The 144,179-nt window shown below is 41.4% G+C and overlaps 6 protein-coding genes, 1 long non-coding RNA gene and 1 pseudogene across 10 annotated transcripts; 3 read left to right on the top strand and 5 right to left on the bottom strand.

The window, feature by feature from the left end:
- Nucleotides 1–21,507: 21,507 nt before the first annotated feature.
- On the top strand, nucleotides 21,508–24,836 carry LOC127783262 (uncharacterized). The gene is made up of 8 exons (XM_052310499.1): nucleotides 21,508–21,982; nucleotides 22,088–22,841; nucleotides 23,206–23,322; nucleotides 23,397–23,575; nucleotides 23,695–23,788; nucleotides 23,892–23,969; nucleotides 24,076–24,177; nucleotides 24,442–24,836. The coding sequence occupies exons 2-8, from the start codon at nucleotides 22,284–22,286 to the stop codon at nucleotides 24,571–24,573; spliced, it is 1,260 nt and encodes a 419-aa protein (XP_052166459.1). The 5' UTR covers nucleotides 21,508–21,982; nucleotides 22,088–22,283; the 3' UTR covers nucleotides 24,574–24,836.
- Nucleotides 24,837–39,284: 14,448 nt separating this feature from the next.
- Nucleotides 39,285–54,838, bottom strand: LOC127781779 (protein ENHANCED DOWNY MILDEW 2-like). Of its 3 annotated transcripts, none has more exons than XM_052308817.1 (19): nucleotides 54,715–54,838; nucleotides 53,932–54,368; nucleotides 53,746–53,842; nucleotides 53,030–53,077; nucleotides 52,698–52,939; nucleotides 51,043–51,139; nucleotides 50,854–50,949; nucleotides 49,961–50,208; nucleotides 49,790–49,873; nucleotides 49,269–49,718; nucleotides 47,407–47,551; nucleotides 47,214–47,315; nucleotides 46,672–46,764; nucleotides 45,073–45,114; nucleotides 42,481–42,591; nucleotides 41,645–41,716; nucleotides 41,156–41,274; nucleotides 40,991–41,054; nucleotides 39,285–40,906 (listed from the first exon to the last, which is right to left on the bottom strand). In XM_052308817.1, the coding sequence occupies exons 2-19, from the start codon at nucleotides 54,339–54,341 to the stop codon at nucleotides 39,473–39,475; spliced, it is 3,954 nt and encodes a 1,317-aa protein (XP_052164777.1). In that variant the 5' UTR covers nucleotides 54,342–54,368; nucleotides 54,715–54,838; the 3' UTR covers nucleotides 39,285–39,472. The 3 variants fall into 3 exon arrangements, with proteins under 3 accessions (XP_052164777.1, XP_052164776.1, XP_052164775.1); XM_052308816.1 differs by having other exon boundaries at nucleotides 54,651–54,791; XM_052308815.1 differs by having other exon boundaries at nucleotides 54,623–54,765.
- A 2,458-nt stretch (nucleotides 54,839–57,296) lies between these two features.
- LOC127781780 (uncharacterized) lies at nucleotides 57,297–73,226 on the bottom strand. The gene is made up of 17 exons (XM_052308818.1): nucleotides 73,080–73,226; nucleotides 71,702–72,132; nucleotides 71,521–71,617; nucleotides 70,493–70,537; nucleotides 70,113–70,324; nucleotides 68,694–68,796; nucleotides 68,508–68,603; nucleotides 66,009–66,256; nucleotides 65,838–65,918; nucleotides 65,313–65,750; nucleotides 64,977–65,094; nucleotides 64,294–64,335; nucleotides 62,097–62,207; nucleotides 61,772–61,843; nucleotides 61,580–61,698; nucleotides 59,827–59,890; nucleotides 57,297–59,330 (listed from the first exon to the last, which is right to left on the bottom strand). The coding sequence occupies exons 2-17, from the start codon at nucleotides 72,112–72,114 to the stop codon at nucleotides 57,708–57,710; spliced, it is 3,882 nt and encodes a 1,293-aa protein (XP_052164778.1). The 5' UTR covers nucleotides 72,115–72,132; nucleotides 73,080–73,226; the 3' UTR covers nucleotides 57,297–57,707.
- A 9,842-nt stretch (nucleotides 73,227–83,068) lies between these two features.
- LOC127782893 (uncharacterized) lies at nucleotides 83,069–85,687 on the top strand. Its single transcript, XR_008019232.1, has 3 exons — nucleotides 83,069–83,511; nucleotides 84,445–84,913; nucleotides 85,537–85,687. It is a non-coding gene; the product is annotated as an uncharacterized LOC127782893 (long non-coding RNA).
- A 4,538-nt stretch (nucleotides 85,688–90,225) lies between these two features.
- LOC127781191 (uncharacterized) lies at nucleotides 90,226–100,898 on the bottom strand. Of its 2 annotated transcripts, none has more exons than XM_052308110.1 (7): nucleotides 100,635–100,898; nucleotides 100,455–100,561; nucleotides 100,180–100,334; nucleotides 91,114–91,306; nucleotides 90,584–90,764; nucleotides 90,404–90,464; nucleotides 90,226–90,323 (listed from the first exon to the last, which is right to left on the bottom strand). In XM_052308110.1, exons 1-7 carry the CDS (start codon nucleotides 100,791–100,793, stop codon nucleotides 90,301–90,303), a joined length of 879 nt encoding a protein of 292 aa, XP_052164070.1. In that variant the 5' UTR covers nucleotides 100,794–100,898; the 3' UTR covers nucleotides 90,226–90,300. The 2 variants fall into 2 exon arrangements, with proteins under 2 accessions (XP_052164070.1, XP_052164071.1); XM_052308111.1 differs by having other exon boundaries at nucleotides 90,584–90,671.
- Nucleotides 100,899–104,884: 3,986 nt separating this feature from the next.
- On the bottom strand, nucleotides 104,885–114,922 carry LOC127783049 (protein ENHANCED DOWNY MILDEW 2-like). The gene is made up of 11 exons (XM_052310326.1): nucleotides 114,834–114,922; nucleotides 111,114–111,272; nucleotides 109,679–110,125; nucleotides 109,490–109,589; nucleotides 108,384–108,425; nucleotides 108,035–108,231; nucleotides 106,457–106,553; nucleotides 106,266–106,361; nucleotides 105,332–105,570; nucleotides 105,154–105,236; nucleotides 104,885–105,067 (listed from the first exon to the last, which is right to left on the bottom strand). Exons 1-11 carry the CDS (start codon nucleotides 114,920–114,922, stop codon nucleotides 105,018–105,020), a joined length of 1,599 nt encoding a protein of 532 aa, XP_052166286.1. The 3' UTR covers nucleotides 104,885–105,017.
- Nucleotides 114,923–120,255: 5,333 nt separating this feature from the next.
- On the bottom strand, nucleotides 120,256–121,515 carry LOC127783048 (uncharacterized; annotated as a pseudogene).
- Nucleotides 121,516–128,794: 7,279 nt separating this feature from the next.
- On the top strand, nucleotides 128,795–130,101 carry LOC127781069 (uncharacterized). The gene has a single exon (XM_052307973.1). The coding sequence runs from the start codon at nucleotides 128,795–128,797 to the stop codon at nucleotides 130,031–130,033; it is 1,239 nt and encodes a 412-aa protein (XP_052163933.1). The 3' UTR covers nucleotides 130,034–130,101.
- Nucleotides 130,102–144,179: the final 14,078 nt, after the last annotated feature.

The raw sequence follows: 144,179 nt of genomic DNA, 5'->3' as shown, positions 1-144,179 counted from the left end.
GTTTAAAACACAAACTATAATACATACATGCCCACACGAATGCGCGGACTACCTTTCTAGTTGATAAAATGGAGAAACAATCGGAGAAGAGAAGATCAGGAGAGACGATTGAGCTCGGAGCGAATTTGGGTCTCTGGGAGCATCATCTTCGTCCTTGTTGCTCAGGCTAATTAAGCTCCTCGCCAGCGGCCACGCTGCTTGACCGAGAAGCGGTGCCGTGTTCACTGCTCATCTTCGGTATGCATATCCCTTCGTCCTAAGCATCAGATTAAACATAACAATACCAAAAATTGGGATACACCCTTTTTAATTTTATCATCCTATATCTCACACATAATCTAGTATATTTTAGGATAGATGGGAAAGGGCATATAACCTATTGGTTGCAGTGACTTAAGTAGCACCCTGAGGTCCTGAGTTCAAATCTTTGTAGAAGCGAATTTCAAATTGAGTTATTTGAAGGCTAAGTTCCTACTTTAAAAAAAGGATGCACGAATGGTTGGATATAGAGACCGAGTACAAAATACCCTTCTTAAAATAGATGGTTTTTGGAAAGATTAACTTTATAAAACTTTCGACTCTGCTCAAATAAATTTCTGTCAAATTTGTAAAAACTTTCTTCTTGAATTAGTTAAACTTTCTACTCAAATAAAACTTCTCAAATTTTTAAAAGTTTCCGCTTAAATAAATGCCTAATGAAAGCCTGAAAGCCAAATCATAAAATCTTCCAAATTGAATGGAAGTACATATAGAAACATAAAATAACTTTTATACTAGATGACCTAATACCACTATAAGCCGTTTAAAAAAGGTTAATTGGATACATTCACTACAAAATTTTCTAGTTTTTTTTTAAAAAAATACCATTATAGTTCTCCTAATTGAAACCGTGTCACTGGAACACTTTCAAAATTGGATCCACGCCATGCGCCCAAAACGCATTTTGAAAACCTTTTCATGTATTATATTTTTATATGGACTAAAATACCCTTGTTTCCTACAACTCAACCACAGTAAACAAATCAAATCGGATCAGATCCACGAGACTTCAAATAGAAAATTGAAATCGTCCCTGGGAAAAAGTTATAGGATGGAAACAAGGGGAAAAACTTGACAATTGAGGATTCCGTTGTATGTATTGCGGTTAAGGATGAAAATCGAAGTTGCTATCAAGTTAAGGGATCCAAAGTGATTATTCCACACCCGTGCTGCTGCTCGTTAATTCGCTTCCTGCTGCGCTGCTGCTGCTTAGCTTGGGCTGGCCAAGGCCCAAGGCCTGCTACTGCTGCTGCGCTGTTAGCTAGGTTGCTCTTCCTTCTCTTCTCTCTCTCTCTCTTTTTCTTTTTCTCCAGTTTTTTTGCGGGACCTTACGTCAACCCCCTTCGTTTGGTTCACTTTGTTGATAGCAAAAGGCTGATATGATATGCATGCCGTCCAATATAATTTAGGTAAAATTTGCTATATGATACTTAAAACTTTTTTATAATTTGCTGGTAGACATTGTAAAAATGTGTCGCGGCTGAAAGACTTAAAAAAATGGTAATTTGCTGAACGACACTTTCAGCTCAATTTTGAGAGAAAAGTTCTTCAAAAAGACGAGAATGCCCTTAGGGTCAAAAGCTTTTGAGCTAAGTCTGAAGTAAAGATGGAATGTGATATAAGCTATTGATGTACTTGGGGTAATGGCAAATTTAGAGTTGCATAATTTCTAAATTTTTACCCTAACGCCATATGTTCAGCATGTGGTACTAGGGTCATTCTCGTCTTTCTTAAGCCGAAAGTCTTCAATTGAGTCGACAATGTTCTCTAGCAAATTACCAGTTTTTTAGATGTATTTCAGCCGTGACACGTTTTTTCGATGTATATCAGCAAATTAGACAAATTTTGGGTGTTCTGTGGTAAAATTTGCCTTTAAAATGAGTGTTCACAAGTAACAATTAACAAGCAAGGAATAAAGAGTATGCAAGACATTTTTAGGAGAATCATATACTCTAGTTGAAACATACAACTTTATTTTAATCTTGATCGTCTGCAGGTATAGCCCGTCACTTAATAGGAACGATGGGATGGTCAGATCTACACGGCCTTATAGCACCAGATCGAGCAGAGTGCTGAGGGAGTGGTCATATCAGTTTGATACATTGATGATAGAACAATAGTCTTGGTGTAAATATCTTAGTAGGAGCAGCTTGTAGATCTAGATCCGGAACGATTGCAAGGGCATATTTGGTAGAACTCCAACTTCTAAAATTAGTTTTAGGAGTTGGGTTTAGAATGGAGTTATAGAGCAGTCTAAACCCAGCTTCGCCTTCCTAGTTCATTTTGGGCCTAAACTTAGCTCTACTCACATTTTAAATAAAGCTAAAACTGTTTGGTTGGGTTCCAGGCTTCCAGTTTTAGGAAAGATAGAGCTGGAGCTAGAGACGTGCTAAACAGACCGATTTAAGAGATATATGTGTGATAACTACTGAAGGACCACATACTATTTTAAGAACTCACGCATTTCTTCTTAAACCATTCATTTTTCTTCTTCGAAACATCATCTATTCTACGGAGTACAAATACTACTCTCTTATGCTCAAGTCACCGCAATTTTTCTCCTCTCTCTTCTCCATGCAACACACCAACGACACATGTTGCGAGGGGCTTCACGAAAAGAAAATTTTTGGGTGCCACATCGGATGTTTGACCGGATGTCGGAAGGGATTTTTAGACACGAATGAAAAAAATAATTCCATAACTCGCCTGGAAACTGCGAGACGAATCTTTTGAGCCTAATTAATCCGTCATTTGCACATGTGGGATTAGGCTCGAAATATTCGTCTCGCGATTTCCCCCTTACGTGAGTGTGCTAAACCATAAACCAAGCCTGAGTGTGGTAAATAGTCTTAGGGCTTGTTCAGATTGTAGCAAAAATAAACCTTGTCAAATTTTGGCAATGTTAAAATTTTGGCAAGATGGTAATATTGCTAAAATTTTGGTATGATTTCTTATGTGTTAACAAATTTGAGAATAAATTAAATATAGATTTTTTTTGACAACTTTATAATAAATAGTGTGGTTGAAAATGGTATTAAAGTAAACGTGCCCTTAATAATCAAATACGGAGTACTACTGTTGTCGGTGGTGCCACTTGAGGCTCATGCCACGTGGACCCGTTCCTCCTGTGTTGACCTTGTTTTGGGGGCAAAAGCCACTGAAAAGGCCGATTGGCGCTGAGCATAGGTGAGGTGAGGTGACACCACCAAATCGCCGACGAACACGTGCGCAGGCATCCACACGACAGGCAAACGTGACCAGCTGATCATTAAATTAGTTGGACCTGGAGGGTAGATAGTACTCCTATAAACCTATTAGAGCAAGTTTAATAGAACAATATTTACTTCAAATTATTTATAGTCAATTTAATAGCTAATTCATATAATATTTATCTATTGTCTAGTCCCACATATCATGCACACATGCATCTTAGAGTCCGTGCTATAGCTGATTACTAAGGCTATCAAAAAAGTTCGAGGATGGCGAGCTGCTCGAGCTCGGCTCGAGCTCCAAACGAGCCGAGCCCGAGCCTGTCCCAAAGCTCACGTGCTTTGTCAAGTCGAGCTCGAGCTTCTAACAAGCCTAGTAATATATGATTTTTTTGTTGCTATTTAATAAATTGGTAGATCAAATATGTTATTTGTATGCCTTGTATTAGCATCATATATTTATTTTATTCTTTTTCCTCTTCTACTAATATGATAAACCATAAATTAATTATTTTTAAAAAATTATCCTTTGAAATATACATTGTTATAATTAAAAATCGAGCTCGATAGTTGAGCTCGAGCTTGATCGAGGTCGAACCGAGCCTGTTTGAAAGCTCGAACATTTTATAGGCTCGGCTCGAGCTTGTATCGAGCTCGAGCCTAGGCAGCGAGCGAGCTCGGCTCATTGACAGCCCTACTGACTACGAATTTGTAACCCGCTGCTCTTCTCTCTCTTCTTTTATCTTCTTAAAATATGTGTATAGCTGACTTACCGTCTGCTTTTGTACCTGCTGCCTTTGATGCTTGTTAATATATACTATCTTTAAGTAGGGTTCACTGGAGGGTAGATAGTACTCCTAATAGTATACTCCCTCCGTCCTCCTAATATAATGGATTTTGACATTTTGCTTGTACTTTTTGGCCATTCGTCTTATTAAAAAATGGAATTATTATTTATTTTATTTATGACTTACTTTATTATTCAAAGTACTTTAAGCACAACTTTTTATTTTTTATATTTGTATAAATTTTTTGAATAAGACAGATGGTCAAACGTTACAAGAAAATAGTGAATATCCCTTATGTTAGGGGATGGAGGTAGTACATGTTTGTTACTCCGGTTGTCTTTTAAGTTTTTAAAATTTATCAAAATAACTATCTTTTAAGTAGGGATCACCGAACCTTTTGATACCACTCCCTCTGATTACTCTATTTCATATTATAAGTCGTTTGACTTTTTAAAAAAAATCTTTAAGTTTGATCAAGATAGTAAAAAATATACTAGTATTTTCAACACAAAACGGACATATTATCAAATGTGTTCACTAGATTTTATGAAACTAATTTGATAATTTAGATGTTGCTAATTTTTTTAAGCTTTAAGCTTAACAAAGTTTGATTAGAAAAAAAAATCAAATGACTTATAATATGAAACAGAAGGATTACCTCATTTTTCCTTCTCGTTCCAAACATCAAAGCCAATAGTACTTTATCCTTCTCATTTTTTTCTCCATATTAATAAAGGATATAATGATCTTTTGGTCTCTTGTATGATTTATCTCTGACTAGTTAAAATAACAGTTTCCTTTAAGGACGAAGAGACTAATTCGGACAGGGCTACTTCTTTTCAATTTTTTTCTCAAATTATTAAAATGGACTATTCTTTTACGCTTTAGAAACTAACATTACTAAACAACCTCTATTGGTGTCGGTTAGGAATTGGCTATAGGTGCCGGTTTCTCAGCCGACACCTTTTGGTCGGCACCTTTGCCCCAATCTTGTAGATGTTGGTTTTAAAACTGGCACCTATACTATTAAGAAACAAAAAAAGGCAATGCCACTTACACTGTGTCGGCCTCCACCTTGCCCATGCCCCACCACCGCTGCTGCCACCATGTCACATCCTGATTTTCGTCTTCACGCCGACCGGCCTCCACGCCGACCGGCCTTCACCGCTGCTGCCACCACCTCACCCGGCCTCCACGCCGGCCGCCACCTCGCCCGCTCATGCCTTCTCCACCGCCGCCATCACCGGATTTGGAGGAGGGAGGGATGTTGACGGTCGTTATAGACCAATTTCGACCGTCAATATATCTAGAATAAAGGAGAACTAGCAATTCTTGCATGCATATTTGTTTAAGAATAATCTATTTCCACTTGTTTGGAACTTTATTTGTATATATGAGATCTTCACATAAATGGAGAAGGAATAATGGAAATAACAGTCAGGGAAGCAGTTCCGGCCAATTAGACGTGAGTAAAAGGATCAGAGGGCCCACAAGTCAGATGAAACCGTCCTAAAATGAGCCAAATCCATCCTAACCGTCATAAGGGCCCACCAGGCAGTCTCCTAGCCAAAGTAGAGGCCAAGAGGTGGGGCCCAGGGTTCGGCCGAACCACCACTGGCGCCAACCATCTTAGCCTTCCACGTGGACGTCCCTGATCACTCCCTAATGACGGTTGCGGGGCATTTCCTACAATTCCAACCGCCACAACCGTCATTGGCAGCCTATAAATGGGCATCACCTTGTCCATTCCAAAGTGCACCATGAAGGATCAAATCTAAGAAGCTCTCTAGTTTATTTACATTGTTCTAGTACTAGTGGAGTAGTAATAGAATATTTTTCTTAGTTCTTCATGTCTTCAGGAGATTTTGGGTATGGCTCTAGTAGCTTTGTTATTCTTTTGTAAGACTTTGCTCATTAATAAAATATTCTTCTTTATATAGTTTCAGTCTTTTACTTCACTCATATAATTATTGGAGTGCCGACTTTAGTTCATATTTGTCTCATAATAATTATGTAGGTAGCTAAGTGGAGATATGCAATGGTGTTTGGTTTAATGTTCATTATATGATTGCTCTATGTCACATGCAGAGATGTAGAGTAATATTTAGTAATATAAGCATGGTGCTTAAATTATTAGATACCATTAAATGGTTTTATATGCCACGGGTCTCTAGAGGTAGGCCGCTGATGGTGACAGCTCAATACGGGTATAATACTAAGAGAATTTCCTGGTGTGATTACTCCTCCATATTCATTATCGGTTGGATGGCCATGACAGGCTGTCGTAATGAACTCGGCAAGTAAGGGCGGTTTCTCAATACACCAGGAGGGTATAGTTAGAGGATATTGGCTGCATGATTGTATACTAGCAAGTGCGGACTAAAATGACTATATACTATAAGTACATAAATTATTCTTTTCTTATTCTTTTTCCACTTAGCCTAAATTATATTTTATTGAGAGTAGTCTAGTGAGTTCCTTCTGTGTGTCAACTTACTCTACCCTTGAATTAATTAACCCCTGCATTAGACTTTGATCTATACAAGTGATATAAATTATTATCATAGTATTCTCTTATCATATCTTCCCTTATAATTAAATAAATACGATACATTGGAATACTCCCGGGTGAAATGCTACCACAGTATATCCGTACGCTTATGGATTGTATATGTAACCGTAAAGTACACCGAGAATATTTTGGCACCATTGCTAGGAATTATATTTCTAGTCATGTTGTTAAGAAATATCAACAAGGGACCCCAGGAGAGAGAGCCGTCGTCGTGGGATCCGGCAACCGCCACCTCGCCCGTGTCGGCCTTCCCCAGCACCGCCATCCCCAGGAGAGAGAGTTGTCGTTGAGGTATCCGACGACCACCACCTCGAAGGGAGCCGCCGCTGCTGCTGTCGGCCAAGGGAGCCGCCACTGCTACAAGGAGAGGAGGAGCAGGAGGAGGCGAGAGGGGGCAAGAGGGAAGGGGACCGATACGAGTGGAGGAGGATCAAGGAGTTGAGAAAGCGGGGTGAGATGCGATCGGATAAGGATGTCGACCCACTCGGGTTTATTTAATGGGTGCCGGTTTTTTTCAGAACCAATACCTATATTTATATAATAGGTGTTAGTTCTTTTAAAAAATCGACACCTATATTGGTACTGGTTTTTCTCTGGAACCGACACCTATAACATAAGTATAGGTGTCGGTTCTTTTAAAAAACCGTCACATATAGTATTTGTACCGGTTTTACATGTAGAACTAGCACTTAAAGTGTTTAAATGTGTCGGTTCTTTATTTTTTTTCAGCGTGTGAAGGTGGAAAAAGATCCATAGGTGCTGGTTTTAAATGAACCGGCACCTATAAGACTGGTCCCTTTAAAGGTTTTTTTAAGTAGTGCAAGTTTTCTTTTAAAATTTTTTTCTTCTACTGAATTAATTAGACCATTCATTTTAAAATACTAGTTAAATTTATTTATGAAATATTTAACATTATAGTTGTAGATAATTCGCTGTAATAATCAGTTCGATAATCTAAACAGAACACGGCCTAGTGTACTTACGTAATGGAGCAGTAAGCAAACTAAGCCGACGGTTGCAGAGGTGGACAACCACTTTGACACTAATTTTGTTAGTACTAACAACTACTAGTAGTACAGGTTCATCTCTGCAGAGTCAGGACCAATCTGAGTACCTGGTTGGTACCGGTACCGGACAAAAATCTGGTTGGAATCTCTAGCCAGCTAGAGTACGTACAATTTAGAACTTTCCGTTCCTACTTCCTACGCGATCTAGCGATGGTTGGAAAAGCCAAGTGTTAGCTGTCTTTGATCCCATGTGTCCGCTAGTTTTTGCGACAGAGAAGAACAGAGCCTAGGGGATTCAGAATTCAGACCAATTAATATGGCTCACAGTCACAGTCTCGCGGACCAAAATCTAGTGATTTGGATGTATCCCCACTCCCCAGCTGGCGTTGGACAAGGCAGAAAATGTTAAAATTATTTTATCTTATACGAGAAGAGAATTGCTACTATCAAATAAACAGATTTGGAGTGAAGCTATCCCCATATTCGCATCCTCTTCCAGCTTCCCCCTTGTCAAATTTTCTCCACTAGTCTTGAGTCGGATGCACCTGTATATTAGACTCAAGGTGATATACTTGTCCTTCCTCTCGACAATAGATGTGTTCGGTGGAGATTTTTGGCTTGTGGTCAGCTACGGAATGGGAGAGAATGGACAACAGAGAGTAGGGAGGTTGGCCTGCTCCGTTTAAGCCTTTAGCACAATATGACATAGCTGCTCAACTTGGGCTCGTTTCTAAGGGCGTGTGCAACATTTATTCTGGAAGTTAGCAATAGCATGAGCCAAGTGATCCTATGGTAGTAGCTGTGATAGAAATCTACAATATACGGAGTATAACACTGCTTAAGAAACGATTTTGGGCTGCGAAAACAGGGGGCTAGGGGTCCAAACGGCCGGCCGCATGCGAAGATCACTATCACAGATAGGATCTAAAGAGATCCGCTTGCGAAAATATCAAAGCACTAATAAAATTGGCTGTCACAATCGAGTCCTCCCTCTCCCACCAATTTCTTGCTCCAGGAGGGCACCACCAATGTTGGCTCTGGTTCATCTCTTCCTCTCCGTCTAGTCACCTCACCTCTCTACCCCTCACCTCGCAACCACCCTTTCTCCGCACCTCACCTCAAATCTAGCGGCGACAGTGAAGTGGGGCTGGAGGAGGGGGGCTGCAGATCCAGAGGTGGCGGCAGTGGCGGATCCACTGTTGGGGCTGGTTGGGGCGCTAGCCCCACCTCTAATACCTGCCCCTGATTAGTCATTAACAAGTCTAATTAGTCACAACCAGCCCCTGATTAGTCATTAACAAGTCTAATTAGAATTGATGAGGAGACTGTCCATACGGTAGGGATGCAGGCTGCATCACTGCTTCTACTCCTTGCTTTCATGGCCTAAACTGATGAATACAGCTAAGAGAAAATACAACTTACTCTAAGTATACCATAACAATATATTCACACATATTATTGTATATTTTCACATAGCCACAAATTGAAATGGAGAAAGTTCTTTTGATTATATTCGTATCTGGTTTTTCATCTTTAGTTGATATATCTCTAATTTGTTTCAATCATACTATATTTTTACACTAGCACACCCTCAGTTTACATCCTGGATTCGCCACTGGGTGGCGGGCCTTGGTGCGGTGGAAGCGGTGGCAGTTAAGAGGAGACTGCGGTAGTGAACAATTGATACGTGAGCGGCGCAGCTCAGGAGAGATGGATCTTTCATCGATGGCACTTGGGAACTCCGGAGCCATCATGCCCCGTCTGGTTGTGGCTTAGCAAGATGTCCAGAAGGGGGTGGCGAGGATGAGCAGTACCCCTACTACGGCAGTAGTGGCCTTAGATCCGCCGCTGGGGAGGTCAGATCTGGATGGCGTGGGCCTCCTGCTTGACACCAACACGAGGGGCAATTGTTAGTGGCATGGCCCAAATCCGCCAGCGGGAAGGCTGGATCTGCATGCTCCGCTATCAATGGGGCAAAATGAGATGGTGAACATGATGGTGTGGCACTACACTGCGTGAGACAACGACGACCATCTTGTTTACATGTTGATTTAAAACTGCATGTTGGTGCTTGATGTGGCCCCAAGTATTATGGTCTAAATTGCAAAAACCTACAGGAGTTTTGGCACATGACACATAACCCTGGGTATTATCACCATAAAGTTTCACAAAATCACATTATTGGTCATTTGACTTTGGTGTACGTATCACACTTTTATGTTTTGCAATCACATCTTAAATTTATGAGTTGTTTATCCATCATATGTGTAAATAAAGCTTTTTTATTTTTTTTATATTGGAATATATTAAATTAGTTAATGATATGGTTTTGTGAAACTTTAAGACCATAATAAGGTTGTGTTTGAGGAGGAGATAGAGAAGATTGGAAAGATACGCAAAACGAGGTGAGCCATTAGCGCATGATTAATTAAGTATTAACTATTTTAAACTTCAAAAATGGATTAATATGATTTTTTAAAGCAACTTTCGTATATAATTTTTTTGCAAAAAACACACCGTTTAGTAGTTTGTGAAGCGTGCGCGCGGAAAACGAAACAAACAAACTCACTATCACCCTGGAACGAACTCAGCTTAACTAGGGTTATGTGCTTTGCCAAAACTCCTATGATTTTATGCAACTTGTATCATAATGAGTGCCATTTTATGAAACTTACTTTTAAAAAATGGTGAATCATTAAGACAAATATATTGACCAGGAATTTATATATAAACTATAGGAACATATGTAATCTAAGTAATTGATGAATGAGAGAAAGCATAATGAAAGGAACTTTACTCTTCTCCGTTCGATCCTTGGGAATTTTCATGAGAAAAAAATGGTATAACTTTACACACTCCACATTGATGTCTTATTCCTACTAAAGTCATTTGTCGGACATATTGCAAACCTTATACATATGTCGATCATATTGAGTTAGATTATTTTCATGCTTTCATGATTAAGATCTCTCTCTCTCTCTCTCTCTCTCTCTCACACACACACACACCCATATTTTCTCACCCTCTACAACTAGAGTTTAGCAAAAATGTACCACCCATCTACCACAATATACTATACTTATACACTGAAAGTAAGCATATGTCATCCATCCACCAAATAAAGTCTCCACATACCTATGATCCTCCCTCCAACCATCCATGCAAAATGAGACATGAGCTAAAAAAGATGTTGAAAAAAATAGAAATGCTCACGTGGAGAAAGAGATAAAATATTCTCGAGCATGAAAAAAAAAAAGAAAAAAAGAGAGAGAGAAAAGGCCATGTTTTACAAATAAGTGCAAGGAGGAGGATTGTACAAAAAGGAGTCAATATTCAACCTTTCATTCTTTCACGCACACATATTCCTTTTCCACACACATGCACATCTTGATCATAATTGTATCATTAGTCCTCCTGTTTAGAAGAATGAATTTCCAAGAAGCCAATAAGCATCCTTGGATCCATTTTTGACTTTACAATATATGCGATGCAAGTATGTCATTCTTATTCCCTATCTTGAGCTCTACATAAGTCTTATTAGAAGTAGGATAAGAAAAGGCAAAATCAATGCCTTGGTGAGGAATCATACACATTGAGCGATCCGAGAGAATCAATTAAGGAGTAAAGTAAAGTTATACTTTTACGAGAAAAAGAAAAACCTCAAGGAATTCATTAAAAGGAATGGAGGTAACTTGAGTCAAGGCTGTTTCATTCTTCAATCATTCAAGATGACATGTAGACACTTTAAGATTCACAAGTACATGTATGGCTTGGAATAATTTGTATGCAAGTATCATTACAAAAGGATTAATGGCTTTGTTGTAATCCATGATCATTACTCAGGGACCAGTAATGGCTAAGTGTGGAGATTTTGTTAACTGTCTTTAAGGTACCAAATCCGATCGTCAAACCTTGCATAAAATCAATTGAAATAAAAAAAATCAAACTTAGTGGTAATGGTTATTACTAATTATTTTCACAAGTATTGGTGAAATATTTGTATGAAAACCACCCGCCAGGTGAAGAAACACACCTCCAGCCAATCAAACGCAAGTACACGGATTGGAGGGCCCACAAGCTGACCAAATCACCTCAAAATAGGTCAAAACTATGCACCGTCATAAGGGCCCACTGGACAATGACCAGGCCAAAAGAGAGGGGGAATGGCGGTGCTAGGGGGTCGGCCGAACAAGGTTTGGCCGAATTACCCTTGCGGCCACTCATCCCCGCCCAGTGGCGGATGTATCGTTGGGGCTAGAGCCCCACCTCCACCTGACAGAACCCTCCCCCTCACCACCACGCGCACGTTGGGCTTAGCCCATTGGGTCGGCGAACGGGAATTTGAACCATCACAGCGCTAGACCGTGATCATTAAGGCGCGATACAGAAAGAGTCGAGGCGAGAGCGGCGGCGGCAGCAACGACGTCGGAGCCGCGGAGGTCCTGCAGGACGGGACGACGAGTTGCTTGCAGCCTTCAGCGATCTCATCTGCTGCCCGGCCGGCCAGCACAACGTCCACTCGTCAGCACAATGCCACATCCAACCAGTACAGGTAAATCAATCTCTTTGCTCTCTAATAGTATGTTCAGTTTTAGTTTTATTTGATTATCACTGCAGCAATTTTCAGTAAATCAATTCTTTATTTTAGGCACACATAGGAAACTTAATTTGCAAGGATGGAGAATCAAACATTGCATAATTTTTACCCACGAAGGAATACAACAAATGAGAACAACATGTTGAGGCATGTTTTAGATCCTAGTGAAATTGTTGCTGATCCAGCGTGTCGCAAACAAAATGAAGATTATCCTAAGGAAATTAGAGATCAAGTGAGGCCATTTAATTTAATTTGATATGCAGGCCATTGATGGATTTTTATGTGTTTATGGCATCGTATTTGATTAACAAGGTACCGATACTTGATTCCTTAGTTTATTTTTCTTTTTTTATGAACAAAATATAAATTATATTTGCATGAGACCAAGAAATATATATTTTTAGTATGTTTTCATTGCATTATGGGTTGGACATAGGATATTAGGAGCACCCCCTCTATTTTCATCCTAGATTCACCACTATCCCCACCTTCCATGTGGAGGATAGAGATTGGTTCCCTATAGCGGCTGTGGGTGAACTGACCTCACAACCGCCATAGTAACCATCATTGCTACCTATAAAAGGATCTTTTCATTCTTCTCTCAAAGCATAACAAAACTTTAGTAGAGTACAACTCATTTTCATTTTAGGCTACTCTATGGTAGAGTTAGAATATAGGAAGAGAGTGAGGGAAAGCTCCAGAAGGAGTGCCTCAAATGTCGGAGTTCCCTTGCGGCGAGGGGGAGGGGGGGTGTTACTCCATGGGGAGTTCCAGAGGAGTGTCAAACATAGATGTTGGCACTCTTTTCGATCTTGTACCTCGATGGATACTTCTTCTACATCAATAAGTATTTGGGATTTCTTTTGGTATTTACTTTTCTTATTTAAGTGAGACAGATTCTCATCGTTACGGGTTCATCGCTTAGTATTTATGCTTATTGCTCTAGTACTAAGAGTCTGGATAAGGCGAAAGTTCTTGACTGAGGCTAGAGTAGTAATCGATAACATAAACATGGAGTCTAGGTTAGTGGTTACCTTTATTTTGTGTGCCCCACGCAAAGCAAAGGTAGGCGACAGGTGGTGATAGCCATGTCCATCCTTCATATTCCTCCATATTTTGGTACATCATAGAGCTACAAGCTTGACTCAGCTTGGTAGACTAGGAGAGAGCCGGTGCCCAAAGCAATTGATAGAGTTTTACCTTACCTTAATTAAGATTATTGACCCATAGGAATCATCTCTATCCTAAGCCTACCATTTAGTTGCTGTACTTGGATGAATCATTTTCTTAGGTTATATACACACTTTCCCTGTGAATCAATACCCTTGAAATACTCTGAGGTGAAGTGCTACGTACGTCGGTATCCATGAGTATGCGGATTTATCTGTGACCGTAACAAATACCAACACGACTATATTTTCGTTTTCCTGGTGGTAGTGTATGTTTTAGTCTTGGTCTTTGATCAACTCTCTAGCCATCTTTTTGCCTAAGATTGAGCCCAGTCAAAATAAAAATATATTTTAGACTTATGTAGTTGGTGTAAACTTCACATCTATCTACGGCTGTGTTCAGGAGGTGAGGTTGGTAACTCACCTCCTGCGCACGTAAAACGGAGCGACACATTTTCTTATGATTGATTAAGGCCTTGTTTAGATCCTCCAAAATAGCAAAATTATTGCCATTTTGGATCTAAACACTAGTAGCAAAAGTTGACAATTTGTCATTTATCATTTGCTAGTCCATAGTAGCAAATTGTGCCAAAAAGTGCTTTGGGACCCTTCTCTCTCTCCACCAAAAAGTGCTAGAATGGCAAAAGTTTGGGATGCATCTAAACACCAACTAGTACTTTTGCAATGCCAAAACTTTTGCCACCAAAACTTTTGCCATTTGTCATTTGCCATTCCAAATGGATCTAAACATGCCCTAAGTATTTACTTGTTTTGAAAGGATTAATATGATTTTTTAAAGCAACTTTTGTATAGAAATTTTTTTTTTCAAAAAACACACCATTTAGCAGTTTGAAAAGCGTACGCGCGAAAAACGAGGGAGGTGAGTTGGGAAAGTTGGGAGAAAGAACTCAGCCTAAATAAAGTACCGTCGCCATATATATCTTGAGGGCATGCACTACTGCAGCTAACTTCAAGTAATGTGTACAGGGTAGCTCATCTCATGAGGCATAAGCAACAAGTTGCTCTTCTTGTATAAGCACACATCCTAACCTTTTCAGCATGTGTCGCAATATTTCTCAAAATCATTTCTTATATATCTAGGACGATTAAACTAGGGAGGCCGGTGATCAACCTTTTCTTCAGTTCTGAGAAACTCTTCTCACATTCTTCTATTCCTTCAAACTTTTTCTTTAGAAGTCTTGTCATTAGCTTAGAGATCTTTGAGAATCCTTTAATGAACCATCTATAACACCCGGTCAAACCAAGGAAACTTCTTATTTCAATGAATGTACTTGGAGATTTCCAGCCAAGCACTTCTTTCATCCTGGATCCAATTCTACTCCACGGGCTGGCACTAGAACAACAGATACCATCATCTTAATCGGGCGGCAACCCCCATCTCAATCGGGCATGGCATCCGTCACAGACTAGAAGTCACTGATGTGAAAAGTTATCTCAATCGGACAAATGGCCGTCACAGATAAACCTATCTCAATCGGGCCATAATTAAAGCCCGTCACCGATAGCTTTAACCCAGACGATCAGTCAAACTATAGCCCATCACGGATGACCTATCTCAATCGGGCCTAAACTATAGCCCATCACAGATGACCCTTATCTGTGACGGACATTAACTATAGCCCGTCACAATGGGAAGAACTTCCTGATCGGTCACCCAGCCCGAAATTGCTACAGGCCAAGCACACTTAACATCAAAGTTTTTTGGAGATCAGCTTCCGGAAAAGCAGTTGTAACTTGTCGGTATGAGTATTCTATTAATTCTATTAAGCCCTAGGCCAGGATGTCACACCCCAACATCCCTCATTCATATACATTCATTCACATACACAACCATCAAAAATCCTAAACAACAAAATTGTATAACTCACCGAGATCTACAACTATTATGTCGGTCCTTTGTACAAATAAGTTCATTTGAATAATTCAAATTTTGAATTTTCAAAATTTGACAACTTCGAACAAAAATTAGGGTTAATAAATGATTTCAAATGGAAAAGTCACCAAAACCAAAGTTGTAGAGCTCATTGAGGTGCAAAACTTTTATTTTGGTTATTTCTCCATCCGACTCTATTTAAACGATTTGAAATTTGAAATTCAAAGTTTGAGAAATTCAAACAGAATTTTTTGTTAGTGAACGACTTCAACTGAAAAAGTCATCAACAACAAAGTTGTATAACTTATCAAGATCTATCACTTTTATTTTGGTCATTTTTCTATATAATATTTTTTGAACCGTTTGAATTTAAATTTAAAAATATGACAACTTCAAACAACATTTTCAAATACTAAATGATTTCAACTGAAAAAGTTATCAACAACAAAGTTAAATAACTCATCAAGATCTAAATCTTTTATTTTGGTCATTTCTTCATCTGATAAAGTGATAGTAACATTGTTCACAAAATTGACATATCTCTTATCTGATTTTATAAACTATAACACATATATGTAAAATTTGTGAACAATGTTACTAACATTTTATCAGATGAAGAAATGACCAAAATAAAAGTTTTAGATCTTGATGATTTATTCAACTTTATTGTTGATAACTTTTTCAGTTGAAATCATTTAGTGTTTGAAAATGTTGTTTGAAGCTGTGATATTTTTAAATTCAAATTCAAACGGTTCAAAAAATGTTATATAGAAAAATGACTAAAATAAAAGTTATAGGTCTTGATGAGTTATTCAACTTTGTTGTTGATAACTTTTTTAGTTGAAATCATTTAGTATTTGAAAATGTTGTTTGAAGTTGTCATATTTTCAAATTTAAATTCAAACTGTTCAAAAATTGTTATATAGAAAAATGACCAAAATAAAAGTTATAAGTCTTGATGAGTTATACAACTTTGTTGTTGATGACTTTTCTATTTGATATCATTTACTACGTGTAAAATTATTTTGACTCATAAATTGAATTATTATACTGCAAGTTAATTATTTTGCTACAGTTCAACTTACAAATATAAACATTTCATATGAAAAATGGAAAAATATTCATCGGTGACGGGCTTTAGTTAATGCCCGATAGAGATTAAGTCATGTCAACCGGGGATTAGTATATAGCCCGTCAGTGATGAGTCATCTGTGACGGGCCTCAAGTTGGTGCACGTCACGAATAATGGTCATCTGTGACGGGCCCCAACTTAAGGCCTGTTTGAGATATGAAATGTTATCTCAATCGGGCCTAAAGTTGGTGCCTGTCACGGATGATGGTCATCTGTGACGGGCCCCAACTTCAGGCCCGTTTGAGATATGGAATGTTATCTCTATCGGGCCTAAACTACGGCCCGTCACTGATAGGTGTCATCTGTGACGGGTTTAAGTTTTATGCCCTTCTAATATGTCTGTGCGACCATATCTCAATCGGACACTTTTTCGGCCTGATTGAGATGACTTTCTTATGACAGCCTGCTATTTTCAGGCATGTTAGAGGCCGTCACAAATAGAGGGATCTGTACTAGTGTGGGCTGAAATGGCATTTCCTACAAAAGCAGATCGATCCAACCAAAACTCACACTTTGAGTATTTGGCGTACAACTTGTGTTCTCTTAGCCCTCCCAAACCAATATTAAGTGTTATGTATGTGCATATTCATCTTTAGAGCAATTTGTGTGTTGCAAAAAGTTTAAGAACTTATACACTATTATTGATGCCTTCATCATTTCATCATTGATGGGGCAGTGTCGGCTACTTCCTATGGGTTGCTACCCCACATGACTATTAGTTAAGCAAACTCTTGACCCTTTTTTTTCCGATCAACTCTCTTCGGCAAAGTAACCCATGCAACAAACGACCTCATACATCTATAGAGGTGTTGGCTCAGTCCCATTATTGTAAAATATCTATATACCAATATATGTAAAAGAAGCAGTAGGCTTCCATCAATTTGAAGTATTATCTAGAACTCTTGTATTGTTGTTATTATCAAGAGCCCATGGATTATCTTAGCTTGTTTTTGACTTTCCATATTATTAAAAGTATCATTTATTTTGTTGTAATTTGTTTTATCATTAAAGGTATTTTTGAGCACGACTTATAATTTTACATATTTACACTAAATCTTAAAATAGAGAGAGCGCTTAACCACTATATCCAAAAGACAATAGCATCGTGCACTTAAAATCGGATGGAGTATTTTTTTTTAGAAGGGGTCTTTATGAACTATTGGGTCCACCCAAAGACGTGTCAATGTATTGTTTAATAACTTGAAAGCTTCTTTAACATTTTGTTTACAGATAAGTGATGAGCTAATCTTTTGCTTTCCTTTGACCGACCAAAACGCCAATTGGCCACCAATAGTCACCAAGGACTTGATCTCCAATGGAAAAATAATGTAACCAGTGATGCAACGGGTGCACTGATCTGGACCAGGTCCCTGGGCTGGACAGATGAATGATTGTGATCCATACTGGAGGACCATGAACCGTCCTGCCTACGGGTTTTTGCAGAATTTCTATTAAATCTCAAAATCTGGGGAACATGCATGCTATCTTCGATATGGTTATACACCATTATATATTGTTCATAAATACTGTAAAAGAATATTCTACAATTGCAAACAGCACAAGTCTTCTTACATATTGATATGGTCCCTATGTACTATTTTTACGCAAATTGCAGTTTGAGATATTTAGGAACTAACAAGTGTGTAAGTAACGCCGAAACGTTTGACCTTCATGGATCTAATTCTAAAGCACTCTCATTTGCAATTGTATAAGAAAAAAAACATATAGAAATTGTGTAGAGTAGGGGAAATCTGCAGGTTTTGTTCACGTACAGGTGCACATTATTATTTTTGCAGATTTAACAGTGTATTTCTTCTATTAAGCATTCTCTAGGAGGCACACTGGGATATATGTATATGTGGTGTGTACATCCTCTTTTATTCAGGAAATTTAACTATTTGTCACTATTAGATTTGACAATTATTCAAATACCCATTTTAGATTTGGACTTAATTTTTTACCCCTCTTAAAAGATGCCTTCTTAAGACTTAAGAGCAGCTACGATAGCCAGGTTATAAGCCAACTATAAACATATTTTAAAGAGAGAAAAGAAGAGAGAGAGGAGCAGCAGGCTACAGATCTGTAGCCAGCTGCAGCACGGGCTCCAAGACGTAATGTGTGTATGACAGGTAGGACCAGGTATTAATAGCATAGTAAGCAACTATTGTATGAATTGCCTATTACATTGGTATAGATGATTTGGAGATAGTAGTTGGCTATACTTTTAAACTTGCTCTAACTATTTGCCACTTTTGTCCACTTGGCATGCCAACGTGGCAACTCAGGGTAGAAATCGGTGTGGGACCCACTAATCAGCCTCTCCTATATCCTTATTCTTTTCCTCCGGTCTGGCGAGGAGCGTGCTCTGCCGCAAGACGGTGCTGCTCCGGCCTCCATCCTTGTGCACCGCTGCTCTAATCTACCGTCGCGAGGAGCCGACCCGCCGCCGCTCTGCCTCCTCTGTCAGCGCCACCGCTTCACCTCCTTCAACAGCGCCGCCGCTTCGCCTCCTCCACCACCGCGAGGAGCCCGTCTGCCGCCGCTACACATCCTCCTCCGCCGGCGCCGCCGCTCCGCCGCCTCCAACACCACGAGGACGTCCGCCGTCGCTACATCTCCTCCACCGCCACTGCTCCTTTCCCCAACCGTGCCATCATCGCACGCTGGACCGGAGGGAAAGGAGGAGAGAGGAGAGGCTGACTTGTGGGTCCCACATTGATTTCTACCCTATGTTGTCACGTTGGTATGCCACGTGGGCAAAAGTGGCAAATAGTTAAGAAGGCATCTCTTAAGAGGGGCAAAAAAAATTAAGTGCAAATCTAACTGGGGCATTTGAATAATTGTCGAATCTAATAGTGGCAAATAGTTAAAATCCCCCTTTTATTCAATAGGAAATAAATATTGTGTCTCAATCATATGTAATAGATGCACAACAAATTAAGGTGCGGCGTTGGAATCATGAGTGCACTACATCCACTAAGATTTAAACCCTAGAGCCCATAACTATTATTGTTGGACTCTGTATTTTTTACTTCACTTAACTAGCGCAATCGTGCATACAATCCTATTGAACACATGTATAGTGTGTAGTTTTAAATACTCCATTTGTTAACTAAAATTTAAATTTTGTTCAAAATAAGTGCAATTGTAAAGTATTACGTTTTCATGTAATCATCATTGATTTAATTTTTTTTCTCATCCTACCTCCAATCACCTATTCACTCTCAATCACTCATTTAATAAGTGATATATAGGTCATTTTTTTCTACTAATTTGTCAATGAATTTTAGAATAGTACTACCTCCGTCTAAAAATGTAACAACTTTTGGCTATGAATCTGGATACACAATTACCTAGATTTATAGCTAAAATTGCTTATATTTTAGGATGGAGGGACTAGTTATTTTGGAAATGGGGTAATTAAAACCGGTTATATATGTGTTTGACTTGTATTGAGCCTAAGCACGTGGTAGAATATTTAGTACTAACTATAGGACATGAGTTTCCGAAAGGGATATGTACAACCATCATTCGAAAACGTAAAAAAAAAGAATCAAAATATATAGGACGGGGGCGTACTCCTGCAACTATACCAACCAACAAGTGGTTCTCGTGATATATATTAGCAGTATGCAAGATAAATATCAGATCGAAATCGACTTTGTTTCATCGAATTTTGTGCAGTTTTTTTTTAAAGTTCAGAAATTGAAACTTCGTACAAGTATGCACGATTAGATCGAAATTTGTGAAGCTTAATTCATACTCAAGATGGGGTGTTCTTCACATGTAGCAATCACACCGCACCAGCATGTTCCAAGAAACCTTCCTTGACAACTAAATCTCTCAAAAAAATAATATAGTAAGTTCTTTGCTCACCAAACGCAAAATGAAATGTGAACGTGCCCCCATATAGGAATTTAAAAATAAAATGAAATGCAAACTATCTACTCCTATGTCCCACGATGTCCATCGCCAGTCATCTTCTTCACTTGCATCATAAGCCTCCATCACAATCCAGCTTTCAACTTTTCTAACCTCCTACCTTTCATTATTTAGTCAAATCACTTTTGCATATTAGCAGTTGTGCTCGCCTCTACATGATATTTTACAAAATGGTCCTTCTTGTCTATTAATTTGCCACAACATTGTCGAAGAACGTATATATAAGTTATGAATTTTCAAAAGGAATAAAGATTGCAATTGAATAGTGATATTCTCTTATCTAGAATATATGAGATGAAAAATTGTGGAATTAATAAAATAAATCTTTGGTAATATCTATTGGATGAAAATGCGTCCATGTGTAGAAATATGGTCCACGTTGTCATTGGTTGCTTGTTAGCTTATCAGCAGTAGCACAATTTAATTTTAAAACTTAGTACTCCCTCCGTCCTTAAATATTTAACGTGGTTGACTTTTTTAAACATATTTGACCGTTCGTCTTATTCAAAAACTTTTGTGAAATATATAAAACTATATGTATACATAAAAATATATTTAACAATGAATCAACTGATAAAAAATAATTAATAATTACTTAAATTTTTTGAATATGACGAACGGTCAAACATGTTTAAAAAAGACAACGGCGTCAAATATTTAGGGACGGAGGTAGTATTAAATTAATCTAGATGCTTTTTCTTCATTTTTTATTATTCAAACTTAACTTTTAAACTGATGCAAATAAAAATATAAATTGTACTCTACAATAATTTTTGGCTCCTTCCTACTGCATATGTCCTAAACTATACCAAATTCTAACTTTTAAAATTTATCTCAGAATATAACAATTTCAACAACCACTATTTTATCTCACCAATCAATTTAATTTCTTTATTTATTTTCTCATCTTAAAAGCAACACAATAATCCCACATTCAATTTCACTCTTTTTTAAATTTCCGTAGAAAACTATAGAGTGAGTACATTGTATTGTGTGGTATCACGTAAAGATATCTAAATTCGGAGTTTTCGGAGGGGAAGCCTGTAAAAATGAAATTGACCACCTATTCATACTTAATACAATCACATCTTTACAGAAACTTTATTTTTTTTTCAAAAAAAAGGCGGATAATTAAGACAAGCAGACATGGTCACAAGAAGAAGCCATACTCCATAAAAGCCAAATCCCAAGCTCCCTCTTCTCGAAAGCCGTAGGAGAAGCTGCCATTGGCAAGAAGCTCATCAAGAAGAGAGCTAATCCCGAAAAAAAATCTGAGAGAGAGGCACAGGCGCTGAGCATTTCATCATCTTGGTGATAGGAACGGAAGAGCTGCTCCCAATCTTGGTTTGATTCGATCAGAGCCATTGGACCTCCCAAAATAGGGTCAAAAGAGGAGAGGAGAGAGGAGCAGAAGACGTGCAGGGCCTGCCATTTTTAGCCGCTGCTCGTGCTCCCAATCTGAGGCTGCCGGTGCTTGCTTTGCTTCCGCCTCCTCCTCGGGTTCTTGCAGCTTCCGGGATCAATCTTCCCACAGAGGCGGCAGCACCGGCCAAATACGGTCGTCTTCTTGATTCTTGGTGCAACGAATCAGCTCACCCGAGGGAAAGATCCGTGCGGGTTCTTGCAATCCAAGGTGAGTTGGTGTTTTTCCCTCTCCAATCCAATGAGTTCTTGCACCTAATTTGTTCCTTGTTTGATGCCAAGTGCAATAAATTTCTTCTTCTTGAAATGGTCCCAGGGGTCAAGGATTAGAGAGTAATAAATCAGTGGTTACAATATCCTTGGAGGAGTAATCCATCATAAGCTCTTTTTTTTTTCCAAGAAAGGTTAGGAAGATAGAAGGAAGAAAACCTTCGAAGCAGCAGAGATTTGGGGATTTTTAGATCGATTTTTGTGAATATTATTTGTTGGCAAGTAGATTTGTGGATAAGAACATGTTTGGTACCCAAGTGAGGGGTGTGGTGGAAGATGATTTCAACCATAGGAGGAGGAGGACATTGTGGAACACGCCAGCTGCATCCATGCCCACTACCACCCACACCATCAGGTACAGCACACCCAGGAAGGGCCATGCCAATGCTCACCAGCTGTTGGCCAAATTCGAGGACCTCTATGGATTCATGGTGGAGGGCAATGTTGACGACGTCAATGTGCTGAACGATGTGAGGGAGAGGATGAGGGAGCAAGGGAGGGTGTGGTGGGCGCTCGAGGCCAGCAAGGGCGCAAACTGGTATCTCCAACCAAGGATCTCCTCCAATGGTGGCAGTGAGGGGGTAATCAGCGTCACGTCACTCAAGCTGTCGGTGCTCACCAACACGATTACACTAAGGAGGCTGATCAGGAAGGGTGTGCCACCAGTGCTGAGGCCGAAGGTGTGGCTGTCAGTGTCGGGGGCTGCCAAGAAGCGGTCAACGGTGCCTGAGACGTACTATGATGAGTTGATCCGGGCTACTGAGGGGAAGACCACGCCAGCCACGCTACAAATCGACCATGTGAGTACTGTGAAGCTATTACGGATTTATCCTGTACAAGTCAGTATATTATCTATATTTATCTAAAGTGAAAGATTATATGGTCATCTCAGAATTTCAAGTTTAATTTAATGAATAAGCCTGTTAAAATTTTTTTATTTATAGTTGTTAAAAAAACTGTATGACATAGGCAACAAATAGAGTGTATAGTTGTCGCATTCTAGCTAAGTGTATAATTAGTAATGAGCATCATTTTACATTCTTCAGTTAACTTCATCAGTATAATTTTTATTTTAGTGAAAACAAATGTGTGATTCTACTACAATTATCATTTTAATAGGACTATGGAATTTAGAGAATAATATTAGTTATGGGAATTTTACAGGATCTCCCTCGCACATTTCCATGTCATTCTTGGCTGAACAGTGAGGAAGGTCAGGCATCTCTTCGGCGTGTGCTTGTTGGTTACTCATTTCGTGACTCAGAAGTTGGATATTGCCAGGTAGGCATAAAGCAATGCTTTTCAAATGTAACTGTTTTATAGAGAAGCTCCATTACTAACACCATGCTATGCAGGGTTTAAATTATGTAGCTGCATTGTTGTTGCTTGTTATGAAGACAGAGGAAGATGCATTCTGGATGCTTGCTGTACTACTGGAAAATGTACTTGTCAATGATTGCTATACTGATAATCTTTCTGGATGCCATGTCGAGCAGAGAGTTTTCAAAGACCTCCTAGCTAAAAAGTGCCCCAGGTATTTCCCCCCCGTTATGTTTATGGCTTTTATGCTATGATTTTTCATCAGTCGCTGGCAATAACAAGCATTACCATTATAAGATGATTGTGAATCATTGGATTACCCAAATGATGCAGGATTGCTGCTCATCTTGAAGCAATGGGGTTTGATGTTTCTCTTGTTGCCACAGAATGGTTCTTGTGCCTCTTCTCCAAGACCTTGCCTTCAGAGGTTAGAAGAAATACCAGATAGCATAAATATTTAAGAGGTCAATGTATGGTTTACTCAAACTTATCTTAAATAATTTTCATTATTATTATCACTGTTGTGGCAGACAACCCTCCGGGTATGGGATGTTCTATTCAATGAAGGAGCAAAAGTATTGTTCCATGTTGCTCTGGCAATTTTCAAGGTGTGTATCATGAAATTTATCGATGCATGCATTCTGAGAGTTGCCTCTATGAGCAAGAGGGTGCCTGCTGTTTCTTTCGCTTACTCTGTTTTTGGTATATTTGCAGATGAGAGAAGATGATCTACTACGTATTCAACATATTGGTGATGTAATTGATATTTTGCAGACAACTGCTCATCATCTATACGACCCTGATGAACTCCTCACGGTAAATCTTCTTCCTAGTTTTGGGTCCATCATATCGTATATTATTTTTGTTCATGTACTGGTAACTCAGTGAGGTAGTCAGTGGCTTTATATTACGTAGTCGCAATAGTTTTACAGATGAAAATTTGGGTCAATGGGATATTTCAGTACAATGAGAATAAAAACCGTAAAAGATGTCTGTATGGTTTACCCAGATGTGTTGATGTTTTGAAGCACTCTACCAAACATTGGTTGCTGATGGATCTTTTTATCCTTATTTTTCTAGTTCGCTTTTGATAAGATTGGTTCGATGACAACAAACACAATCACAAAGGAAAGGAAAAAGCAAGAGACGGTTGTAATGGCTGAGCTTGACCAAAGAATCAGACGGTTAAGTTCACTCAAGATGGATGGATAATGTATAAGAAAGGGAAAAATGCTCTGCAGTGTTGTAGCCTTTGTAGGTTTGGAAACAGTGAAATGGGTAGTCATTTGGTACTTGGCACCAGTTCAGACTGCGGTTCGATGAGCGAAATCGTGGAAGAACCAAGAATATGGGGAGTTGCCAAAACTGCAATGTGGGTTTCTCATGAACAAGTCATATTGTGTGTTTTTGTGTGTGCATCACATCTTCATATTTGAAAGAGAATTCCATGATGCCATATGAGCAGATTGTGCTAATGGTGGAAACTTGTACAGGTTTGGTGTTTGTTGAAATTCATTTGGCAACCCAGCAAGGATATATTTTTGGAGAGCGCTTTTGGCAGTTTTGCTTTACTTTTTTTAAGATAATGAAAATGTATTACATCGCCGCCGGCCTCTGCCATAAAAGGACACATAGCCAACAAGTTGTTTAACTACTCCATCCGTCCCAGAATATAAGAAGTTTTAAAGTTGGACGCGGTTATTAAAAAAATAGGTAGAAGTAAATGGTAGAGGGTTGTGATTGGATGAGTAGTGGAGGTAGGTAGAAAAAGTGAATGGTGGAGAGTTGTGATTGGTTGGGAAAAGAATGTTGATGAAGTTGTTATATTTTGGGACAAATCCTTCAGGCTAATAATTGTTGTATTTTGGGACGGAGGGAGTAAATAATAGCCAACGGTACTCTCTCTAAGAAAAGAATAGTGTTGGGACATGTCTGGTGGAGAGCTACGTAAATCAAACCAGTACTTTGACTCCGAATTGTTTTTGAACTGCTACAGCAGAAGTATCAAACCAATATTTTGTCGAATTGTTTAAATTGCTGTAGCAGAATAGACTCCGGCATCGCGAATCTGGCAATAGTTGTCTTGCCATTACCACGACAAGATGGAATTTACATCATACTAAACAATAATGGAGGAAGTACTTCGATATTTTAAATTTAAGTTTCGTGCGCACTCGACTGCTTGTGTGTTCTGAAGAGAACATGCAACGGTGCAGTTGAGTAGTATTTTTTTTTGTTAAATATCAAATCAGGGAAGGAGTAGTCAAATTACACCGCCAATGGAAGTTGACTTGAAGCGTCACCCGTCGATTTAAGTAGTGCTCTCACATTAACTCATCGTGCTATCCACCATCACCACTTAAATACAGAAGTTTTTTTTTTATCGGATGCGAAGTGACAATACAGAAGTTTTTTTTTGTCACACTGCAAATGCTCCATTGAAACGAGGAAACCTAAAAATAGAAGAAAACTGGAGAAAAAGTGTTATCGAGAAATCATCGCTTGTCGAATCTAAGGAAACAAAATCATGCACAAAATGGTGTTTGGATCATTGGATGCTTTACATGAAAAATACATGGCCCTCTCTTTAAGACCATGTTTGGAACAAGGATTTTTATTTTTTTGCAGGGAGGAATTTTGGATGTATTGCATTCCTTTGGAATTTTTTTTTTCTTATAGGGCCATTTGGGACAAAGGACATATGATGTTGAATTCAAAGGTTAAAATTAAATCTTCCATTTTTCATGGGAAAGAAAACATCCGGTGTCAGCCACGAAATTTTCTTTCTTTTGTTCATGCATCTATGTCTCTCTATATCGATGTTCACTCCTGGAAAGTGCGATAGCGTGGCGAAATTGCTATCTGAAGAGTGATAGCGAAGTTGAGCTGGCGCTCTCACGCAAATGAGACGTGAGACCGCAGCGGTATCGCTTTTCCCACGCGCGAGAGTGCCACGTGGAGAAATCCCCGTGACTACCTCGGGCGGAGCCATCGCTCTCGCACTTTTGTTGCGCGAGACCGAGGTCGGTATTGTAATATGAAATCGCGAGACCAGTTATGATGCGACGGGGTAGACGTGGGCACGCGGTATCGCGCTTTGCGCACACGAGACTGGTGACGCGGCATGCGCGAGAGAGAGAAAGCCTGGGGGAGGGCAGTGGGCCCGCGGCGTCGTGCTTTGGGAGTGCGAGACCGATCACTGTGTCGCTTTACGCGTGCGCGAGAGCGAGGAGCGCAGTGGGGCAGCGCTGTCGCGCTTTCCGGGCGCGAGACCACGTGTTGTCGCGCTTTGTACGCACGAGACCGCGGGTGGTCTCGCTCTACGCGTGCGCGAGAGCGAGGGTATCGGGGGAGCGGCAGTGGGCTTGGTCTCGCGGTACGCATGCGCGAGACCGCCCTCGGTATCGCGCTCCACATGCGCGAGAGCGGCGGCGCTTTTCGCATCCGACGCCACCGACACCTTTATTTCCCATCTCTATTTCTTTTTGCTTTTTGCATGGGTTCTAGCCATCTTCCTTAGCTTTTTAGGGAGAGGTGGAAGAGCTCTGTGCACTCTTACTAGTTTACTGTTGTAGTCACATCATGCCGACCATTTGTAACCGCTGTAGCGTTCAAATCCAATGCGCTTACAGGGTTAAATTGAGAGGAGAGGAGATGGTCCTCACAGAGGAAGACAGAAGGGAGTGAACTGAGGAGGAGAGGAAGAGCAAGAGAAGAGAGGAGGCAGTGCAGGCAGTGGAGAGAAGGAAAAAGGCCACGTAAGTTGATTAGCTTTCTATTAGCACAAATTCGTACGATGAGGATTTAGAAAATATTAGTTCACGTAGTTAATATTTGTTTTTAATTATGTTAGAGAAAAATTTAGGTATGTATTAGTTACTACTACATTATATTTTGTTAGGTAGTATGCAAAAATAGAAATGTAGAAAGTTAATAGAGTCGATTCGGGTTAAAAAAATAGGTAGACATAATTAGTTTATAAGGTACAAAAGTTTAATATAAGTTACAATTAATTTGTACGTAGTAGTAATTATCTGACAAAATTAATTAGTAGTTCATGTGATGTTTAATTTTATATATACGGCCAATATTATATGTAACAAATGAAAAAACTGAAATATTAATAGTTATATTTGTAGTTATTGATATTGATATTAATAGTATTGATAATTATTAAATGTGGTACAAAAATTAAATTAAAGTTGTAATTAATTTGTTGTAATTTTAAGTTACAATTACTTAGTAGTTCATGTAGTTATTTATTTTGTAAGAAATGGAAAAGGTATAAATATCTGTTAAGTAGCGGGAAATATATGTTGTGCTTAAAACATGCTTAACATTGTAGGTAGTTACGAACAAACAAAGAAATGCAGTAGTACGAAGAACTTTGAAATTGAGACTTTTATATGAGCAAATTGGTTGAAAAGAAAAAGGCAAGACAAGGTATGGTACTATAATGGAAGACAGTTTGTAATTAATAGATAGTTTGTAATTTATTTGGTATTATAATTAAAGTGCAGTTAAATAAATTTATGTCGCGGCAACTAGTTTTATACTATAATAAATTGGTAGGTATGATTAATTTGATTATGTAATTAATCAAGTGAAGTTGAACTTGGTTCTATTAATTTGTCATGTTATGATTAATTTATAGATAATTTTGTACTAACTGATAGTTACAAATATTTTGTATTTAAGTAAAGTTACGGTCTGTTAGATAATTTATAGTTAAAGTTGTAATATATTAAATGTACTCATCCAAATTTGCAATAGTAGTATTGTTTCAGACGTCATATCTAACTAGGTACAAACAGTCCGTAGCAAAGAACATGATGCGGCTCAATGAGTGTCGTTGTCCTAGATAAAGAATAGAAAGATCTAACCAAAATGATTTTTAACTTAGCTTCCGTCAATGTTTCTTCGGTGCAAGTAGTCATTTGTTGTATTAAAATTAATTGATATGTATTATTAATTTGTTAGTTAAACATATGGATTATGCAGTGAACTAAACTTTGAGGTAGCAATTGTTATACGAGCAAGCTGGTTATAAAGGAGTAGGCGGGATCCGATAAATGCAGGAAAATATTAAAGACTTCATATTTATGTACGATATGGTATGGTTGTGTTGTTTTAAGTATTACATACTCTTTTACTTAAATTAATTGCCATAGTTATGTTTAATTACGTGTTTTAATTAATTAATTTGTATTAATTTTATTGTCATGTGTTTATTTTTTATGTCAAAGTTGTAGTAAAATTATAAATAATGAATTGCATTGTCATGTATTCGTAAGTAAATAATTTATGTTTACATAATTATTTATTTATAAATTTTTTGTTACAAGTACATGATTTTTTTATAAATAATATGGACATATAAATAAGTAGTTATTGATAAAGAATTTTTTGTCAAAAAAACAGTATGCGTGTAAACTAATTTTGGTCGTGAATAGGACAAGTTTGTTCTGTAAGACTTCCTTACGGAGTATTCCGTGTTGTCTGCAATGGCAGGAATGTCGGCATTTAGAGTGTATTTCGGTGAAGGTGAAATTATGGAAAATGAAAGTGGTGTCGATCTGAGCAACTTTAGGCAATGCACATTATACCATCCAAATCCTGACACACTTACCATGCCCGAAGTTTGGTACTGGTTAACATGCACATTTTCTTTAGATCCGGGTATATATAGTATTAACGTGAGGGTTATGTGGAGCCGATCGGCCAACAACATAAGATGGGAGTTAAAAAATGTGACACAGAGTAAGGCAGGATTGGCTCGCTGGCTGTAGGAGACGGGGATATGAATATGTCATGCTGGTGCAAGCATGTCAAGGAAGAGTCCCCACGGAGAACGCAGCGGGGCAATCCAGCAACCGTGAGGAGATGGGGTCTAGTTCACACGAAGAAGATGAAGTTGTAGCTCCCCATCATGGTGGCGATGTTGGTCCTGACATTCAAAATCTATCCATACAAGGAGATGAAGTGGTCAACTGCCATCCTACTGGTGAAGCCGATGAAGGGGAGGACATACCTGCTATGGTTGAAGAAATTGAGAGGGTGGACCGACATGCAGTCAAAGATGAGGAAAACCTCACTGCTGAAGAGAATGATGACAAAGATGAACAAGAAGTTGAGGAAGTACCTATGTCTGCTTCGTGGAACCTTGAAGACCCTGGTTATATTGCAGAAAACTCTTGTCATGATTCAATATGGTTCTACGGGGATGGCCAAATCAATCTGGGTGCAATGTTCCGTGACAAAACTGGGTTGCAAGACGCAGTGAAGTCATGGTCATTCCAGATGCAAAGGCAGTTCAGGGTTGTGAAGTCTAACATGACTGAGTACATGGTCGCCTGTGAGCACCTTCCGTCTTCATGGTCACGTGCCAAAGTACGAGTCTTACTGGATTGTGTCCAAACTACAGGAACACTCCTGTCTGATTTGAAACACTAGGGAGTCGCACCGCAACCTGACCACGGCATACGTCGCGAACAAGTACTACAAGGAAATTATTGAAGGTGATGACCTGCCTGTGCGGCACATAATAAAACTGGTGGAGAAAGGTGAACAATATACAATTAGTTACCACAAGGCTTGGAGGGCATTGCAGAAGGCAATGGAGAAAAGATATGGGACATTTGAGGAAGCATATGACACACTGCCACAGATGCTTAACATTCTAAAGAGCAGGAACCCTAGGACCTATGTTGTTGTGCAGGATCGGGAGTCAATTCTTTGCATTCAGAGCATGCATTCATGCGTTCCAGTGCTCGAGGCTGGTGCTGTGTGTCGACGGTACATTCCTAACTGGGAAGTACCGAGGCCAGATATTAATAGTCGTTGGTGCGGATGCGAACAACCAGATAATTCCAGTAGCTTTTGCTTTTGTTGAAAGCGAGAACTACGAAAGCTGGTTGTAGTTCTTGCAACATCTAAAGTGGGGAGTGGTGCAAAAACGCACATCGATATGCATCATCCATGACCGGAATGCCGGTTTGTTGAAGGCAATCAAATAGCTCCAGGAGGATGGTGATGGTGCATACTACTGGCCTGACATGCACAGCCGTTGGAGCATGCGGCACATGGGAGCCAATTTTTTCAAACAATTCAACAGCCGGCGGCTGCTGAACATGTTCAAGCGGTTGTGCAAGGCAAATCAGTCTACAAAGTTCGATGAGCTTTGGAAACAACTTGACGAGGGGACAAGGACACATATCCGGTCAAAGCAGACCAACAACAACCCGCAGGATGTACATGTCCCCTAGGCCCTGGAACCAATGGATGATCTTATTCCATCAAATGGAAAGAAGCGTAGGTCATCAAAGAATATCAAATGTTTTACCCATTGGATTGAGTGCGAGCCGAATGATAAGTGGGCACTCCTGCATGACACTAATGGGGCTAAGCATGGCATAATGACCACTAATCTTGCAGAGGCGTACAATGCGGTTCTTCGTAAATTAAGGCCTTTACCTCTAACTGCTATTGTTGAAGGCATTATGCACAGGACAACGATGTGGATGAGGACGAGGCGGGCCACTGCGTTGCAACAAATGTCTAACGCACAAACACCTTTCTGCAAAAAGATGGCAGAGCACGTCCAAGAGAAGGCTAACAAGGCAAGATTTCACACGGTCATTACCACTGGGAACATCAGATGAAGGTGGGAAGTCACATGATGCACTAAGGGGGGTTTTGGATCTTCTACTAGGGTCATCACTCATGAAGTTACTCTAGGGCACGAATCTGATAACACATGTTCATGCTCTGGCAATAAGCCGAAGCTTCTTCATAAGCCATGTAGCCATATCCTGGCCGCGTGCGCTAAAATTAAGCTTGATTCAACATCATACGTGTCGACGTTCTACCTAAAGGATAGAGTTCTGAATGCATGGAGTGCTGAGATCCTCGGATGGAGGTCCCTCCAACACCTAGTCGAAACTGGGGGTGATAAAAGGATCTATGTGCCAGACTTGGATTTGTTGAAGGCTGGTAAGGGTAGAAGACAAACACGGCGCTTAAGAAATGATATGGATGCATCCGAAGCGGGAGGGCCTGTGAGGCGATGTGAGGACTGTCTTCAGTATGGGCACCACACTAGAGATTGCAAGAATAACAAGGAGGGTACATCTTTAAGCATGGAACCTAGGGAACAACGTGCGAGTAGGAATAAAAGGGGCTCTCAGGGTGCTCACGATAGGGAGGAAGGAAACCTGCAGTAGTTATAACCTACACTGTCCGGTTATTTATGTTCGGTCATGATATGTTTGCTGCATGACGTTGTATTTCAATAAGTTTGTAATATGTTAGTCAATAAGTATGTGTAATATTTATTTTATTATGGTAATGTTGTAAGATTTTATTGTAAGGTGTTACCAAGTTTGTAACGTTTGTAAACCTATTGTTGTACTATTTATTTCAACGATACTGCTCGAGTTTGTACTTGTACTATGAGAAAATTTTATTCCTTAATTTAATGCATTATGTACTTTTCCGTATATGCACTTGATGAAATTTCTAATTTACCCTTCATGATGTACATGCAGATATGGAAGAGTGGCCTTACCTGTTACTTAGCAAAGAGATCGATGCACGACATCGTGCAAAGAAGATATCTGATGGAAATTCTTGCTCTAGTCTAGCTGTCCTAATACCGCGTACAGCCGGATGGTGGGGGATTGATCCACGATGGAAGCCGAGGTGCATAAATGTTTAAAGTTTACAACATCATGATATCGTACTATAACATTGCCTAATGTGACTAATAAATTTCCTCATAGGTTGTCAGCTGCAGGTCTTCTTACCTTCATTCAGATGACGCAGGCAAGGATGCATTACGACGCTAGAGAACCTAAACAAAAATAAATGGGGGCACATAGCAAACGACGACAAAATATCGACAAGTCCCTACTTATGGCACTGGTTGATAGGTGGAGGCCAGAGAAATACATTCCATCTACCATGCGGAGAAATGACCATAACTTTGCAGGATGTGTCCATGCTCACGGGGCTGTCACTAGCCAGCCAAGCAATTGTACTTCCGGACCCTCCGGAAGATTGGAGAGATGATATTGTATCACGATATGCATGTATTTTGCCACGGTACGCTACTGGTGATACAGACGATGATGAGGACAAAATATTTTTCTCTGAAAAAGAAACTCATGGCCCTACATTGAAGTGGTTGTCACAGTTTGAGGAAATTGAATATTTTTAATTAAGGCATATTTCGTTCACATTCACATATCTGACAACACATTGTTTTTTTGTTAGGTGCGATATATGCCCGACGATGTCCAGGAGTACCAACTGACGTTGTACCTTGAGACTTATCTACTTTGGCTGTTTGGTTGGGTCATGTTCACCGGCTCGCACAGGAACACTGTGGACGCCAGGCTAATCCCCCTTGCTCGCCAAATTGCTGAAGGTAACATAGCGCCTTCTGCACAGTTTAGCTGGGGATCAGCCGTCCTTGCAGCCACATAACCGTGGATTCTGCGACGCTTGTATTAAGACCGGACAAAGGGAGGCGATTTTCACAGGGTGTCCACTTTAGGTCATGTTGTGGTCGTACGGGCGCTTCTCGTTCGGACGTCCATACATGAGCGTGGCCGTGGCCCACAAGGACGATTACACTGACGCAGTTGATGATCGTCCTACCTTCGGTACTCGCTGCTGCTACGGACCGGTACGTATGCTTGCATTAAAGGAATATTTCTGTCATTTCAATGATACTGTATAACTAAATCTACAATCTCTGATCGTGCAGCCACAGTGGGCGAGAATCCAGGTGCACAATGTGTACGAGTACTTCACCGAGGCGTTCGAAAGCCTTACGGAAAACGAAGTTCGGTGGACTCCGTACACGAACGAAGAGGCCATTTTACGTGCACCACATGGAGTAAGCATCTTATGCTACCGCGATGAAGCGTACTGGATGACACGAAAAATGCTGGTGTACGACATATTCGTCGAGGGGTATAATGTTCAAAGGGTAATGCGTCAGATGGGACTGTACCAACAAGTCCCAGTTCCTGTTGGACTTCACCTTCCACCAGATGTGCACACGTATGTTGTTATTTCAATCCTGTCTAATTTCTGTGCACTAAAAATTGTCAGATATAACTAACAGCTAATTGTTGTATTTTTGTTGCAGGCAAAAGAGGAATTGCAGGCAAAAGAGGCAAGCTGACAACAGGTATCGTCGATCTATGCACTCAAGGATGACCCCATGGATAGAGGCGTGGTCACAGGCCTTGAATGATGTCGTCCAGGAGACCAGGGCATACGACCACAACACTTACGAACAATACATGGCCTGGTACTCATCGCAGACTCGCATCCGGCTGCTTGCACCCGAGGATCCCGACGAGCGAGGTCCACCAACAATTGACCAAATATATAATATGCATCTAGCACCCCCCGCTCACTTGACGGTACTACTAGCATTTAAATATTTTGTTGCATCGGTGTATCCTTATACATGGGGTTCCACTTTCTAACATTGTTGCTACGCTCCATGCATACCGACATTGCAGGGGAGTTAGTAAGGGATGCGAAAATATTGTGGGAGAAGCTTAGAGATGGAATCGCGGGTACCAACCAGGAAGTTATGGCCGCGGTTGACTCCCTCCGTAGAAAAGGTAAGCGAATCATGCGGCTCGCATCGTGCCGACATTCCTCGGACGTCTATACTCCGGCAACATCAAGAAGGACGTTCGAGCCAATGCCGGAGCGTCCATCTACCTCTTCCCGACCGTCCACCTCAGCCCGCCCTTCAGCCTCCACGCAATGATCCAGTGATGGTCGTGCAGGAGTAAGGTCAACTTTGTTTCGTGAGCCACCCACTATTCCGACTATCCCAGAAATCACTAAAATTTCGGAACGCCTAGGAGGCTTTGGTTCAACTCAAGATAAAATACGTTATTGCAGAATGCTAAAATAAATGCCATTTATATTAAAGACTAATTTATTCGTTCGCAGCACAACCGGAACGGGTACCCCCACATAGCTCTACGCCCATCACCTCTCAATGGCAGGGTGGGTTTGCGTCGTTTGCTGGTACATGATAGCTCATCAATATGCTAATTTTTTTCCCAATTGTTTATGTGAAATGACTAAATGATATTTTCCAATTGATGACAGAGGGAACGCGAATGGTCCGTCCCATGCCTCATATGCCTCCTGCAAGGCCACAAATGATTCCTCAAATGGCTCCCGATGTGCCAACCTCACACTAGCAAGGAGGATTTGCACCATTTGCAGGTCCGTGTACATTCAGTACCATATTGGCATGCATATGTCCACTCGTAATTTTACTTCTTGCTAATTAATAGCATATACAGGGACTAGCCAAGGTATCCCTACCATACCCCAAATGTCTGCAGATTTTATCGGTCAAGGAGGGTTTACGCCGTTAGGCGATCAGTCTCCCCTTACATCTAATTTCATATTTTTATTATTTCAATTTATTAATTTTTCATGTATATGAATCTTATTGACTATTTACTTCCTGATATTAACAGGGCCTACTCAGTTGGTTCCACTGCATGCACCTACATATGGCACCAACCCATGGCAAGGACAATCCATGGATAACGGTGGTACGCACAGCCATCATTCTCCATACACATATATCGATGGCACTTTCATGCCATACATGACTCCCACTTCAACTTAAGACAATAACTCCGTGACATTTTATATGGATGCAAGGCACGTCGTTTGGTGGTGGAGTACAGGGTTATATGGACTTGTTGCAAAAAGGTGATTGGCTATTTGGTCAATATTCCTCGCATCCTAATGAAATTCCATATATGCAAGCATCGTCAACAGGTTTGGATTTTTTTTTTTTGTGTTATTGTTGTTTGCTCCAGCTTTGATAATTTCATTGATATCTACATTGCTTCCGTAGGGTCATTTCGCCCTGAACTATTGTCAGGGTTTAGACCTTACACTGCATCATACGGCGACATGTCCAGCTTCAGTGGAGGGTCGTCATCGATACCCAATGAGCTTCGGACTTCACAAACTGATGATGCACCCCATGTGACACAGCCTACACAACCAGAGGTTGGCAAAGGAAAGGACAATGACCCGCGTAGATCTAACCGTGAGCGCCATGAGCCAAACCGTCTGTCACTCTCAGGCCCTCGACATGCCGCAGGACAAAGGAAAAAAAACTACAAAAAAGCGAGGTGAAACATCTAGGACTACGACTGACCATGATAATGATGACGAGTAGAAGCGAACATTATGTCTTTCAGTTCACTGCCAACCCTATCTGAACCTTGCTGTGATTTTGGCTTATTCTTCATGTTATTTGTACTGCAATGAACATTATTTATTTGTACTGCTTATTCTTCATGTTATGTACGATATTTAGTAGTTCATAAATATCTCATATTTTTATGCCCTATTTTGTAGCCAGTTAACACAAATGATTTTTGGTTAACTATTAATTTTTCGTATGAGAGCTAACAAAAATAATAGTCTCACAAACTAAATTAATAGTGTAGTTTCGATGTTACTCGTGCGGTTAAAATTGCATATTACTTTTACTTTTTACTACTATGACTTAAATTACCCACTAATTTCTTTTCACAGAGTGCAATGATACGCACCTAAAAAGGCATCCTCTCTTTCTAATGACGGGACATGCCACAGAGAATCAAATCATTCACAATTAAACTTTGAAGATTCTGTTGCGCTGCGCCGAAAGTGACTTCGTCGCTTTGTAATTAATAAAGCAAACAGTTATGCAGCATGTGCCGCCAAAAGTGCTGGTGTCGCTTTGCAATTAAGCATGTGCCGCCGAAAGTGCTGCTATCTCTTTGCAATTATTAACTTCACGAGTGAAACAGTCTGACGCTATTGAATTGATTAGTCTGAAGCAAGCAGTCCGACGCGCCGTCATCTCTTTCTAATAATTGAGACTGCGCAGCTTCTTGCCATCCCCTATAAATAACAACCAAACCTAGCACACAACTACATCTCTTCTTCATAAATGTTCTGCTGGTTCCAACTTCGTGTTGCATATTCTTAGGCCCGGTCTTGAGGCAGGAACTGAGTAGTTGGTGAACTCGCTCTATGTTGTTCGTTCACTCGCGACACGGTTCCTGTCCCAAGGCCGAGTCTGTGAATATACAAATGTGATTTTTTTAGTACATTCTTACACCCACTCTTTTTTTCAAGTTCCAGCATCTGTTTGTGAATATGACCTACTCCTGCAAATTCATAAACTCGGAGTTGCATATTCTTAGGCCCGGTCTTGTGGCAAGAACTAAGTAGTTCGTTAACTCGCTACGCAGTTCTTGTCACAAGACCGAGTCTGTGAATATGCAAAGGTAGTTTTCTCTATGAATATGACATATTCTAAATTCCTATTCTTTGTCAACTTTGTAAAAATTGCTCCCGAATGATCTCTCTACTCCTTTATATATTTTTAATAAATATATATTCAATTTATATTTTTCTATAGGTAATTTATTGTTTCTTTCTCTGATATCATTATTTTGCAAATTCCAAGATATTTATTTTTCTTCCGCGTACACAATCTTTGCCTATTTTCAATATAAACATATTTCTCATGTTCATTTATGTATATATATATGTTGCACACATAATAAAAAATTATGAAAAAAAATGTACTTTCTACTCCCTCCGTCCCGAAAAACGAATCTAGTACTTTGTTGGTTTTTTATGGGATAAAGGGAAAAAATTATGAAAAAAATTATACCTTTTACTCTCTCCGTCCCAAAAAAACAAATCTAGTACTAGTTTGGTTTTTTATGGGACGGAGAGAGTAAGTACCAACGGCGACATGAAATATTAGCGATTTGCACAACGGATTAATGTAATTAGCTGATCGCTCTCGCGCACGGGAAGAGCGATATCGCTCGCGGTCTCGCTCTTTCAAGTCGTCGCTGTCGCTCTGCCGCCTCCCAGGATTAGCAAATGAATTAGGGGACGTGGGCCACGCCGCAACGGTATTGCGCTTGGAAAGAGCGATACCGCTGACGCTCTTGCGGACGCGTACCACGAGACCGACTTGCTCTCGCTAAACGGTAGCGCGAGACCGCTCCGGTCATTCCTCGGGCCCCACATGCGTCAGTCGGCCCACGCTGCTACAGTCTCGCGCAGCCCGACCGCGATACCGCACGCGCTATCGCGCACTCGAAGCGCGAGACCGCTTCGTGTCCTGCTTACGTCAGGCGGCATCAGACGGACCACGCTATCGCTTTACAAAAGCGCAACACCGCCTCGCTCTCGCGCTTTAGGACTGCGAGACCGATGCATTAGCGCTCCCTCACTCCCAATTAGCGATAGCGCCACCGCTTTCGCGCACGCATTACGCGATATCGCGCTATCGCTGTTTCAAACAGCGACGCTGGTATTATTTCCGCAAATCCGCCCCTAATCAGCTTATTCTTGCAATTCCGGTAAGAACACGATTACTTTCAAAAAAATTTCAACGAAGGAATAGAGGTAAAGTTGCATATATGTGTTTTTTGCACCCAAAAATTAGGAAAACAAATGTCCACTACAAATGAGAACAGTGGGAGAAAATTACTGCATTCCAAACACCCATCTATTCCTATCTTGTATCCTTCTGTATTCTTTCATTCACGTGCCTTATTTTTCCGACGTTTCAAATAATCCTTAAACCATTATTCATCTTCGCACCCTATATGGTATGTACCTTGTACCCTGTCTCTAGCTGTCCAGCAGCCTCACATGTGACATACTTACATCAGAACACCTTTTTACCTCCTACCCACACCTTTCAGCCGCTGCCACAGCTGTGTTCGTGTTTTAGCTTAGTAATTTGCTGCAGTCAGTTCCCCTCTTCAGTGGCTAGTCGACAAAGCATCCCAAACAATTGGATTGAAATCCAACGGCCACTGTCAATCTATTAGCAAACCCCCAAAACTAGACACAATATATGTAAACGTATCTTCCATTATCTAAACTTCAGTGACTTCGGAAATTTACCTTTATCTTCCATTATCTAAACGTATCTCACTTCGCTGAAACAACCAAGTGCATAAACTGTGGAGCATACGAATATATGTATTTCCAAACTATACAAGCAATCAATTAGTTCATTAGAATTGGTGAATCTACATTATATATTAGGGGTGAAAACGGTACAGAAATTTTTAAGATTTCCGGCTGCCGTTTCCAGTTTTCACCGACCGTTTCAGTCGGTATCGGTAACCGACTGTGGTGGAAATAGAAACGGTAATATCTTCTGGAAATGGGATAGAGGTTTTTCCAACTGTTTTATCGGTAACCATATTTGTACGGTAATTTCCGTCAAAATTCCGAAAAGATTACAAAAATTCCCTAGCGGCTCAATCAGCTCAACCCATTGAAAGCCCATAAATAAAGAAGCATGGTAGGCATGTAGCCCATAAAGAAGGGGAAGTGATTAGGGAAAATATTGTTAACCCTATGATATGGCATGTGGATTTTCCTCAACTTATCGATGTTGAAGTATTGTTGAACTTTGTTTATATTTTTTGTCAAACTTATTACCATACCATTAATCATCATATAATAGTGTTACGTGGAATGTGATGATGCAAGAATAAAGTTAAAAATCATCTACGTGCATAATTAAATATGTGCTATACCACACTTCGCTGATTCTGGACATGAATTTTGGACTTCCAGATCAATACCAGTATATTCCGTTTCGATGGTTCTGTTTCCGATATACCGATATTACCAATATCGTTACCGTTTCTAGGTATACCGTTCCAATTCCATTTTCGAGGAAAAAAATATGAAAACGAAAATGGTATAGGGTTTTTCAAACCGTTTTCATCCCTATTATATATATAGCTCAAACACTGTTCACACAATTATCACGAAAAAGGTTCCATTTCAAAACAAAAGGTAAGTTTTTGTACATTAAATGCAAACAAAATTGGTATTCCAAAAGCTCAAAGAACGACAAATGGTATAACCTACATAAACATTCCTACACATGGTTTACCTTTTAAAACTTTGCATCCTCTAGATCATCTCTTTATTATCTTGTTTATATTACATCTGCCAGAGGATGCCAGACCATAATTCTGTGTGAACACCAAAAGTTCAGTTACTAGTCGTGCCAGCCACCAGAGGAACCTGGATGTGGGTATGGATACTGGTTATGGGGAGCAAAATTCATGTCATCAGGATGCCGATCCCTCCGAAAGTCAGAAGCATTGTATGGGCCTCTTTGGCCAGTCCTATAGCTTGTTTCATCAATGGAGGGACTATACCTATCCATCATCGACCTCCCTGTCGAACCCAAAGAAGGCATTCCATATGAAGTGAAAGAAGGTTGCTGCTCAAATCTAGCATCTGGAGACCCAGAAGAGTATCTACTTGCATGCTGGTGATCGGAGGTAGCGTGTTGACCATACATTCTTATCTGTGCCCGAAAATCATTGGCAGGTGGGTTCATGGTTGTTTGGGTATGATCATCCCTGATGTGCCTGCCGTACATTCTTATGTGTGTTCGAATATCCATGGAAGGTGTGTTAATTGCTGTTTGGGGAACCTCATCCCTGTTGTGTCCATAGTATGTTCTTGCATATTCCTGCACATCTCTACCAGGAACTGGATTCATCTGAGCAGACTCACTACTGTCCATGGTGTAATCCTCGAGGTTCTGCCTCCTGTAAAAGCTGCCACCGGTTCCACCAGATACTGAACCATAAGCATTAACAGTAGGATCAACAGCATACCCGTTCAGCTCTGGATCAGGACTATACATCCTTGAGCCGGCACCAACATTATCAGTCGAAAGGGCAATGTTATTTTCTACAGATGCAACTCCATATTCATTCACAGATCTGAAATAGCTGTCCTCAAAGATTGGCATCTGAAGGCTAGATGATGAGTGCTCTCCTACAAGATGATCGAAATGATTATCATGATATCTCAACCTCTCCGAGGTATATCCACTTCTACTTGATATTGGAGGTTCAAGGTTGCCTGATTTGTGTAGAAAATTCCTGGAATCTGAGGGCAAGATACTCATATCGGAATCTGCTTCATGTCCTGTCTTATCTGATTTCCTTCTGTCTCTTGAGCTATTTGAAACCTCTTTTGCTTTCATACTGTTGTGCCGAGACATCGGCAAGTCAGAATGTGAATCTCTCTCATCATGAACACTAATTTGATCTGATTGATACATACTGCTTCTGTTAGAAGCAACCTTCATTTCCTCGTATGCAACTTCTACTAGCTTTTCTGGAGGGAAGGCGTCTGCTTGTACTGGTTTCTCAGCAGTGAAGTTCCCGTTTCCAGATGTGTAGTTCTTATTATTGACATCATGATTCTGTGTAGCTCTATCCTCAAAAAGATAAACCAAATCTTCTTCATTATGGGAGAAAACATTGGCTTTGGTGTGCCCATGCTGTTCTGCTATTCTCTTGTGCTTCTGTGTCCAATCAGGGCGACTCCACAAATAGAGTGGGGGTGGAGATTTGTTCCATTGGTCAATTTGTTTGTCACTCACATCCAAAGAACCAGGTAAATAGAATGACTGCAATGCATAAACAAGTCAGTTACTATACCAAGCATGAGGAGAGATGTACAACTCAGTAGAGCTGTAAGTTGCATTGCACACCTTCCCAGAAAGTCTTTGATCATCTTCCCATACCAAATCATAAGGTTGCTGCTTTCGATCTAACCTGATAGCGTCCAGCAGAGGTGAAACAGTTAACAGTGCAAAAGTAGCAGTGACAACAAAAGTACATTGATATGCAATGCTTCCCACAAACATCTTCATTACCTTTCAGCCTCCTTGGGAACAATTAATATGATGAGCTTTGGCTTGAAGGTCAACGCCTTGTCAATGAATTTGTTTGCAAGCATTGCTTTTGGTCCGAAAGGAGGATTAAGGCCCATGATCTACAAAATATTTAGTGACAATACAAAAAATATGAAACATTGTCCTTTCTTAAAAATAATACATGCTATTTTACTTGAGAGTGAAATTTTGATATCAGAGCAAAACTCCCTGAATTGGACTTGTAATATTGAACATGTACATACATAAGCAATCATAACTGAGTCATCATGTCAACAGTTGTATACTCGTATTCACAAGTCAGGATCATAATCTTGAACTTTCCCAAGTAGTGAATTTGGAACTAATGATTTATTTAGGGTAGTATTCTCAAGTCAGGATCATAATCTTGAACAACATTGCCCAAGTAGTGAATTTGGGACTGGACATTTATTTAGGGATAAAAGGGAAAAGAAAGACCAAAGACCATACCAGTTTAGATCCATGTGGCAGTTCCTTTTGGCGGACAGTCATCCAGTCCCTCTTTTCAAAACTGAAAGAGTTCTGCGGAGTGCCATGATCAATTATATCAGGTTCCAAAGTACAAGAAGCGCAACTGTTCAAAGTAAATGTGTTAATGGTTGTACTAGCAAACAGAAAAGTGACTAGAAATAAGATCTCCAGAAAGGGCATCCCTCGCAGACGATAAATGCCATCCTATCATGAGTTGTGTGGTACATTGTATCAACCAGTGCATATGCAGGTGATACCAACCCTATTAAACTGAAATGAATAACTTGCGTGGATCAATTTATCCTATGGAAATACATTAAATATGTTTATCAATACCTGCTAACTACAGGAATGAAACTCTTAAGATTTTCTGTAATAACAAGGAAAGTTCAAATAGATATAGACGTCAAAAGGTGCTAGGCAACATATATGTGCAAACAAAAATGAAGCCAACCTACAATCCAAAATATAAATAGGTTCAACCCAGCCCAGAACCAATAGTTTAAATTAATTAAATAAAAATTAAGAAAAAAAATAACTCATTCCAACACTAACACACAGCACTGTACCATTCTGGGTCCAACAAAACACACCTATTTCTAACATAACAAGGGGCACCAATAGCACCATCTAATGTAGTAAGCAGCAGACATAGCCATAATGAATATTCTGACCAAGATTTTGTATACATGAATCTACAAAGGGAACCAAGATTCATCTAATAATACAATGAAAAGAAATACACAGAATTTCAAAGGGTTCCATTAATAATGTATCAAAATGGATAAAGGCCATGAAAGTTTACAATTATATACCTTTGGTTGAATAACATCATAATTTTTGAAGTTGCATCTTTTGCCAACTTTATCAAGCTTTTCTTTCATGAATTGACTGAAATCATTTGTACCACAGGAGAAATCCACAATCTGCTTGAACAGAAATTGAAGCACTTGAGTAAAAGTACAATTGAAAAAATTGTCTTTATCTCTACTACTTAAAAGCTACCTCCCCTCACGCATAGCACGCTACCATTCCCCTCGTGCATAGCGGTTACGAAAAAATATGTCTTTTAGGATAGATCCACAGCCAGCCCATTCCCAGTGGTATGGGCCCATTGTATTACATACATAAAAAGGGGAGAAAGTTGCCATGTTCTTTCGTTTGCCTTCCCCACTTCCTCTCAACAAAACAATAGTTAACAAATGTGCCTACTTAGCATTTTTCTCTATCACGCTCTTTGGGCAAGGAGTCAACAGACCTAAATAAAACATAACATAAAATATGTAGTCCCTCCGTCCCAAAAATGAAGCTATTACTACCACTCAGGCCTTATCCCAAAATGAAGCTATTTCTCCACCTACCCTTCCCATCTCAACCAATCACAACCATTCTCCATTTAATTTGTCCACCTACTTTCTCTTCTCAACCAATCACAACCTCCCCCAAATCATTTCCACCCACCATCTTGATACTTGTGCCCGTGGCTCCAGAAATGCTTTCATTTTGGGACAGAGGGAGTACTATACAAAGTCCAGCAAAAACATTAGCTTAGACAACCCACCTTAGAGCACCAAAGCCTCTCAACATGTTCACCCTACGGGGGCTGCAGGAGCAGCACAGCTACCCTCTTCCTTCAATTCAATCAATATGATTGAGTGTCCACTGGCCAATGCTTAAATCTCTCACTAAGAGTGCTTACCGTGTTTCAGGATCTACATTGTTACTCTTCTGTATGGTTTTTATTTATCAAGCATCAAAACAAAATTCACAATGCAAGATACAATGCGACTAGCACAGCCAATGCGGCATGAAGAGATTAGCACACATGATGACAGAAGATTCAGGTTATTGCAAGTGTGCAACAGGAGTGCCATCTGTGCCTAATTTTGTCAGTTGAATGTTGAAATCAGCAGCAACGATCCCAAATTTCTTTTATATTTTTTTCTCATAAATTTTAAAAATAAACCCAATCCCATATTAATTCCAATTCTAGATCTTTTTGGCTATGGCCACTGAAGCTGGCACAGCAAGACAAGTAGACAACGCTATCATGCCAGATTTAAAATCATGGCATGGCAAGGTTTGGCCACATCATGTTGGCTGGCTTAGCAACCAAGGATGCCACACCAGCAGCAGGTGTTAATTAATTTTAGTTGTATGAATGTATCATATGCATGGAGCACGCATCATAAGATGAGAACAAGAAGGATCAGCTACCACTGGACATCGAATTCTTGGCCAGCTACCAACAAATTGAAAATGGAGTTAAATAAAAGGCTGCAAACATGGAAAAAACAAAATTTAGAAGCCTTTTGTGCAGGATCAGCCTTAGGAAGATTTTTGTCAAATCATGGCAAGTAGCCTTGTGGCTGCACTTCACGTCAGTCTACAAAATAGTCCCTTTTGTCTTCTTTCAAATTTAATAAGGGACTTGCATTTACTTACTACACTAACAATAGAAAATGCATTGTGTTCCTAGTTGTGCTCTGTTTTTCTTTGTTTCTCCAGTTTCTTTATCTTTGAACCAATGGTTCAAGAATAGACAGACTCACGGTTAGTTAGGGGTGATCTGTTAGTTAGAGGGGTGATGATTTGATGAGATACTGGACTCTGATCGATTTGTTCACAGCACATTTCCTTCATTCACATGATTACATATACTTGAATTGTTTGTCCTTTTTTTTCATAGAAACATTCAACTGTCTATCATAGTGGCGACGTGTAGTGTGAGTGTGTTATGTGGGAGGACATTTTTGCTCCTCTCCTTTGTAATTACTTTCCATTTTTCCTTCTAATGAAATGAAGCGCAGTCCTGCATTTTTGAGAATAAATAAATAAATTCTATTTCATGAAGGTTGGTGCTTCCTAGATATGAATTTATTGGTTAGGCATGCCCAGGAGGTTTGCAGAGCAACCAAGGACACACTCTACCCAAACTTGATACAGAAAGAAGGAAGGGAAGGACACACTCTACCCAAACTTGATACAGAAAGAAGGAAGGGAAGCAAAAAGAAGGTTTGAGTGGTATGGCATTCCACATAAGCAAAATCAACATCATCAGTAAGCTACATGTGCAAAATCAATTGAAAGGGTCATCTAGATAGTTTTGGATAGTGTAGACCTGTAGGGGCTTATGGTTATATAGTTTACTGATTAAGTGCTACTCTGAACTTGACAAAAGAATCACTTAGGACCATTAATTAATTAGTACAACTTGGGATAAGTTGCACACTTTCATGAATAGATAGAGTGGACTAGACAAATGGCAACAGTTATCAGTAGGTTTTTTGTTAATCTCAGAACACTAGCTAAATCAATTGAAAATGTTTCATACATATACATATGGATGTTATCTACACTATATTACTATGCATACTTGTTGGTTGTTACATGACAAGTGAACGTACCATATCTCCAGGTTGCACATACCAATGAAGCTTCTCGGCAATCTGTACCAAGAAATACATAAGTCAATGCCTCAATGGCAGACTATATAACTCTCAAGAACGGTGTAGAAGGTTATAACAAATAATAAATTATGAAGAAAACAGAAATAATCAGTGTAGAATTAATTGTCCTTTTGTAAGCAAGGAAACCCCTTCTCATCCAATCTGCCAGTAAAAATATGCAATTTTATTTTTGTCTACTACCTGTTAAGGTGTTATATTATCCAATCTGCCAGTAAAAATATGCAATTTTCTTTTTGTCTACTACCTGTTAAGGTTTTATATTGTTGTTTCATTTTATCAATGCCATCTGAACAAACACTGTTGATTAATATTAGTATGTACTCCCCTCCGTCCCAGAATGGAGCTATTTCTAGAGTTCAAATTTGCCCAAAATATAGCTATTTCTCCATCTACCTCCTCAATTTAACCAAACACAACCATTCCCCATTTAACCAATCACAACCTTCCACCACTCAATTCCAACTACTTTCTTAATTCCCATGAAGATCTCTAGAAATGCTTACATTTTGGGATGGAGGGAGTAGTTCTCTCAAGAATACTTAACAGTTTGAAGCAATAGCGATAGGCATGGGGGCCAGATTTGGTCTGGGTCAGCATGGTGGTGGTTAGGAGCAGCGCAAGTGAAAATGAGTTTGTGCTGAAACTATATGAAGACCATACCAGGGTTAGAGAAGAAAGGGAAGTTGGGAAGCACGGAATAATCATGCAAAAGTAGGGAGTCCTTCACGCTCTCAAAATATCATCAGAGCTATTTTAACCAGATGGCAATGGCAATACCAAAGAAAGCACTAACTTAACAATAGCAAAAGAAGTTAATATTGTTAATTACGTGTAGAACAATTGTAATTGGGGTTCCACTGGTGATTAAGGTTATTTCTGTTTCATTTTATTTGTTCTTTTGATATGTTTCTTAAGGCATGATTTTCAGAGAGAGCACATAATTGTCAAAACTACAGCTGGGACTGCTGTGCTGGGTACAGCTTTGATTGCCAAACCTTGAAGCCCAAAATCAGCCAAGCAAGTAGGAAAAACTGGGAAACATGCATATATGAGCTGAACTGTCGTATAGTATTTTTTTTTCTGGAACAAACAGTGAATGTTGCTGACATGATGCTTTCCAGCCAAATAGTCAAGAAATTCACAACTAGCACTTACTGCAATACTTACATGTCATATTGTTAGATTGATAAGTTTCCTTTCATTAGTAGTTCTTTAACAGTAGTTAGAGTCCATGTTATATGAGATATGTTTGTTAGGGCCAGTGTTATAAACAAGGTATGGCCTCTGACTTCAAGCCCATGTAGGAATCCAATAAGAAAAACCTTTCATACAACATTTTAAAAATAGATGATATTTTGTTCAAAATGCAACCTAACTTCGACCAACATAATATCTAGATTGATAATACGAGAAATAGGAATTATGAAACATACTTTCATCCTGTAAGCCATGCCAATGTGAAAAGTAACATATTCTGTGAACTCCAGTAAAAAAGTTCATTATGCAATCCAAAATAGGCTTCGGATATGAATATACCTCAATGAGCTTCTCCTTCTTTGTAAAATGGCGTCCAAAAGACGTGTAGCGCATGCCATGAATGAAAGGTGCAAGGTAAACTCTGAGCTTATTCTGGTCAAAACATGATATATAGAACATAGTATTTAATTAGTGCACTGGGAAGCTAGTGGCGTAATATGTTTTGCAGCTGATGAGAAACTTAAGATCAGCATAATAGCCAGATCTAAGAAGTACTTCCAGCACTCTTCAGACTTAATATTTTCTTTACATGATATCCAATACACAACATTGACCTACGTCTTTTGACAGCATATTCATGAATGAAGAGATGAAAAAAGATTAGGATGCCAAAATTATGTTTAATAAGACGCAAAAGATAAACTTATTAGGATTGTTAACTTACAGCTTCCATGGATAGTTTCAGTGGATGATGGGAAATGTATTAGAATTTATGTTTGCATTGATCAGAAAGAAGAACAGAAAGCCCTACCATTAGCATAGCACAGGTCCTAAGGAAGATCATTATTAAGAGAGATATCAAAAGCAGAGTATCCACATACATGCCATCTTGTTAACTGCCTCAAAACTTCAGATTCACATACTGCTTTAGCGTCATCAACAGCGCCTCCATTTTCCAGTTTTTGTAAAGCAGCTTTCACTGCCTACAAAAGCATATCAATATATGCTGATAAGAATGAGTACTGATGGATTTTCAGGTTGGCAATCTACCACTCCTGGAATTTTTGCTCATACCTGAATTGAACGCTCAAGCTTGCCTCGTACAACAATTTTGTCAATCTGCCGGCCAGAGCATGCATAAGTTGAAGGAATGACACACCTTCTAGAGATATCAGCCACTGTTAAGGAAGAGACCTCCTTTTCTACCAAAGCTGATATCCTAATATAGAACAATAAAAATCATAATCAACTAGGAGCCTCAAATCTGGAAATTAATTATGATAATAAGGTAAAACAAAAAAAAAGTTTTGGAAATTAATTATGATAATAAGGTAAAACAAAAAAGGAATGCTACACCAAAAGGATATAATTAAGATTGTTGTTGGATGCATAATTAAAAATATCATCTGCTTAGGTTTTGAAGTCTTACAAATGTACATGAGTTTGTAGATAACAATGGTAAGAATCTAGCTCACAGGTCTATGTTTCAGCCCCACTTGTGGTCACGAACAGTATGTATTGAAGCATACCTTTACAAACCCACAAAGCCACATGTTCCCTTGGACAATAAGTGAGACCTTACTGTGATAGAGCACAAAGAGACCTTCTGGCAGTGAAGCATGTGAAGAACGAGCTAGTTATGCCTGTGCCTAGCATCATACACACGACACTGGAGCTAACATGCTAAATAATGTAACCAAAAGAATATTTGCAACTTGCACAATCTTTTGGTTTGTTCATCAACTTATTGTGCTTTTAATTCAATATACCCAACACCATATGCGATGGAACATTTTCTTTTTATTATTGTGTATTGCAAATGGAGTTTAACATGTTATGATTGTAAAAGCTTAATACTACCTATTTTAACAAAACATAATAGAAGATGCAAGAGAGAGAAGAGTTGGAACTTATTTTTCATGGTTTGACTGGTTCTAACAGTATGCAAACACCAATGAAGCAGAGCCTCTGCATTTTCTTTGGTATGTGAGGGGGAAAGACAGCCTTTCCAATTCTACTTAATGTATATACCTTTGTAGACAACTAATCCTAGATCAGAGGTGGCAACCTTTCCAATTCTACTTCATGTATATACCTTTGTAGACAACTAATCCTATGTATATACTAGATCAGAGAGTGCAGATCCTGTTACAAATATAAATTATGAGACAATAACAATCCTCAGGAACAATAATTGGGTAAGTCTTTTCCTCTTGACAAAATATAAGCATTGTCTTTTCCTCTTGACAAAATATAAGCATTTGAAGGCATGAATTGTCTTCTCCTCCTGATAAAATATAAACATATGCAGGCACTCTCACCATCTCACCATTACCTGTTGTATAACTCTCACCATCTCACCATTATCATTTATTGTATAGTGGTAGCATGAGTAGATCTGAGCAAAATAGGTTCAGCCAGACCCTGAACTGGATGGCTTAACAAGCCTGGATTTAGAAGCAGGGCTGGACAGAAATATCAATATCACTGGGGCCTTCAAAACAACTCATTTGCAACTTATTTGCTCATTTTATAATAATGGAGAATGCGTAAATGACAGGCTGTCTAGGCTGTCTAGCGAAAGTAGACAAAACTTCACTTTTTTTAATGGAGAATGTGACTTCACTTTTTTTAATGGAGAATGCGTAAATGATAGGCTGTCTAGCGAAAGTAGACAAAACTTAGCAAATCCAACTTTATGCCTATTTTACATCAGCCCTGCTTGGCCTGGGTTTTGCTCAGAGATTTAGTATGATGTAGAAGGTAGACATAGAAGGAAAGAAGGATTGGCTTGATGAACTATGTTCAATTATACTCTAAACGAAATAGCATCCATCACCAACCACTAACATATTTGCCTTGAGGAGAAGAAAAATATTCTGTTGCCCTCGCTGTTATAGTCTGTTTACATGAAACAATATATCCAACTGACTCACCTCTTTTCCGTTTCACTATCCACAATAGGGAAAGAGCTAAGAGGTATCTTCCCCATATCCAACGATGAAGTCCCTAATTCTTTTTCTCGTTCTTTCACAGGTCGATTTGCATTGTTTGCAGCAGCAGCAGCAGCACACTCAACCAAAGGTTCTTCAGGCTGTGTTCTCTTTTTCAGGCTCCTTGTTTTTTTCTTTTCAGATTCAAGAACTTCCTCAAATTCACTTTTCACACCAGCTTTTTTAGATTTGTCACCTTTTGCATTAAACTTCTCATTTAACTTTGCGCGCTTCTGTAAAGGTTCAGAAACATATGAATCATCACAAATCCGTCTTTTCTTCTCAGCTAATTCTTTGACTTTCTTCTTTGCAGAATAAGCTGATTTTTCAACACGAGGAAACTTTATATGGTCTCTGGGTGGTGTTCCAATATCAAGGTCTATTTCATGGTCCCTGTAACAGTTAATCAGATGTTAGTTTCTCCATGCAATCAGAACAGGAATATCACAAGAAAGTTTACATACAAGCAGTAGATCAGAATTCTTTTTGAAAGCTCCCATGCACGGGTTATGATGCCCTGCGTGTTAATATCTTCAAAGGAAATTTCCCTGTGAAATAATTTCAGGAGTGAGAAGACCAAGGAATGTCATATGCAATGAACTCAGACAGGGAACTAAAAGTGTAAAAAATAAAACCTTGGCAAGCATTTTCTATGATACGATCTTGGGCAGCGTCTGCAAACAGCAAATTGCAGTGGTTCTTGAGTCCTGTCTTCTAGACCTTTACAATGAAAGCACCAATGTACAGGGCATGTAAATGAAAACCCAGCCATAATCTTTTTCTCCATTTCGGAAGCCTCATTTCTGCTGTTAGGATGAAGCAATTGCGCAACACATCTTGGGTGGTAGAAATGCCCACAGGTTGCATTATTACAGAGAAATACCTAAAGAAATTTGCAAGCGTCAACATTTTAAAATTAAAAAAATGACTTAGGATTAAGATAGACTCATAATGAACAACTTGACAGCTTGTATGGAAAAGCTTTTGTAGTTTTATTAAAATGGCATTTAGTTTTATTAAATTAAGTTTAAAAAGCTCAACTAGAAGATGGCAAGTCACAATGCTTACTACCATTTCCTATTGAAGACAGTACGAGAAAACAGAGGCTAGAAGATGCTTTTTTTCCCTTTTACAAGCAGTATAAGAATTTGTACAACCAGTTGGAAATTGGTGAACTAGTGTATTTTACCTATAGCTACAAACCAACCTTCCCACTCTTATTTCATTCATACCTATCCTGTTTTGATTGAAGACAAGGCAGCTAACTGTTGTTCCCAAGTATCGACAATGAATCCATCTATACAAATCAATCAATGCCTGTAATGATTCTTGGTGCTAAAAATCTAAGGGTGACACAAAACTACCAGTCTACCACAAACTATGAATTATATGAACGATTTTTATTCTCCAGTGATGCATATTGTAAGTTGGAACTGTCTTTCTTTTTTTTAAGAAAAAGGATGTTGTCCTTTTGTATGAAGGATGTCTGTCATACATCCACAAGGTTTTGTTTCATGAAGTCAAATACCTTGGCATTTGGCCCATCCGAAGGCTCCAACTCTCCACAGACAAAGCATTGGTGCTGCTTATGGTCACAATTCTTGCACACAAAATTTTTTAGTGCCTAGAAAACATTAGAAAAGTATAACATTACAATCTGGAAAAAAGAGCAAGAATGAAGTATCAGTGCTCTTTAAAAGTCAAAGTTCCGAACTACCTTGACTTCTGCCTTTGTGTACCCTAGGGTTGCACAGTAAGAATCTTCACCATCTCTTATTTTTGCATGGAAGGACCTCATACACGGACCTTCACAGCTACAACAAACCAGCACAAGAATACATTATTGAGATCAGAAAACTGATGAAAAATGTAGGAACATAGTAATATTCCATGTTCATGGTATCCAACAAAAATACGCCATCTGTTCTAGGGAAAAATAAAAACAGGAATCATTTGCTAAGAATTTTGTTTTTCCATATCATGTGGGTTAATAACTCTGTTTAGATATACATGCAGTTTCATGCTCTATTGCCATCATCAAATTTCAAATGTGCTTGAAGATTTATAAAGATTCAAATTCAAACAAAACAACACATCTTCAATCTGTTTTAAAGTCCTCGAACAAAATTACAAAACACTTCGATGCTTACAATTGTGCATGTACATAAATAGAATTCCCATTATGATATCTTATGGAAAATTGGAATTACCAAAGCTTGCTTAGTCCATGAACTGGCCAAGTTTTGGAAAGGAAGCACTCTTCAGTGCAACCTTACCAAAGTTGGAAACTTACCAAGTGAAGGCCAAATCTTGACCAAAGCTACAAAATGTTTATAAGGTATAGCACCCTTGCTCCTCCAATCATGGAAAAAATTCCTTATTTACTACTCCCTCCGTCATATAATATAAGGGATTTTGGGTGGATGTGACACATGATAGTACAATAAATCTGGACATACCGTATGTCCAGATTGATTGTACTAGGATATGTCACATCCACCCAAAATCCCTTATATTATGGGACGGAGGGAGTATTGAACATTAACCCAATCCCTTGTTTGCCATCAGAAAATTAATGTTCCCTTGTTTGCCGCTGGTTTGTTTTTATCTTCTCTTATTTGCCACTTCCACCTTCTTTTATTTCTTTTTCTGTTTCTTTTGTGGAAACTGCAGCAACATGGTCCGCACATAAGCCCATAAGGCCTCAAAGCAAAAACCATGATAACCATAACACGGCCTGAACAGAAAGTACAGATTACCTGATCTTTACTCATAACACAAGCATTTGTACTTTCTAGTGCCAATCTATCCTTGGCCAATTGATACTTGTGTCAGTTTCCAAGAACAACCAAACTGTAGGTCTTTTTTTTTGTACTTAACGCATGGAAATACTGAATCAACCTAACAGATTTATCTCCCAAGTGTAGTAAGGAACATGTTTCAATAAATGACAGAATTTACATACTAGCACCCTGCAATGTCTGGAAACTCCTCCGCAGATAATCAGGTACTGATAAAAAGCATAGACAACTAGATCTTTACATGGACATCTATAAATGCTTGCCCAGCTGGGGTTTGTTTTGAAATTAGCTATACAGTGATTCACAACAAATACTACCACAAGTAAAAATGTTATGCACCAAAGTTGTGTATCCTCGACCTAGAGCGATGTTAAGTGCACCTATGAAACAAGAAATATAAAGGATATGATGTACAACTATTAATTTATATTTTGTCACGAAGTAGATTTAGTTACTAAAAAGTTTCATACGTATCATCCTTAGAAGTCCTGCTAATTCCTAAGTTTCTGTAATATGCATGTAGGTCATGAAAATACTTGATGGCACTTAAGGAAAGTAGAAGAGCGCCTACCATAACAGCTCCCCTCCATTATCACAGATAGCACAAACTGAATCAAACAAATCTCCATCCTCCTCATCCTCTTCATCATCATCATCATCATTGCTTGGTACATCTGGAATGCCTTCTTCAACTATCTCCTCCATTTCATCACCAGCAGCAACCGGCTCTTGTTTAATGTCTGGCTCTTGTTTAATGTCTGGCTCTTGTTTAATGTCTGGCTCTCGTTTATTATCCAGATTATTTGAACCAACCTAGTTGAAAATCAAAAGAAAAGTGAATAGAGAGACTAAATAAATACTTTAAAGGCCACTAAAGTATTAGGAAGGAGAAACCTGAGCTACCTCATTGGTCTTTTCCATAATCTTGTCTTTGATGAAGACTTGCAAAACCTGCCAGAAATTATGAAAGATAATCTTGTGAGCAATAAATAAAGAATTTTAAGAGATGTTAGATGTACGTTGCTAAAACCGTAAAATTGGTAAATGGTGCAAGGATGAAATAAGCAGTACAAGAAACAAGTGCTATGGGTGCAGGCGTGCAATAAAATAATAAGTATACAGAATGCAAAAACAAGCGGGAGTGCTAAAAGCGAACAGCATGTCTGATAAGTACAAGGGGGCGGCATGGACAGTAAAAGATAACTTTGACACTGACGCTGACCTATTACGATGGTACAGCAAAAGCTGTAAATCCTGCAATATAAATCAGGTCATCTTTACTCGGGGCGTTGTCATTGTTGTGGGTCCTTCACTTTCATTATTACATCAATGTGGGTTTTACCTCTAGAGATAGCAATAAAGCTTTTTCAGCTATTTGTAATTCGCGATTTAATCACGAAACGTGCTACTTCTAATGTTAGGATTGCTAAAAGGAAAATTTGGGACAAGGAACCCATTGTATGGGAAATACTTCAAGAAGTTATGAGGGGACATGACACAATTTGTCTGTATGCAATATGACAGAATTTACCAGTAAACATTTTGGACTAAATCCTATGGAACACAAAAATTCACCTGAACTCCAAGTAGCCACAATAAGAATTTGAAGAATCGCATACCTGTGAATTTGCTAAATCTGGGTCCCTCTGAGCAAAGAGTTTTATTAAATTCTGATGATTAGCAAAGTCATCTTCTAAGGGCCTAACCACAAATCTCCTGTGATGCAAGAAAGCACTAGTAAGGTCATAGGACCTAATTATGACTACCCAAAAACAAATAAAGTAAATAATGTATTTAGCACATACTCAAAAACCCCATAGAGGTGATCCCACATGTCTTTCTCGGAATCCGTTGGCCTCCTTCGGACGAAGTGAAGCATTTCGACAGTGATCAGTACAGACCGGATGATCTCCTCGTAGCTAGGCCTCGGCTTCAGCAGGGCAATCCAACTGCCCTCCGTCGAAAGCACCGCGATCTCAGGCGAGTCTCCATCTAGGACTAGCTTCCAGGCAACCACCTGCTTGTAGACTTTCTGGAGGCCGCCGTCGGTGAACCCCCGCAGGTACACATCCTTCTTGAACGACGCGACCCCCTCGGCCGCATCGAACTGGAACGGCAGGACATCGAAGGATACCGGCACATCGTTGTCGTCAACGAAGTAGTAATTCTCCACCGCCTTGAGCTGCGGCTCAAGGTCGTCGTCCGATGACATCATGGTCGCCGCAGTATCCCAATCCGCGATCTGAGGGGGGCAAAAAAAAAACAAAGAGAAATGAAAAATCAGGCGCATTGCACAAGATTCATAAACGAATCATCTTATTATGCGTCCAAGCAAAGCGGAGGATTCCCATCGAAGAAGAAACCACATGGGGAATTCCACGGAGAAAAGGATACCCAACTAAATCGCCTGAAGGGGACTAGAAACAACTGAAGACCCAAAATTCTACCAAAACCCTAGAAAAAAATCCCTAAAAAAAGAGAGCGAGGAGGGCACACCCGCGGTGGGGGAGGGATCGAGATTAACCGGCGGACGGAGACTGGGGCGCGGGAGGTGAGAGGTGGGGGAGGATCGCGAGAAGGGAACGAACCCTAGAGAGATTCTGGCTTCAGTTTCGATTCGACTCGCCCGCCTCGCGCGGGTGGTTGGGACGATGATAAGGACAGGGGAGAGGAGAGGGGGGTGGGCCCGCGTGGTCAGTCAGACTCAGACTCAGACTCGGGCTCCGGTTTTTGAGGGTTTCTTTTTTTGTTTACGCGAGCGTTCGTGAGGCTTCGGCACGCAAAGCAGACACGTTTTGTTACCAGAATCATACTATGCATACGACTTGTACATGCTGTGAAAGACTTGAACCCACATGAAAATATTCCTAGTAATAAACTGATTAGGTGGTGTTTGGATCAGGGATTTAACTTTAGTCTCTGTATTTAGACACTAATTTAGAGTATTAAATATAGACTACTTATAAAACTAATTACATAAATGAAAACTAATTCGCGAGACAAATTTTTTAAGCCTAATTAATCCATAATTAGAGAATGTTTACTGTATCATCACATAGGCTAATCATGGATTAATTAGGCTCAATAAATTCGTCTCGCGAATTAGTCCAAGATTATAGATGGGTTTTATTAATAGTCTACGTTTAATATTTATAATTAGTATCCAAACATCCGATGTGATAGGGAATTAAAAGTTTTATTCTCATCTAAAGAGGATCTTAGTGCCATGAGGTGAGTGGTAGTCGTATTCATGAGTTGTATGTATAGTACCACTCTTTTATTATTAGTGTTTCTCTCTTTTTGGAAGGACTTTCAATGGAAAGGAAATCTTTCTATTTCTGTTGGAAGATCCATTTAAGAGAACTAGATATCGTGCACGTGCAAAATACGTTTTGGCAATATATATGCAAAAGTAGAATAATAAATGCGACCATTTTTTATACAGCACTCCATATAAATTCTTTACGTAAAAAGCTTGCACTGTTTATTCCTAGAGTGACAATATAAGATGCAATGCACCATTCGCCTTCATTAGCAGAAATTCCAAAGCTCCATTTGAGTGCCTCCGAGGACAAAAGGATAACTAAACAGAAATATTTCATTGGTAAAAAAAAGAGACAGCTTTGAAGTATCTGTGGCTGAAAGTCACTATGCTCACTTCTTCTGTGAGATTGCTAGCATGTTCAGCTGGAATTTCCACTTTTCTATGATCACTATGCTCACGGTTTAGAGGAATTCAACATGCCAATTTTCTTCATCTAAAAGTGTTAATGTGACTCCATGCATATATTATTATATCTTATTATTTTATAGGAGTTACTGTCCTTTAGTATGTATGAAATAAATGATAATTTTTAGCCCAGTCCATTCTTGTAACCAGTTTTTAAAAAGGGTCAAATTGCCAAAATTTCGGTTTGATCCAATTAACCCAAGAAAAAAAAAAAGCCTTCAACAGTTGTTGTCGCTTCTACCGCAACTTCAATGCAGCTCACTACTTCAACAAGCCATATCTAGTAAATTCAAGACATATACAAGTATACAACTCTATAATTCAAGCAAACAACAACCAAAGCCCCATTGTAACTCTCAAACCAGCCAATATAAGAAACAGCAAGCAACATGGAAAAGGCAAGCTAGCAACACATCGAAAGATACGAAGCAAAACATAGGATCAAATGTAACAGCGAACTGACTTAAAATGCACAAGGCTACCAATAAAGTATGGACAACTGCTTATTTGACCATGTTTCGAAACCCAACTACCAACCTGACCCTACTTTTCAAAATCGTACCTCCCGTCTGACACTATTTCCATACACCGTTAAGGCTTCATTTAGATAAAAAAAGATAAACAAATATATTTACTATTCGAACGGACCAAAATACCCTCGAAGAGGGTTGAACCCTATTCATTCAGCCCAATTCCTCCTCCTCCTCTCTCTCTCTCATTCAGTCCAACTCCATCCATTCAACTCGGTGGCAGCACACATCGCATCCTCTCGGCGCGAGCGGTGGCATGCGTAGAAGGGGATTTGCCGTGCCACCGGCGCACGGATGGAGGGAGCGCCGACAAATAGGGGAGCTCGGTTGGATGTGGCATCAAGGACGACAGTGGCTGCGGTGCACGGCGGCGGTTGCTGCACTCAGAGGGAGGGCCACAGTGGCACTGCCGTGCGAAGGAAGGGAGGGGCAGGATCGTCAGTGCACGGGGGCGGCAGTGGCTACTGCGCATAACATTAGCGTCGAGGGCGACGACTGTTGCTGCACCTAGAGGGAGGGCCCAGATGGCGTCAGTGTGCAGAGGAAGGGAGGAGGGGAGGAGGGGGACGGCGGGTGCTGAGCATAGCGCCAAGGGATGCAGCGGTTGCGGCTCTCAAAGGGATGGCTGCTTTGACACCAACATGCGGACGAAGGAAGTAGCGGAAGCACCGTCGCATAGTGGTGCAGGGGAGGGAGAGGGAGGAGGTGCGGTGCGCACAGTGTAGATGTCGGGGAGGTGGCGATTACAATGCCCAGAGGGAGGGCTGCAGCACCGCTAGCGCGAAAGGATTGGAGCGACACTTCTGTCGGGGGCAGTGGTTGTCAAAAATTGTGCCATAACTTTTTCAGATTTTGTTTTCTTGATTTTGTCAAAAATAAAGCGAATGAAAGTCAAATTTAAGCCAAATTCGTCAAACTTGTCTAATATGTAAAAGATGTGTTAAATTTGTTACAGTTATGTCAAAGATCCGAATATATGCACGTTTTGATATAACAGGGTCAAATAAAAATAAAAAAAGATATAACAAGTAGGGCAAAAGGTACTATTTACCCCTTACTTAAGGCTGTTAACTCGCCTTAACGGAATAGGACCAGACAATTTTGAAAAGCAAGTTCAAATAAGCAAAGTATGAAAAGTAGGGCTAAATTGGTAGTTAGAATGTACAAAATGGGACTGCAGTTCAGTCACTGAGATGCTCTTGATCGCTATGCATTAACATACATCAGTTAACTACCCGGACTAGGGTTCAACTTTGGTTCCTTCAGGCTTTCCGTTGGCTGACTACAAGAGATTAAAGGGGTCAAGAGGGCCAACAACCTTCTAGTAGTAGGGCACATGCATATTCACAAAAGACCTGCTTCTACGCATGAAGTAGCCATCTTGTAGGCTAGCCTGACCTGGTATCTGATGGTTAGTCTGTTCAAGGTCAGGGACATACCTATCTGTAACTGTCCCTCTAGCTGAACTCCTGTGTTCCCAGTCGAAACTGTCTCGACGGCGGTAATCTGGTCCCCATCCATGATCATTCCTACGCCTACCATAAGCCGCCGCCTGTTCCTCCTCACCAAAATTTGTCTGAGGTCGATATGCACCATTGTGGTGCTCCTGAGGATAATATCTATCAACAGGAAGAGTGTCCATTCCATGGTAGCCGCACCCTGACTGGGATCCATATCCATCATACTCGGTATTGTATCTAGTACCATCGTACTCGGTATCGGGTGAATTACCACGAGGAGGAACTGTGCTCCAGTCTCTTTCAGAGCTGAAATGCCTTGATCTTCTACGTCTTCTTGGATAAGAAGGGGACCCACGCCTTGCAGTAGCACTATAATCAGGCCTTCTTGAATATGGAGCATGACCATTTCTTTCCACTGGTACCTGGCGTCTAGCTGAATTTTTGCTCACGGTATCCCTTGACTCTAGTATTCTATTTGATGTCCCCCTCTTTCTGGACTTGCATACTGAAGCCCCTCGTGCTCTTTGATCATCATTATGCGAAGGACTTTTGACGTCAACACATTGAGGATGAGCAGTTCTATCATCTTCATGATGACCATCTCGCACGTTTTTCATGCGAACGGCTTCTCTTTTCCTATCCAAGTCCAATCTCTTACCATCAGTCACCTCCTTTTGTTCCCTGGTTTTTCTTGAATTGTCACCTGAAGTATCCATTTCAGTTCCTCTGAGATTATCATTGCCGTGAGGACTCTTTGGCTCATGTTGAAGAGCATAATTGTCATCAACATCTACAGCCACATTGTATCCACATTCTTGCTGAGTATCTACTCTGTTGGTAGTTGTCTTGTGCACAAATGCAACATCTACATGCTTATCTGGAGATAGTCCATCAACAAGATCTGGCTTCACTGTCCCCTTGTTGCTGCCATCCCTGGGAATCTTCTCTTTTCCTGATCTTATGTTCTCTTCATGTGTACTATCCGTCATTCTGTTTTCTCTCTTCGAGATCTCTGTCTTTTGACGTGCTGCAGAGTTATGCCCACATGCATTCTCTCCCCGATGCACATCACTCTCTTTTCCTGATGTCAAGTTATTTCCGCCTCCACTTCCATTAGCATGTTTCTCCTTATACAAGCTTTGTAGCTCATCATTCTGCTCTTGATTTGCATGAAAAGTAACTACATTGGGAATTATCAATCGTTCTCCTGAACAGTGCTCAGATGTTTGTTCTCTCTCGCTAGTGTCTTCTTTTCCAACTGTGAAGATCTCGTTATCCCCCTTAGCACCTTTGTCCACAGAAGAATCCTTCAACATGACACTATGTGCCTTGTGCCCAACATTTAAATGGCCATGTTTTCCAGCTATCCTCATATTCTCCTGTGTCTTGTCAGGGAAACTCCACAAGGAAACACAGAGAGGAATTACATGCAAACCATTCTTTGCGTCGTCATTCACATCCACATCACCAGGTTGATACAATGGCTGCACAACAAACTTCCAGGTTAAGTAACAGCAAGTATCCCAAAACTTCTGAGTAAATTTAAGACAAACCCAGTTTTGGGTATTCCTAACACCACCCCAGGTTTTGCATTTGTTTCTAAGGACCCGGTTTTGGGGGAGTATGTTTCATCATTTCATGAAACCCTGGTGTACACCTATATCATGGTATCCATGCACAATACTTGTTACAGAAATAGTATGCTGATTCTTTTCAGTGAGAAAAAGGACAAAGTACATACACATATTAGCCACCTTTGCAACAAATGTGAGTATATGGCTAAAAATACCACAAATTGGACATGAATATATTCCAAAAATCTGGGGTTTTGTGAAGCATTTTGTCCCGAAACAGGGGTTCCTTAAAACAAATTGTAAAACCTGGGATTTTAAATTGCAGATACCTCAAAACTCTAGGTCTTGTGAAATTTACTCAAAAATTTATCTAAATATTCAAAAAAAAAAAAAGGAAGATATTCACCTTCCCAAAGATGTGCTGATTATATTCCCATATCAAATGATAGGGCTCCTCCTTGCAATCCAATCTGTGTGTGCATCAAGCAGGGTTAAGAACCAAAGATCAATAGTAATACATCTCCATAAAACTGCAGCTATTATGTGAGAAGTGCACTTCTGCAATGAACTTTTCACATAATAGTTGCCTTTAGTTCGCAGGCATAAGCAGGAATCCTTTCCCTGTGATTCTAGGGGGAAAATATAGGAAGTTTAGCATCCACTCCAAGCTCATGTTTTTGCTAGTTCATGTAGGATCAAGGCAAAGTTACTACTCCCTCCGTTCCAAAATGTAAGCATTTCTGTGCTTTTCCCAAAATGTATCTGGACAGAGGGATGTCACATACATTTTGAAAAATACGCAGAAATGCTTATATTTTGGAACGTCACATACATTTTGAAAAATACGCAGAAATGCTTATATTTTGGAACGGAGGTTATTCTCGCCACTTGTCTGTTCAATTAGTGTAAGCCAGATGGGTACAAGTAGATAAGTAGCCTAATTCCTGTAATAATCCAAACCAATTATTGTGTTTTTTCTATGGCCCCAACCAAACGAACATCTCAACAAAGTTTTCCAATTCTCTATTTTGCACATCTATTCCTATCCTATTCCTTTGTTTTTCCTATTTCTATGTTTTTTCAATCCTGTGTTTCAAAGGGGGCGTGTATTTCATCTAGCTTCAGCAATAACACAAAAAACAAATATTTCAAAGAACATGTAACCCTGCTATCAAGCATGCTTTATTTAGTGGTACCACTTGTCATTCTCCAATGCAGCCCCACAGCCCTTTAAGTGTTGTCAACCGTGCTTGTTATTGGTGATTAACATGTGGGACCCAAGCATCTCCAACAGAGTTGCTATTTTTGGCTCTCCAAGTGTCCATTTGGCCGGTTTGGCAAAAAAAAAAAAGAGTTAAATTTGCCTCACTCCAACACCATCTCCATTACACTCACCAATTTGACAGTAGGTCCCACATGTCAGTCAATTTACTTATTTTTCCTCCCTCCCTCTAGATCTTCCCCTCCCCACCATCTTCCCTCTCTGCTCGATGGCAGCAGGCGAGCACAGGCCACAGGAGGACGGGCGGCAACAGTGACATAGAGTAGCAGGGATGAAGCCCTCATCAAGGTGACCGAGGGGAGGCTCGACGTCCCACTGGCCGGTGTTGATAGCACCGTGCGGAGAGGATGACCGAGGGGAGCTAGTAGCCGACAACAAATTGGGGTGGCCACGGGAGCTTCTATCAGTGGCGGAGAACGGCGCAGGAAGGATGCACAGCCTACCACGACACCACCGCTGGCATGGTCTCCTGCAATTTTGGTGAGAGAGAGAGAGAGAGAGAGAGAGAGAGAAAGAGAGAGAGATGGGGTGGAGTGGTGGGGTCCACGTTGGCAAGGCAGCAGTGAGCAGTGCGGTTTGGCAAGGCGGAGCGCAGATTTTCACCAAAATTACCAAATTTTGCCTTAGAGAGTCATTTAGCAATACTGTTGGAACTGCTCCCTGATAACAGATTTGCACTTCCTCCTGCGTTTTCAAGAAAAAGATAACAGATTTGCACCTTGTGTTTTTGTAATTTCCTTATTGTTGAACTAGGTGAAATTCACACTAAAAAGTTCTAGCAAAGCTGCATTTCAAAAATAATAGTTGCAGTTTTGTGAAATTCATTCTATTACAAATTAAAAATGAAAAAAATGAAAATCATATGTCCAAGGATTACCTTTCAATATCTGTGGGGGAAACTATTATAATAAGCCTTGGCTTAAAGGTTAATACTTTGTCAACAAATTTGTTCACTGAAACGGCTTGGATATCAAGAGGAAGGTCCAGGACCATAACCTGCTCAGGACAAAAGATTAATATTATAAGTATGCCAGATGCTTATGCCTGTAAAGTAGGATACAAAACATACTAGATTTAATCCATGAGGTAAATCCTTTGGTTGCATGGTCACCCAGTTGCTCTCATCAAAACACAGATTGTTCTGCAAAATATTCATAATCTCCAGTTCAGAATGGCAAAGCTATCTAAGTAAACATTACTTTTTTTTTTATGAAATTAGTAAACATTTACTTGGAGAAAGAAGGATAATTGCTGAAGGGACATTGTTATTGCGAAATGTAAAGATGTTCACGAATTCTTGAGAAAGGGTAAAAAAAATCTCATGCTGAAAGATAATATGTCCAATGTTGAAGTATTTAGAAAAGAGCAAAGTACATAGTCTTGCTTTTATTCACCTTATGTTGGAAGAGATCATAATTCTTGAAATTGCACCTTTTAGACACATCTTCAAGCTTTTCTTTCATCAGTCGACTAAAATTATCCATGTTGAAGCAGAGATCAACTATCTACCATTGTAAATAATAATAAACTAATGAGTTTTCACATAAAACAGTTATACACAAATTAATACAAACATATTGAAGATTTTGTTCAGAGGAAGATTATTGTTTATTATCATTCTACAACTTCCTTTTTGGTATACTGGACTTGTGAAAAAAAGTTTTGTGGTGCCGACAAGATTGGAATCTATCTCAGCCTCCACTACCTCCCTCACGACAACAATGGACCTCTCTAGTAATAACCCATCTGGCAATTTTCCACAGCTTTCCTGGCAAGTGACCACCATATGCACAACAGGACTTTGTGGAACAAGATATTGGTGATGATACAACTATACAACTGGCACGATCAGGGCAGCAGGGCACACACGGTGGTGAAAACAGGGCCAAGGTTGTCAATTTTGGACACAGCTACAAAATGATTCAGCATGGTTTGAGCAAATAACTAAATAAGGTGCTTTTTATTGCATTAAGGGAGAAAATAATCAAATGAATTTTGAGGAAAGATAGTGAGAAAGGAGAGACACAGCTACAAAATGATTCAGCATGGTTTGAGCAAATAACTAAATAAGGTGCTTTTTATTACATTAAGGGAGAAAATAATCAAATGAATTTTGAGGAAAGATAGTGAGAAAGGAGAACTACAAATTTCTTGACCAGGGGATATGACAAATTGACAATAAATCTCCACAGGGCAAAGAAAGTTTGTACATTGGAGCATTCTCATTGCTAGGATGAAAAGGACAGTGGCATATATGCAAAATGTTGATTGACATGGCAAAACAACAGATGGCATGGGCTTATTACCTAGGAAGGCACATCCAAATCCTCGGTGCTAGATGGATGACAACATGACCTTGGTGTCTATGAGACAGGCATGCAATTATCCAAAATAATGAGCGAGCATTGATGCAACAGAGGGTCTGCATCTCAGAGTAGTGGCTACAGATGGCCACAGAGACCTCACATGTTCTAGAGTGATGGAGTTGAAGGGAGCCATCATTCACAAAAGACAGCAGTACACTGGGCCATGATGTTTACATTGAAGGGGGATCTCAAACAAATATTAGATTCATGCAGGGAGATATTGAAATTTGAAACATAAATGGCAGGGCTCTGAGCTATGTGGTTTCAGTAACAATATGAGGTTCTTCTACATATATATTTTTAGTGCATGTTGCCAGGTTTTTATGGGGTCAATTCATATCACCTTTCCTTTAATCTCCTTTGCAAAATGCAGTCAACATGTTTCACAATTGGCTAGCAAATCTAAACCCAAGTCAAATATGACAAGTTGGTCCAGGCTTTTGTCAAAATGATGTTGTCCCATCCCTAGTTTATGTATATTCATTATGATGTATATGAATGATCCATTATCTAAAATGTATGAACAATTAGGCTGTGTGCATATCATGCAATGGCAGGAAATATGAACTTTTCCATTATCTAAAAAAAATTTGAAACAATGATTCGATAAACTTTATGAAAATTTATTCAGAGAATCTTAATTAAGTTTATCCTTGCAAGCCTATAAAGATACAGGTTGCCACGGTGTGGTGAATCTGATCTGCCATTCAAATTATGTGAACGTTCAGTGCAGGTCCAAGGAAACAACAATATGCAAACATACAATGCATGCAACTTTCTTATAAACTAGCGGCTATAAAATATGGAACTATGGAAGACCATAATATACATATCTATTGCACTATAAAACAGTAGAAAAAGAACTGCCTATGCTCTACAGTGCTAGAAATTACCATGTTAATCAAAGTAAAGAGAAAATATGTCACAATTGGTTTTGGTGGTCCAATTATGGTAATTACAGTTAAATAAGAAATACAGTGAATTTCAGCAATGAAGATAGGAGTTGTGTAAACATGTATACTACCTCCGTCCCAAAATATAACCACTTTTGGCTACGAATCTAGACAAACAGTTGTCTAGATTCATAGCTAAAAATGCTTACATTTTGGGACGGAGGGAGTATGTAGGTGGTTGATTATTCTAATATAATCATGTTTAAGTTGGATTTGTGATATTTTTTCATATTAACTTTAGATATTGTAGTCAACATAGATTATAAACATACCGTGTTGCCAGGCTGCACATACCAATGAAGTTTATCAGCAATCTAAAACAAAGAGAAAGGAACCAATGAGCCATATAACTCCAAAGCATCAACAAGTTATTTATTACAAATGCATGCTGCTTAATGGACCATGATCATTTGGCAGGATAATTATTTGTCGAGCTAAGTCCGATTAATCCTCAAATTTGAATCGCAGCAATCTTGACCAGGCACACATGAGCAAAAAAAGTTTAGTGTTTTTTACTGTAAACTTGTTGACCACCAAAACAGGCGCCAAAGGTCAAAAACTAACTCTACTAACAGTTCTCCGACTAGAGGCCTGTCTTAATCAGTTTTGTTCACTTAGTGAAATTTTAGGCCCCAAAACAATAATGCACAATTAATAGCTTATGAACCAAGCATAGCTCAAAGGCAAACAGGCCAATCAACATAGGCTATCTTATTTAACTAGTAAAGGAGTGAACTTTGGTCCAGATTTTTCATTTTACTAACTCATTGATAATAATTTAAGGATGAACATGCATTTCACTTCTACAGCCAAAAGCATACAGTAGCTGGTGTGCAAACTTCTTTGCCATCGTAATTCATAAGTACAGCCTAGAGTGAAGTAACAACCACTAGTAATTGTCAAATGGGGAACCCAGTCACGATTGTGGATGCTTAAACTTTTAATCTGTAAATACCTGAACCGAACACTCTGACAAACCATCTATCTCAATCCTGGGCTGCCTCAGTACATCCTTTGTAGCCATATCTTGGGATGTCCCTGCAGATATTTCCTTTTCTGCTGTACTTGTTACCCTGAAATGGTGATACCAAAAGATCCATATCACTTGTAAGAATCATGTGGTAAGCCTGTACAGCAGAATGATCAAAGGAAAATGAAGAAAACAATTCAGAAGCAGGTCTCAGTTGATGAAATCATTCACATTAAATATATTAAGAAGTCAAGTTTCTTGGAAGGCCCCTGTGAGGGCCACGTTTTAAATTAAGTAATAGCAAGGTCCAAAATGAGCCACCTCTTTTCTGTTTCACCATCCACCGCACAAGATGCACTCTTTGATATTTCCCCCATAACAAATGAAGACGGAGTTCCAGGTTGCCCTTCCTTCCCTTCCACGGTTTTTGCACCACTTAATCTAGCAGAAACATCAACCAGAGGTACTTCAAACTGCAGATCCTTTTTTAAGCGCTTTACTGCACACCCATGTTCTAGTGCAATATGCTCAGATGAACTATTCCTTGCTACTCTTCTGGTTTGCTTGCTTTCTCCTCTAGGTGACACATTTGCCAACTTAGTGGATTTTGTTGAAAATTTATTACCGCTCTTTTTCCTTTTGCCAGTCACTTGAGCATCCTTCTTAGAAAGATTTTTCGTTTTCTTGATTTTTGGAATAGAAGGGAACTTTATATGCTCCCCACTAGGTGTTCCAGTAGTAGCATCTATTCCATGGTGTCTGCATGAAGTTTTCACAGAAGTTAGTTACGATTCCTTGAGCACCAAGTGCAGATAAAGTATGGAGACTAATGAAGAACAAACTTACAAACAGTAGAAGTAACTCCTTTTTTTAATTTTCCAAGCAAGTTTTGGGGCACCTTTGTCCTTTGTTTCAAAGGAAATTTCGCTGTGAAAAATACCATTTGATGCCATGAGAACATGATAGCTGTACAAAATAAATAAATCAAAAGTAGCTAGACTGGATACCGCACAGCACCTTGGTAAACATTCTGTGTGATATGATCTTGGACAGCGTCTGCAGACTGCAAACTGGAATTCACTTCGTGTCCTGTCCTCCATCTTTGCACATTTAAAGCACCAATGGACAGGGCATGTAAATGACATACCATCTGCGATCATTTCCTCCAATTTACAAGCACCATCAGTGTCTTCAGGCTCAAGTAGCACTGCGATGCACTTGGGGTGGTAGAAGTGCCCACAAGATTCTTTATTACATTGAAACACCTAAAGAATGAAGAGATGTTTAAAATGACTAGAAGAGTCACGAATAAGATACTCTGAGAAAACTATTATTTTAGTAATCAGCATTCAATAGAGTTTACTGTCGACTCTTTCTCCCTGCTAGAATTGAAGTGTCTAAAAGGTAACATTCAATATCCATAATTGCACTAAGGTAGTTTATATCAATATAAAATTGCTATTTGCCATTATTTTTTTACGCCATTTCCGAAAACACACCATTAGATAGCTATTTAGTCAACACAAGAAACGATGGCTTCACACGTCCTCTCCTCTCCCGTTCCCTTTGGCACCTCCCCTACCTCTAACCCCACGCCGATGGCCACTCCGACCTCGGAGAACATCTCCACAGCTGTGCTGCCAAGGCCAGCCCCCTGCTCTCCTCAGGCACCAGTTCCATCCCCTGCTTTGTCCTCAGCCCTAGGCCGGTTGAAGTTTGAACGGTGGTGTGACTCCAGTCCGCCTCTTGATGGCGATGATGTTCTGCCTCTTTCCTTCAAGACGGTTCTTCTTTCGCCAGGGCCGACAGTTCCTACCCCTGCGGCTCGCTCTCCGGCTACCTCGGTGTCAAAGGTGGTTGTGTCTCTGCCGGCGACAGCCTAGGAGGTAAAAGCCTGAGAGGCCCAGCAGGAGACTAAGGTGCTTGCGAGGTTTGCTCCGGATACAAAGGGATGGGTTCGTGTTGAGGCTAGGAAGCCTGCTCCTCGCCGGCCCTCTCGCCCGCCCAAGTCAGTGCCAATGGATTTGCATGGACGTTGCTTCAACTGTTTTTCCATAACCCATTGCACATTCGACTGCCATCATCGTACGGCGTTGTTTCAAGTGTCCCAAGATCGGGCATCACTTGTACGTGTGCCCTGTAAAGACCACGTCGGTGTGGCTTCGCCTGGGTGGGATACAGCTCCTTCCAACGCCGCCCCATCCATGGCTGAGGCCGCAGTCGCTGACACTCAAGCTTCAGGCAACGTCAACAGCCAAAATGGCTAGCCCAGCGCTGGGTGCTCAAGCACCAGTGTTCAGGCGGCAGGGATTCAGCTGGTGAGCCACAACTAGGGGTGGGCGTTCGGTCTGACCGAAAAATTCTGTCTCGGTCTTCGGTTTTTCGGTCATTTCGGTCTTTGAAAACTCAGGACCGAATTTCATCCCAAAAAACTCAGGACCGGCAAATTCGGTCTCGGTTTTTTCAGTGTCGGTCTCGGTCTGACTGAAATCGCTGGAGAAGTTCGTCGGCTCGGGCGAGGCCGTGGCTACGGCTGTTGCAGCGGCGAAGGCCACGCCGCAGCTCGCTAGGCGCGCCGCTGATGGCGGCGTTCGTCGGGGCCACGGCTACGGCTGCCGCAGCGGAGGTAGCGCCGATGCGGACGGCACCGCTCCTCGGGGCCGCGGCGGAGGCGGGATGGTTGGAGGCGGCGCTCGTCAGGGATGCGACGGAGGCGGGCTGGCCGGAGGCGGCGCCGATGCTGTGAATTACCGCGGTGCGACGCGTGATGGGGATGGATCGGAGGCGGAGGCGGCGTGATGCGGATGCCTCGTGAGGACTGAGTGGTAGTGGTGGCTTCTAGGGTTTAGTAATTTACTGGGCTTATTGGGCCTCCTAGGCCTATTGGGCCACAATTCGGTTTTCTCGGTTAATTCGGTTAACCGAAGACAATAACCGAATTGCCCGAAAAAAATTTGGTATTTTCATAGCTGAGATCGAATTACTAACCGAATTTCTCGGTCTCGGTCTTTTCGGTTCGATTCTTCGGTTCAGTCTTATTCTGCCCACCCCTAGCCACAACCGCCGTCTGGCAGGGGCAGCGTTGAGCCGACGGTACAGGTGTCTGGGTCCCTTGTCACCAGCAGTTCGGGTGGTCTTACCATCAAGCCATGGCGTATTGTTGAGAGGACGCCAACATATCGCGCATGGTGAATGATATCCGGTGATCCCTGTCAGTTGTCGTGGTTGGAAAGCTGCCATCTAATCCTGAGGAGGTGATTGTCCAAGAGGTGTGCAGGGTTCATGAGCTCAAGGCTGGTTCTTTGGGAATTGTGAAAGAAAATTGTGGAATGGCTCAAAAGATCCAATGTTTCATCATGTATGTGCATTTTATGAAAACTAATGTACCATGGTGCAGAACATTGGTGGGTGAACAACTGTTGGACAAATGATAAATTCTCCATTTAACTAAAATAGGCTCAAAGGTCTAGCTATACTATATGATTACATCCTTGCAAGCAAGATCAAAGATGCTACCTTAGCATTTGGACCATAAGATGGCTCAAGCTCTCCGCATTTGAAACATTGATGTTCATTATGTTCACAATTCTCACACAAGAAAGTTCCACTTTCCTGTAAATGCGTAAAGAAGCAGGCAGTCAGAAATGGCCAGGAACGGAAATAAAAAACTGCAGCACCTGTTAGTAGAACCCCAAAGTATACCTTTAGCTTTAGCTCCACAGAAGTGAAACGGAGAGTTCTGCATTTGGATTTCCTGCCATGCTTCACCCTGGCATGGAAGGACCTCTTGCATGGACCTTCACAGCTGCATCAAACAGTAGCTGTAAGCAAAGAATAGAATCAAATGACATTTTGCCATTGATGTACAATAGTATATCCTTAAAGTGCAGGAAGTTCCACGGTATTCTATCAGTGGCTCAGTGCAGAATGAATACTCCACAGGAAAATTGGAATAGTTTTTTTTTCTTTTTTGTTACATGTAATGCATTAAGGAAGAAACATCAGATGCTTAGAGGAAGCAACAACTTGACAAGATATGGTTCCATCTCCCATAATGAAAAACAGTAAGAATTAACACAATTACTGCAGCAAAATTTATGCTAATGGTCGAAACAGCATTGGAACTCACCAAATAGAACTTTTTAGGAAAAAAATAACCTACCGTAGCACAGAAATCGTTGGTTCTCTAGAAAAACTTAGGGGAGGAATCCAAAAGAAAGGAAATGATGAGAATAAAAGAAAAAAATATAGATGAATATTTAATTATCAACAAACAAGAAGATGGGATATGAAACTCATGTACCAAAAATATTTTCAACATTTTTTCTTGAAAAAAGAAGTTTCAATGATAGCCGCAATGGAAATGGGATTGTCTTACACAAGTTTAACCAGACTTGCAACAAAATAGATGGCATTTCATGGCACCACAACCTATGCCTTGCTGCTATAGACATATGATCTAATAAATGCTCACAATCAACAGGGAAGCTGAATGCCTTGGGTTACCATGTTTCCATACAAACTCCAAAAGTCCAGATTATGAGATTATATGACTTCCATTGCTCATCAAACTCAACCCCAACCACTGCTTTGTGCAAGTGACACAGCTGTATTAATGTATCAAAAGCATAATTTCATTTGTAAGATGCTCTATTCACCCCAAAAGCATGCCACTGCTCACGCTATGTCTAAGGTATAATTCTCTTGCATGAAGTTTCCCATGCCCATAACCCAATTCAGCAGAATTCCTTCAGGCTATGAATTACAGAAACTTTTTTTTTCTCTCTGGCCAAGGATCGAATTTCACCAGTTGACTAAGTACGCAGGTATAAGCAAACTTAGGATAGTACATACATCACTTTCAATTATGGAACAGGGGCAGCTAATAGTTTCACGTTTAACATTCAAGAAAGACCAATAATTTGCACAACTATGCTTTGCAGTTTGCAATGAACCAGATAATAGAATACCGAAGAACCTAAATTGTGTGAATTCATATACTTAAGGAACAACATGAGGTAAGACAGAAAGATATAGGGAACATGAGAACACATCATGAATAAGAGTAAGAGGCATTGAAGTAAAGTTGATGAGCACAACAGAAAACAAAACTGCACCTACCTAAGCAACTTTCCACCATCATCACATATGGCACATATCATATCTGTATCATCATCAGTTGCATTACCATCAGTATCAGTATCTTCATCAGTACTATCATCATTATTATCATCACTGCTGTCGCTATCGCTGTAGCTGCAGTCATCACTGCTTTCAAGTGACTCATCACTGACAATAAATCGATCTTCTGTACACGCTCTCCTTGGTATGGGCTAATTGATGATGAGTAACAGAAATCAAACACAACACAACAAATTTCTGAAATAGAAATCTACACTAAAGTCTAAAGGATTTTATAAATATAAGAAATTTGAACATATGCATCTGTAGCCTGATTTTCAATAATACTTTATCAAGCAGCAAATTACTATCTAAGGTACCTCAATGGCCTTCCTGGAAGCATCCTCAATAAAGCATTGTATAATCTGTATGCACAAAAATAGTCATCATGACAAACATACGATTGAATTACAGTGGAAGTTATGTAAGCATATGCTGTGACATCCAAGCTAAATTGGGCTAGAATTCATAGAGAGAAGACACGGCCAAGAGGATGGCAGGGTAATTTGGGATGTGAGGAGAAAATAGATTGAGATGGCTTAACTTGACACATAAGATTTTTAGGGGATGCACATAAGCTCTGCACATCATTTGTATTAAGATAGGTGAAACTTGACCCCTAAGATGCAATAATTATCTTCAAAGTAGTGTATCTTAATACACGGAATATATATCTATAAGAGGTAAATCTGACTTATAGAGTTTCAGCCATAATGAGCATATCTATAAGCCATAATGAGCATATGGAAGGATATCAGTATGCAATCATGTTCTAAAATGAGATATATGATCTATTGGTCAGCATGTAAGGAATGGATAGGGTGATAGGCACTACAAGGTGGGGTGACAAGGTATGCAATCATGTTCTAAAATGAGATCTATGATCTATTGGGCAACATGCAAGGAATGGATAGGCACTACAAGGTCGGGTGACCACACCACACGAAACCACATACTGTTTTTGAAGTTATGCATAGCGTCTATACTAAGCCACTAAGGTATTGAGAGTTAGTCTTTACTTTCTTCTAGTATTCATCTAGGACCATGTATATTCATCTAGGACATGGTGAACACCCAAAATTAGGTTCCTGTGTGTTACGTATGACCTTACTATCTAGCTTGAATCCAAGTGACCTGTTTGGCCATGGCCTTCTTGACAGTGCTTTATTGTCTTGCTATTCGAACTTAAAGGGCCCATTTGATCATGGCATTCTAATTTGGCAACTGTCAGAATAAGGCTTCACTCTGATCTGCCTTGTAGCAGAAGTGTGAAATGCTTAATTAGTGAAGTTCATTAATGCTATCAAGAACATACTGTATATTTTACATCATGATTTAATATCCATACCTTCGACTTCACTAAAATTGGATCCCTCTCCATGAAAAGCTTGATTAGATGATGGTGCTTCTTTATGTCATCCCCATTAGGTACAGGACCAAATTTACTACAAGAAACAACAAAAATATAGAAATTAAGATCTTGTTGTGGCATAGCAAAGGAAAAAAGGGAAGGCATGCAGATATAATACTTGAAAACTTCACCGAGGTGATCAAAAAGGCTTCTCTGTTGTTTCTTGGGACACTTCCTGACAAAGTGGAGCATTTGCACTGTGATCAATATTGATCGAACTTTTTTTTCATAATAGCACATCCGTGGTTTCAACAGTTCTATCCATTTCCCGTCACTCGAAAGCACTGAGATCTTTGGCCTCTGACAATCAAGATCTACCCTCCAAGCTATCACCTTCTTGAACACATGACGGTTATTATCTGTAAATCCACGCAAGTTCAGTTCCTTGTAATCAGAACATGCGACTTCTTCGTTCTCATCAAACTTTATGGGCAAGACACTGAAGCAGACTGGCTTGTCCTCGCTTTCCTCAAAATAGTAGATGTCCACATCGTTAACCGGTGGCTCCACGTCATCGTCGTCGTCAAACATAGTGGAGGCTGCTAGATTCTGGCATAGGGAGGGAGAATTTTCAAAAAGAAATCTTGCACCCACAGCTTATATTAAAAGTTATTATCTGTCATAAACAGCAGAACCCGAAATAATTGTCCTCTTCTAAGGATGAGCAGTAAATGATACTACATTGAAGAATATCATAGAGACATTACATACAAAAAAGAACTTAGCAGATTTAGCACTAAGCCACTAAAGAATGAGATATCTTACAGCAATAAGAATTGAGATACATATCACCACGGAGAACAAAAGGTGCCTCTAATTTCTAATCATACAAAAGACAGCTTCAATGAGCATTAAACTGTGAAAATCATTCATGCTTAAATGCTTAATAATCTAGCTAAGATGAAACGGCAAATAAAAATCCTTTGCGGTTACTGCTACAAAAGCATGCAGTATTCCAAAATGAAATCGCACACAGTACACAGAAACAGCAGGCAAGAAATTATCCCAAATTAGTTGAGGAAAATCCGCCGGAATAGCACCAATATTTGCGCTGGAAGAAGCTCACAAAAAATGCCGCAGGAACGATATGCTCCGGGAGGCGATCCTACAAGTAGACGTCTCGGAGAAACGGCTCTACTCGCATTCTAAAAAGAAAGGGGAAAACACTGTATCGAAACAGAACAGGAAACCCCAGCCAAATCCCCCACAAGTAAAGAAGAGCGATCGATTCTTGACAACAAACCCAGCAAGAACCGAACAAATCTCTCAAAGAACACGTATCCACCAGAAATCGCAGCGCCAAGAAACCAAAAAGAAAAGCATCACCACCACCCCCAACCCTCCCAAGAACCCCAATAATACCACCCCCAAAGAACGGACACGGCGCAAGAACCCCGCCGGAATCGGAGGCGCACGAACGCCACCCTAACCAACACCCCAAGACGCTGCGCCGGCACTGCGAGGGATCGGAAGGAGGGCGAAGAAGAAATCCGCACCTGGAGCGAGCGGAAGCGGTTTCCCTCTCCTCCCGGCCGCAGCGAGCAGAAGCAGCAGCAGCCCAAAAGCACGCAGGAGCAAAGGGTTGAGAGAGAGAGCGCGGAGGTTTGTTCGATGGCTAAAATAATTTGGTTTTCGGGGAGTCGCCACGCCACCTCTTGTGCTGCATGTAGCGCGTCGGCCGCGTGGCGATGGGGTTAGGGGTGAAATCGGGTCGGGTTCGGTCGGATCTCATCCTTCTTATATCCTAACCCATATTTTATAATCGGAATCGGGTTAAATACGGATAGTATCGAATACGAATACAAGTACAGATAATATCGGGTACATATATGAGACGTATACGTACCGAGACGGATATGACCACTATCGGTTACGAATATCTATTCGCATATTAAGTCAAAGCAACGATCATGTATACTATGTAGACAATAGCTATTCAACCATCCCATATATGTATAATGCGACTATATTAAGTTATTACGGCTTAAGATATAGGAGCAATACGGCAATGAACAATTGATTTTTAACTGACTTGTGATGAGCTGCTAACTTCCTGCTCCGGAAGAGACGAGGATCGGCTGGCAGCAAAGGAAGCGAGGTTGATGCTGGAATGGAGCCAAAGGGGCTGCAACAGGTTGGTGGTGGCCACGGCTCAACGGCCGCAGCAAGTGGCGGCGCGACGGGTGCTGCACCGGCGGCGCTCGCAGTGTCGGCATCATTGCTGAGTGGCTGTGCGTTTATCTCCAAAATCAATTTGCATCCTCTCATTCCTAGTCCAAAGATTAGTTAACAGTGATTAGTATTTTTGGTTGTTGGGTTTGATGGTGTACTAGTGGGCCTTTTGGCCACTATTGCTTTAGTGGGCTAGGCATGTTATCCGGGTATTATCCGGATATTAACCGGGTATACCCGTATTTTTCACCGGATAATCCGTATCCGTCGGATACCATCCTCCTGAATCCGATCCCATATCCGATATAAAATACCCGTATTCGAACCCGCTACCCGTAAAAACTTCCGAGTACCCGAATTTCTGACCCGAAATTGTCCCGAAATAATACGGCCGGGCGGGCGGGCGAGAAATACCACCCCACCACTTGGACGACTCCCTCCTCTTGGATTGCGAACATTTTAATTAAGGCAAAATCTAAACCTACAAGTCTCGGTTCAGTGTTAACCAGCGATGAACCAATTGTGAGAAGAAGTACTACTACACGTGCTGACGTACATGCTGTTTTTCCTTTTACACATGCATGTCTTTTTCTTCCTTCTTATAAAGTTTTCTCTCAAATTATTTATCTGATCTACAATCCGATTATACCATTGTGTTCGTTATAATTAAATCTTCACAACAAGATCTTATATAACTATATTACGATGAAAAAAAATTATATTTGTAAATTAATTTTATTATATACGTAAGTTACTTTTATCATATATATAAAAGTTACTAAGTTACTTCTTAGACATATAAAAGTAAATTCAATAAAGTCTATAAATAATTTACATATATTATAAAAGTATCTTAAAACAAAACGGAAGTAACTTTGTTACAACATTAAAAGTAAATTCGTTATAGGGATAAAAATATGACTTTATCTAGATATTAAATTTAATTAGCATAGATCAACACACGTAAGTTTAACAATTTTTAAAAGTAACTTCAATGCTAATTGGAAGTAACTTTTGAATGGTTCAGAAGTAACTCTCTATAAATCTGTTTGATCACTGATTATTTTTTTCCTTTCATTTTTATTTTTTTATGTAGAATGAGAAAAGAAGATAAAACCTTTGATGGATTGTAAATAACATTGATGGAATAAATAATAAGAATTAACCATGTATACATGATGTAACAGTTACTTTCTAACATGTAATAAATTACTTTTAAATTAATAAAATGAGAATATATTCAATATGAACATCGTTTTGTCACATATTTTGAGTGGAGTACAATGATGCAAATAGATCTTAAAAACAATATGTGATTTAAAATATATAAGTTATTAAAGAGATTAAAAAAGATACATACTATTGGAGTACAAACCAGCAGTCACGTCCAATAAAAAAAAAGGCATATATTAAAGTTACTTTCTTTTTGTTTTGTTATAAGTTACTTCTATAATATATGTAAATTACTTTTTAAGCTTTATTGAATTTACTTTTATATGTCGAAGAAGTAATTTAGATATATTATAAAAGTAATTTATAATTTTTCATCAAAATATAATCACGTGAGATCTTGTTATAAAGATTTAATTGTTACGACCACAACGGTGTAATCAGATCGTAGATCGGATGAGTAGTTTAAGAGAAAATTTTATTTGAAGTATAGGTGGATAGAGTCTCTCATAAATAAAGTGGTAGTTGGTTTAGACAAACCAGCTACCGCTAGCTGTGTAGTCACGTCCTTTAATTAATCCAAAACGCAACAAACTTCGTGCGAGTTCCGTACATCGTTTAGGATTTGATTTTGCAACAAACGTAATACGAGACCGCTTATGATTAATCATATACGGAGTATTAATTATTTAAAAAAATTAGTTTTTTTAAAAAACAATTATGTATAAAAGTTTTTTTTTAAGAAAAGACACACTATGGTCCCGTTATTTTCTCCAACAAAAGTTGGATGAATATTAAGATTTTCGTGGCACGCTTTTTAAACTGCTAAACAGTGTATTTCGTGCGAAAACTTTCTATATGAAAGTTGCTCTAAAATATCATATTAATATATTTTTTAAGTCTGTGATAATTAAAACCCAATCAATCATACGTTAACACCACCACGTTTTACGTAAAAAACTTAATCTTCATCTTCATCTACAGGAGAAAAGAACACCACCTATTTAGTAATTTGGAAAATGCGCTCATGAAAAATGAGGAAGTTGCAAAAGAAAAATGTCCTCTTGAACTCAGCCTTAGTCAATATAGGGTAAGAGCAAGACCATATTAGGTCCCCAACTATGAGTTGAGTTTCATAAACATCCACTAAATACAAAATCGGGTATATGACATCATCTCTGACTATTAAAACCAATTCAAATAAAGTTCTTGAGCAGTTTGTATGGTAATTTTGGTTGATGCGGCGCCAACTTAACATGTTTGACTTAGTCTTCATCCTATATGGTGTTGACGTGATGTTTATGTGGCACCAAAAAAAAAAAACAAATATGCGAATCCCACATATACTCTTCACTCTTCCTTTCTCTCCTCTGCTCCATCTTCCTTTTGACTCGGGCACGGGAGCTAACCATGCCATCCACGCTGTAACACCCTGAAAATTCTCGACAATAAAAATCACTAAAATTTATAACTTTTTAAAGCTTTTGCATCATGCTGGATGTTATGGTTGTTATTGCTTGCTGAACCATAAATCGACACAATGGAAAAATCAAATCAAAGATGCACATCTAAATAATAAATACAATTTACATGAATATATTATTTATTATTAATCCCATAAATATTTTTGCAAAGCCAAATAAAGTAAGTCAATTATTAATTTCTATAATATAAATTACAAATCAAATATTAAATATTCGAACCATTTTGATAGCTTGATGTCATACTTAACTAAAGGAAATAAATAGTAAGATTGAATCTAATTCATTTGGATCCAATCTCACATGAAGTATAATAAGTACACATGAAATAATGGTTGCCACCATAATGACCCTATCTATATTTCACTCGAATATTACATTAATATGTAAAACACTTGATCAAGTCTCTCATGACATAAAACTCACTTCTGTAAAATAATTAGTTGTATAAATGAATTGAATTCTCCATATAAAATAGGCTTACAGGAGTATTTGGTTCAATGTTTAGATCGATATCGCACCAAGTTTCAGAATACCTTCATAGAATAAAAATTAAACAGAATAAACCTATTCGTGTAAAATATATTGTTATACAAATAACGTCAACCAACGTGCTATTGTATTAATGAGGGTCACATTAGAATATTTTAATTAATTTTAGAAATATCATTGCCTCCAAGTTATACCTAATAAATTTTGGATAGTATAAGTTAAAGTAAATTTATTTGGTAAGTAATGAATAATCAAGTAAATAAATAAATATTCAAATCAAATATTTGAATTCTTAAATCCAAAATATGTAGGGTTACATCTCAATTCAAAATTCCAATCCAAGCCATTTTGCTGATTAGCCCTTCCCCTTTCTCTTTTTTTTCCTTTTCTTCATTTTCCTTTTCTTTTCTTTTTCGGTCGGTACTATTCATTGCCCGACATGTGTTCGAGTCGGTCCCAGCCGTTCGACCGGGTCGCCATCGCCCCTGCACGCGCCGCGAGCCGCCGCGCGCCGCATCGCCATCGCCATCGCCCGTCGCCATCGCCCGTTGTGTCGCCCTTGAGCCCCGCGCCTCACCCCACACAGAAGTCGCGCGTGCGCCGCGCGAACGTCCCGTCGCCGCGCGCCGTCCCATCGCTGTGCCCCGCGCCGTGCGCCGCGCGAACGTCCTGTCGCCGCGCCATGCCATGTGCGCCTATGCCCTAACCGCCTCTAGCCCAGCATCTAGCCGTATTGGCCATGATCTGGCGGCCTTACCCTCCCCGCCATCCTTCTCTCCGCCTTTTTCCACGAATACATTTCGTCGAACACCTTGGGCGCGTGCTGCAGCTTCTTCTCCGCTCCACCACCACCGCCGAACTTCGTCATCCCGCCGTCTCTCGGTAAGAACTCGCTCCTACAGCCTCTCCTAGTCCCGTTGAAGCTAAGTCCCTCGTTAGTTTTGGCGATTAGCGCCCGAAGCCGTGCCGGTCCGGCCACTGTTTCGCTGCCCGCGAGCTCGCCGTGGACAAGCCCTCCCGGAGCTCCTCTTAGCCATCTCATGAGTAAAACGGAACCCCCGTACGCCGTAGATGCTCATGCCATCATCAATTTGGTCGGAGGCCTCGCCTATCGCCCAACCCCAAACCGCCCCGGAGCTCGGCCATTTTGGCCATGCGGTGCCGCTCGCTCCCGCGCCGCCCTGCGCCGTGGCCGCCGGCGGGAGGTCGCCGGAGCCTCGCCGCATATTCCCCGGCCACCGCCGTGCCGGCCTCGCGCCGTCCCGGCTGTGCCCAGCCGCGCCCCCGTGCTGCCTCTCGCTCGGGCTGGAGGTTGAAGACGACCTCCAGCCGAGCCGCTGACAGGCCGGGCCCACTCCTAATTTTTCTCTAGGAAAAATAATGCGGTGGAAAAGGAATAAACCCAGGGTCCCACATGTCAGATTATAAAATTATACACTGAGATACTCTTTAACTATAATAATCTATTAGGACGTGACTACACAGCTAGTGGAAGCTGGTTTGTCTAAACTAGCTACCACTCCATCTATAAAAGGCACTATCCATATATACTTCAAATACAATTTTTCTCTTAAACTACTCATCCGATCTACGATCCGATTACACCATTGTGTTCGTAACAATTATATCTTTATAACAAGATCCCACATGATTATATTTTGATGAAAAATAATAAATTACTTTTATAATATATTTAAATTACTTTTAGATTTCACTAAATTACTTCTTAGATATATAAAAGTAATTCAATAAACCGTAAAAGTAATTTACATATATATTATAGAACTAACTTATAACAAAAGGAAAGTAACTTTAACTAATACATTTTTCATTGGACGTGACTACATAGCTAGTGGTAGCTAGTTTGTACTCCATCTAGTGTCTCCTTTCAACTTGAACCATGCAAAAGTTACTTCCAATTAACATTGAAGATACTTTTAAAAATTGTTAAACTTACGTGTTGATCTTTGCTGATTAAATTTAATTTCTAGATAAAGTCATGTTTTTATCCCTACAACGAATTTACTTTTAATGTCGTGACAAAGTTACTACTTTCAGACTTAATTGAATTTACTTTTATATGTCTAAGAAGTAATTTAGTCAAATCTAAAAGTAATAAAAGTAACTTAAGTATATAATAAAAGTAATTTACAAATATAAATATTTTTTTATCGTAATATAATCATGTAAGATCTTGTTGTAAAGATTTAATTGTAATGAACACAATGGTGTAATCGGATTGTAGATCGGATAAGTAATTTGAGAGAAAATTTTGTTTGAAGAGAAAAATGACATGGGGGAGAATCTGTAACCTTTCTCTTTGTGACTTCTTTCTCAAACAGGAACTACGTGTGCGTGTGGTTGGAGTGGTTTCATCTCGATTCTTATCTAGAAAGGCCCACGCAGATGGACTCAATGATGACGCGAGCGATCGGACGGCTCTGCCAGCGTCGCGCGATAGCGCTAAATCGAGAAGGCTCTCGAATTAGATTTTACAATAATATTATTAACCTTCTATAATTTATAGTGATAAGCAAAGTATGATCGTGACTAAAATAATAACTCCATTAATAAAATAATACTAATGATTCACTGTGATTATTTGATTGATACTAAATCCATCCGACAACATAACCTCTTGTATATGACCGTTTCATTTGGGTACATGTATGTATAGCCATAATCCTTCCATAGCCATTTGCTAGACTAAACCACAGATTAGCCAAATATGTATCCCATTACCAATAGAAAGAGTAAGAATCTTAGCCATTAGCATGATTGGAATCCATTAGCAAGCCGGAATAGTATGAGCAACCCTAGGTACAACCCTAATATTTATATTTTGTTTGTGCACATGTGATTGTTGTTTGAATATTGGTTTTTCTCGCACATGATAGACATTGTATATCGGTTAGTCGTGAGGCAACGTATGTAGCTTCCAGGAGATGAAGATTGATCAAGATTGTATCAAGAGTAAGGACTATCCTAAGCAGGCAAGTCATCACCCTTCCTTGAGCATGTTGATCCTAATTGCGAAATTATTTTATTTACAAATAAAATTGCATGCAATGATGAATAAAATTGTTTGCGCTGCCATCGTCGTCTCACGCGGCCTCTGTGACGCCGGCCTCCGCTCTTCCCCGAGGAGGAGGAGGAGGAGCCCACCGACAAGAACGCGCTCACGTTCTCCTTCCAGATCTCCTGCTTCGGTGGTTGCAGCGGCCAGATCGGCTCCTCCTCCTTCCTCAGCGGCGGCGAGATCTACCTCATCGACAACTCTAAGGATTCAAGAGCAAATGTAAGAAGCGTAAAGAATGGGGAAAAACTTGGGGATAATCTGAACTCGAGGTGGCTTCTCTCCCTAACTGGATTTGAAGAGGAAAGATTTGAGGTGGCTAGCATCTTTGATGGTGTCGCCAGCCGCCGGACATCCTCCTCTCCCGCCGGCCTCTGTCGGGGAGCTCGACGCCACAACGCTCGGTTGGAGCTCTCTTTCCCTCTCTCGGCGCTGTCGCGCACGGGATGGAGCTCGATGCCGCGGCGCTCGGTCCGCCCCCGGGCTCAACCCCATCCTCGTCGGTGTCGGCCCCATCCACGTCAGTGCCGCACCAAGTCGCTGCCGCATCGCCTGTCATCGGCCACCAGACGAGGAGCAAAGTGAGAGGGAGGAATGGAGAGAAGAGGGGAAAGAGATTGTCCTACGTGGCATCCTGACATGTGGGACCCACGTGGGTCCAATGCTGACTCTAGCCGCCACATAGGACAAATCCGGCATCAATACTGCCTTGGGACCTTGGGTGATCGGTTTTGTATAGTTAAGGGACTCCACATATCTGGTTTTGTGGTTCGAGGACGTTTTTTTTATCTCGCTGACAAGTTGAGGGACCTTCGGTGTACTTTTTCCTTCCACGGAAAGCCACGAACCGGGCTATTGGAACGGATAAGCTTTGCAGATTTGAACTTGGCCCACTTTCAAATTGGGCTGAACATTGGCCTGACTAATTTTAGAACTTCTCTTAACTAAGAACCACCGGTAGAAACTTTTGCTCCAAAGCCAAGGTAGCTTGATGGACTGCTAAACGTTGTAAGTTGTAACTACTTCATTCCAAAAGTAAACACCCCCCAAAAGTCCGATGGAAGTCTATCTAGCATCCTAAACTTTAAAATCAGACATCTAGCCCCCTAAACTTTATAGTACCGTTTATATTACCTTCTAAGGTGGTTTTGATCGGCGGTTTTGCATATTTGAAAGCTTACACAAGTGGTTTTGAATAACTAATATTTAAGATATCTAATATACATATTCAAATATGATTAATTGTAGGCAATCAATTTATACTTCCTTCATCCCAAAATTTTACTATATAACATTGGATGAGACACATCATAATACTATGAATCCGGACATATCCATATTATTGGGATGTGTCCTATCTTCTAGTATTAGCTCCTAATAGTTTGGGACGAAGGTAGTACTATATAGTGATGCCATACTACTATGATATTGGTATTCATTTCGTATGTAAGTGAACAAAAGATAATGTATATGTCACATGATCGAACTCATCCAACTTGTTACAAATTAGATGAAACCACTCACCAGCAGGGGAGAAGCCAATTACTTAATTTACTCTACTTTAGATTGAGTTTAAACTGATGCGGTTGCTTAAGTTTGTATTGAGGGGGATGCATACATGATGAAAATAGATGAGGTATAGCTAAATTTTTTTTACCGGGTTCCTGGGCACCCCCTAATATATACTAGCTCCGCCCCTGCTCACCAGAACCACTTTAGGGGTTATATAAATAGTATTGTAAAGTTCGGGGTTGTATGCCTAGTTCCAAAGTTCAGGGTGCTAAATAATTTTTCAATCAAAGTTTAGGGTGGTATTTGGACTTTTATTTAAATATTTATATGTTCTTTAGCAGAGATTAATGATGAGAAGAAAAGATGGTTGGAGGTATTTGGAGCTATTTCTAGCACAGTACTTTGTCCCAAAATAAAGCTATTTCTAGCACAGTACTTTGTCCCAAAATGAAGCTATTTTTCTACCTACCTTCTCCTCTCAACCAATCACAAGCATTCTTTTTCACCTACTTTCTCTTTTCAACCAATCACACACCTTCTTCAATCATTCTCACCTACTTTCTTAATACCCGTGCCAACCTAAAAAATGCTTATATTTTGGGACGGAGGGAGTATGAGAGTTGTGAATAAAATGAAAAGAAGTTTAAATAAGATATGACTGATGGGACAAGTAGAGCAATAGTATTTTTTATATTTGTGAACAGACTTCAAACGCTTAGAATGCTAATCTCTAATACCGAATTCCATGCGGATTCGCGTGCAAATAGCCCCTCCACGTGGCGTTGTGCGATTTCATCTTTCGTCCCTCTCCCCAGCCGTCAGATCGCGGATCGATGGATGGATATCACTGCGTTGGACCTTATTGTAAAAAACGAAGTTTGAGGGGTTTTTATGCAAAAGCGCTCAATCCCTCCTCTTGCCCTGGCCATCCTCGGCTCCTCCTGGTCGGCTGGTCCTCGCCGCCAGCCTCCTCACCTCTCCTCCCCGGTCCGGCGCTCCCCTCTCCTCTTTCCCTCTCCGCCGACGGTAATAGCTCGGGACGGCGCCGCTCAATAGCTCGACAGGGCGACGCGCGAGGACGATCTCGACGGCGGCGGCCTTTCCTCCACCACTATCCTCTCCCAACTCGCCGGTGAGGCGCTCTCCTCCCTCCCTCCCATCTGCCGGCGAGGCCCTCTCCTCCCACGCGCCGGCGCGCCGCCCTCTTCCCTTCCGCATCCTCCTCCTCGTCTCTGGATGGGGCGAAGAGCTCGGTGGCGGCGCGCGTGGATTATGAGTAGCTCGGTGTCGGTGACGAGCTCTGGCGACGCCGCCACCTCTACCCTCAAGCTCGGCGGCGTCTGCGCCTCGCCGCCCGTCCATCTCCCTCCTTGCCGATGCGCTCGACCCGGTGGGCCAGAGGTCGAGCTTGGCGCCGCGCTCGACCCGGGCGCGGGCCGGGGCTCGTCTTCGATGTCAAGGTGCTCGATCCGGTGCTCGATCCGCCGGCGTAGCCGTCCCGTACCTCACGCCCTCACCACCGCCACCTCCATTCCCCCCACCTCCCCCATCGTCGCGCCACCACATCCATTCCCCCCACCGTCGCGCGATGACGACCAGCGCAAATAAGAAATATGGCAGGGATGCGACTAGCTAAAAGCCACAACAACGGGAAGGAAGTAGTAGAGTTGAGGTAGCTCTGCTCGTCATAGTGTCCTTGAAGAAACCAAGATGAACGGAATAGGAGGTTGATGCTTGTCGTCCGATGTCCATCCGCAACCTACTTGCTTGGAGCAGCCACCGCCGCCGCTACGATATGCTCACTGCTTGTCGTTACCGCCTTACCGGTAAGCAGTTCTGTAAGGGGAGGGCAGACTGCTGTGTAGAGTAAGGTGAGAGAGGTTTCAGATGTTTTGAAGGCAAGCGATTGATGAATCCGGTGGCTGGGAGGACCGATCTACTGCAGAAGATGTGGACCTGACACTGGGAGCAGGACTACTGAGCTGGGAGGACCGATCTACTGCAGAAGATGTTGGTAGCCTTAAGGTATTTTTACTTCTACACTTAAATACTACCAATATGATGCCATGCCAATCCATGAACAAAAACATTAACATGTAAATGACTGAAGCACCTATGTTTGGTTGCCCTGCTTGTCTAATTGTGCTTCTCCCTCAGTTTTGTGCTTGCCCTGGGCTACTTGCTGTTCCTAATGCTACTGCTTTTTTGTACTTTACTGCTGCTAGATTGCTCATTTGCTCATCTTAAAGATCACTGAAGTAACAAAAGCAAGTACTTTTTAGTTCTTAACAATACAGCACTCTGCATGTAAAATGGCATTGGATTTTTCCTGTTCCCCTAATTTTTTTTTTGTTCGGAACTGTTGATGCATGCACTTTTCTTCCAATTGCTTTCCTGTTCTGACATAGAGAACTGGCCTTGCAAGCTGCGGTGCTGGTTTACAATTCGTTAATACTACGTTGGACGGTTAGAGTAAGAAACTGGTGGTTCACATCAATGTCAATGGGGGAGAACACTTTATTTGATTTTAGGAATACTTTCTTTCCTGTTTTTATTTAAGTGAGTATAAATCAGGCAACATGTATTTATTCTGAAACGCCAACAACTAAACATATATAGAACACTATGAGATGGTAGAAGTCCTGAAGCTATTTGTAGACCACACCAAATGAGGAAGATGGTATTCGTAGAACAAGTTTATTATTGTTCCAAGGAGATCAATATATGACACTTGCCCACAAGCCTTGTTCCCCTGGCCCTGGCCTAGCTTGATAAGCTTGCGAGAGCGGGACAAACAGGGCATGGACTTTCTATGCTTGTTTGAGCATATCCTTCAGTACTACATTATTTTTTTTAGGGGATAGTACAACATTATGAGGCTAATATATATGAGAATGGTCCGAAAAATGTATCTTCCATTTTATCATTACTTTTTTCTCAGAAACATAATCTGAACAGACCTATTAGATATTGGAGATGGGACTGTCGAAAAAGAAATATGCCGGTATCGGTTGGAAGGTGAAAATTCGTATCAGAAACAGTAAATGTCAGTTCTGCAACAAAGAGGAAAGTATAGAGCATCTTTTCTTTCATTGTAGCATTGCTAGGTTTGTATTTGGAACGCTTTCAATAGTGTTTTTGACTGCAGGATTGCTGAAGGCATACAAAATTCGTATCACAAAAAAACATCCGGGGCTTTTTTGTGATTGTTGCTGAAAATAAATTACTAACAAAATAAATTATAGACATGTGGAGGGATAAAATGAAGATAAGTACTTTCATTACTTTGGCTCATTGGAATTTAGAATTTGTGCGCACATATTCGACTTTCAACTTATGTCCATGAACTCATTTTCTTGCAGCCTTCAATTGATCTGAATAAAGCTTATGCCCGATACTATGTCATATCTTAGAGCAATTACATATTGTAAGTAAATTAAATTCATATTACAGAGAGCAGAAATTGGTACTAGATTTGTTATGTCGTTAGCATTATTTACTCTACATTACATATTGTTTCTGCATTTTCTTAGCATAGAAGTGGAAAATTAAATCTGGAAATGCATGCATCGTTTTGTAATTTTAATAAATTTGTAAACTAATAATTAACCTATGGAGAGCTTCGTCATACATTGTAGTGCAGTCAAAAGTCAAAACTCAAGTACGGTTGAATTTGTACCATGCTTAATCGTAGTTTCATGCACCTTTTTTTTTTATTTTGGCAATGGTCTCTATGCGTACTCTTCTATTCATGCAATGACATGATACTGAATATTGAACATTGAATTCTGAAGCTGAATTGGCATTCTTTTGAAGAAAAAAATAAAGATAAGTAAAAAATCCCAATCATGTTATCTTATTAAGCAACAAGATCAGTGATCAGGGTTCAAGTTGATATGGAACCATATTATTAAATGTTTAATTTTGATTATTTTCCTAGCCAGGTACTGAAGTATTGTCTAATTAATGACCCTGGAATATGCAATTTGAGCTCTTCGAAGTAGACGTTTTTGTGTATTTTTAATATATATATATTTTTTTGCTTTTCAGAAATCCAGAAGAAACACAAATTGGAATTGCAAAACTCGACGCTAACAAAGCATCCATTCAGGGCATTATATATTTTTTTTCATGTTAGCAAATAGCAATGGTGTAATTAATAGTCACCTTCTAAATACATAAATTCCTTGGCAATGCTACTACCGAGTCATTTTTCTTGCTCGTGTGCAATATTTTATTTTTCTCTTCTGATCTGAAGTCCCAACCCCTATTAATTTATTTCTTTAGGTTTCTGCTTCAACGTGTTAAGAAATATAAAAACATTGATCCTAAACAAGGCTATTGACAAAGCAGATTAGCCTAATCTAAATTGGGCGCGGCAAGGCCGCGCGTCGTTTCTAGTATTTATGTATAGATGGAATATATAAAACTAGACTAGCAGAACTTATTGTTGACTATTACATGAGATATGAAATGTTTTTTTCCCTTTCCACTACAATTCATAAAGTTGTAGAAGATCACATAAATCCTATATTTCTATATTGTAGCCCATTATATTTAAAGCTCAATATGCGAAAATGTCACGTCATCATCCATTAATAATTATTGTCTTAAACCTCATGCAAGCATGCAATATTATCTATAGTTTATTATATTTTACAACTTTAAAATGCAAACATGTCAAATCATCATCCCACATAATTTACATGATATTTCAATATATATTTATCCATCATTTTTTTTCAATATCCTATATACTTGTATACTTCATCCTCACTTAGTTAATATGATTTCTCTCATCTCATTAAGCCATATCATCTAAATTATTTCTAGTCCTTAGATGATTAATCAATAATCCAAATTATTTTCCTCTTTTCTTCTCTCGTAAAGCCACATCACCTTACTTTTGCGTTTGGATTATCAATCTAAAAATATAGAACTAACCTTTCACGGTATTAGAAGTAAATTTACAGATAGAGGGAAATAACTTCAAGAAAATAGAAGTAACTCTTCACGTAATAAAAGTAACTATGCTACTAGAAGGAATTAACTTTTCATGGTATTCGAAGTAACAACACCACTAGAGGAGTAAAAAATAAGAATAAATTTTAAATAATCTAAATATAATAAATATTAAACTCATTTTGTCATGTATTTTAAGTAGAGTATGATGGTTTAATCAGATCTTAAAAATAATTTAGGGTTTAAAAGTTATAAGCCACCAAAAGTTTTAAAAATACTAGTGCAATGTAACGTGCTAGATTCAGTAGATGTGAACTGAATGGTGCTAATAAGTGGATGTGCACTCTTTTTTTTTTTTTCCCAGAAAGCTGCATATGGGTGGGTGGGGACGTGGTGTTTCTTCAGTAAGCTGTGCGATGTTCGTTGGGTTGAACACGATACTAATTATGGAAATAAGGAGAGTCGTGCTTAGACAATCATGCAAATGCGCGCGGTGTACATGCGTCCATTCTTAACCAGTATTTTCGAACAAAAGCACTTTTGTTGTAAGATTTCTTTTTGATGCTCACAAGTTAGTCAATTTGCCAGCCTCCTTTTGCCCTGTTCAGATTGCGGTTATCTCTCGCGACAAGGTTTGAGTCAAATTACTCAGAAACATTATCATCTAGTCTACTATATAATTTTTGCTTGCTGCTATCTGTTACTACTAAACATCACCAATTGCTACTGCATTGTTAGATAGGTGGAAATTCTTCTTACACATTGTTAGATAGAGGGAAATTCTTCTTACCTATACTACTCCGACACTTGTCCGTCTGTTGCACCCAGCAGAGGGAAAATTTTGGGGTGATTTTTGATCGACAGTAACAATTGGAGTTGCGGTTCCAGAGTACGATGGAAGGTCACTACTGGGCTGAATAATGATAGTATTAGAGCCGAATACCATCATTATTCCCTGGTTGCCACTATTTGTCTATCCTGCAGTGTCAATCCACCTTTGCATTCTTGATGCAACCAGGGAATAGAAATACTCACAAAACTGTTCGATCGACATGGCAAAGATTGACATGCCGTCAAGATTAGACGGATGCTGGTAGTTTTGTACACGCGCCCAGTTAATGATCCGTTACTGTTACTGAGCTCATATGGTTAAGGTAAAATTTGCTACAGTACATTAAAAAACGTATAATTAGCTGGTGGACATCACAAAAACGTGAATTTGCTGTCGGGCATAAAAAAACTAGAAATTAGCTGATGGACACTCATGGCCTTATTTTATTATTTCGAAGGAATTGGAGAAAGAAACACTTGTTAAAAGACAAATTTGCCATTGGTCAAACTTGCTCTCTGGTAAGGAAAGGAGCGATGCTCTGATTTGGGGTGAGTGAACGAAGCAAGCGGTCGAGGTCCTTGGCCTTCATGTTGGTGCGGCAGATGCCGAGCTCGACGAGGTAGGGGAAGACGTCAGCGCCGAGGCGGATGTGCTCGGTGTCAGGGAACGACCTCCGAAGGCCAAAGTAGAGGCGGTGGAGGGAGGCGATGCAGAGGACATCGGCTGGGGGCTCTACTCGCATAGGCCAGATGGGGAGGAAGACAAGGATGAGCTCCTGGACGCCCTTGGCAGCGAGCACGCCGAGCCAGCGCGAGAGCACAGCGGCGCTGCGGGAGTCCACGTAGCTGCAGGCGTTCGTGAGGCGGATGCACCGGTGGCTCGGGTACGCGGCGAGGACGCGGGAGACGATGTCTGCTATGTCGCGCCAGAAGATTTGGGGGTTGTCGTTGTCGGGGAGGAGGTCGGCAACGTTGAAGATGAATAGCGTGGAGGCCCCGCCCAGATGCGGCGCCAACACGGGGACAGCACAGCGGTGAGGGCACCGTCCACTGTCATCGTCAGGGTGGAGGTCGGCGTTGTCGGAGACGAGCGGCGTGGAGGCCCAGATGTGGCAGCGGCGCCAACATGGGGACAACACAACGGTGCAGGCGCTGTCCGCCATCATCTTCGTCGTCATCGAAGAGAAGGTCGGTGTCGCCGAGGATGAGCGGCATGGAGGCCTAGATGCGGCACCAGCACGGGGACAGCACGGCGGTGCGAGCGCCGTCCTTGACGGGGAGACGGGAGACGATTCGACTGCATCGCGTTCTCGGCAACCGTGGCAACCGGAATAGGAGCGCCTTGGGTCCAGCAGGCGCGGCGAAGTAGTAGCGGCGACGTGATTGACGACCGACGACCAGTTTCGGCGAGGCGACGATGGATTGTGAGGGCTTGTTTCGTTGGTGCCCTGCGCACCAAGCCTGATAAATTTGCATGCCTGAGAGGCACATAACCAGTTCATAAATTTTGCCTGTCCAGGCAGCCTGTGACCTTACTTGTTTGGTTGGCCACCATGGCCTGAGAAAAAAGACTACGATTATGCTTCACACAATTACAGCTAAACATGTTTATGGCAAAGAAACAAGGCAACATATCCTATGCACACAGGCCCTCACGTGTACACACGTGCACACCAACTAAAAAAATGTCACCAAAAAATCTATAAAAAATCATACACATACTTTCAATTGTATTACACCTAGGGTTAAAATCTTAACATTAAATTCATTATATTTTAGCCGTAACAAAAAAACAAAAAATCTGACAGTTTTAAGGTTGCAATTTTGTCGGAATTTTATCTTTTTTTTATTCTCTATGTAGAATGAATTTGAAGATGCGACTTTGCACGTAGATATAATACTATTGAAAGTACATGTATGAATTTGCCTAGAATTTTTTGTGATAATTTTTAGTTGGTGTACACGGTGTGTACACGCGAGGGCCTGTGTGCATAGGATACACTCCCAAGAAACAAATCTTACCATAAAATTGCATCGTCCCTCCAACCGAAATAAATCTAAACCATGGAAAAATCAATCGAATGCATCAAAAAGAGAATCAGAGGAGAACATGAGAAAAGAGATCCCCAAATCCAACGTATCTGCCATCAAGAAGAAAAAGAAAGCTGAATACGAGAAAAGAGATTCCCAAATCCAACCACATCAACCTTCCATTATTTCTCACATCTGCATGCTAAGCCTAAGCAAGACCATAGGAATTCCTCACATCTACATGTTAAGCAAGATTAGGACACAAGATCCAGCAGGCGGCGACAGCTGCTTCGTGTGGACGGCCGAATCCAATGATGCAGCAGAGAAGACGGCATCTGATCTGACGAGGCTTCGTGCGGTTGCGGTGGCGCCAGCATCACACGTTGTCGTCGACGGTGGCTGTGCTGGCTTCACTCATTGTCGTCGTTGGCGGCGGTGGCGGCAACGGCCTCGTGTGGTGTCAACGGCAGCTGCTACATTGGCTTCACTCGTCGTTGGCAGCGGCAACGACACTCGGCAGCAACGACCTCGTGTGGTGTCGGCAGCGGCAGCTACGCTGGCATCGGCGGCGACTCATGTGGTGTCAATGCGACACTGGTCAGCAGCAGCATCCCGCGGCCTGTCTAAAGAGGATTAGGAATGTAACTGTAGAGCGCTGCTACGCCTGGAGCTCAGGCGACCATTTTTGGTCGCCTGACTCAGGCTAATCCCACGCCAAAGGGATTCAAGCCAGGCAAGGGAGAACACGCGTCAGGCTAGCAACCAAACAACCACATGCTATGCTCAGGCTTGTATCAGGTCAGGCAAATTTTCCTCAGGGTAGCAACCAAACAGGCCCTCATGAAGCTGCGTAGGGGCAGAATCGTACTCACACCAATTTCTCTCTCCAATTTCTCCGGAAGTAATAAAATATGGCCACGAGTGTCCATCAGCTAATTACCAGTTTTTTTGTGCCCGACAGCAAATTCGTGTTCTTGCGATGTCTACCAGCTAATTATACGTTTTTTTATGTCCTGTAGCAAAATTTGCCTATGGTTAAATATGAAGCGTCATTCATAATCAACCAAGGAGAGAAAAAAAACAGCTGAAATACCATTGTTGTCCCCAATCATTATAATTAGCGATTGCAGGTACACAATACAAAGTATTATTCTCTGAAAAAACAGAATACAAAGTATTAAAAATCAGGATAACCCAAAGTTGGCAAAAAAAAAAACATTTAAATACTTGTACATTCAAGGCGTGTTAGGTTAAGGTGTGGAAATACACAAACCCTCTCGATATCCCAATTCATAGGGAGGGGATTAACTGAACAAGCCCTTAAGAAAATCGACATCTGTGCTCCACCTCCAATGCAGCATCTGTACAAAAGGTTAACCCAAACAGAAGGAAATATATACTCACCTGATAAGAATAATCTACGACCCATATTGTTATAGAACTGTAAGAAGTGCCTGGCACCACGATTTTACAGATTAATTAGGACAAAAAAAAACTATTGGGCTGCTTATAATAAAGAGTTACAGTTACGAGAACGAAAAGACTTGTAACTTCTTCTCACTGCACTATGCTTTCAGCTGCATACACCTTTTAACAGAAATTACGCCTTTTCAGTCCCCGTTGTATCGAGGCATTTGCACCAGAGTTGTTTTTGCCCGAAACCAAAGATTAGTAAAATCATACGAATTGAGAAATATTTTACCTAAACAAACCAGTATATGCGTAAAGTCAAATAATTCCAAAGCTCGGGATTCAAGTACTAAAGTACTCATTATCTAAAAAAAATAGTACTGAAGTACTCACCTCATATGTACTGCATACATACCAGAGAAGCACGAGCCACCTCCAGCTATGTATGCTCTGCTGCACCAATCGTCACCATGTTGCCACACAGGAGGCCAACCTCGAGTTCCAACAGGACGGGAGGACAGATTGGCCTTCATGTTTGTTAGGGCGTGAAATGCTGGATGTTGAGGGTTGCTAGGTATTTCAGGCACTGCAAACAGATAATATATAGTTAAGGGTGTTCTTTCGTTTTCAAGACAGTTGATTCAGGGTTACGCTGCGGCTAATTGATACTTCCTCTGTTTCACAGTTCAAGACATTTTGGGTTTTAAATAGATTCATGCGTGGACCATGTATATGTGTCATATACGTGTCTAAATTTGTATGGATGTTACTAAATCTAGATGATGATGGAGAGGTACATCTTATAACGTGGAACGGATGAAGTAAATCCAAACTCTGTACTACCAATCCTAACAACTATTGATTCTGACTGCACTTTATATTTCCCTCTCCTAACCAATTTTTTCCCTTTTCAAATCATAGCTTACAGAGGCACAATTACTCATATGTAATGCCAAAAAGGACTGGAAGGCAAACGCAAGAATGAAATTCAAAGCTGGTTGCAGTAAGTTGATAGTGTTGCCGAGATCTAAATATTAAGTTTGAGTAGTATTATTAACAACAATGAAACAATTAAAGCTCAACAAAGAAACAACTAATGGCTTCAACCACCATTCCAATAATAATAGAAAAAAAGCCCACTTTACTACCCCAACCTATTGTGTTAGTCTACTTTACACCCTAAACAATTTTTAGGTTCACTTAGCCTCCTAAACTATTAATACCAAATCGTTTAGCCCCCCAACCTGGTTTTGCAAGGCTGTTTTGCCTGCGTGGAGGCGGTTTTGGTTGATTTGGTCGCGTGTTACACTGACGTGGTTGCTACATCAGTGTTCATTGAGGTGGCAGGTAGTGTCTGGTCATGTACGCCCAGGCGTAGTGAATGAAAGGCCAAGCGGCCCAAGCCCATGGCGTCCATATCTGGTGAATGGTGGTACGTCATCATCTTCGCTGCATCCGGGCAGCGGTGGCGGCACGACCATATCGGTGTGTCGTCGTCGTGATCTTCCGGTCTTTACTCCTCGCTCCATGTCTACCCACTCGAGCACCCTGTAACCTCTATAGTCCTCTCAACAAACTCCCTGCTACTCCTCAAATTGAACACAACAGACTACCTGTGTTTGTGCTCGGTGGTGGGCTCATCGGCATTAGATCATCTCTTTAGAAGCTGCTCCACCAGTGAGACACTATGAAGTTAGAATGATCCGCGCATGAACTCAACAAGGGGAGGAGGTGATCAGGATAAGATCAGCTCTAGAAGGCAACTAACGATCTCTGATCATATGGTGCTGATCAGGAATTTCTCGTGGGAGTAACAAAACACCCTTGCCGACGGCTAGACAAAGAGTGAGAAACAAACCTCATTGACACCTCGATGGCCCAGTTCCAAAACGACATCATCTAGTAACCACGTCAGTGTAACACATGACCAAATCAACCAAAACCACCTCCACTTTGGCAAAATAGCCGTGCAAAACCAGGTTAGGTGGGCAAAACGACGTGGTATTAATAGCTTAGGGGGTTAAGTTAACCAATGCAACCGTTCAGGGTAGTAAAGTGAACTTTTTTCATAATAATAATAAAAAAGCTAGCATGAAAGGTTTCATTTTTTTAAAAGACAAGTTAGATAGTGAGCAGCTACAATCCAAGGAATCACTAAGAGCAAGGGCAATGTATATGAAAAAAGTGGTTCTTATGGGGTGGGTCCCATGTAAGTTTTAGTTATTTCTATTGTTACAGTGGTGAGGCATGATTTTGAGGGAAATGCTTATGGCTAGTCCTTGTGCACAAGGGTAGGTCATCTTATTGCCTCTTAGAAAGACTAGTTTCACAAAGTATAAGTTAGCTTTACAAGGCCATTCATATTGCAAGCTACAACTATGAGGAACCTCGAAGAAAGATAGTATGCCATAGGTCAGCTCCTGGGAAGATCCAAACATCACAGTTGAGGCCAACCTCTCACAAATTTTTGCATTTCAGCTCTCACTTCTTCTATCTCAGCCTTTTCTGTTTTCTTAATTATTATTTCTTAAAACATTCTACACTAGGAACCTCAGATTAAAAACATTAATTATCTTTCACTCTCATGGCCCACTTCTTCTAGTCTCTCTTCACCCCTCCCGCAATTAATTTTGCCTTATCTCTCTCCATTAATGAGTACTAATTTCCTTTTTCTCTCATAGACGAAAGAGAACAAGTCAATGCGATAATTTTTCAGATCCACAATTTTCTTTTCCCATTCTTCCCACTAGAGTGATTGAGGCGGCTTCGGCAAGCACCAATCAGAACAGCGGCAGGACCGGCCCAAGCACCAGGCAATGACGACATCCCTCCTCCCCCATCTACCGCCTCGATGGCTGTTGGTTTAGCGGCGGATCGAACTCCCGTGAGTAGGGATGGGCGTTCGGTTTTTTCCGGTTTCTTCGGTTCAGTTTATTTGGTATTTGATAAGATCGGTTTTAAGAGATGCCAACCGAATTAACCGTGAAAAAAAAAAATCAAACCGAGCCGAACAAACTGACGCGCTTCGGTTCGGTTTTCAGCTTTCACCGAACTCTTCCGACGGTGCAAGGAACGGACGGCATCCAGCAAGATGGACGGTGGCGGCGGCGGTGGCGGTCAAGGGAAGTTGGGACGGTGCCCATGCTGGCAGAAAGTGGGATGGCCACGCCGGCGGTGCTAGTGACGACAGAAGCGGGGCTAATAACGCTCGACGCAGGCATGGCGGTGGCTTCGTGTTTTTCTGCTGGTGTACGACTACACAGTATGACGACATGACGGGAGATGTGGGGATTTAGGGTTCCTGATATGGGTTATTGTGGGCCTGAAAAAGGAATAGAAGATGGGCTGGCGTCGTCGGTATTTTTCGGCCTGCGCGCAAACCGAACAAACAACCGAGCACCAATGTATGTAGAAATAAAAACCGAGGGATCACTGAAGACGGAAAAAACCAGTGTTTTCGGGTCGGCTCGACTCGGTTTGGTCGGGTCTTCGGTGGGTGGTTAATTTGTGCCCAAACCTACCTGCATCGGTGGATTGAGGGCTCGACAGTGGATCGAGAGATGCAACGGCGGATCAAAGCGGCAACGAGCTCGACACTACATGGCACTCGAAGGCGGTGTCAAGCACGAATCCGTTGTCATCTACTATTTCGCCACTAGGTCCACCGCTTCCCGTTGGCTTCCGCTAAGCGGTGCAAGTTGGGCTAGCGCGTCGGGGAGCTTCCCAATGGCAGCATGGAGTGGGGGCTACAGCCGCCGTCGAAATCTTTCGAGACTTCACTGTCGGATCCTCTGCCTGTTCCAAGGCTACACCAGTGCCTTTCCCAACTTTTTTTTTCAGACGAGGTACTAGTGTTCCTACAAACGTCAGAGGGCCCACACCTTCTCTCCTCTACCACATTACACAGCCTAGGTGTAGCCGCAAATCCACTCGACTGTGTGGTGCACTGTGAAGAACAATTATTATAATTCATTGCTTAATTAATAATAGAGTACTAAGGGGGTTGACTTGACATCGAAGTGCGGAAACTAAACCATCCCCATATCCCTAACAAACCACATCTCTTCCCTAGATAATCTCTTGCCTTTATTAGTTTTGTTCCTAATTTGCTAATTAACCTTCTAAATAGAAGGGCCTAGCCCACTGCCATAACAATAAGGAACATGCACGGAGCAAGATGAAATAAGTGGTAATGAGAGGCCAAAGCACGAGCATTAAATATCAAAATGACATCAGTTGGAAATTTATTTGATACCTGCTCTACGGCCATTTGCATCATAATGTACACGTACGACCACTTGACTTCACCGTTGGTTTCAGCAATAAAAGAATGGAGTACAAAGTAGAATTTTGCTTTTCATTCAGCATAAAATGATTTTGAAAGTGTTACTTCACTAGTATGGCACTAGGGCCTTTTAACATAGTGACGACTGTTTAATTGAAGTACTCATATTCGATATTACTATTGAATAAGGAGAAGGAAACATGAGGATGAATAATTGATACAAACATCATAACACAACATATTTTATGAAAATACCAAGATCAAATGAATTGATTAGATGTTTCGTTTGAAATTATATTCCAATTTCTATTTAATTCCAGTAATTTATAGTTGTACTCTCATGTAGATGGACAACCCTGCCTGGCCAAAACATAAAGACATGAAACCCTAGCCTAGTCCATGAGGCCACGACACCCACAACCTTAATCCTTAGTCTAGTCGGTTGGCTCGACTCAGACTGGAGCCATGTAACCCCTTTTTGCCTCATGTCGTGTATGTCGGCTCCTCTACCAAAGTACGTGCCTTCACCATCTACTTCGGCGTCCCCTTCTTCCCCTTCTCCTCCCCTTTCCTAGCATGTCTGCCATTTCCCTCTCTCGCTACCCCCTCCAGGGCAACGAGTTGTTGGCTGGACCACTAGATCTAGTTTCCTTGAGTTCTAAGGCCAACAGATCCACATGCCTCGAGCTCCCCTATAAGCTTAAGGAGTGGTAGAAGACCGTCTGTCTTCATCGGTCCCACCTTTCAGTTGGTGGTGGTAGTGATCACCGCCACCACCATTATCTCTTTTCAAAGGAGTAGAGATATGAAGTTACTTTCGAATAACTACAATTATGCTATCAAAACTATCGGATTACTGCCACTTTAGCCAGTCACTTAAAAAAACCAAAATAATAATTGACAAATTTATGAAACAATACAACTTAATTTGTCTGGTAGTTCCAGGCCCACCTACTAGACACATTTAAAGTACTCATAATTTAGGCAATCTTTGTTCTGTCCATTTCTTTCTTTGTTTGCTGATTAGTTTCCCCTTTATTCCTCCCCTTCCTCTACTTCCCTGTTGAGTAGAATGTACTCTTCTACACTCTTCGTCCCTAGGATTATGCATGTTTAATTTGTCGTCATGCCTTGTGTCGCCATACCTTATGTTGCGTTACCACTTGAACAACCATGATTCGCATTACATTTAAAATTATGATGTGAAACCACTTGTACATTTAAACAGGGGCATGAAACAATTGGGGCGGTCTTTAATTATCTAGAAAACAAACCTTGTCGATGTGCAAGTCTTCTTGGTTACTCCATTTCATTCAATTCCCATGTAGTTTTGGACCCTTCAATTTCTATTTAGATTTGTGCTATACAAAACCAAGGTAGGCACAACCCGTCAATCTTTTCATGTGTGAACCTATTCCAATCACACTTAATACACATATGTCCATAACAGTAAAAGAAAATAAATTGCAACTAGCTTGTAGAGACAACAAGAAAGCTACCTCATTGTTGAATTCAGTGCAAAATGGACTTCCCTTTATAGCTTATACTTTATCAACAAAGCATAAACAAATTTAGTGAAGAAAATCACAAATCAATAGATCAACTTAATACACACGTCCATAACAATAGAAATTCAAAGATTGCAGGTAGCTTGTAGAGATAACAAGAAAGCTACCTCATGGTTGCTCCACCAGTTTACCGGTGAACGAAAGCAAGAGTCAAACTGTGTTGGGTTATGCCCAATAATGGTGGCAGTGGCATTATGCCGAGCCAGTGATCAAGGTGCGTCGCTGCTACGCCAACATCTGGTAGAGGATAGACCAGCGCCTGACAACGTAGGCATCTACGGAGTCATGGAGGTGAGGCATGGCAACACAAGGATTAGATTGATGCATGCGTTTGAAAAATTTCAAGCGAGATGGTATATTGGTTTCCATAGTACCTTGGTGTTAACAGTGAAATTTGGTAAGCCCCAAAGATGCCATCAGCCTAAAATCAATATCGGCTTCAAAGTTCTGGAATCGGTCGATGGGAGTTATCAAGTCGCCAGCGGTCAGATTCTTGGAGGATTCGGTTAAGAAAATTAATCTATTCAAGGAAACTTAGCCAGAAGTGACCGAGTTCAAGGAGGATGCGGCATATTTTTTAGGGATGAAAATGGTACGAAAACGGACGAAAACCACCTTTATCGTTTTCGTTTTCATATTTTTTCGGAATTGGAATCGGAATCGGAAACCACGGATACGAAAACGGAATTGAATTTATCGACACCAAAAACAGAGCAAATACGAACCAACGTGGTTACAATAACAAAAATTTTTCAAAATACAAAAAACCCTCAAACCGAGCTTGAAACTTCGATGGATAAACTTCAAACAGTGGGAGATGAGGCGACGTGAGATCTGGATGTCTGGATGCGTCGCTTCGCCGCCCGGCTCTGGAATCTTCATTGTCTCTCTCTATCCCTCACTCTTTACTCTAAGTCTCTAGGTTAGGGGAGGTATTATGGACTATGGGAGGTATTATGCTGAATTGGGCGGCTAGGGAGGTACTATGGACTATTGTAATGTATGGGCCTGTAACTTCGAAAATTCCGAGTTCCAACGGAAACTGCTCGTCATATTTGATTCCGTTTCCGACAAAATATTTTCGAATTCGTTTCCGTTTCTAAAAAATTCCGAAAAAAATCCGACCGGTTGATTCCGTTTTCAAAAACAAGCTCGAAATCTGGAAATATTTCATACTGTTTTCATCCCTACAGTTTATCTATTAATATGTCTTTTTGTTTCCTTTTATCTTTAGGAAAGTGTTTCTAGTGTCCGATAAGAATATGTACACCCTGGGGTCATGTAAACTATCTCACAAATTAATACAACTACTCTTGCCACATCACCACCCTCTTTTCCAAGGTTTTATTTATCATCCGACGGAACTTGGCTTCTGACGCGGGGCTGCATCGGCTTTCGATCTCCGGCAAAGTGGTAAGTTCTAAGTTCTGCCGGCCTGGCAATCGTATTGGCTACATTGGCGTTGTTCAAGACTGCATCGCTTCCACCTCTTGGATTGCTCTGGTTCGGTTGATATATTTGCCTACCTATTTATCATATGTTTTAGTTAATCTAGTTTAGCATATTAATTTACTAGATTAGGGCCCTATTTGGGGAGCTTGTCCCAGCTGCAGCTTTTTCCAAAAGCTGCTTCTGCTAGAAGCAGCCCCAAACAATCCACAGCTTCTGAGAATGAAAAATGAACTAAGAAGCCAGAAGCTGGGTTACAGAGCTTTTCCAGATTCTCAGAAGCTGGCTACCAAACAGCTGCTTCTCAGAATCTAAAGCTCCCCCAAAAAGGCCCTAGATTAACCTTATCCACCACCCTGAAAAATAGTCAAAGGCTTGATTGTTTAGACTTTATGCTTTTTTGCATACTTTGCGATGCATTATCCCTGGTCGTGCTTAGAATCATAAAAGCTAACCTGTTTTTGATTATAATAAGGGTTTCATCGGAGTTTCAGCCGATGAGTTAAATGGACATTGCATCGGCTTACAAGGATTACATACAAGTTAGTTTTAGCCGATAAAAACAAAGATTTCACTGTTTATCTAATCTTGTGGTTCTTACGACATCGAACCTCCAATCAATGTATGCTTTAACATTTGGATCAGTGTTAGCCGATCAGTTTCTACTGGATTATTTTGTTATTTTATCACATCATCATTAGCCGATTGTCTTTATATCATTATTTACGTCAAGTGTCAGACTCTACATCAAACATATAGCCGATAGCTCAAAACCGATATCGGCATCGGCAGCCGATAGGCTCTTTGATCTGCTATTTGTATATCTTGTCAGTTGCAAGATTAAACTGACTGGCACGCCCACATCTCATCAACCTTTAGACCTGCACTGAAGTTAAGATCTCCTAGGCAATTGTGTTCGACTTAGTTCGCGACAACACAGTTCCGGCACCATCGGCCGAGCGCGAATTTTTCGTCAACAGCTGGGCATATCGCAAAAGTATCCTAGATATGTATCAGGTTGTATCCGATATGTGTTTGTATAAGACTACGCATCTAATACGGATGCGTGAGCTGAGTCGTATCCGTGTATCCTATTCTAGGAGGCATATCATAATGACGGGTTGTTCATAACAATGAAACATTTCCATAGTTAAAAAAAGTACCCGGGGCATATCGCACAAATGTCCTGGATACGTGTCAGGTTGTATCCGATACATATATCCGACTATGCATCTGATATGGATATGTATCCGCATATCCTATATTAGGAGGCATATCATAAGGACGGGTTCATAACAATAAAACATTTCCATAGTTAAGAAAAGTGCTAGGCAATCTAAGAGGTAATAGGCAAAATTACACTTTTTCTAGTCCCATTGTCTTTAACCGAATCCACCACGATCTACATGTCCATGACATGTTAGGCTCGACCTCCAGGTAAACCCATCAAATCCCAACCGTTGTAGATGTTCAACGCTACCTTCTTATGTACTTGTTTCAGGCAAGCACGGAACGAGTTCATTAGCATGGTCGGCAACAAAATAGCATTTCTGTACCAAGGAGTGCATCTCACGATCAAGCATTGCCTCTTCATCCAAACCATCTAGGTGTTGGCTAAGTTTGCCCCACACAAGGGACATGTCACTTTGCATCTTTGTTATCAATGCTTCCGCCATGGCCTTTCGATGGAAGCTGCTCAACTCCTCAATCTCCACAGAATCGATAACCTCTGCTTTGAGCCTTTTCACTTCACGAATCTTACTTTGAATGAGTTCCAAGTGTGGATTCATACTCCACCAGCTTGATTTGTTCGTCTGAATTTAAGAGTAAAGGAAGGGATACATTACAAGACAAGGCACATATAAGAAATAAAGGTAAAGTCAACTATTGACCCTTGAAATTTGTTCAAAGGCCATTTTTACCCTAAACTACAAACCCGTTTATCACAAGGTGGTTTTAATGGATTTGATAGTGGTCTCAAGGTGGTGGACCGAATGAAGTGACATTTGCATCAACAAAACGCACATTAAACGAGGAAAACCACCATTTTGAACAAAACCACTTAAAAACATGTCCTATGACATATTTTGTCTGGTTTTGTTGTTCAGGGTGAAAATGGAGTTCGAGAAAAGTTCAATGGATAAGAATTCAATTTACCTGATAAATAAACACCACCTTTTGGCCTTTTGTGTGGACTGGAAAGCTCCCTATTTTGTTCCATTTGTTTGAAAACAATGGATTCAATTGCCATTTTAGTTTCCTTTTCCACAATAAGACTTGGTAATTTTTCCGCCCTTTGGAAGGCCATGCCCCTAATTTAGGAAAAAGGAACTCCCATTAATCATAAGAGCAAGCCAAAATGAATCCTCCTTTACCACTAGATAAACTTCACATTCATCATTATAGGTATAACATGAAGCAAAGAAAATTACATCTCCAGAGAGGGTGCTCGAGTAGAAATCAAGCTATCTTGTTCTTGCTTCAGTTCCTCAAGTTGCGAAGCGAGCTCGAAATATATTTCAACGCTACGGGCAAGGAACTATTAGAAGGCAATGAGTTAGTTGAATCGTAAGGCGAATCCTTAAGGCCGAAACAAAGCTTCCAATGCAAACCTCATTCATCAAATACTTGGTAGTAGCAACTTCGTCATCCAAGAATTCAAATTCACACTTTCTTTTCCTTTTTATACTAACTTTTGGGGTAGCCACCTTCTCACTCCTCATCTCAGGGATGTCCTTGTTACGCCTACTCTTGTGTTCCTTATTATTCATGCTAGTTTGACAAGATGCAATGCAAGTGCCAGCTTGACTTGAGATGTGTGTTGGCTTTTTAGAGACGTTAAATTGATCCTCATAAGACTCTTGGCTCTTGGTATTTGCCTGTCGAAGAAAAGGAGCATGACTGGCGCTTTACATCGCGACAAAATGTAAAAAACCATGTGGTATTATGGAAGAATGGGATCGGAGGGTTCTCATGATTACAAAGATCCCAAGTCCAGTGATAAGTTTGCTAACACCAAGGATCCACTTAGTACCAAAATGTTTCTTCGATTAAAATTACTATAGGGTAAAATCCTAGTTAACCCTTATGTTTGGCATAAAAACATGCAAAATTAGGAATATAATATTCCAATCTAAGGTTTCGTATTGTTTGTCATATATTGGTAATGACTCCATCGAAGGTAGTTAATCTGCTTAGTTTCCGACAAACTTGCCAACCCTCTGAGTTTGTGCACTAAAAATCCAACCATTAAGATTATGGGGCAATGTTAAGATTACCACTAAATCTCTTTTCAGTACAACCAAACACGCTCCATAAGCATGCAAGGGATGAGATTATCAAGCATCTGGTTGCATCGTCGGACATTAGACAACTCCTTTAGACAAACATGATTGTCAAGATGCCACTTTGACTACTTAGTCAAATAACACAAGATTGAATTATTCTAATTATGATTTATTTGTTGTAATGTTTTAAGTATTACTTGTAAGGTGTACTCTGATTTTGATATGTTGAAAGTGCCCAAACAACCCCTTTTGGGGCTTCTTTGTGTGCGGAACACTCAAGTGAAATAACATGAGCAAATACGCAACAAGTACTTGAATAGTGGTGCATATGTTGGCAATCATGCTGACGGGCATAGGCGATACCTACCACGGCTTAGTTTCTAGTTGCTATATTGTGCTTATATTAAGTTGTGCAAATTGAACTTATAATCGTTGCAGTTTGCTTTGAAGATGGCTATATGTTAAGTCACCTAACTTTTTTTTGTCAGTCAATTTTGTTTGGGTTAATTGGATCCATGCCACTATGAATATGCCAAATTAAAAATATCCCACTACTATTCGCAATATTGGCTAGGTGCCACTGAAATCTTGTAAAATCATAACCATGCCATCACCATCCACTATTGTGTCTTTCCCCGTTAGATTTGCATCATCCTCCATCTATGGCGTGCGCCGACCAGCATTGAGGCCGAGTGTCGCCTTCTCTGCGCACCCAAACCGCCATCGCTCCAGTTGCTCGTTGCTGGCGAGAGAAGCCTCGCCTGGTCGCACCGTTGCTCCTCGCGTCGCACCACACCATGGTCGCACCTTCTTCCTCACCAACCGTCGCCTAGAATAGCTCCTTTTCTCGCGGAGGTGAGTTCGCCTCTCACCGTCAGACTACAACCATGTTTTTCTCGCCGCTTCGACCATGCTCTCTCCCCTTAACCCTTCCACCTTATTCGCTAGATCGAGATCCCTAGTGCCGCTTTCCTAAATCCGAAGTCCGCCAGAACTCCACCGTTACCGTCGCACCCGAATGCCGTCGCTACTTTCCTTGCTTCCGAGCTGCTTCGTCGTCGTCCTTTGCCGGTGTGCGCTCACCGGTTCTCTCCCTCACCGCCTCTCCGCTGCTTTCCACCGCTTCACGCACCGCCGCTCGCCGCAAAAAGTTGGGCGGCTGGCGCTGCGTGCAATGCGAGCAAATCCGATGGTGGCGGTGTGCTCGTCGTTGCGATGGCAAGGTCTCGGAGATGGCAACCGGACAACAAGGATAGAAATTAACGGGGATGACAGAAAAGTGGATGGAAAACGCGATGGAGTGGCATGGTTACAATTTTACAAAATTTCAGTGGCACCCAGACAATATCACAAATAGTAGTAGTATTTTTTTTTTTAATTTGGTATATTTGTAGTGGCATGGATCCAATTAACCCATTTTGTTTCCACTATCTTCTAGCAACCTTGCATCTCTCACTTAGTTGCAGTCTCCAGTGGTGACAAGCTTCCACAGCTTCACATCACATTCCTCTACTCCAACGGTTGTCGCTAAACCCACCCAATGCAGACAGCCCATTGCTAGCTTTCCTCGCCTATGATTCCAAAATACTCCCATCGCTAGGCTATTGTCATAAGCGCCAACAAACTTTACCATTCCATCCCTTAAGGAGAAGCTATGCCTCAACAGGGAATTTATTAGGAGAAATAGGAGGTGCATTTGGTCTCGAGCTAGAAGAAAACTATGGGCCACTAGATCACGATCCAACAAATGTCGCAATCAACTAAGAGAAATCTCAATTGACTGCAGGTAGCAAAGATGTTTATTTTCACAAATTATATTATGATTATAAAATATAACATGTCTCTTTAGCACCCAATAATCTCATTTAACTCCTTCCTAAATTTAAGCCTTCATAAAAACGTAACTTTTTTCTATCCTCTCTTGTTCCTTTCCCTTGTCCATAATTTTTTTAGGATTGTCCACAAATGTTTTCACAATGAATAAACAACTTGTTTTCCAATGCAAACTAAATAAGAAGGCAAAGGTCCACATGTCAACCACCCACACTAACTCCCTACTCTTTATGGAAAGAGAAATGATACTATAGGGCCCAGAGGATTGACATACATACATACATACATACATACATACAGAAAATGATGGTAACACTAGGTTAAAAATATTTTTTTTAATTAAAATACCATTGCAACGCATGGGCAATATGCTAGTTTGGACTTCTAAAATCCAATAAAATGAAATTCCTTTGGAATGGTTGAGACATGGGGATTTTGAATGACTTTTAACATAAGGTCTAACCTCATTGGCATTTTCCCCTAGTCTATAGCTTTCCTCATATTCCAGTTTTTACTAGTGGTCTTATCCAAATGTTCGTACCTATATCTTGTCTTTTGCACACGGTTCCAAATAAAAACACTACATTTTCCTATTCATGTAGAAACTAGGGTTGGCAACGGGGCAGGGCGAGGCCGAGTTAGTCCAGAACGTCCCCACCCTTGACTCATACCCAACCCCGACCCCGGCCCCGAGCCGAAGAACGGGGCTAATAAAGTCCCCAGCCCCAGCCCTGAAAGGGAGGTGGACGTTCGACGGGATGGTGCTGGACAACAAGATGGAAGGCCAGTGCTCAGCGACGTGCTGCTAATGCGCTTTTTTTATGGGCCACCTTCCTTGATATAGATTTTCGGCGACCCATAGGGTCCCCCTTGGGTGGATTTGTTCCCCCAACCCCATATCACCCATGGGTGAAATATTGTCCTTCCTTGTGTTAAAAGCAAGGTTTCTAATCCTAGTCTGTTGAAAGGGTTATTGAGGTTATGCAAGTTTGGTTACATTACCTGCTTTAGCAAAAGAGTTGCATATTTTGAGGTGTATTTTGGCCAATTAATAAACAGCCTTTAGCACAGTGTAGTTACAAAAACACAAGTAATTGTCATATTATTAGCAAAGTAATAATAGCTGTCTTTATTTTCATGTACCTGAATAACAATATCTTCACATGTCCCTAGGGATCCTCCCTTTCCAGCAATACTTACTAACCTGAAAAGGAGAAAGAGTGCAAGCAAAAAGAAGGAACAGAGAAATAGTAAGATCACATTTACTTATTAGCAAGATAGGTACAGCATTTGCCACTTGCATTATACTACAATAAATAGTGGCTATACGAACAAAATAGTGCAAGAGACATAAAATTATTTTTGTTGATGAAAAAGCTTAGCAGTATTGAATAACTTCAATCATGTCTTTTGAATTATTAAGTAGCACAGCCTTAATATAAATATCATGTGCGAGTAGTTTAAATTAAGTCAGCATAATCAAAGGGAGATACCTCTTTTCTGCCCCACTATTCACAGGGCAAGGAGAGCACTATGATGTTTTTTCCATAAGAATAGAAGGGCCCAGTTGATTTTCTTGCAATTTCGCAGCTTCTGAACTGATTAAAACAGAAGCAGCAGCCCTAACAATAGGTGATTCATATTGCAGATCCACTCTCAAGTTATTTGTTGCACACTCGTGCTCTAGAAGATTATGATCCATTTGCTTATTACTAATAGGTACTTCTTGACTTTGATCACCTTCTTCCCTACTTGGTTTTGTTGACAGCTCAGCAGATTCTGGTGAAACCTCATCGGTGTTCCTTATATCAGTAACTTTAACCTTTTTCCTAGCAAGATCTTTTACTCTCTCAATTTGTGGGGCTGAAGGGAACTTTATATGATCCCTACAAGGTGTTCTAAAAGTAGCATCAATGTCATGGTCCCTGCAAGATTTGAAAACAAGTTATTTTTTTCAACGATGCAGAAGCCAGCAGATAGAAAGAACTTTGGAGAACACATCAGAACTTACAGGCAGTAGATGAATATTTTAGGATCTCCTTTGGGAACCTCCCAAACACGTGCTGTGACATCCTTCTTTTTAAAAGAAATTTCCTTAAGTAATACAACGAATATCATGATAAAATGAGAAGACAACAGCCATACAAACTAATGAACCAAAAGGAACCAGTCTGGATATTGTAACGTACCTTGGCAAACATTTTTTGTGATATGACCTTACACAACGTCTACAGACTGCAAGCCACAGTTGTGTTTGGGACCTGTCCTCGATTTGTTTACATTCAAAGCACCAATGCACCGGACATGTAAATGTCATTCCATCTGCAATACGTTTCTCCAATCCACAAGCTCCATCAGGCTCAAGTAATCCTGCCACACACTTGGGATGGTAGAAGCGCCCACAAGATGCATTACAACACTGGAATACCTGAAGCGATGCAGAGATAAGAAACATAAGACTAAGAGGCAAGAGTAAGATAGTCCATGTGCATTACACCTTAAATAATTGGATAATCGACCAAAGGTGCACGATATAGAAAGCACATGAATGAAATCATAAAACAAGGAACTACACAACTCATATACACTATTTTGTCATGCAAATTTCCCACAACACAAGGGGTTTTCATCTAGTTAGATTTATATATAATGAGTAACTTGTAAGGGAAGCCTCAGAAAATAGGGTTAGACGAAGCTTTTCTTGCCAAGAGTCATTCAATCATTATACACCATTATTCTTGACACCGAAGGGCCATGCAGCTCACGAGCAACAATGACATGCACAAGAGTGCAAAAAGAAGAAGAAACGAAGAAAAACAGCAGCAGTTGCTCACAAAATAATACCAGATGAAGACATCAAGGAAGAATAAGATATAAAATTCCTTTTACAATTAAAACAAGGCATCATATGTATGTAATATTTGAATAAAAGACACACATCATCTAGGGAACTTCAAGGCATGAAGAAACAGATACTGTAGTAAGAAAGGAAATATGAAATAAACAACAAACAAACTTGGAAGAAAGCAAGCATTGCTTCTGAAAGGGAACTGCATTTGCTACAACAAATGGGCTCAACATACCACAGTTCCACAATCATGCAAGGAGGATTAGATATGTTACCTTTGGATTTGTCTCATGCGAAGAATCAAGCTGTCCACATTTGAAACACTGGTGTTGCTTATGTTGGCAGTTCGAGCAAATAAAAATAGGTATTTCCTATTAATATGCATAAATGCCATTATCACCAACTTGAGAAAGGAAGTGGAAACAATAAAAGTGCAGCAATAGTCATAGATACTTTGAAAATCTACCTCTACTTCACGAGAAGTGTAACCAAGAGTTTTGCAAAAAAATTTTGTGCCATCTTCTAGCTTGGGATGGAAAGACCTCTTGCATTCACCTTTACAGCTGCATGAAACCATTATGGTGAGGAATGGAAGCACTCAGAAAATTTCATGCCAATGGTTATATAGTGGTCCCATGGCACATAAAGGAAGTTCAAAAGCAGCTGATTCAACGGATTCTTTAGAAAGAAAGGGAAAAATAAACAAAGTTATGGTTAAGAGGAAGCTGCAACATGAAAATTACAAACTTTCATTCCATCCCCATCAGTATCTAAGGTAAGCATGAATGGAAACTCCCAACCATAAATGTTGCAAAAAGTCTTGTTCAAGTTTCAATTTGTATGAAACAGATCAAATACAGTTCTTTTTGAGAGAAAAATACCATGGTTCTACATTTTATAGCTTGGCAAAAAAAAAAGATTTTTAGGAGACAGATCAAAAATAAGAACTGCTCTAAATGAGAACGGAAAATAAGATGAGCAAGCTATATCACAAGAAGAAAGTTTTAGATTCTCCATATAAAATAATTTATTAGTTTCATTTTATATTGTAGACTGATCAATATTTAGTTAGGTAATTAGGTTCCATTGCAACACATGGACATGATGCTAGTAATTGTGATATATAGCACTTAGTACCTATGTTTATATCTATCTACTCGTCATCTAAAAATACTTTCAATAAGCAGCAGAGTTGAGTGACATTAAGAAATGTTTATCCTATTGCAATAAAAGCACCTACAATACACACATTAAGGTTAGGGGAACCATACATAAACAAGTTTGTGCTTGCAGGACAACCCGAATACTTTTTCTTGACCTATGCTTGTTATAACTTCTATATGTTTCTCCAAAGTCATCTGATGCGTAACTCCATTTAATAGCTTTTGTTCATCAGATGACTTTGGAGAAAAAGTTTGTCGTGTACTAAATTATGTGACCATAATGAAGAGTACAACTTCCATTAATCACTTCTAAATAGAGTAGGAATAATAAATTCAGATCAAACCAATATATTTGATTGACAAAGCTCCAATCTACAATAATGCCACCATGAAGTCTAGAACTACAATATGCTACCAGTAACTCATTTTCTTAAACGCTGTCGTAAGTAATCAAGAGGTAGTCAATCTGCATTTGATAGGGTGAAAGGCCCATTTTTGTGCCAGAATACTACCACAACGTATTCTGGATTATCACATAAGATTATTTTATGAAACTACCAGCGAGGTATTATACTTTTTCTTAGAAAAAGTTTTCTCGGATACCAACGCTTTTTCTAGGAAGAAAATGAGGAAATTTTAAGCGTAAAGTGAAAAATGTAATATTTACTTGGTTGACTACGGGAATGACATATTAGGTACATGTTTTATTTAGTTCTGCATTAATTCAGGCATATCATTGAATCTGTTTTTCTTTTAAAAGCCCACAGAATCAGATATCTGAATATGACTCAGATACTAAGTCCCGTGCAAGTGTCCAAGTAACAGTAAAATAATATAGAAATTGTTTGGTCAATTTAAACAAAATACAGAACTGCCCATACCCAAGTAGAATTCCTCCTTGATCACATATTGCGCACACTGCCTCAGTACCATCATCACTGGCATTACCATCAGTATAATTATCACCATTATCATCACTACTGCCACTGCTGCCATCTTCAGTGTAGTCATCACAGTTTGTAGATGACTCATTGCTCACAATGAATGATTCATTCGGGCTGGCTTTCCTCAATTCAGTCTGAAGTCAAGCGATAAGTAACAAAATTCAAATACGACGCTACAAATTTCAAAACAAGCATTGCTATGTTTTACCAAGAAATAACAAACTTCAAAAGGATTTCAATTAATACAAATTTAGCCTTCTTTCTGAGTCTCTAACATCTAATTTACCTCAATGATGATCCAAGTATCCTCGAGAGGTCTTCTCAGAATCTGTGTACAAAAGACCATCTTTGTGAGAAGCTACCCATTGGTTTCATTATAGTAGAAATGATATTAAGAAAATGATATATAAGTATGTCGTTGTTACTCTTTGAGAGAGGAAGTTGGTGATGGTAGGTTTTGCACCAAAGCCCATCCCCAGATCTTTTGTGGTGGCAAATATGTAGTCATGTATTTAGTATTTGTAAGACTTTAACAGAAAACTAGCAAAAATGCCAATGATTCGCTACTGATAAAAGAAATATGTAATCATATTGTCAAAAATAGATCACTTATATTTTTACTCAATACTTTGCTATATGGCAAGTGATTTATATTGAATTGTTTTATATTATATTTAAATAGAGGAGAATTTGTCTTATAAAAATAAAAAGAGTACAAAAAATAAATATAAATATATCTTTGCAAAAATATGTGATACATGTGTTTGAGCGAGAGTCCACCTTCATCATATATATGCAACCCCTTTTCAGTAATATTGAAAAATATTATAACATTTTAGGCCAATTTATAAAAATTGCAGTGAGGATCCCCTCAAAAAAAACTGTAGTGGGGAAAGGTGCCCCACCTTGTTCTAAGGCCATTGCAACCTTTTAAAAGGGTAAAGATAATCATGTATATATGTTTTAAATTTATGTTCAATTATCGATTGTATGTATAGTTTCAATTTGTACCAAATTTAGTTGGGATCCGTTAAGATGGACTAACATGGTACTAGTTGCATTAAAAACCAACTACTTTACTTTCATGGTTAAGCCAACCAGCCACCTTCTAAACGGTGTTAGTAATCAACCATTTCTTTACATTCTGCAGCATAGTAACAAAACATAAGCATATCTCACAAAAAAGTGGCTTCTCATCCTCAATGCACAAGCAACCTCTAAAACAAGGCTGACAACAAGGTTCTTAACACCACATTTTAATCTGTCATTCTGTCTTAACATTGAGAAGGTGGAATTTCTTTTTTAAAACTCAGCATGTAAATATAATCAGAGTTTACAATTGCAGCTAGAAGAGCTCATGCATATCCTACGTCAAGATTCAATTATTAATACCTTTGACTTCACTAGAGTTTGATCCATTTTCATGAAATATTTGATAAGGGAATAACTCTTCCGCAAGTCATCAACCTCAGGTGGTTTAGTAAAAAATTTCCTATATAAAAACAATCAGAATGTCAAACTTATGACCTGATAGCCAGGTGAGATAAGAAAAGGACAAACAAAAGGATATGGCAAAGATACCTGAAAACTTCGCAGAGGTGTTTCGAAAGAGTTCTCTCATCTTTAGCAGGATGCTTTCTAACAAAGTGGATCATTTGTATAGTGATCAATACTGACCGGGCAATATCTTCTGCATAGCCTGGATGTGGATTTAACAGTCTTATCCAATTGCCCTCACTTGAAAGCACTGAGATCATAGGTTTCTCACAGTCAAGTTCCACCCTCCAAGCTTCGATACGCTTATACACAGGCTGACGGCCTTCACAGTCAATTCCACGAATGTATACACCCTTTTCAGAACCCGGCAGTCGATGTTCTTCATCAAACCAAAACGGCAGGATGCTGAAACAAACAAGGTCTTCATGGCTATCCTTACAAGCATATTGGTCTACGTCCTTCAACTGCGGGAACTCGTCGTCGTCGTCATCAAACAACGCCATTTGCTTGATTACCAGAAATATCACGTCCCTGAAAAGAAAAAGGAAACTCCTACTAGATTAGCATGGTTTCAAGAAAAAATGCCAAAATAATAGTCAAACCAGAGGAACTGAGTAAAAATTAGAGCACCAGCACAAAAGGCAAAGCGGCTTAAATACTGGTTCACTGAACCAACACCCAAAGCAGAAGGTGAAGCAAGCAAATGCCAAGCGGCAAGTGAGATCGGTGCAAGAACCAAACAAGCCGTTTCGGCTGCATTGGCGCAAGAGATGAACCAAAAACCCGAAATCCCCCCCCCCCCCCCCCCCAAAAAAAAAGAAAGTCATGGAAGAAGGTGATATATGAACGTCCGCAACCAGAGTATAATCACAGCGAATGACGGAAAGATCCGGCAAGATGCAAAGAACCATGCGGGCGGAGCAGAAGAAGAAGGAGAGAGAGACCGCCAAGGCGAGCTCAAGAACCAAAACCACACCAAAATCGATCGCCCCCAAAACCTCGCAAAATCCACCCCCAAGAACACCCACCGCTGTTTCGGCAGGTGAGATCACGGAAGAACCAAACAAGCCGTATGTGTTGGAAAGAACAAAACTTGCATGAAAGAAAAAGCGACTCCCGAAGAACACGTCCGCCTTGGAAACAGGACAATAGAAAGACTACTCCTCCAAAATCGTGCCAGGAGGACCAAAACCCTACCATAATCCCCAAAGGAGACCGCCCAAGAACCAAAACCGCACGCCCAAGAACCGCCCCCAAAATCGCCAGGAACCCACATTGCGGGCGGAATCGAAAAGAACCGAACGATGAGAAAACATGGACCAAAAAAAACCTGCTACGACCCAAAGGGAGATAGCAGGAGCAACAAACCACCACCCCACAAAACCCTCTCCGCAGATCCACCCAACAACACACGGATCATAGTACGCTTTAGCATAGATGGGAGAGCAAACAGCCGCCGAGGCATCGGAGGCGGGGATCACAGGAGGAGAGGGGATGGATGGCGGAGGAAGAGCCCTACCCCGATTGAACGAAGCTTGGAAGCAGGAGCACCGAGAGAGGAGGAGAGGAGAGGAGAGCCGAAAGCACCAGCACGGCCTCTTCAAGTCCTTTTGAGCACTCTCGGGTGCCCCTCTCTCTTCCTCTACTGTATTGATTCTCTTTTGTTTTGATGCGGTTACTGCATTGATTTTGATTTTGATTTGATCGCGGGCGTCAAGTCCGCCGCGGCCTACGATATAGGAGGAGTAAGCTGTTCATGTTCATTGGCCTCATGGGTCATGCCACGACCCCACTACTTGCATGAGATGGAGTAGTGGCAGAGATGGGAAGTTAAAAAGGGAAACGACTCACGGGTTGTTTAGATGGTATTAAAAAGTTTTATCCCTTTCATATCGCATTTTTAATACTAATTAGAAATATTAAATATAGATTATTGATAAAAACCTATTCTATAACTTAGGACTAGTTCGCGGGACGAATCTATTGAAGCTAATTAATCCATAATTAGCCTATGTGATGCTGCAATAAACATGTGCTAATTATGGATTAATTAGGCTTAAAAAATTTGTCGCACGAATTTGCTCTCATTTATGTAACTAGTTTTATAAGTAGTCTATGTTTAATACTCCAAATTAATGTCAAACATCCGATGTGATAGGGACTAAAGTTTAAAGATTAGTCCTGGATCTAAACACCACCTCAATCTCTTTAGGCCCCATTTTAGTAGTAAGAATGAAATAATAGAGGAATATGAAAATTGTAAGATTTTAACGTGAATACAAGTGTAAAACATAAAATTGCAAAACACAGGAAAAATTTGCAATGACCGTTTGATTGAACTATAGGAAAAACACAGGAATTTGAGGAGAGATAAAAACTCGAGACCCCTTTGATTTGAAGGAAAAAACATAGGAATTTTCCTATAAAGCCCTTCGAAACAAAGGATTGAATCATATCCAGTCCTTTGAAAATCCTATGGAATAAACAATCCTATATAGATTTTGGAGGAAATTTAGCAAGAGTTTCAACCTCTTGGTAACTTTCCTTTGAGTCTATCTCTCTCATAGCTAATTCCCCATTATTTTAGTTATATTGACGGCCGAAATTTGTCTGTAACGACCATCAACACCCTCGTTGGCACGAGCCACCGCCGGATTCGTCGGATTGACCGGGGGCGAAGCACAGTGGCGGCGTAGGCCTAAGCCGTGCACCGCTCCGCCACCCGGGTCACGCGGATTTTAAGCAGCCGAGACAAGGAGATCGACGACCTCCACGGTCTAGTCGACAGCTTGACCTCGCCAGAGAGAGAGGGGGGGGAGAGGTCCCGGTGGCAAAAAGGGGAGGGGAGAGGCCGTCGGCGGCCCTGCGGGGGAGAGAGAGGGGAGAGGCGCCAGGATGGGATGGAAGGGGATATGGTTGTGGGGGCGGGCCCAGTGGTGGTGGGGATTTGTATTCTTTTCTCGATTTTAGGGTGGTTACTATAATATTTTATACTAGCCAGTGTTGCGCTTTGCCTTGGCTAAAATCAACGATTACATGCTACAAGCATTGTTCCCTTAGACCATAGACGGTCTGGACCACGTCTTGACGCGCGATGGATTATCGTATAATTTAGAACCTAAACCGTGAATTAGGCCGTTTAACTGTCTAGACAGTTAAAGATGGCTCTAGACTGTCTAGACCACACAGTTAAACAACTGTGAGATGAGTTTAAACCATAAAAATATCATTTAGACTACTGTCTAGGTAATGGACCAATACATTTTTAGAGTGGCAGGAGGTAAAACTTCGTGTTTCGCCCAAGGTCCATATGGCTTATGGTTTTAACACCATTCCAAACCCTTCTCCTCAACTCTAAAACCTCACATTGCCACGAAGTCACATCGCCTCTCATCTGGTAGTCAACGCTGTGGACCTTGCTCCCCCCCCCCCCCCCTCCTCTTCGACCCGCAGCCCTACGCTAATGGCTGCACCTGTCACAGCACCGCTAGTTCTCGAATATTATATGAAACATATTAAGTGTATTTACATGTGTACCAAAAAAAATATGCCGATAGTATATAGTATGGTATATCGTCTGCACCGTTCTAGACTTGCGTCTACACTACCTAGACGTACTCTAGACCTTGGTCATCATCAATCTAGCATCTAGCGTCTAGATCAATATTGGCTACAAGATCATTAAATTTTTACGTATTGTTAAATTCTTCAAATTAGAATGAAAAGTAACTATCATGCACGGGAATAAAGTACATCTCATATTCTCATATCACAGCATATGTCTCATTGCAGAATACTTTTTCCATTTCCAAATATAAGCAATCCAATATTGTTTAGCAAACCCTGGTTATGTGGTCCGTCCTCGTCGCCCCCACCCTAGGACAGCCGGGACGATGAAAAAAGCACCTGTCACCGCTCCCCTCCCTCCTCCCCTCTACATCGGTGTTGCCCGAGTGGCTCTCAGGCAAACTGAACAGCAATAAGGACGGTGGTACCAGGAAACTCTCTTCCTGCCTTGAGGACAACACGATGGTTGGGGCACCGAAGTTGCTTGAGAGGCGGCATAGTACAGATCTGGTCTACCCTGGGCGGAGCTAGCAAGGAGACCGCCCTTCGGTAGGAGGCTGACGGAGAAGGTGGTGGAGGACACAGTGGCGGTGGGGTTGAGGACGCAAAGGCAGTGTAGTGGCTAGCGACAATGGGGACAGCCAGATCTGACGCCCCATGGCCAGATCTTGCCTTCCTTAAATGGATTTGGCGGCGGCGTTGGCGAGGATGATGCAAGGCACTAGCAGCGTCGACTCACCCTCTATGGTGGTAGCAGAGGCGTGGTGATGTCATGCAACGATGGGAATGGCAAGTAGGGGTGGAGAGGGCACAGAGGCTAGTGTCCATTGCCGTCTCATCTAGATCTAGTGGTTCTCTGGTGTGAGAGTTCGAATCGGTGGCGGTTGCCCTCGGCGCAGTGACAGCAGGCTCTGTGTGGTGCATCGTGGCGACTCCACTCCACATGCATCTTTGACAGCAGGGACAAAGCTTACTCCTCCAAGTTTCCTCCATCCGAGTAGTACTCCAGCTCTGGGGTGTGGGAGATAGAGTAAGACCGTGTACTACCAACTGTACTCAGCAAGTTATACCAAGAGAAGGTATGATGCAAAGATTTTAAGGAAGTCTACGGGTTTGTTTGCATAATGCAAATGTAAAATAGTAGTTGAAATCAATAAAACAATCAATTAGATTAAAAAAAAGTATTAAATATCACTGCCCCACGCTACACTCCATTGCAACAAGCCCAAACATCCACATGAACTACACCGTTTCGATTAACTCTAATAATTAATGTGCGACTAATCACGGTGAAGCTGGTTAATTGCCTACAACCACGGGCATGACCATTCGAGTAGTTTTACTTTGGCTGGAGGTGTACAACTGTACTTACAGGACACAACTCCATGACATGTAGGACCCACGAGTAAGTGAGCCCACATATCATTGGGCCCTCATGTCAGGGGATTTCTTATCCCTCCCATCTCTCTCCACCTCTCATCTCTTTCCCCATCTCTCTCTACGGCGACAGCTGGCACCTCACCTTGTTGCGGTCAAGGTAGCTGGAGAGAGAAGACATGCTGCACCTGACCTATCCACTATCATCGTACGCACCCTCCTCGCACTTGGTCTCACGTTCCAGCTCTAGCTGTTGGTCTCCACCCTCCTTCGCCTGCTCCCAGCCTCCCTGGACCTCCTACCATGGACATTCACCTCGAAGAGCTCTCTAGGAATCCATAAGCTCAGCTCGGGAACCAGCACCGCCGGGCTTGGCATGGCCATGGCACAGCCTGCCCATCCCATCCTCTTGGATCTCCCCATGGTACTCCCCAACCTTCGCCACAACGGCTCCCTCAACGCATCCCTACTTGACTCCCATGGAGGCTCCGTCTCTGTCTTGCAATGGAGGCCCTCGTAGCCGCTTCTCACTTCGACCTTGTTATGGCGCTGGATGTGGTATACTACGAGGTGTTGGTTGCCCTTGATAGAGACGTTGCGGTTTTTCATCAAGTGGGAGGTTGTGTTCGGGATGATGCCTCGCCTTGTTGCAACTGAGGTGGCGGGAGAGAGGAGACTGGGGCATAGCCGTTCGACCTCCGCTACATCCTCCCACAGATAGATTGGTTGGCCATCGGCCCTCTCCCCGTTTGTGACCTCAAAGATAGGGGAGAGGTAGAGATAAGGAAGAGAGGAGATAGGTGGGGAGATTCGGAAGTCCACTTATATGTGGGCCCTACATGTTTTAAATTTTTTTCTGACTAGGATGCCACTTCAGTCAAAACAGGCATCCATATTTCCATAGGACTTGAATTGGATGGTTTTATAAAGATGGGGGTGAAGATTCATGATATCATGTTTTAGAGATGCCAATTAAACCCAATATAAAGATGAACAACGGCAATTGAACTTATTACAACATTTTATTGCTTACAAATAACTAGTGAATATTACAAAGGAGTTAGGAATACTAGAATATACTCCACGAGTTGCTGCGGGATTAGTAGCTACCTATTATTATGACTTTTGAGTAATAAGCAATATATATTTTTTGTTTTGAATGAACCATGGAAAATTATTACACATATAATACATTAGCGACCAAATTGTTTCGCCCCTAACTAGATGATGCCCCACGCTTTGCTGCGGGATATATGTTAGATACTGGAGAAATGAACAAATGATTTGGATTAAAATATTATGAAAATGGTTTGAGAATCAGTATGTTTAGTTTTGGAATGAAGTAAATTGTAGATATAATTACTATATGCTTGCATGTTGAACTTTGTGTGTTTAATGGGTTGATGTGGCATGCTGCATGTAGGTTTTAGGAGTGCTAATAAATACTATGCTTATATGTTGCGCTTTAGGTGTTTAGTGGGCATTAGCTTTATAGAAAGAAGAGATCCCTTTCCTTTTTCAGGTGATTTTCTGTCCAGTCCACCTCTTTTCATCCTTTTTTGGTATAATAACTCTCGTGGACGAGAATTTAGAGTATTTACCATCCAATTCGTGTGCCTCAACTTTTTTACACTCAATCCGTAGGCCCTCTATAATACTCCGTATGACATTAGGACTGCTAACTAGTCTATTTGGTACCACTTTCTTAGTTTTTGATGTATTTCTCATTTCTTAACTCAATTTGTATTTCTTTTATGACATTGTGGACAATTTTGCCCCTAGGCCCACTGTAAGATCAAAGGAAGATTGTCGTAGGCTCTCCGGACCTTCCATTATATTTGAGAGATAAAGTGAATAATTCAAGTCATCAAACAAGCATAATAAAACATCCGACGTCTCGAGAAAGAAATATTGGAGAAATTGCTGGACCTTTAGCCTACCAGTCAACTTCAGCCTAAAATGTGCCCGCCAAACCACTCGAAGGCGGCGACCAGATGTGTTACACATTCAGGAGACTTGACAAAAAGGCTAAAGATTTACAACCTCTCAAATATTCCTAACTCATACTCATGTGAATCTAGTTCCTAGGATGTGCACTAGATCCACACTTTCATCTTAAGCATGATTATACATAGCAAACACAACTAAGATGAAAGAAACTTAAGACTTACAACAACTTAATAAATACATAGGCCGACCGGCCAAATAGACATATTAGAGAACAGTGGAAGCTTGACTACCCAATCACAAGCACACCGACTAGGGGTTTACCCCATTAAGTTCTCATCCTAGAAGAAGCAATCGGAACACGCATCACTCAAAGACTAAGTCTAAACCTGCAAACAAAAGGTTATATCAACAGCAAGAGTCAGTACATTAAACAAGTCAATCCTACTATACTACATGTAAGGCATATATTCAAAGGAAGACAATATGTGTTCAATTTCAGCATAAAGCAAGTTTTGTTTCGCAATTCTTTTGTAAAGGAGTTGATGCTTCAATTAACAAAACAAATTTTAAGTTTCAATATTAAGTTCATCATAATTCCATCATAATCAATCTCTTGTTGTCATCCTTTGACAACAAGTCATAATATATCACCTGATACACACAACTCAACACATTTATCAATTTCAAACCAATGTCACATGATCACATTTTAAAACATAAAGTCTATACTCATGACACATCACCAAAGCGCTCATGACCGTGAGCACGGCTAATCGATTAGTTTAAAGAACTCTGTAGAGTTTGTACAGCTTTACCCACATAATATGAATTCTCTAGTTTGTTTTGAGTTTGCAAGACTCCACCACACTCTTGATGTTGAATGTGATCTAGAGGTCATAACAAAGCTTTTACACTACTTAGAGCCTAGCCTTGCACCAGCACGATACGTGTTCCTCCATCCTAGGCATACTTGGAATATGCCTAGAACCGTTAAGTGGCGGGCCCACGCCTTAAACTTAACGCCGTGGTGGCGGACACAATGGGAACCCACCCACGTGGCACAATACCGTTGTATTGGACAGACTTAGTCACCTAAACTACCAAGTCGGGGCAAATAGGAAGTTCCTCTGAATCATCGACTAATTCCTCAGAATTATCGACTAACTCATACACACCGGCCTACCAGAATGCAAGGCTAGTCCTAAATAGATTAATCAGCTTAGGCCATCCCATACTAGCACATGTGGATGTACGAATAACTTTAAATGGGTGACACAAGTTCGGTCCTTATGGACTTGGGCAAACACTCCCCCTTATGCAACTAACACCATATGCACACCACTTGCCGCTCAACTATAAAATCACATTTTACACATTTTAGTTCGCAAATACCCATCATATTCATTTTATTCTAGCAAGGGTTCATGTATCAAAATTCACATTTTAATTATAGATGGAATGAACATTTGCATATTTCTAAGCATGTCTAAGCAAGTAGTTGTACATAGAGCATATATAAACCTATTTGAGCACAAAGAGTGTACTCTAACCATTTCTAAGGGTTCAAACAGCAAGAGGATCAATTATTCAAGGTGGGGTATGCAGCAAATAGGTCATAACTACCTTAACCCAATTTTAAATACCGATATAGAGTTCACATGCAACTTTGCAAACAAATATTTTCATTCCTCAAATCATGGGATTCAATGTGTTCAAAGGATGGGAGGAGAAAACTTTCCTTGATCAGAGAAATGTTAGCACCTAATCCACTCCTTCACCAATTATGCAATTATCTAGATAAAGGACACGTTATGCAATTAAACATTGAAAGAGCTAAAAATCCAAAATGCTTTAAAATACATGATTTATGCACAGTGGGTTGGTACTGATCTAAAATGAATTTAGGTGGAAGAATTTTTATTTTATCTTATTCCATTAGGGAGTTATGAATTTTAGAAGTTTTATCGGTTTATAGTAGTATAGTCTTAGGTAGTGTTACGAAATACTTTTGTAAAGTGATTTTTACTAGATTAGACTTCACAGGGGTGTAGAGGTGTGTTTTCTAAGACTAATGCATTTGGTTTCACAATTTTTGGAGTTATAATGATTTTCTTATAGATTTTACAAGTTACAACGTGTTTTAGGCATATAGTGTTTTATATGTGCATGACTCTCAAGTTGTAGGTTCAGAACATGCTACTTCCTGTTTAAGTTGAATAAAAGGAATAATTTGGTTAACTAAAACATTTTTAGTTCACATGTTTATAGTCTTTACTACTATGGTTCATATTTTATAAACTAGAGATGCTCTAATCTAAACTAGCAATATATTATATTAACCTAGAAATTGTTATATGAGCTAAGTTCTTCTAAGTTTTAGTGGATGAGGATGGAACTATGGCTTCACTGGTCAATCAAGTTTTTATTTAGGTTTAATTAGACCTAAAGTGTATATATACTTATACATGTTTATGTATTACTTAATCAACACTACGTGTTTAAATTCTTATTTCACTAAGTTAAGGTTTTTGATCTATGTTCTCTACAAAAGGTGCCAAATTTTATTTTACTATGTTGAAGCTAACTATTTGCTGGTTCTATAGAAACTTTGTTCATTTCATTTGGACTAAAAATGAATTTTCTACAAGTTTTACAAATTAAAGGCTGCTCTATGTTAGTAAATCCTTATATGAATATTTAGAGACTTTTACTACACAGTAAGTATATAATCTTATTTCATAACATGGAAATACATGTTTTGATTATCCTACAGAACTTAAGTTTACTCAAATTGAAGCTAAATTGGGTTCTACATGAATTTCTAAAGTTTAGCTTATCTAAACTAATCATTCTAGAGATAATAGTTTTAGAGGCATTTGATGCAAAGTAATTACTTTTATTTCACCTAATCAGAGAGTGCATGATGATGAATCTGTAGAATTTGATTTTGTTTCAAAATGAGTTGAGATGAATTTTCTATGTATTTTATAAGTTTGTACATGTTTTATGTATGACCTATCTTAGATAAATTTTAGAGACATTATTTGTACAGTGAGTGTCAAGTTTTATATTTCTAAAATAGAGTTCATAACTCTACAGCAACTGGAATCATCTCAAAATGAGTTACATTTGATTTTATATGGATTTTACAAGTTTGGGTGTTTTCCTGTTAAACATTTAATGTTTTAGTTATTTTTCCTTTGCATTTTCAGATTTTTATACACATGGGTCCACTGATCGGTGGCTGAACCAATATACAAAAAGGTCCCTGGGCTTTATATGAACAGCATTTAGGTCCATGGGTCCACATGTAAACGACTGAAGTTTTATAGTTTGAACCCTATGTTTTTGATCATTTACAGGACAAAGTCCTCATCTTCAACCTCTAGCAGCCCGATGGACTGGGAGCTTGGCCATGGCTTTGGCGAGCTCGTCGGCGACGATTGGTGGCTCGATTAGGAATGAGGTCAAAAGATAAAATGAAGAGAATGCTCTCACGATTCCATTCCTCTAGTTTTCTTGGCTAGGAGACATCGGAGTAGCACCGCCAACGATTGGTGGCTCGATTAGGAATGAGGTCAAAAGATAAAATGAAGAGAATGCTCTCACGATTCCATTCCTCTAGTTTTCTTGGCTAGGAGACATCGGAGTAGCACCGATGGTGAGGGTGAGCGGAAGGTATACATGAGCTGTTACTGCATGTTGCCTAGGGGCTTTGATTTTGCTAGATGCATCCATGCATGTGTTTCCTAAGAGGTCCAGGAGGCTCACCAAGCCGTAGGAAGAAATCGCCGAAGCTTGGATAGAAGTGGCTTCGGTTGGAATGGTTCGACGGCGGCGCTCCTCCTCAGGTGAACGGCGACGGCTCGAACGGGACGACGAGCTGCTAAAGGAAGGTATGCACGAAGGTTGTGAGGTCAAGGAGATGGTGTATGCGCGAGGAATCGAACAATGGCTCATCGAGGCAGCGGTAATCGACGATGACGGCGGAGGCGAGTTCGGATCGGCGTCGAGGAAGAAAAGGATGTGTTCTCCGTGTTCTTGATGTTTCTGGCTAGGGTTCTTGAGGCGTCTTGAAGAGGTGGTCGAGGCGAGATTCTTGGCACAGCGGCTTGCTTTGGGATGGACGAGAATGGCCGGACGACAACGATGTCGAAGCGGCGACGCTCCGGTGCGTGCTCTAGGGCGTCGTTGGCGTGGTCATGTTCCGGTGGCTGTGATGCACAAAACGGGAGGTGGTCAACAAAGAAGTGGTTCGGCATTGTGTGGAGAGATGGGAATGCGAAAGAGATAGAGGTGACCTTGACTCAAACGGAGATGGCGATGGTCGTCACCTCCATGGCCGGTGGTGAGGTCGCTGGTGACGGAGAGGCAGAGGACCTGCTCCCCTCGGCTTCTTCGGCTCTGAGTGATGAGTGAGGAATGGCGACTCAGACTGGAGGAGAAGAGAGCGAGAAAAGGAAAGCCCGAGGTCGTCGACACGTTGTGGCCACGCGTCGGCTCGCTCGATCTCTCCCTCTCTGTGTTCTTGGTCGGCTGAGGGTGAGGCACAGAGAAAGGGCGAGCTGGAAAAAGTCCCTTCATTCGGCCCAATTGGCAAAAGTCTATTCGGCCTCCCTCCTCCTTCCTGTGAGCCGCCGCCGCCACCGCTGAAACCAGGCGCCGCCGCCACCCAGCCAAACCGCCGCTGCCCAGTCAATCCGCCGTCGCCACCTCGCCGCCGCCAGCCAATCCGCTGCTGCCACCTCGTCACCGTCCAACCAATCCGCCGCCGCACCGCGCCCGACCAATCCGCCGCCACCGCTGCAACCAGCCGCCGCCGTCGCCAACCAATCCGCCGCCGCCATCACGCCGCCGCCAGCCAAACCGCCGCCGCCACCTCACCCAACCAATCCGCCGCCGCCACCGCGCTCGACCAATCCACCGCCGCCACCTCGCCGCCGCCAGCCAATCCACCGCCGCCACCTTGCCGCGCCGCCTCCCCACCTCCAAATCGACGCCGAGCCGTGCCTTCGTCGACCACCTCTCCCTCCACCGCCTTTGCTTCCTATAAAAACCAGCGAACCCCTCCATTTCCATCACAAAAAAATCGAAGCTCCAAGCCCCCTCTCTCTCTCCCTCTCTCCAATCCATCACCGCCGGCCGCCGTCGCCGTCGCGCGTCAGCCGCCGGAGCCGCCCCTTCCTTCCCCTCGCCGCGCCCTCTCCCTCCTCTCTCTGTGCCTGTGAAGAAGAAGGGAGGAAAGAAGAAGAAGAAAGGAGGGGAGAAGAAGAAATAAAGGAAAAAGAAGAGGACTGACAAGCGGGCCCCACTGCACAGTACTCTCTTTTTCTTTTATTTGTTTTTCAATCTTTAAGAGCTCATATCTCTTCAACCACAAATCCAATTCCAGAAAATCTTTGACCTAAATTCATGTAATTTCAAATCCTTTATTTTGATACCAAATTTCCTATTTTTAAAATTTTATTTAAAATTCTTTACTTAAAAACCTTTTCCTTATTTAATTATTTACTTTCTAATTCTAAATTATTTTAATTAACCTTTAAAAATATATATATATATTTTTAAATTTATTTTATTTACTTTATATCCCTTTAATTTTAAATTTCTTGTTCTAAAAACCTTTTTTAAAATTTAATTTTCCTTTAATTTCTTTAAATGCCATTTTCTTTCGAAATTCAATTATCTTTTGCCCTTTTGCCTTTGCCTCTCTTCATGCTCCAATTTTTTTATTTTCTTTTATTTTACCGTTTATCTGTAGTACTTTTCCTTATAGGTTTTATTTGCTATCTTTTACGTATACTTATGTTAGACAATCCAGAAGATCCGGTTAACATCACAGGAGCTGACGTGGACCCAGCCGACTACGCTAAAGCCCCTGAAGATTTCGAGGCGCAAGGCAAGACATAAAACCATATAGAAACCTTAATCTTCATATTTAAATTTGATGCATGATATTTACTCTTTTAACATCTCATGGGTATATGTTATACTTCAGAATAACATTGTAGTGATTTGGAATAATTGGTAATGCTTTCAAGCATTATTGCATGAGATTATAGAAAGAAACATTGGTCATCATTTTATGTGAATTACTATTCCAAACAACTTTACAAACTTAGGAATCCGGTTAAAATGGGCATTTATGAGTTGAGATTGTGAATATTGAGGTTTATGAATGTTGATATATGATGAAGTTTGTTGGTGTGGGGAGTTTGGAAAGTTTTGGGTGGTTTAACCGGATTATAATTACCCCCTTATACCATGGGAAATGACATAGTTGCGTCCATCCACACGACCAAGTAATTGGACTTAGCCTAGTACATTGTCCCACTATATGAAAGACTGTTGGTTGGCTCACTAGGAGCAGGATTGGGGTGAACGCATGTGTAAGGAGGTTGGGGGCATGGTTCACAACGGTGGAACCCGTGAAAGCAGCGACCATGTAGCCTTGCTTATGCCCAGCAAGTGCCCGACTGCTAGGATGGATCAATATCCCACTAGTGCAGTAACTAGTAGTAAGTGGGACCTTCGAAAGGCTCTGGTGTCCTCAGCCTTGCAAACTATTGATATCGTGTGGGTAAAGCTGGACAGTCTCTGCAGAGGTAAATTAAATCATTCGAATGTGCCGTACTCCCGGTACTGGAGTTGTGTCATAAGGGTGATTCCTACTCCTGACGTATAAGTAATTTTAAACATAAAATATTAATGAAGATAATGAGATTTTGTTGTTGTGCTTACTTTCTCTTTAATTCAATACCTTATGCTTAAGATGATGATATTTAAACTTCCATAATAATATTCATATCATATTTATAAGTGTCTTGCTGGGTACATAAGTACTCACTCTTGCTTAATCTAACATATAGAAGAACCGTATTACGAAGAAGTTCCAGAAGGTAGCGAGGCCTACTTCAACGACGAGTTTTTCTAGGCTTAGTCTTCTCTCAAGCTTATGTTTGTGAAGTTTAGTAGCTTTGGGTTTTTCTTTGTACTTTCAAATAAGGTTATAATAGTTTGGATCTTTAAAACCATTAACAGTTGTATAATTAGTTTGTATGAACAAATTTGTATAATTAATCAGAAGATGTTCTGTATATCAATCTGTGCGTGATCGAAATCCTGGACGATCACGAGTGAATTTTCGGGGCACCAAGCCTAAATTGGGTGTCCCCACAGGATATCACACCCTTTGATCTGACAAGCGGGCCCAGGGGCAAAACAGTCCACAATGCCTGAAAAGAAATACAAATTGATCTATGAATTGAGAAATACATAAAAAACTGAGAAAGTGGTACCAAATAGACTAATTAGCAGTCCTAATGTCATATTAGAGAGTGCATACGGATTAGGTGGTAAAAAAGTTGAGGCACGCGAATTGGAAGGTAAATACTCTAAATTCTCTTCAATGCATACCAACATGTTGTTAATAGTGAAATTTGGTAATCGGCAAAGACGTCATCGGCTTAAAATCATTATCGGCTGCAGCATCTCGGAATCAGCCGATGGGAGTTATCAAGTCGCCAATAGTCGGATTCTTGCTATATTCGGTTAAGGAAATCAATCTACTAAAGGAAGCTTATCCATAAGTGACCGAGTTTAAAGAGAATGCGGCATGACAGTTTATCTATTAATTAGGAATAGTTTGTTAGTTTCCTTTTATCTTTAGGAAAGTGTGTTTATTGTCCGATAAGGACTTTATGTTTTCCTTTTATCTTTAGGTTAGTTTCTTTCTTGTCCGACAAGGACTTGTATCAACTCATGGGTATAAATATGTACACCCGGGGTCTATGTAATTTATCTTCACGATCAATACAATTCGGTGCATCGCCACCTTTTACCTTTTCTACTTTATTTTATCGTCCGGCGGGACTTGGCACCTGACACGGGGCTGCATCGATGTTCGATCTCCGGCGAAGGGGTAAGTCCAATGTTCCGTCAGCCCAGGCAATTGTCTCATCTACATCAGTGTCGTTCAAGGCTGCATCATTACATTCGACCTCTTGGATTGCTCCGGTTTGGATGATATATTTGTCTACCTATTTATCATATGTCTCTGTTAATCTAGTCTTAGCATATCAATTTACCTCTATTGGCTGCTTCACGCTTTAGGGTTTCTACCGGTATCGGCTAAATCGTGTTGCTAGATTAGATTAGCTTAGACATCTACCACCCTGAAAATCAGTCAACGGCTTGATTGTCTAGATATTATGTTTCTTTTCATACTTAGTGCTGCATCAGTTAAGTTTGATCTACTAAGTCGTGCTTAGAACCATAATCTCTAGCCTGCTTCTTGATTGCCAATAAGGGTTTCATCGGGGTTTCAGCCAATGAGTTATCTGGACGTTGCATCGGCTCATAAGGATTGCATATACATATAAGTTGGATTTAGCTGATCGCAACAAATGTTTTATTGTTTAATCTAATCTTGTGGATTTTATGACATCGGACCTCCAGCCGATGTATGCTTTAATCGTCGGATCAATGCTTGTTCTATTATATCATATTATTTGCCGATTGGTTTATACTAGATTATATTGCTATATTATTACATCATCATCAGCCAATTGACTTTATATCATTATCTACATTGGACATATAGCCGATTGCTTAAACCTTATCGCTATCGGCTGGTATCGGCATAGGCTATTATCGGCTATCGGCTGGAACTACTCCATCGGCTTGTCAACGGCTCGGCTGTTTTGTCTATTATTTGCATATCTTGTCAGTTGCAAGATCAAACTGACTGGCACGCCCGCATCTCATCATATTTGGACCTGCACAGGAGCTAAGCAGATCTCCCAGGCCAGTGTGTTCGATTTTTTCGTCAAGACATGTACTTTTCCATGCGTATATCTCTACTATTATATAAAAATTAAAGAAGTTTCTGCCAGAATTTTGGTATGATATCCGTGTTTAAATCGGTTCTAATTTTATGTTTCTGTTAAATCCTTTCCTTTTTTTTTCTTACAATAGAGTGTCCATCTTATTCGAGACGCATGCGAAATAATTGGCCCGCACCTTTTCATGCACTCTTGCCGCACGTGGCGATCGGGCCCACACCTGAGTCTGTTTTCCAGTTTCCACACGCTTGCCGCCACCATTGGATCCGCAACTCGTGTGCGCGATTTTCCGCATGCCTGATTGGGATTGTGTCCTCATCGCCCACGATTTGCCCTTGCCGCATGTCCGATTGAGATTGTGTCCCCCTCGCCCACGATTTAAAATTTGAAGATGTGTTGTGTCAAAACTATGGTACGTTGTCCGTATCCGATTCCCGTCTCGCGTAACATTCATTGACTCGCGAGCAAATTGTGATAGAGAGTTTGTGTGATGTGGATACAAAGAGAATGTAACTCGTAGAGTCCGTGTTGATATCACATACGTCGTTGCCTAGATCATCCGATTCTATTCGTATTACACGACATGAATCCTGGGACGTGTTAGCATGATTTCAAGTCGTCTCCACACATACTCGTACGTATTACCAGGAATACCATTACAATAATCCATAAGAGTCAGTTTTACTGTAAAAATGAACATGCCAACCAAAATAAAGGATAATCAAAGTTGCTGATTCGGTCCATTATCAATTCCTGCCCGATTTGAGATAAAGCTGAACGACAAATCGAGCTCGTGTTTGAAGGCCTCATTATTTGGCTTATGCTTATTCCTATAAGACAAATTTTAAATTTTAGAACTAAATTTTGAATTCAACTTTTTGTTTTTTTTATTGCACTTTATTCTACATAATTTGTTTTTGAGTCGCTAAAAACATGTATATAAAAGATTTGCACACAAAATAGTCTTTCATTTGGTAATAAGTGATTTGGATAAGCACATGAATAAACAAAACAATGGGTTGTAATTATTTATCCATGACACATATGTAAAAATTAAATTGGTTCTACCCGTTGCAACGCATGGACATTTTTTCTAGTATAAAGTCTATATGTGTATATATAAACTTTGTAAATAAAATTTTCAATGTATACATATAAAGTTTACATCTTTAATTCTGTCACATACATATATACTGACCGCGTTAGGCGCATCCTAGAGGGAGAAATCAGACATTGTGCCATCGTCTAAAGTAGGTTTTTCCCTAAATACCACTACAAAATGGATTCAATAAAATGCCACTTACACGCTAGAAAGTAAATCTAGGACTAAATTCTTCCTCCCACACCATCAGCTCACCGACGGCTACAGTGCGCCGTTCCCAGTCAAGTGGACGAGCTCCCTCACTCCCGCCACCGCCTGTGTGCGAGCTCTGGCCGCGCTCCCGGCCGCGCCATCCGTTCGACGCTCGTCCATTATCAGCGGTGTGTCTTCCCGTCGGCCGTTGGCCGCGGCCGTCGCCGTTGTCGCTCGCCAGGCCGTATAGTCCCCGAGCTCGCGCCATCCTCGAGCTCGGCCGCTGCCGTCAACGAGCTCAGGCCCGAGTGGATGACGACGGCGACTGGAGGGCAAGCGGTTGGCTGCTGCCCCCCACGCGTTCGTCTGTGCAGCGAGCCCCCCACGAGTATCGATCTGTTATGGGGAAACTATTTTAATCCCTCGAGGGTATATCGCCTCGTTATTTGCATATCACTCAAATGATTATGAAAAAAATTAAAAAATTTTGAGAAGATATATTAACATGTGATATAACACTCCACAAATATGCAAGTTCAAATTTAACTTCTACACCTCGTAACGAAAAAAACAAATTAAACCACAGCTAGTTATCGTGTATTCAGAGTCAAATTTATTTTTTCATGGCAAGATGTAAAAGTTGAATTTTTACTTGCATGTTTGTGGAGTGATATATATCACATGTTAATACATCTTCTCAATTTTTTTTTAAAATTTTTTCATAACCATTTAAGTGATATACAAATACCAAGAAGATATTCCCTTGAGAGATGATAACCCTCTTCCATCTGTTCTGCGTATGAACGAATCGAGTGTGTCATGCTTGTGCTAGCTAGTTGCCAGTATTGACCGTGCTTGTGCTGCTGCTTGTGTTCCCAATTTCCCATGGAGGCTGCACCAATCGATGATGGCGGGTGGAGGTTGAACCAGCAACTCGAGTGTGGTGGCTGCATCTCGAAGCTGCGATGGCGGCGGCCGAGCTCGAGGACAGCGAGAGAGGCGACTGGCGACCGAGCTTGGGGACTGCACGAGCGGCGACAGCGACGACCGTTCTAGGAGGTCGCGACGGCAATGGCTGTGCTTGGGGAAGGAACGTCTTCATATGGGTGGGGGTGCGGTGAGCCGGTGAAGAGCAACCGGAGTTGGAAGAGGAGATGGGGATGGGAGAAGTCAAGGTTAATTTGGTCATAGATAGTATTCTAGTGTGTAACCATATGTGGATGTGGATTTTCATACCTTGTTTGCATGTTACTAGTTATAATTTTTTTTAAAAAAAATAATAACATAGATTAATACGAAATATATCACTCCATAAAAATATGCAATACCAAATTCAACTTCTACAAGTTGCAAAAAATAACAAATTAAACCAAAAATACTTATCGCACATTCACAACTATATTTGTTATTTTTGTTACAACTTGTGAAGTTGAATTTAAACTTGTATGTTTGTGGAGTGATATATTTCATATTAACCTATATTACCAATGTTTTTTATATTTTTTGAGTATTTATGTGGCATGTACGAAACGAGGGGATATCTCCTCGAATGATGAAATCTCTTTCCCATCATATGTTGATAGTAGCATTTTATCGAATCCATTTTGCGGAGTGGTATTTTGGGTGAAATCCACTTTTGACGATGGCAAAATGTCTTCTCCCCTGGAGGGGGTACATGCCTTGAGCAAAGGGTTGGCCCCAGCCCCCAGGAGACTAACTGCAACCTAATCGAACTATTTTTGGACCGGTGAGCACGAAATAAGGTCATCACTCATCAGCACATCGGCGGATGGTCACACCGACGTGTTCTAAATTCTCCATCGAACGACACACGATTCCTACACTTCCAGATGTTTCATAGGATTGCTAGAAGAACTGTTTTGCCAAACTTCTGGGGAGAGCTGGGAGTGTGGGCGAAACAAATCACCGGTCAAAATTCTATTCAGAATCATCACCACCTCGCGCGTTTCTTCTTCACTTTTCGTCAGATAAGAAATCTACACGATTAATGTTGCAAACCTGTTAATTCGAATTAATCCATGTTAAGGATTCAGATCTCAGTTACGTACGTTTTTTTGGATCTATAATGTATCCGTTTCTGACACAAAGAAGCACTATATATGAATAATATTATCCGATTCTCATGATCTCCTCGATCCTCCTGCCGCCATGGACGAACACCTTGCCTACCATCTCCCGGATCTGGCGCTGGAGATCGTCCTCAGCCACCTCCAGTCCCTCGCCGACCGCGCCAGCTTCCGCGGCGTGTGCCGGCAGTGGGCCGCCGTCTGGCGCGACCAGTGGCCGCGCACCCCACCGATGCCGTGGCTCGCCGCGCCGGGACACTGCGTCGCCCTCTCCGACGCGTCCGTCCACCGCGTCCCCCTCCCGAACGGCGTCGATGTCGACGGGATCGTCTGCTGCGGCTCGCTCGGCAACTGGATCGCGCTCGCGCCGAAGCGGCGGCGGTGGCGGCCGCGTCATCAGGTCCGCCACTTGCTGCTGAACCCGTTCTCCGGCGCCAGCGTGCAGCTCCCGATCCTCACGCCGGCCGCCTTCCGTGGAGGAGGCGACGATATCAACGTCGAGAAGATCGTCATCTCGTCGGCGCCGGACTCGGACGGCTGCGTCGTCGCCGCGATCGTGATGGGCTCGTACAGCTCCACGAGAGAGATCGTGATCTGGCGGCGGGGGCAAGAATCCTGGTCGACTCCGGCCGCCGCCGCTCCGTCCAACGTTGCAGACGCCGTGTTCCACGGCGGCGATCTCTACGTGGTCGACAAGTGTAGTCAGCTCTACGTCTTCTCCGGCGACGACGGCGGCGGTGGCCAAGAGCTGCACCCGGTGAGGCTCGAGATGGATCTCACGAGGACCGGCCGCTTCATGGCCCGCGTTCTGCTGGAGTGCGACGGGAGGCTGCTCATGGCGGACAGGCACCGCCACGGTGGCGACGCCGGCTACCACGAGTACAGCGTATACGCCCTGGAGCGCGACGCCGCCTGCGGCGATTGGTGCTGGTCGCCGGTCACGCGGCTCGACGGCCACGTCCTCTTCCTCGGCGCCGGCTGCTGCAGGGCTCTCCCGGTGACCGGGCGCGACAGGGTGAAGGACGGCAACGTCGTCTTCCTCGACGACAGCGCGGAGATCACGGCCGTGGTCACCGTCGACGACCGGAAACCCCTGGAGAGATCTGCCCTGATCAGGAGAAGCATGGACGTGCCGGCTTCCAACGTGATGGACACTTTCCGGCGGCGTGGCGGCGGCGGCGGCGGCAGGCCTGCATCGCCGGCGGCAAGCATGGCAGGGAGAAGGAATCAGTGCTTTGGATTTGGAGGGCTGCAAGATTTGATCGTCTTGATGAAATCTTTCATGTCACCGCAGGAGGATGAATGCACGCATCGTCAGTAATATTCCTACTAGATTGTTGCAGTATTTGGTGTTATCCTCTCTAGCTGTCTCTGTGCTTGTGATGTATTTTTTCGGATGATAATTTGTTGTTGCTGTTTACCTTATGATTCAGCTGTATACATCTTACGCTGTTACTTTGGTAATAATACCTATACAGAAGTAAGTACATGTGGATCATTGTAGGATAGCATAAGCAGGCATCAAGTCATGCAATGCAGGGCCTGTTTGGCACAGCTCCAGCTCCAGCTCTGGAGCTCAGCCAAACAGTTTCAGCTCCACCAAAACTGGGAGTGGAGTTGGGTGGAGCTCTCTCACAAAATGAACTAGAGTTATGGAGTTGGGTTTAGGCAGCTTCACAACTCCACTCTAGACTCAACTCTAGAGCTAAATTTAGGAGTTGGAGCTGTACCAAACGGACCCACAATGTTGATTTCAGCTAGGATTGTCCTGTACTCTACTACTCTTCTCTGCATACAATGTTGATTCAGATGGGAACAGGCAAAGTGTTGTTGCCGTTTATTAATTACTCAGTCTTATACATCAGGTCTACTACTACTTGGTAATTGAATAGTCCTGGTAATCAACTAATCACAAAACAATTGGATTATAGTTCTACTAGGCAGAAGCCTGAACATGAGGGGAGAGCTTATGGTCTAGCACACAGTAGGCCTGGCAACAGGTGCAAAATTGTTTTTAAAAAAATCTTCAGTAATAAATCGAGCAAGGTTGGCACTAGAGGTGCAAAGCATAGCAAAGGGCCTGCCCTGCCAGGTGCTACCAATATGTCAAAAACCATTTATTTTACTATGCAAATATTAAATTTCTGCGATTTAGTTTCAAGTTCGTTTGTTTTTCATAACCTGCATGCATAGATTGAAGAGCATTGCCACCGCCTACAACCCCATCTATCTACTATTCTAAAGCTGCCAGATGGAACCGGATCCTCTGACGTTGGGAAAAGTACGTCAAAGGACAATAGCTCTTCGAACCACCATTCCCAAGCATCCAACACTCCTAATGAATAGCGTAATGTGATCCTCGCTTGCAGCCGCTCTCGCTTGCTCACGAAAGGGAAAATGGGTGCTGCCTGGTGTCGCTATTGGCTTGCCACCGTCCACCGCGCCACCGTCTGGGGTGCTGCTAGTCGCCCGCCACCATCCACCGCGTCGCCAGCTGCTGCTTCTCTCTGGCCACTGTTGTCTAGGCACCACCCACTAGTGGAGAAAAGGGTCTTTACCCTCGGTTTGTAACCCCCTTACTCCCGGTTTTGCAACAGGGAGTACGAATCCGGGACTATCTTTAGTCCCGATTAGTAGAGATGGATAGAGACCTCCGCGCTGGTCTCTGCCACCGTGAGAAGAGGAGAAGAGATAAGAGATAAGGTTTGGTTGAGAATTGGTGGCGGGGAGGACAAGGCGGGGTGCACGCACGACAGTTTGGCTGATTTTTTGTTCCCGATTGTTTAACAACCGAGACTAAAAACCGGAACTAAAGACAGTAGATGGTTCTGATACAGCCTGCCTTCTTTTAAATCGGGACTAAAAATTATCTTTAGTCCCGGTTGGTGTTACTAACCGGACAAAGATCAAAAAGTGCCATCATGTCTTTTAATAACCGGGACCCAATTCCTATTCAAACTGGGATTATTGTGGTTTTTAGGCAACCGACCAAAGATCGCTTCTCCAGGAGTGACCGTCCGCCATCGTGAACTGGTTCTGGTGTGTCGACGCCACTGAGGGTCCCGGCCATGGCCATAGCTGACTTCTCTACAGATTGCAGGTTCACAAAGATTCTTGTGAGTGCTTCTAGCTTCTGCAGCACGCATGAAGCTCTCTTGTGCGTCTGGCAAGGATGACTGGATTTGATTTTTCCACAAGCTGCGTGGCTCGCGCATGCTACGCTTGGCGGTGAGCTTTGGTATGTAGTAGGAGCCGGAGGCGAGGCAAAAGGGTTGCGCGTCAAGGAGGTCGTGGTGTAGCTGCCGCCAATTCATCCCCCCACGTAGGCGTGTAGCTCGTCGACCTCGATCGTGGGAACTTCACTTTCTAGCCAATCATGGTGAAGAGTGACTAGCGTGGCGCGGTTGTTGGACCTTGCAGGCGGCATCCTCGGTGATGGGACCAAGCAGACGGAGGCGTCGCCCCTGCCCTCAGCGACGGCGGTGGTGGCTATAAATGGGCCGAGATTGCGGTGGGCAGTGGCGTCGACCCACCACCACCAGAACCAGTTCGCGATGGCGGACGGCGGCGCCCAGACGGGCAGCGGCAAGAGAGGCGCTGCAGCCAACAGCGTGATAGATGTCGATGAGAGAGGAGTAGAGGCCGGCCGGAGACGCGGTAGATGGTGGCGAGCGACTAGCCGCACCAGGCGGCCAGCGACGCCCATTTTTCCCTTCGCGATCGAACGCAGCCGGTGGCACTGTGGATGGTAGCGAGCCAGTAGAGGCACCCGGCGGCGCCCATTTTCCCCTTCGTGAGCGAACGAGAGCGGATGCAAGCGAGGATCACATTGCACTATTCGATCTGGAGCGTTGGATGCTTGGGGAACGGTGGATCGAAGAGCTACTGCCCTCTGACGTACTTTTCCCAACGTCAGAGGATCCGGTTCCATCCCGGCCAAGGGCGGAGCTACATAGGGCCATGGGGGTTCCTAGGCACCCGGCTGAAATTTTTTTTCAAGCTATAAGTATCCATCTTTACCATGTAGGCACCTCCATCGGCCTAACTTTGTGTACCCCCAAGCAACCAATCAGGCCGAGCAAGAGCAATAAACCAATAGAGACACACAGTAATGAGTGTTCTTGTGGCCATAGCAAGTTTAGTTTGGCTGTTAAGTATAACACTAGTCAATAATTTAACAAATTGTCATGCTTGGAGGCCAACACAACCAACCTCGTCAACCTTATCTTAATTAGTACTCCCTTGTTTCTTAATAGATGACGCTGTTGACTTTTGAATACATGTTTGATCATTCATCTTATTTAAAAATTGTATACAACTATGTAAGATATAAACCATGCTTAAAATATTTTGAGCGATAAAACAACTCACAATAAAAATAAATTATAATCACTTAAATTCTTTTGAATAAGATGAATTAAAATACGGAGGTACTTAGTATGCAAAATAGAACGCTCTTGTCGACCAGCCTCGTCAAGTTATTCCGTAATGTTGTTTGATAGAGCATATCAACATTATCTATTAAAATACGGAGCTACTTAGTATGCAATCATAGTGAAACATAACGCTCTCGCCGGCCAGCCTCGTCAAGCTATTCCATAATGTTGTTTGATAAAACATAGCATATATAGTGGTGTACCCCCTCTAGTTTGCTCTAGCTCCGCCCCTGGTCCGGGCGTGTCTGTTACATGTCGGGCGCACCGAAAGTTTGAATCCTGGACAGGGTCGGAAACGAGAGGACAGGGGAGATTAGGATCGGAGTGGCTATGAGTTAAGTTCGGAGGCAGAATCTGGTAGAGATTAGGACGGATGCTGCTATATAATTCACTCGTGGATCCATGGTTGCCCACCACGAGATCAATCACGCAATCAAGTCCGGAAGAGAAGAGAGGAGAAGATCGAGTTTAAGGCCGAGATTGCCATGGCAGGGAGCGATTACGCCGAAGAGTTCGACCAGGCGGACGAGAAGCTAGCGTCCTTCTGTCTTCACCTTGAGGCGATGGCGGAAGCTGGCGACGAGATCGATCAGGCCGATGAGAAGCTGGCAACCTTTTGCCTTCACCTTCAGGCCATGGCTGGTACTGCTGGAGACGACGAGATCGAGCAGGCTGACGAGAGCTTGGCGGCCTTCTGCCTTGACCTTGAGGCCATGGCCAGCGAAGCGGCAGCCGTGGCTAGCAACGACGACGACATGGCGGCAGCAGCAGCAGTCGACGAGACCAAGGGCAAGGCTGCTGCTGCGCTACCGACGGCCAGCTGCGAGGCGGCTGGCATGGCGATGATCCATCATGGTCATGGTGCTGCCTCTTCCCAAGTTCATCTTGCAGCTGCCTGTTAAGTCTCTGAGCAGTGCATCAGTTGCGGGGTGATCGATGGAACAGCATAGTTTAATTAACTAGTTTAGTGTTATTTTATTTCTGTAGTAATAATAATGTAATGCACCGTATCTGTCATAAGTAATGTGAGTATCATCAAGCCCTTTGTGCATCCTCTTATCCTAGATATATCCATGAGATGATTATTGAATCTGAATTCTTCTTGGCTCTGTTCTTTGTCTGAATTTGTTGGGTAAAAATAGATTACAACTTGTGTGTGATAATCAGACAGTCATTGTGCTTGGTGATTGGTATGGTATTGCTGTGGAACATCAACTGGCAATCTGATTTTTTTTTTTAATACAAGACAGCAAGAGAGTTGCTGGTTATATTAGATAGAGAATAGGTGTCTTACAGAAACACAGGAGACAATGCATTACGAGTACACTTTATCAGGGAAACAAAGAGAGCAGTAACGCTTAAGGCGGTTTGAAAGTAAATTCTCTATCTCGTATGTCTTATAGAATGTATGCTACTGCACGGCTGGTATTTGTGGGGGGGGGGGGGGGGGGGGGGTCTGGTTGAAAATTCTATCGTTTCTCATTAACCATATATGCCACCAGGTTGTAATTAGGGCACCTGTAGCCACCCTTGCCTGAGGCTTTGGCATGGCTGATTTCATCGATGTTTTGAGGGATAGTTACTGCCGGGATGTGTCTCGCATTAGCCACCTCCAGCCATATTCGCCTTGTAATCGCACAATCCCTGAAGAGATGATCTGCATCTTCAAACGCCGATGAACAAAGATGACAAATCCATTGGCAAGGACAATGTCTAATGAGGAGGTTCTCAGCTGTCAGCGTTCTCTGATGGAGAACTAACCACCCCAAGAATCGTTGTTTCGATTGCGCTTCCGCTGACCACCATCTTGAAGTTATCATTGAATTCCGATCCAAGGAACTGTTGGAATTAATAGATGGGCTAAGGCCCATTCGAAGATTAATTCTTTGGAAAATCACAAAAGCCCACCTCATTGGATAGCATGCATGTGGAGTTTAGTACCACCTTGCTTATTTTAGGAGAGGGGGACCTCCTTAAAAGGGAGGATGCCCTCCTAGCCACTTTAAGCATGTGTGGTGGAGAGAAGAGGGGAAACACGCGCCTGCTTGCTCGCCTTGCCTGGCAGGCGGCGCGCGTGCACGATGTTACGCGTCGAATGGTCCGCAAAATTGGCTCCTCACCCTTGCGCAAATGCAGCCTTCTTTTGCAGTTTTGTTTTGCTGCGGGAAATTCGGATTTGTTTTGTTTTGTAAACATTCCGAAAAATCCGGTGCGTGAAAATGGCATGGAGTCCGGATAGGTTACGCGCGACTTATCCGGTTCGGTTTACGCGGGCGCCCTGAACAGGCGATCTATCTCTATATAAACCGAGCCGCCGCCTTCACGCAACACACGCGAAATCAATCTAGGGTTTGCCTCCTACTCTGTGCTGCGCCATTGCTCGTAGACTACTCCATCCCGCTCGCCGGCGTGCACCGGCGATCGGGAGAGCAGGTCTCCGGAACCTCTGCCTTCGACGTCCTGCACCGGGAGAAGGCGGCAATAAGGTTTTTGGGAAGCGCTTCGCGCGACTGCTCCCTGTTCGTCCGCGACGGCTCGCCTTCCTCTCCGCTCGCGTGCTTTGCGCCTTCGTTGACGCTCGCAACCGCGAGTAGTTCCTGCCGAGCATCCGGTCTTTCCGCCACCTCGGTACGTGTTTGACATGTTGCGCATATTTGATCTGTTCATGTTTTACTGCTTAGTTTACATGTGTAGATCTAATGATGCGTTCAATCTAGTTTACATCTGCAATGTCATGATTTATTTATGGAATAAATTAAATCGTTATGTGCTTATAATTTCAATAATCCAAAAACCTTATTGTACGCACTGTGATTTTACTATGGCTGGTTTTGCCGATGCACTGAGGCCGGATAAATTCACCAGTGTGAACTTCAAGAGATGGCAGATCAGGGTCATTCTGTGGCTGACAGCTATGAAATGCTTCTGGGTGAGTACTGGCAAGCCTATGGACGTTCTTAATGCTGATCAGCAGAAAGAATTCGATGAGGCTACTACTCTCTTTGTGGGATGCATTCTTAGCGTGCTTAGCAATCGTCTGGTCGAGGTGTATATGCATATGACCGACGCTAAGGAGTTGTGGGATGCACTGAATACTAAATTCGGTGCTAATGATGCTAGCAATGATCTGTATATCATGGAGCAGTTTCATGACTACAAGATGGCTGACAATCGTTCTGTAGTCGAACAGGCTCATGAGATACAAACTATGGCTAAGGAACTCGAACTCCTTAAGTGTGTCTTACCCGACAAATTTGTGGCCGGGTGCATTATTGCGAAACTACCTCCATCATGGAGAAGTTTCGGTACTGCACTCAAACACAAGAGACAGGAATACTCCGTTGAGGGGTTGATAGCGTCTCTTGATGTTGAGGAGAAAGCTCGGGAAAAAGACACCGTGTCTAAGGGCGATGGTGGGCAGTCCAGTGCCAATGTTGTGCACAAGGCCTAGAACAAGAGCAAGAGGAAATACAAAGCTCAACAGACCACCAACTTCAAGAAGCAGAAGAAGAACAACATCAATCCTAACCAGGATGAGAGGACTTGCTTTGTGTGTGGGCAACCTGGTCATCTGGCTAGGAAGTTTCCACAGCACAAGGGGATGAAGGCACCTGCAGGGGAGACTTCTAAGTCTGCTAATGTGACCATTGGCAATACTGGAGATGGAAGCGGGTATGGTAATTTACCTACTATTTTTCAGTTAATCAGTCTACTAATTGGTGGGTTGATACTGGGGCCAATGTACATGTTTGTGCTGACATCTCATTGTTTTCTTCTTATCAGGTCGCATGGGGTTCCACCGTCCTAATGGGGAATGGGTCACATGCTTCTGTTCATGGTGTTGGCACGGTAGATCTGAAGTTTACTTCGGGAAAGATCGTGCAGCTGAAGAACATGCAACATGTCCCTTCTGTCGACAGGAATCTTGTTAGTGGCTCCAGTCTGACTAGAGACAGATTTAAGTTGGTTTTTCAGTCTAATAAAGTAGTCGTGTCTAAACATGCATATTTTATTGGTAAAGGTTATGAGTGCGGAGGCCTGTTCCGCTTTTCCCTTTCTGATTTCTGCAATAAGTCTGTGAACCATATTTGTGGCAGTGTGGATGATGAGGCTAATGTTTGGCACTCACGTTTATGTCATATTAATTTTGGCTTGATGTCTCGGCTTTCCAGCATGTGTTTAATTCCTAAGTTTTCCATTGTCAAAGGTTCTAAGTGCCATAGTTGTGTGCAATCGAAGCAACCTCGCAAGCCTCACAAGGCTGCCGAGGAGAGAAACTTGGCACCACTAGAACTCCTACATTCAGATCTTTGTGAAATGAATGGAGGTGTTGACGAAGGGTGGAAAACGATATTTCATGACGTTGATTGATGATGCTACTAGATTTTGCTATGTGTACTTGTTGAAAACGAAAGACGAGGCTCTAGACTATTTTAAAATTTATAAGGCAGAATTTGAAAATCAACTTGACAGAAAGATAAAAAGGCTTAGGTCTGATCGTGGTGGAGAGTTTTTCTCAAACGAGTTTGACTTACTCTGTGAGGAACATGGCGTCATACATGAGAGGACACCTCCCTATTCTCTCGAGTCTAATGGGATTGTTGAAAGAAAGAACCGCACACTGACTGACTTGGTGAATGCCATGTTGGACACCGCGGGACTACCTAAGGCATGGTGGGGGGAGACATTGTTGACCTCGAATCATGTGTTAAACAGAGTTCCTAACAGAAATAAGGACAAAACACCATATGAGATATGGATTGGGAGAAAACCATCACTTTCTTATTTGCGCACATGGGGGTGCTTGGCGAAAGTCAATGTACCAATAACGAAGAAGCGCAAACTTGGACCTAAGACTGTGGACTGTGTCTTTCTGGGATATGCTCATCGCAGCATTGCCTATAGATTTTTAATAGTTAAATCCGAGGTAACTGACATGCATGTTGGTACAATTATGGAGTCTCGTGATGCTACCTTCTTTGAGAGTTTTTTCCCAATGAAGTATACACATAGTGGTTCGAGCCAACGCTCTAAAATAATTCCCAGTTCAATCACACCACCAGAACAAACTGAACATACACATGAACATGTCTCTGAGGAGGATGTCAGTGAAGCTCCTCGAAGGAGTAAGAGACAAAGGACGGCTAAGTCCTTTGGTGATGATTTCACTGTGTACCTCGTGGATGACACTCCTAAGTCAATTTCAGAAGCATATGCATCTCCTGATGCAGACTGCTGGAAGGAGGCTGTCCGTAGTGAAATGGATTCCATTATTGCTAACGGGAGTTGGGAGGTGACAGAGCGACCCTATGGTGTAAACCTGTGGAGTGCAAATGGGTGTTCAAGAAGAAGCTTAGGCCTGACGGTACTATTGAAAAGTACAAGGCTCGGCTTGTTGCTAAGGGCTATACTCAGAAAGAAGGCGAAGATTTCTTTGACACTTACTCACATGTTGCTAGATTGACCACAATTCGTGTGCTACTTTCCCTAGTAGCCTCACATGGTCTTCTCGTTCATCAAATGGACGTTAAGACAGCTTTTCTTAATGGAGAGCTGGATGAAGAGATCTTTATGGATCAACCTGATGGGTTTGTAGTTGAAGGTCAAGAAGGCAAAGTGTGCAAATTGTTGAAGTCTTTGTATGGTCTGAAACAAGCTCCTAAGCAATGGCATGAGAAATTTGACAAAACATTGACATCTGCAGGCTTTGCAGTCAATGAGGCAGATAATTGTGTGTACTATCGCCATGGTGGGGGTGAGGGAGTTATTCTGTGCTTGTATGTTGATGACATACTGATATTTGGGACAAACCTTGAGGTGATAAATGTGGTTAAATCATTCTTGTCTCAAAATTTTGATATGAAGGATTTGGGAGTAGCTGATGTTATCTTAAACATTAAGCTAATTAGAGGTGAGAATGGGATTACACTCTTGCAGTCCCATTATGTGGAGAAGATCTTGAATCGCTTTGGCTATATTGATAGTAAGTCTTCTCCAACACCTTATGATTCTAGCTTGTTGCTTCGCAAGAACAAAAGAATTGCTAGGAATCAACTGGAATACACCCAAATCATTGGCTCGCTGATGTACCTGGCTAGTGCAACTAGGCCTGATATCTCCTTTGCTGTGAGCAAGTTGAGCCGGTTTACCTCTAATCCGGGAGATGATCACTGGCGTGCGGTTGAGTGAGTAATGCGCTATCTGAAAGGTACTATGGAATTGGGGCTTCACTATACTGGGTATCCTGCGGTACTGGAGGGTTATAGTGATTCTAACTGGATCTCTGATGTGGATGAGATCAAAGCCACTAGTGGATATGTCTTCACACTGGGTGGTGATGCTGTTTCGTGGAGGTCTTGCAAACAGACCATTTTGACGAGGTCAACCATGGAAGCAGAACTGACGGCACTGGATACTGCTACTGTTGAGGCAGAATGGCTGCGTGATCTATTAATGGATCTGCCTATTGTTGAAAAACTGGTGCCGGCTATCCTTATGAACTGTGACAATCAAACGGTAATTGTCAAAGTGAATAGTTCTAAGGATAATATGAAATCGTCTAAACATGTGAAAAGACGATTGAAGTATGTCAGGAAATTGAGAAACTTCGGAGTTATAACGTTGGATTATATCCAAACAGCTAGAAACCTGGCAGATCCCTTCACGAAGGGACTATCACGAAATGTGATAGATAATGCATCGAAGGAGATGGGTTTGAGACCCATGTGAGTTATACTATGGTGGTAACCCAGTCTATGTGATCGGAGATCCCGTGAATTAGAACCTGGGAAGAACAAACCATTAGTAAACTAGAGGAGAGTACCAATCTATACCCTCTCTAAGTAAAGATGCATGTACTCTCGTGAGCTGCAAGGCAGGTTGGCTATGCCTTAATGAGTTCTGTTGGCTTTAATTAGCGAAGATGTTGTCCTGTAGAGCATTCTTAAAAAAACTCACCTTTGTAAGCTTGACTGTTGGTCGCAGTCTATGGAGATTTTGGGTGAATCTTCTAGGAAGCTTACTAAAGACCTAGGAGTATGACTTATACGCTCCATTCGAGGGGTAGTCTACAAACGGTCTAGTACCAGATAAGACTCTGAGTGAAACTTGCTTGCACAAGACTTGCAATTCAAGGCGTAGTCCATTGTTCAAGTTGTGAGTAAGTGTAGCTTGGAGTTCTAGGTGGATGTTCAACCTTAATCTGTCTCCATCGAACCGCTGGTATATAAACAGTACATTGGAAAAGGCAAATCTCAGTGGGATTTTGAGATTTGGTGGGGGATTGTTGGAATTAATAGATGGGCTAAGGCCCATTCAAAGATTAATTCTTTGGAAAATCACAAAACCCACCTCATGGGATGGCATGCATGTGGAGTTTAGTACCACCTTGTTTATTCTAGGAAAGGGGGACCTCCTTAAAAGGGAGGATGCCCTCCTAGCCACTTGAAGCATGTGTGGTGGAGAGAAGAGGAGAAACGCGTGCGCTCGCTCGGCTCGCCTCGCCTGGCAGGGCAGGGCAGGGCAGGCGGCGCGCGTGCACGGCGTACGCGTCGAATGGTCCGCAAAATTGGCTCCTTACCCTTGTGCAGATGCAGCCTCCTTTTGCAGTTTTGTTTTGCTGCGGGAAATTCGGATTTGTTTTGTTTTGTAAACATTCCGAAAAATCCGGTGCGTGAAAACGGCATGGAGTCTGGATAGGTTACGCGCGACTTATCCGGTTCGGTTTACGCGGGCGCCCTGATCAGGCGATCTATCTCTATATAAACCGAGCCGCCGCCTTCACGCAACACACGCGAAATCAATTTAGGGTTTGCCTCCTACTCTATGCTGCGCCGTCGCTCGTAGACTACTCCATGCTGCTCGCCGGCGTGCACCGGCGATCGGGAGAGCAGGTCTCTGGAACCTCTGCCTTTGACGTCTTGCACCGGGAGAAGGCGGCAATAAGGTTTTTGGGAAGCGCTTCGCGCAACTGCTCCCTGTTCGTCCGCGACGGCTCGCCTTTCTCTCCGCTCGCGTGCTTCGCACCTTCGTCGATGCTCGCAACCGCGAGTAGTTCCTGCCGAGCAACTGGTCTTTCCGCCACCTCGGTACGTGTTCGACATGTTGCGCATATTTGATCTGTTCATGTTTTACTGCTTAGTTTACATGTGTAGATCTAATGATGCGTTCAATCTAGTTTACATCTGCAATGTCATGATTTATTTATGGAATAAATTAAATCATTATGTGCTTATAATTTCAACAGGAACTGTGCCAGATTTGTATAGGTCCCTGAAGAAGTTTGAGTCCACTCTATTTTGTCATCCATGGAAGAAGTTAAATATACCTGTTGCAGCATGTTGCCAAGTTGAACTAGCTCGTGGATCTGTTCTATATTAGTTATATGGCTGAACGAAAACAGCCAATTGTTAGCAATATGAATTTTTCATCAATTTGTTTGTGAGGTTACACTGTTGGTTTAATGTCGTGGGCTTAAATTGTTGATGAGAGATGAGAATACTTATGGTTTTATGAGAATTGTTGTCCCGTACGTTCAGCTAAAATCTGTTCGAGTTTCAAAACCCGTCTCGAATTTCGTTTTAAATTCTCGGTACATTTTTGAAATCTCGGTCCCCTTTTTCTTTTCATTTGGGCACACCGAGAGTTTTAATCCTGAACGCAATGGAGTCGGGAACGAGAGGGCGGCCGGGGTAGGAGATGGAATCCGATGGAGATTAGGATCGAAGTGGCAATTGATTCAGGTACGTGGGAGACGGAATCCGGTAGAGATTAGAATGGACGTGGCTATTGATTCTCTCGTGGACTCATGGTTGCCCACAACGAGATCAATCACGTAATCAAGCCAAAGTCCGGAAGAACGCGTACATACACGTAGCTTAGTTTAACCTTAATTTATTTTCTGGAACCGCATCATAATTCTGCATCATGGCCTTTCTGTTCAGTAACGACTCTTCTGTTTGAGGACCCATATAGCTTACGGACGGATTATAGGTCACGTCTACAAAAATCAACCTCTACTTTTACATACGGCTCCTTAAGAGACACATAAAAAATTAATTTTAGTAGGAGGGCCTCTTAATGGGCTGCATGCAAAAATATAGGCATCTTAAGTGATTCGCATACGAAAATATCCTTTCTTCTCCACTGTTTCTTCCCCTCCTATCTCTTTCCCAGGTGATCACCACTTCAAATTTTTTCACCTCCTCTCCCCTCCCTCTCCTAATATTTTCCTCTCCTCTCCTCCGAGCTGAAGCCGTCGCTGGCGGGCGGCAGACGGCTTGGCAACCTCGAGCAACGCTACCCCTGCCAACGAGGAGGTGGCCAGGAGCATGCGGTTGGCGGCTCAGACCTCGGGCTGCCCTGGCACTACCGGAGCAATCCCCGTCCGCACCCAATGCCGTCGCTGCCAACAAAGACGAGGAGGCGGCCGGGAGCAGGCGGCTCTATCCTCGGCGCCGCCACCAACGAGGATGACAAGGAGGCAGCTAGGAGCGGCGCAACCACAGACGACGACGAGGCGGCCCACCGCGACCGTTGGATTTGCCTCTGTCTGCCCTGCGACGGCCGGATCTGTTGCTGCCGGTGCCGCGACGGTTGGATCCGCGCTGCCGCCGCCATCGGGAGCTAGGGTTTCCATTTTTTTTGAGATTTTTTTTTTTACTTTTGCATGCAGCTCAACACGTACGGCTCACATTTGCCTCATTGCAAAGAAGGTTTGAAGCTATGGGATCTGCAGAACATTACCGGCCAATAAGTTTCATTCATAGTTTCACGAAGATAATCACAAAGCAGCTAGCAAATCGCCCTTCCCCCGAATCAATGAGCTGATGTCTAGAAACATAAGTGCTTTCTTCCGTAAAAGAGAAATTCATGATAATTTCCTCTTTATAGATCATCTGTACAAGAGAAATTCATGATAATTTCCTGTTTGTAGAGGGTATTATTCAATCCCTTCATAGGTAAAAAAAAACCTACCCTCTCCATCAAGATAGACATCTCAAGTGCTTTTGATTTCATAAGTTGGCCTTATCTTCTCGAGGTCTTACAAAGATTTGGTTTTGGAACAAGATGGAGAAACTAGATTGCAAACCTCTTGGCCTCATCCTCCTCTTCGATTATTCTGAATGGCTCCCCAAGAGATAGTATCCATCATGATAGGAGGTTTAGGCAAGGGGATCCACTAGCGCCTTTCCTCTTCATCCTACCCATGGAACTTCTCCAGAAATTAAATGATCCAGGCAGTAGAAACAACAGCATCTCTCACTCCCTTCCATGCAAGGTTCCAAAGGTTCACATACTCAATATATGTGGATGATGTGACCATCTTTATCAGGTCTGTGAAAGGGCACGTAACCTAGTGGTTGCAGTGACCTGAGTAACACCACAAGGTCTTGGGTTCAAATCTCCATAGGAGCGAATTTCAGATTGGGTTATTTAAGGGCTAAGTTCCCGTCTAGGTATTTGCAGGGGTATTAGGTCTGCAGACAAATATCCACAAGACAGAGATTTACCTAATTGTCTCATACAAGCCTATCCAGCAAAATTAGGCTCCTTCCTCTGCAGCTACATGGCCACTTGATGTTATGAAGCTGCGAAAGATTGAGTTTGTGCCTCTTTTAGATAAAATTGGAGGAAAAATATTAGGATGGAAAGGGCGTTTCTTCACTTTGGCTGGAAGAAATACTCTTGTCAAATCAGTCCTATCGGCGATGCCGGTTTTCCATCTAACCGCAGTCCAAACACCGAAATATGGGTTCTCAAGAGAATAGAGAAAATTAGATAAGCCTTCCGCTGGAAGGGAGAACCCGGAGAAGAGCTAGTGTCACTCTAGGACCAGCTTAGATGGTGTTTGGATCCGGATGTTTGGATATTAATTTGGAGTATTAAACATAAGCTACTTACAAAACTAATTACATAAATGAAAGCTAATTCACGAGACAATTTTTTAAGCCTAACTAATCCATAATTAGCACATGTTTACTGTAGCATCACATAGGCTAATTATGGATTAATTAGGCTCAATAGATTTGT

The sequence above is a fragment of the Oryza glaberrima genome, chromosome 8, assembly GCF_000147395.1.
Source record: "Oryza glaberrima chromosome 8, OglaRS2, whole genome shotgun sequence".
NCBI classification, from domain to species: Eukaryota; Viridiplantae; Streptophyta; class Magnoliopsida; order Poales; family Poaceae; genus Oryza; species Oryza glaberrima.
The sequence above is the reverse complement of the archived record's forward strand: the minus strand, read 5'-3'. Positions and strand labels throughout refer to the sequence as shown.

Coding starts and splice junctions, on each gene's coding strand:
- LOC127783262 (XM_052310499.1), top strand. CDS start 22,284: ATGTTTGGTACCCAAGTGAGGGGTGTGGTGGAAGATGATTTCAACCAT. Junction 23,789..23,891: donor CCAAGACCTTGCCTTCAGAG/GTTAGAAGAAAT, acceptor CTGTTGTGGCAG/ACAACCCTCCGGGTATGGGA. Junction 24,178..24,441: donor ACCCTGATGAACTCCTCACG/GTAAATCTTCTT, acceptor TTATTTTTCTAG/TTCGCTTTTGATAAGATTGG.
- LOC127781779 (XM_052308817.1), bottom strand. CDS start 54,341: ATGATGTCATCGGACGACGACCTTGAGCCGCAGCTCAAGGCGGTGGAG. Junction 51,140..52,697: donor AATGGAGGGGAGCTGTTATG/GTAGGCGCTCTT, acceptor GGTTTGTTGTAG/CTGTGAAGGTCCGTGTATGA. Junction 49,719..49,789: donor AGAATTCTGATCTACTGCTT/GTATGTAAACTT, acceptor TAACTGTTACAG/GGACCATGAAATAGACCTTG.
- LOC127781780 (XM_052308818.1), bottom strand. CDS start 72,114: ATGTTTGACGACGACGATGACGTGGAGCCACCGGTTAACGATGTGGAC. Junction 64,336..64,976: donor TGTCAGAGTGTTCGGTTCAG/GTATTTACAGAT, acceptor TCTTTGTTTTAG/ATTGCTGATAAACTTCATTG. Junction 62,208..64,293: donor ATGTGCAGCCTGGCAACACG/GTATGTTTATAA, acceptor TTACAATGGTAG/ATAGTTGATCTCTGCTTCAA.
- LOC127781191 (XM_052308110.1), bottom strand. CDS start 100,793: ATGAATAATAAGGAACACAAGAGTAGGCGTAACAAGGACATCCCTGAG. Junction 90,465..90,583: donor TGAATTGGGATATCGAGAGG/GTTTGTGTATTT, acceptor CTGTTTTTTCAG/AGAATAATACTTTGTATTGT. Junction 90,324..90,403: donor AATGATTGGGGACAACAATG/GTATTTCAGCTG, acceptor ATTTTGCTACAG/GACATAAAAAAACGTATAAT.
- LOC127783049 (XM_052310326.1), bottom strand. CDS start 114,922: ATGGCCATGCCAAGCCCGGCGGTGCTGGTTCCCGAGCTGAGCTTATGG. Junction 109,590..109,678: donor CACCTCTGCGAAGTTTTCAG/GTATCTTTGCCA, acceptor GTTTTTATATAG/GAAATTTTTTACTAAACCAC. Junction 108,426..109,489: donor AAACTCTAGTGAAGTCAAAG/GTATTAATAATT, acceptor TTTTGTACACAG/ATTCTGAGAAGACCTCTCGA.
- LOC127781069 (XM_052307973.1), top strand. CDS start 128,795: ATGGACGAACACCTTGCCTACCATCTCCCGGATCTGGCGCTGGAGATC.